Source organism: Podarcis raffonei, chromosome 3 (assembly GCF_027172205.1).
Source record: "Podarcis raffonei isolate rPodRaf1 chromosome 3, rPodRaf1.pri, whole genome shotgun sequence".
Taxonomy (NCBI): Eukaryota; Metazoa; Chordata; class Lepidosauria; order Squamata; family Lacertidae; genus Podarcis; species Podarcis raffonei.
In genome coordinates this window covers 27,674,533-27,818,711 of record NC_070604.1, presented here as the reverse complement: position 1 = coordinate 27,818,711, position 144,179 = coordinate 27,674,533, and the positions used below count along the sequence as shown (strand labels likewise).

At 44.7% G+C, this 144,179-nt stretch overlaps 2 protein-coding genes and 1 non-coding gene across 3 annotated transcripts; 1 reads left to right on the top strand and 2 right to left on the bottom strand.

Annotated features, from left to right (window-relative positions):
* Window positions 1–78,221: 78,221 nt before the first annotated feature.
* On the bottom strand, window positions 78,222–114,709 carry HS1BP3 (HCLS1 binding protein 3). Its single transcript, XM_053380876.1, has 7 exons — window positions 114,475–114,709; window positions 110,413–110,578; window positions 98,281–98,488; window positions 95,118–95,337; window positions 85,066–85,223; window positions 83,793–83,928; window positions 78,222–79,482 (listed from the first exon to the last, which is right to left on the bottom strand). Exons 1-7 carry the CDS (start codon window positions 114,513–114,515, stop codon window positions 79,254–79,256), a joined length of 1,158 nt encoding a protein of 385 aa, XP_053236851.1. The 5' UTR covers window positions 114,516–114,709; the 3' UTR covers window positions 78,222–79,253.
* A 55-nt stretch (window positions 114,710–114,764) lies between these two features.
* Window positions 114,765–114,846, bottom strand: TRNAS-AGA (transfer RNA serine (anticodon AGA)). Its single transcript has one exon. It is a non-coding gene; the product is annotated as a tRNA-Ser (tRNA).
* Window positions 114,847–132,789: 17,943 nt separating this feature from the next.
* Window positions 132,790–143,791, top strand: GDF7 (growth differentiation factor 7). The gene is made up of 2 exons (XM_053380875.1): window positions 132,790–133,935; window positions 142,152–143,791. Exons 1-2 carry the CDS (start codon window positions 133,587–133,589, stop codon window positions 143,123–143,125), a joined length of 1,323 nt encoding a protein of 440 aa, XP_053236850.1. The 5' UTR covers window positions 132,790–133,586; the 3' UTR covers window positions 143,126–143,791.
* The last annotated feature ends 388 nt before the right edge of the window (window positions 143,792–144,179 follow it).

Here is a 144,179-nt window from a genome sequence, read left to right as displayed (position 1 = left end):
GTTTTGTAAGCAATTTTGAACCTGGAACATTTGAGCATGTTCCACCTCCTGTTATTTTCTTCTCTACACAGAAATTCAATGCCTAAAGCTTCCCTAGGAATAGAGAGGCTCCCTATTATGCCTGTGGAATGCTGGGAAACTGCCGGGCCTTCCACTCTGAAGCACTCCTGGTGATCATGAATCCACATATTTGCTATTACACTCTGTACCCTCACTGCCTTGACATACACAGCCCAACGGGTCATCAGAATAATTTGTAACCTTGTCCATTAGGATGATCCATAGGGCCGGCTGCTCAGCAGCAATCCCCTTTATGATGTTTCGCTTGAGCCATAAACAGCATTCTTGGCAGCAGAGCTCATTCAAAAGCAGGGAGCAGGAGGAGCAGGGGGAAAGTACATTTTTCTCCAAGGCCACCTGTCATGCAGGAACTTTTGATACTTCCCAGACCACTTGATCTTCCATTTCTCAGAAGCAAAGGAAGGGGCAGGAAGCTCCAGTGCTTTTAACAGTATAGCCTGTGTTCCTCTGAATAGTTGGGATATCAAAGCTGTGTGTGCCTTTTGGACATGCACTCTCAGTTTTAAATGGGCTTCACTCCCTAGGAGTGACTGAACTGGGCTCAAAAGGCACTGTGAGAATTTTTTAAAACAAAAATCTATCTTTTTTGCTAGTTTTGCTATAACGTTTAACTATGGCTCCTCTATTGGAATTTGTCACTATGGAATATATTGGATTTAGCAATATGAGGACAAAATACATTTGTCTTAGTTGCATCTGATGAAACATGTTCTCTTTTTTTAAATTCTTTTTATTAATTTTCCAAATCATTACAAATCAAACCAAATTGCTTAAATTTAATACAGTTTCTTAAAATCAGGTTTCCCGCTCCAGTTGTAGACATATGTCAATCATTTCATCTCTTATTTAATGTCAAATTTGATCCTTCACTTGTTGTTAGTCCATTCTTGCAGCTGACCGCATTTTCCCCCTCCTTACAAACAGCACCTCTGTTACATCTTATAAATATAAAATCCATTTCACGTGTGTAGTCCTCCATGTATGTTGTTGTTTCAGACCTGGTGTGCTGGGAGAATTAATTACTATCTTCCATTGTTCAGTTCTTTGCAGTGTTTACATGGATGGTACAAGGTCACATCCCATTCCTTCCACTGTTCACCAACTAGCGTACGGGCTGCAACCATAAATAACTCACAGAGTACATATCCAGTCTTGGCCATTAAAATTCTGCTCCGGAGTTCAGCACACGATTAAAGACAAAATCTTTTCTAATGAAACTTGTTCTTGTTCACTAAAACACACAGAACAAGGTGAGATTACTTGTCCATCTATTCCAGGATTGTCTGCTTGTACCAACTCAAATTTCTGGGTTTTGTGCACACGCAATAAAAGAATTTAATCATGCCTCATGATATTCACGTACTTTGGAGACAGACAGACAGACAGAGAATATGTTTGAGATAGAACAGTGTTTCCCAACCTTTGGTCTCCAGCTCTTTTTAGACTACAATTCCCATCATCCCTGACCATTGGTCTTGCTAGCCAGGGGTTATGGGAGATGTAGTCAAAAAACAGCTGAAGACCAAAGGCTGGGAAACACTGAGATAGAACAATGTTTTTCTCCCCCTGGAGAAATAGGGGAAGGGCTGTAGCCCAGGGATAGGCCATCTGCTTTCATGCAGAAGGTTCCAGAATCAATCTCCAGAATCTCCAGGTAAGATTGGGAGACACCCCAGCTGAAACTCTGGAGAGCAGCAGCCAAGCTGTGCAGGCAATACTCAGCAAGGTTGACCAATGGACTGACGGGGCACTCCTAGAACTGTCTCCAGTTGTCTCCTCTCCCTCCAATCCAACATCATTCCAAGACATCTAGGGCCCTTAAAGCTTATGATGTACCTGATCAAATTTGTCAGGCTAAGCTATAAGCCTTATCACTATGATCAGCACATTCTGAAGCTCATCTGGTGTGTACATCCTCTCTCCTTAGGTTTGCAGGTTCCTGCTATGAGCAATTTCATGTAAGTGCCATTAAGAATTTTAAAGCATCGGGTTCTATTTGTGGTAGCAGACCGTGTGTTTCACACTGCTTCTTTTAGAGCATTTTCCTATTATGTTAATAGCGATATCCATCCCTTTTTAGTGCCCCTGTTTTCCTATTTCCTTTACAAACATTTGCCTCTGTTCTGAATGCCAGCACATTCCACACAGGATTATAATATCATAAACTTGAAATGGTGATTACATAAAGCAGAAATGGCTAAGTGATTCTAAAAAGGAAGCGAAGTACGGTCTTAGAAAAATGACTAGCATTCCGTTCCGTGATAAGCATATATCATCATTTATATATAAATGACCCTTCTACGTTCACCCAGCACATGTCTCAAAATGGACTTTGTCGATGCAAAGAAACTAACTTCATAGCTAGGACCAAGGGCAGGACACAAAGGAAGGAGGTCTGCAGTCCCATCCCTGAATCATTGGGTAAAAGATCTGTACAGTTGTCCCCGATGACTGGTGCCCATTGGGACTGGTGAGACTAAATACAAGTAGGCCAACTGTGACAGAGCCAATGACAGGCAGTCAACTTATTCTAATTCTGTCCCCACCCTCCTCCCTGCTGAGTTCTACAAAGGCAACACTAAGGCTGTGTACACATTGCCATTTACATCAAGGGAAGTAATAGTACCACCACTCTACAGTGGTACCTTGGGTACTATTTCGGATTACAGTCACTTCAGGTTACAGACTCCACTAACCCAGAAATAGTACCTTGGGTACTATTTACTTCAGGATGAGAACAGAAATTGTGCGGCAGTGGTGTGGTGGCGGCAGGAGGTCCTATTACGGTAGCTAAAGTGGTGCTTCAGGTTAAGAACAGTTTCAGGTTAAGAACGGACCTCCAGAACAAATTAAGTTCTTAACCCAAGCTACCACTGTATTCTGCCTTGGTCAGACCACACCTCGAGTACTGTCTCCAGTTCTGGGTACCACAGTTTTGGAAGGATGCTGACAAGCTGGAATGTGTGCAGAGGAAGGCAACCAAGGTGATCAAGGGTCTGGAAACCAAGCCTTATGAGGAACGGTTGAAGGAGCTGGGCAGTTTTAGCCTGGAAGAGAGGAGATTGAGAGGAGGAGATATAATAGCCATCTTCAAATATCTGATGGAGACCGGATGGAGCAAGCTTGTTTTCTCCTGCTCTAGAGTTTAGGACTCGAACCAATGGCTTCAATTTACAAGAAAGGAGATTCCGACTAAAGATCAGGAAAACCTTTTGACTGTAAGAGCTGTTTGACAGTGGAATGGTTTCCCTCAGGAGGTTGTGGACTCTCCTTCCTTGGAGGTTTTTAAGCAGAGGTTGGATGGCCATCTGTCATGGATGCTTTAGCTGAGATTCCTGCATTTCAGGGCGTTGGACTAGATGATCCTTGGGATCCCTTCCAACTCTACAACTCTATGATTCTATTATTCTACTCCGACTCCAGTGTGACCCCACCACTGGTGTTTGAAGTAGAAGACACATGATGCTGGTCATAATCTATTGGTATCCAGCAGTTTCTTGAGAATGACTTCTGTTTCATGTGTTTTCCCTCAAACCAGTTTGAAAACATAAGCAGCAGTGAAGCTGAGGTGTGTACCTTTGAGACCGCAGTTGCACATGTGCAGATAGGAGCTTCACTGAAGATGAATTTGGAGCAGTTGCAAGCAAATCAAGTAATGCGCACCGGGTGAAGACAACCTTATCCCTTTTCTGGTCTGTACAAGAGCATAGAAAAGTATTTGATAAGGAAAAAGAAGGCACCTTTTATCATATGTGGTGGAAATGTAAGGTAGTAAAAGAATATTGGGAAATGATATATAACGAGTTGAAAAAATGTTTAAAATAACCTTTTCCAAAAACAACAACAACAAAAGCCTTCTTTTTAGGAATTCTAGGTGCTGAAATCCCAGTGGAGCAGAAAAGACTATTTATGTATGCGACCATGGCTGTGCAGGTGTTACTGGCCCAGAGGCGGAAAGAAGATAAAATCCCTACCAGAGAAGAATGATGGATTATGCCAAAAGGGCTAAAATGACTGGAACAATCAGAAATCAGGAAGGCCAAAATTTTAATAAAGAATGGGGGAAAATTATAACTTATCTTAAAAACCATTGTAAGCAGTTAAAATCGTTAGTAGGATTGGAATATCACTTGTAGTTTAATGGTGAATTTTGGACACAATGGAGATGTAAAAGATATGGATTATTATAAAAGATGCAGGAGGAAATGATTAACAATAAGACCCACAAAGGGGAGGATGGAAATCTTCTTTTTATGTTGTATGTTGGATATGTGACTGTAAAATTTTAATCTGAAAAACAAAAACAAAACAAAAATAAGTACTTGAAATGCAGAGGGGGAGAAATGACCTTGCTGCCTTTTAAGCTGCTAATGTGTACATGATCTATTTTTATTAAATAAACGAATAAAATTCCATCACCCACTAGGAAGCTGGGACTGTTAGGATGCCTGAATCTCTAAAGGGAAGATACGCTTGGTAACCAAAACCAATCAACCAACCAGCAGCTAGAAAATCAATATGGAAAAGACTGTGCTAAATCTTGCTGTTTTTCTAGCAGCAGAGCTTGACAGCAACTCACAGAAAGGGGTAGAAAACTGGGTGTTTTATGATCTTTTGCCAAAGAGCTAAGGCTCGCTGTCAGCCACTGACAGCAGTCGCAGGAAAAATGTGCAACATGCTTACTTTGAAAGCCAACACGTCAAAGCAAAAGAAAGTAGGCTGCAAATCAGCCTCTGGTTTGTTTTGCAGTAGTTTACTGGTACAGTAAAAGTGTCCAGCTGCTTGACAATATTACATAAAATGGACCTGAGCAGAGCACACAATGTGCTCTTTCTCCAGGTTCTGCAGTAGATGTGACTGAATGCATCTGCATGTTTGCTCAGCTGGAAGCCTTTGTTTTCTGCAAGAGACAGCCATGCCCTGCATCACACAGTATAAAAAGGTAAAGGGACCCCTGACCATTAGGTCCAGTCGTGACCGACTCTGGGGTTGCGGCGCTCATCTCGCTTTATTGGCCGAGGGAGCTGGCGTACAGCTTCCGGGTCATGTGGCCAGCATGACTAAGCCGCTTCTGGCGAACCAGAGCAGCGCACGGAAACGCCGTTTACCTTCCCACTGGAGCAGTACCTATTTATCTACTTGCACTTTGACGTGCTTTCGAACTGCTAGGTTGGCAGGAACAGGGACCGGTAGCAACGGGAGCTCACATCGTCATGGGGATTCAAACCACCGACCTTCTGATCGGCAAGTCCTAGACTCTGTGGTTTAACCCACAGCGCAACCCGCGTCCCTATCACACAGTATAGTTGGCAACTATTAACGGACCGGTGGGACTGCAACAAAATGTGCTAGTGTGGAGTGCTCTTCTTCAGGGCTCTTCCAGCTGTTGTCTGCAATACTCCATTCCATTCTCCATCACCCCAGTTTTGCAATAAGGTAAAGGTACCCCTGACCGTTAGGTCCAGTCGCAGACGACTCTGGGGTTGCGCGCTCATCTCGCTCTATAGGCCAAGGGAGCTGGCGTACAACTTCCGGGTCATGTGGCCAGCATGACTAAGCCGCTTCTGGCAAACCAGAGCAGTGCACAGAAACGCCGTTTACCTTCCCACTGGAGCGGTACCTATTTCTCTACTTGCACTGGCGTGCTTTCGAACTGCTAGGTTGGCAGGAGCTGGGACCGAACAACGGGAGCTTCGAACTGCCAACCTTCTGATCAGCAAGCCCTAGGCTCTGTGGCTTAGACCACAGCGCCACCCGTGTCCCTGCTAGTTTTGCAATAGTCCACCTTAAAAGACACTCGGCATCCTGTGATCCCTGAGCATGGTCATTAGGCTGTTTTTGAGAGGGGGGTTGCTCCCTTAGGGTCCCCCCCAAAAGATGGACACACTTCTCCAAGCCTTCTCCCAGGGTGGATCTTAACAGAGAGAAACCCCGCTACACATAAGTCAGAAATTAGATCATTTTAACAAAAAGAAATCTCTATGGGAAATCGCACTTTAAAATTTCCTGCTCTCTGGTGCCATCTGGTGCTGCATGTTTATAGTGCACTCAAATCGCTGTTTCTTTACTAATGTAGCTGAGTCCCTACTTTGCATATTTCAAAATATGAAAATCCGGACACAAAAGTTGTTTGAGGTTTTTTGTGGGTTTTTTGGCCAAAGTTGTTTGCAAAATCTATTGTCTATTTCTGCCACATCTCTAATGTTCTGATATTTTGGCAGTTCTTGCTTACATCTTCACAGACCAAGTGCCCGGACATAGAGGTGAGGGAGAAATTTGATTCAGTTCACAATTATAGACAAATCTACCTAATCCACACTTTCCCCAATAGCATGAGATCCCAAAGGCAGAAATTTTCCTTCAAAATTTGTACTTCCCACACAATTTAGGGCACGCTGAATTTTTCAACTTTCAAATTTCAAAAATGAGAAATGCTAACAAGTTGTAACGTGACTTGGGAAATGAAAAGATATTTTGGTTAAATTAATATTTAGTTTTGCTTGGTAAGTTAAACATGTGTAAAATTGCATAGAAATCAATAAGAATGACTGCCAAGTACTTGCAGTTATATTATATATTAATCTTATTATGATTATTTAGCATTATCTGACATTTCCAGATTTAAAATTCTTTGGTTTTCTGAAAGCAGCTTATGTGCCTCTCCATTAAACATAGACATACCAAGATAAATGTCGTCCAATCACAGAAACAATTGCAGATTTGAATTCCTTACACCCAAACCCATATTTTAAAGTCTACTCACTGAAGAAATTCGCAAATGTTACGTTTCACCCCATAAATGACATGTCCTGCTGGGGCCTTCTCCTGTCACCTTGTCACAAGAAGTGCAAGGCTTTGGAGAAGCAGGTTTGCACAAGACCTCCTTGTCGATTATAATTGTGCAACCTGAATACAAATTCCATCCAAAAGATTGAATCTCATCCAAAAAGAGCAACAGCCTCACAGATTCTCAGGAAGATGAATTCAGCAACAAATGCCACATTTTATCTGACGGGCAGTTTTTGGTGTTGGGGAAGTCTCGCTGTCCCCCCAGGCTTTTGATAGACTGAGGTGGTTGTGTTTAGTGACTAGCCTGTTGTCCAAGCTTCTGGTGGCAGCTATAGGAGGTTGTTTTATGTGTGTATTTATAATGGCGCAGTGTATTTATGGTTATATTTATGGTGTAAATCACGTGAAGACTGCAATTTCTTAAGGGGAGTCCTTTGAAGATGCCTATTTGACCACAGCGTGACAATTCAGAGTTTCCTGGGAAGAGGAGTGGACTGTCAAATCACTCTGGGAACTGCCATTCTGTGAGGGGAACAGGGGTTTTCTCACAACTCTCAGTGCTCTTAACAAACTGTAGTTCCCAGGATTATTTGCGGGGAAGCTATGACTGCTTTGGTACTGCTTTAAATGGATAGTGCATTTTTAATCAAAAACACACCCTTGCATTTTGACATTTTTTTATATATATAAAAAGAGCTCCCCTTTCATATTTACAGTTATGGGATTTTTTAAATCACTGATCTCAGTGATAAGTGGCATGCATTTAGGCTTTTAAACCGGAGCAGAGTTTAATTTAAACCATAAGGGGGTAAATATTTACAGTATCCCTTAAACCTCAAGCAGGAACAGAATGTGTGGGTGGGGATAATCTCTTTATCTCCATGACAAAAAATAAAGAAAGAAAAACAACCAGAGTGAAAACTAATATTACTTTAACTTAGTCCCACCCACCCATGCTGGGATGAGCAATTCCAGAATAAATTTTGCAGGGAAGGATCCAGGCTGGCATTTTGATGACAATTCTTATGATTTAAATATTTTTGTTTCTTTTTACGGAAGAAACTTAAAGCGACTTACAATATAAAACAGACAAACAAACAGACACATTAAAAGTGGCAAAGAAAAATCAAAACAACAAATTTATTTTTAAAAAGCTGTATTAAAACATCCTACCCGCTCACTGAGGCCTTAGATAATTACAGGCCAAAGGCCTGACAACAAATACTGTACACGTTTCTGCTTGGTGCCTAAAGATACATAACAATGGCGCCAGGCGAGCCTCTCTGAGTAGAGCATTCCACAAGTGAGGAGCCACCACTGAAAAGACCTGTTCTCATGTTGCCTCCCTCCAAACTTCTCGTTGGAGGCGCACAAAGAAGGGCCTCAGATGATGATTGCAAGGTCTGAGGTGGTTCATATGGGCAGAGGTGGTCCTTGAGGGACTGAGGTCCTGAGCCACTTTATATACTTTGAATGGGGCCCAGAAACAAATTGGTAGCTGGTGCAGACGGGCCAGGATTGGTGTTGTGTTCTCAGACTGTCTTACCCTGGTGAGCAACCCGGCTGCTGAACTCTACACTAACGGCAGTTTCTGAAATATCATCAGAGGCAGCCCCACTTATAATGCACTGCAGTAATTGAAGCTTCAGCTAACAAGAATATAGGCAATAGAAGTTAGGCTATCCCTCTCCAGATAGGGGCATAGCTGGGTTGCTGGCTGAAGCTGATGGAAGACAATCTGTGCCACTAAGGTCACTTGAGCCTCAGGCTACATTGATGAATCCAAAAGTTTGATTGCAGCAACTGCCTGCATATATATATATATATATATATATATATATGGATGAGGAACACAGAGACAACAATAAAGACCTGTCTAGAAGCACCCACAGAGCAAAAGCTTAAATTAGTGCATGCCATGGTTGTATAGGAGTCTTCATTAGTAAAGGTAAAGGGACCCCTGACCATTAGGTCCAGTTGTGGACGAGTCTGGGGTTGCAGCGCTCATCTCACTTTACTGGCTGAGGGAGCCGGTATACAGCTTCCGGGTCATGTGGCCAGCATGACTAAGCTGCTTCTGGCGAACCAGAGCAGCGCACGGAAACGCCATTTACCTTCCCACCGGAGCGGTACCTATTTATCTACTTGCACTTTGACGTGCTTTCAGACTGCTAGGTGGGCAGGAGCAGGGACTGAGCAACAGGAGCTCACCCTGTCGCGGGGATTTGAATCGCGACCTTCTGATCGGCAAGCCCTAGGCTCTGTGGTTTAACCCACAGCGCGACCCACGTCCCTCAGGTGTCTTCATTACTAATACACAAATTGAAATTGAGAGTGGATGAAGCGAATCTTAACAGTCTGGATTTCATCTGGCTACAGAGAAACTCATCTGTAACTCCCACCACCACCACAAAAAAAAGAAAATTCCACTACTGAAAACAAACCCTCTTGAGTCTAAATCTCACCTCATGATTATTCAGGAGCCCTGCATCTGCAGGCTTTTGAAGCATTTTCATATATACAAATTCTGATTAAATAGGTGCGGCGAAATCTATATTCAGCTGAATATGGAAATGGCTACACTCTGCTGCTGCAAGTAAACAGCATAAATTCAGCTGAGAGCATACTGCTATGAACTGGGTATGTGTGTGTGTTAAACTATATCCAGACCCCTCTAATCCCTGGATCCAGCAAGTGTTAACATCTAAGCAAGGCTTCTAATTCTTGGAATAGCCGAACTTGCCTCCTGGTGAGGAGCAAAGGAAGGGACTCTGCAGGCGACAACAAATCTTGAAGCAAAGCAGCAAAAAGAGAGAGAGAAACAGAGAAGGCCATGTCAGATCTCTGCTTTGAATCCAAAGCTGCAGCTATAGGAGAAACTACACCCTCTTGGGATGTTAATGCTGTGAACCCCTCCATCATAGGCTCATGGTGTGTGTTTGTGTGTGTGTGTGTGTGTGTGTGTGTATAAATAAACCCTATATCATAAAGACACCACAGTCTCTGCTGTGCCTCATTCTGAAGGAAGCACAATTCCTGGGTAAATTCCTGGGACCCCTGGGATCTTGCACTGCTTGGAGATTGGGGTGGCATGCAACAACACTTAAGAAATAGGGAAAGGTGGAACTACATCTTGTCTAGGAAACAACAGTTGCCGAAATCAAATTTATCATCACCAGAAGCAGCAGGTGGTAACAACATTGTCTTTGTTTTCCTGTGTTAGGAAACAGAAATTGTACCCATCAACCACTCTTCCACACACACACACACACACACACACACACACACACACACAGGATGCAGGGGTACGCATACCCCTAAACATTTTGTGACTCTTTGTATTTTTGTCCATTTACTGTTTTTATTTTTCCCAATTTAAACTATAAACTGGTGATTTTCTTGAGTCAAATTGAGAGTACCCCTAAACATTTTTTTTAAAGAAAAAAGCACTGTGAGAGAGAGAGAGAGAGAGAGAGAGAGAGAGAGAGAGAGAGAGATTTCCTTTTGGGTGTTTAGTCAAGAATTTTCCAACCTGACAAATTGTATGCATGTGTATTTTGCATTTCCCCGTGAATGAAAAACTTCATCTGGTTAAGAACTGCATTTGGCTTAAAATATCCCTCCATAGCTCTGTGCTACATCAATACATTGGAGGTGGCATTTTCCAGACTCAAAGATGTTCTAAGGGTTGGTTCACACATGTGATGAAACTAGTTGCCTGTTTGGTGAGGTCCAGCATCCCTGCAGTTTACCTGGAGTGACCAAGATGGCTACAAGGTGCACTGACAGAGAAAATTCAATTCTGCCTCTAGTGCAGTCGTTCAGCCCTGATCTTGCCACTAGTTTGCCCTGGCCACATGCAGGTGAGTTGCAGAGCACCACTTGTTGAGAGGGTGGTTCTGTCAGGCCACATGGTCTACCAATGCACTAGTATTGTGATGGCTTATACGTGTGAATGAGCCCTCTCCAATGAATAATCATGAATGGGCTTGGGCCGGTAGGTGTGGCAGTCCAAAAGACTTTGGTGAAGACTGGAAGATAGCTTTCCTTTCGACACAGGCAAGTACGCTTCCAAGCACAATTCTAAGTGTTGGTGCTTTAAAGCCCTAAACAGCCTTGAGCCAGTATATCTGAAGGACCGTCTCCACCCCCATCGTTCAGCCTGGACACTGGGATCCAGCTCCGAGGGCCTTCTTATGGTTCCTTCACTGCAAAAAGTAAGGTTACAGGGAACCAGGCAGAGGGCCTTCTCGGTAGTGGCACCCGCCCTGTGGAATGCTCACCTATCAAGGAGATAAAGAACTTCACAACTTTTAGAAGACAGCTGAAGGCAGCCTTGTACAGTGGAACCTCGGAAGCTGAACGCCTTTGAACGTGAACATTTCGGCTCCTGAACGATAGAAAACTGGAAGTGATTGTTCCGGTTTTTGAATGATTTTCGGAAGCCGAACATCGGGCACAGCTTCTGTAGCTTCCAATTGGCTGCAGGACGCTCCTGCGGCCAATCGGAAGCCTCACCTTGGTTTTTGAACTGTTCTGGGAGTCAAACGGACTCCCGGAAAGGATTAAATTCAAAAACCAAGGTCCAACTGTATTGGGAGGTTTTTAATGTTTGATATTTTCTCATGTTTTTATTTTGTGTTGGAAACCACCCAGATGGGCGAGGTATTATTCTTATTTCAGCAACTGAAAACTCTCACATTGAAGGATTTATAATTTGTGCTCATAATTACATTTTGCAATATAGAAATTGTTCCTGTTAAATTGTTTGTGTGTGTAGGGGTGGTTTTTTTTTTTAAAAAAAATACTAGCTGGCAAACAAGCTTGCTCCAATTAATTCTGTTATCATTGTTATTCCTGAAGCTAGGCTCCGAGGTAAACAAGGAGAAACCTGACAGCTGGGACTTTAAGCTCCAGGTAAAATGGAGGGCTTTTACAAGCTCACATGGCACAAATCTCTATTGTTTTTCGTGGAATAAGGAAAGCGAAGGAATAAAGGGGAATCTAATCTCCCTGGAGACTGTCTTTCTCTGCTTCACCTCTAATAAATCCTCAGCAATACCCGTTCCTTGTAGTGTCTGCCAAGTATATCCAATGTGCAGAAGCAGGGGGAAATAGAAATGAGAATAAGAATAAAGATTCAGAACTGGGATCCAGCCAATGTCTTCCAACAGGAATTCTGCTGCTATTCCACCTCTGATTTGGGATAATTGGCTTCTTGCCATTGAGAGTGGAGGGGTTTCAGAGGTACAGTGGTACCTTGGGTTACACACGCTTCAGGTTACATGTGCTTCAGGTTACAGACTCCGCTAACCCAGAAATAGTGCTTCAGGTTAAGAACTTTGCTTCAGGATAAGAACAGAAATTGTGCTCCGGCGGCGTGGCAGCAGCGGTTAAGCAGCTAAAGTGGTGCTTCAGGTTAAGAACAGTTTCAGGTTAAGAACGGACCTCTGGAATGAATTAAGTACTTAACCTGAGGTACCACTGTACTTGTTTTTAAGTTTTTCCTCCCCAAGTGCACCTACCCACCTCCTTTCTGCTTCAAATATGATGCGGCGGTGGAAAGGCTTTCGAATGCCAATAGTGAAAGATAAAAGAACTTAACACCAATGCCTACACTGTAGGATTGTTTTCTTTTCTTTATGTATGTAGATTATCATTCGAAAATGATTGCTCATAACACCGCTATGAACACTTGAAAAACGGTTCTCCTGAATTGTAGAGGATGGAGGGGAAAAATTATTATGAGCAACTTTAAACTGCCTAAATGGATGAGCCCTAAATATATTTTCATATAACCATTTTTCAGGGCCAGTCTGAGCAATCTGTTTTGGGTGCATGCCAACAGTGGGTTGGGCTGGAGCCAAAGATGAGTGAGTCTACCCCACATTTCTCTCTTGCTTAGTCATAGCCACATCATAGATTTAAAGTGCATTTAAAGTACACAGAAAGGGATGCGCTGTGGGTTAAACCACAGAGCCTAGGGCTTGTCGATCAGAAGGTTGGCAGTTCGAATCCCCATGACGGGGTGAGCTCCCGTTGCTTGGTCCCTGCTCCTGCCAACCTAGCAGTTCCAAAGCACATCAAAGTTCAAGTAGATAAATCCCACTCTGGCGGGAAGGTGAACGGCATTTCCATGCGCTGCTCTGGTTTGCCAGAAGCAGCTTAGTCATGCTGGCCACATGACCCGGAAGCTGTACGCTGGCTCCCTCGGCCAATAAAGCGAAATGAGTGCCGCAACCCCAGAGTTAGTCATGACTGGACCTAATGGTGAGGGGTCCCTTTACCTAAAGTACACACACAGGAATTCTGGGTAGTTTAAATTGTAGTTTACTCCTTACAGAGCCACAGTTCCAAGCACCCTTAACAAACTACGGTTCCCAGGATTCTTTGGGGCTTCAAATGTGTAGGGTCGACCTTTTTCCCAACGTCTGTTTTTCACCTCCTGCCACTTTCCTGAAATTAGTTCCCCACTCCTGGGCTGGATCTACACCCAGGGGAGGGGGGAACCCCCACTATAAATAAGTCATAAATTTAATTGTTATAACATAAGAAAAAAAACCTCTATGTAAAATCTCATAGAAAAGTTTTGTGCTCTACAGCGTCATCTGGCATGTTTATAATGCATTCAAAACACTGTGTTTTGTTTTGTTTTGTTTTTTGACAAATGTAGCTGAGTCCCTGGTTTGACATTTCCTTAATCCTTTTCCATCTTACAAATGCCTTTAACATGTGTTAAGGTGAATGCATCTAGAACTACAGTGGTACCTGGGATTACATATGCTTCAGGTTACAGACTTCGCTAACCCAGAAATATTACCTTGGGTTAAGAACTTTGCTTCAGGATGAGAACAGAAATTGTGCTCCGGCGGCAGGGCGGCAGGAGGAGGCCCCATTAGCTAAAGTGGTCTTCAGGTTAAGAACAGTTTCAGGTTAAGAACGGACCTCCGTAACGAATTAAGTACTTAACCCGAGGTACCAGTGTACTAGGTATAATTGAGCAAACACCAGGACAACAGTACTGCCTCAGATAAAAACAGAGAAAAGACCTTCTAAGTCTAGAATGGAAGCCAGTTACCTCTGGACCATTCATAAAAACAATTCCGGCAATTGAAGATGACTTGGGAAATATTTGTCAGTGCACTCTTAGTTCCTGTGGATCATTCCTCTTCAGGAATGCATCATTGTTTCTTGTGAAAGATTCAAATAATGGGGGTGTTTCATTTATAAAATGACAGCTGCTGCCTGAACGCCATGCCCTTTGACCTTGAAGTCTCAGCCTCAAGTGCCCTCATCCCATGCATGAAGGGATCAGTTATAAATTTTCATCAAACGGTGAAAGGGAAAAAAGCCACATGCTCAAACTCATCATTTGCATTGCATCATTTGGTAACTCATTGCAATATGTAATATATCAAATGCTCTGAGGCTGTGGCTTAGAATAGTAGATTTACTATTGCAATCCTGTACATGTGTACTCAGAAGGGTGTGTGTTTGTGTATGGATAGATACTGTAGATAGATTAGATAGATAGATAGATTAGATAGATAGATAGATAGATAGATAGATAGATGATAGATAGATAGATAGATGATAGATAGATAGATAGATAGATAGATAGATGATAGATAGATGATAGATAGATGATAGATGATAGATAGATAGATAGATAGATAGATAGATAGATAGATGATTGATAGATAGATAGATAGATGATAGATAGATAGATTAGATAGATAGATAGATAGATAGATAGATAGATGATGATAGATAGATAGATAGATGATAGATAGATAGATAGATAGATAGATGATTGATAGATAGATGATTGATAGATAGATGATAGATAGATAGATAGATAGATAGATAGATAGATAGATAGATAGATATAGATAGATAGATAGATAGATGATAGATAGATAGATGATGATGATGATAGATAGATAGATAGATAGATAGATATAGATAGATAGATAGATGATAGATAGATGATGATGATGATAGATAGATAGATAGATAGATAGATAGATAGATAGATAGATATAGATAGATGATAGATAGATGATAGATAGATAGATAGATAGATAGATAGATAGATAGATAGATGATAGAGAGAGAGAGAGATAGATGATAGATAGATAGATAGATGATAGATAGATAGATAGATAGATAGATAGATAGATGATAGATAGATAGATAGATAGATAGATAGATAGATAGATGATAGATAGATGATAGATCGATCTTCCCATGAAGCCTCCTGAAACAATTACCAATTTAAACACCAGCAATAAAAACATACACAGGAAGCAATTTCAAGTCCAATATAAATGCAGATGGAGATAAAAACTCCTCTGAAAGGTATTGTTGGAAAAGGAAGGCTTTCAACAGGCACCCTGGTTGATAGATTATGGGAGGTGAAGTACATTGGTTCTTTCTTTCTCTCTATTCCTAGTCCACAAAAAAATATTCTGTGTGCCTCAAAGGAATCCTATCCTCGCCACCATTGAAAAGTATCGTGATGAGGATGTGAAATGCTAACTTCTTTAATATAAAACTCCTACAGAGTGCAGTGATCAGGGTGAGATAGTCTTTTAGGTCTACTGATCCCAAGCTGTATAGGCCAGCACCATGGGCATGGCTTGTGTGAACTGACCAATCACATGACAGGTAGCTCAGTTCTGTCCTGCTCCAGAACTGAGCTACCTGCGATGCGATTGGTCAGCTCACATAAGCCACGCCTATCGCTCAGATGGGTTGCCAGTTGTGTCACCACAAAATCATCCAAGTGAGCTCAACAGCATTTCAGTTTCAAATATTCTGTTTTTTTCTACTTTTAGTTCAGTACTTTTATTTATTTACTTGATTTGTGGGGGGCAACTACCCCCTCTCCCTGTTTCCTCAGCTATGCCCATGGCCAGCAAGTTGTTCAATGGGTCTGGCTGCCAGGAAAGTAGGCTTAGGATTGCAGACTTAGGTGAACCGTTGTCACAAAATTAGCCCTTGTTACGTTGCACCCTGCCCTGCGTGAGTAACAATAAAGGACAGGCTAGAAATCTTCTTGTAAATAAATAAATAAATAGGGAGTAGGAAATGGGTGCAGAGTCTGCCCTGCTCCCATTAACTTCCTTTCCTTCCTTCAGCTGGCTAGAACTTCATGGAATTGCAGAGCGGCAGCATCAGGGGCTGGACTGAGGAAGAATGGTGAACTTTCCTGAGAACAAGAGGACAGTATAGATTTAGAACAGTGGTTTGCAGAAGGTTCAGAGGCTGCAGAGCAGAGAAGCTGGGAAATATTGGGAAAGGAACAGCAGGAAGAAGAACCAGGGGAGAGATAGCTGATGGACTCAGTGTCTTTGGAAAGCATTCCTGATCCCCTCTCTCAGGAGCAGATGGGCATTGAGGGTGGTAGAAGAGAGAGCTCAGCAGCAGAAAGCTCAGATTTGCTGACGTAGGAGTGACGTAGAATAGGAGACACGTAGGGGGTGGGACTTTGCTTGGAGCAGCGCCATTATCTGAAAGGCGGCATCATGCATCTCTCTCTGTGAATATTGACTAAAATACCATGGTAAGAATGCCTTGTTTTCCCAGCCATGAGGGAGGGGGATTGGATTCCCAGAAGCCTGACAGGCAGTGGGTCTTCCATGAAGAAGTGTGCATGTACACGAAAGCTTATACCCAGAACAAACTTAGTTGGTCTCTAAGGTGCTACTGGACAATTTTTAAAATTTATTTCAGCAGTGGACATCTACCATGGACACTCTCTCTCTCTCTCTCTCTCTCTCTTTGTGTGTGTGTCTGTGTCTGTGTCTGGATCTAGACACATCAAAAAAAGCATTTCAGAAAAACGTGTTGTAAGCCTCAAAGTGGGAAATCAGATTGGCGAAAGAGGACCTCCACAGCACCACCTGGTGTCACAGCGTTATAACGCATATAAAACACTTTTTCTTTACTAATGTTGCTTAGTGTGTTTGTGTGTGTGTGTGTAAAAGGGAGCAGGGGACGTTGTGGGTCCTCAGGCACAGCATTCTTAGTGGGTCCCTTGAACCTGGAAGAGGTAGGAGATGCAAGCTGACCATTTCACAAAATGGGCTGCATCTGAATTTCTTGGATGTTCTGTACAAACTGACAGTGGGACCACTGACAGGGCAGTGGGTTCTCTGCTGGTCTTGGGGCCCTGGCAAATGCCCAGTGTTGCCACCATCAAGAACCAACCCTGAAAGACAGGAGGAGAATCCATCCTTGTCAATTCGCTTTAGTCTGGAAGTCAATTTTTTTTAATTATTATTTTTGCCTTAAATAGGAATGGCTTGATAAAGATTTCTGGTGTTTGCCAACAAGCGTGTACAGGGCCATCTTGAAAAGGCATTCTTGCAAACCAAACTGGAGAATTATGTGCGCAGTATATAAGACAAAGAGCAGCAAAGCATTTAATGGGAAATGTTAGAAACCTGCATATTGTTAGCAGGAGAAGCGCACAATGAGGTTAAGGCAGACAATATATCTGTTTTACTGACTGTGAAGTAGCAAGAGACAGAAAATAAAAGTGAAATTGCCCGCTTCTCCCTTTGCAAATGTGAGCAATGCCAAGACCACTAAATCTTGACAAAGTGTTGGCAATTTGAACTCTGATGGCAACAGTCTGTCAACTGAAATGTGAATGATTTTACAAGCACTTCCCCTGTCTTATGGTGCTCTTGGTCTATTGAAATAAACAGGGCATTTTATTTTGATTACATCTTGCATTTTTCTCGGGTACTTTTGGGTAGAAAACATAAATCTATCTATTACTGAGAGGAAAGCGCAACATCCTGCATAAAGGAAGCCTGAAAAACGATGTGGCAAAGTAATCAGGGCTGAGACTATCCATCATTTAGCCCCTGAATGGGCAACAAGGTTGCAGTGTGTGTCTCCCAGTTCCCTAAGCCAGGGGTTGGCAAACAGGATACACATGTGCCCATAGATTCCTTCCCTGGTGCTTAGATGGCCCTCTCCCCTTACTGAATTTTAGCTAGAAAGACGCTTTCTACCGCATCCAATAGAAAAGGTTGTGGTGCATGCTTGGTTTTAGTGTTTGTGGTGCCCAGTAGGACTGGTCAATATTCGGTTTTCAACATTGTGATATATCACCAAGCCTTGGCTAGAATCACGGTTTTTCCTGCATTGTGATTTTTGCATAGCACACACACATGGTGGTTGGTCCCTTATATCTCAACCTGTCTTCAGCCAACCCCCTGCCTGTCTTTTTGCATACAGCCAGTCTACGGTGTAACGCTGGCTCACAGGTCCCTCCTCCTCCTAAGTCTCCAAGTTGTCTTTGTCGAATGCAGCACGGAGGAGGAGGAGGAGGAGGAGCCAGAATTCGTGGGCTCTGGCTATCCTATTGTTGCCTCTGGCGCCACCTACTGTTGACCTCCCTGCTCACAAATTCTCATTTTGCGCTTGTCGAAAGCTTTTCAGACAAAACAGGAGTAGGTTTGATCTCTAGCAAATTTCAGAAAGGTACCAAACTAATTTCTATGAAGGTTAACAAAACCAATATATCTGATATTAACACAGCAGAATCCAGACGGAAGATAATGACTTATACCGATGAAGCCAACTGTAGCAATAGGCTTTATTTCAGAGATGAGGTCTGTTTTGTGCTCCTGCATGTCTTGTTCCTTACTGGATAAATGTGCAAAACGGAGAGGTCATCTTTACATTTTCCCTATCTGCACATGCAAGGATGTGAGTGCTGCGTGAATTAAAGTTCATGCTTATCTGGTTTAGAATGGGAATTTGTACAACTGGAATGCTCACCTGCCTAATGAACAGAGCACCATTGTAGGAATGTGCATGAAATGTTCAACACCTTACATGAGCAGAAACCCTCTTTGTCCATTGTTAGGCAAAAGCGGGAGGTGTGATTTGGTGTGAAACCTCTGACTCACCCTGAAACTCCCTTTGATCGCCGTGAGAGACTCTGGTGAACTACAAAGTCCATGGCTTTGTAGAGCAATGATGTTCTTTCATGTTTACCCTCCTCTCTTAATGCAGCTTGCCTTGGCTGTTGTGAACTAAGTGACCAGACTATGACCCGGCTAATTGGCCGTTTGTTTGGTTTCTCTCTGTTTGGGAGAGTTCTTTTAATTGCTTCAGGCAAATGTTTTTTCTTTCTTTGCAGAGGCTTATTACCTCCTTCCAGATCTAACCCTCAGATCTAACTATGGACTAGTATGGGTATTTTGGGAGAAAGGTGGGGGTGGCTGTAATTCCCAAGCTGCTCACTGACATAGGAATGGCAATTTCAAGGGGACTAATCAAGAAAGTGTCCTGCCCCACCCCCACCCCTTGGCTACACCCATGTTGAGAGGAGTATGTCCACCATTAAGATTGGTCTTTCTCTGGCTTTCTCCTGAAACCTGCCTTGTTTGACTTTTCTGGCAAACCTTTTACATTGATTGTAGGCCTGGATACTGAAGTGCAAGTACAGTGGTACCTCGGGTTACATACACTTCAGGTTACATACGCTTCAGGTTACGGACTCTGCTAACCCAGAAATAGTGCTTCAGGTTAAGAACTTTGCTTCAGGATAAGAACAGAAATCGTGCTCCGGCGGCGCGGCAGCAGCAGGAGGCCCCATTAGCTAAAGTGGTGCTTCAGGTTAAGAATAGTTTCAGGTTGAGAATGGACCTCCAGAACGAATTAAGTACTTAACCCAAGGTACCACTGTATGGTGAGTTCCAACTGTTCCTTTTTTGGCAGGTTTGAGGAACCCCAAGTACTTGGCATGACGGAAAAACGAACTGTAGACACCATCACCAAAAATACCACACCATACATTCGAAGCACATTTACAGCACTTTAATATACATGGCCTACCCTAAAGAACCCTGGGAAGTGTAGTTTACCCCTCGCAGAGCTATAATTCCCATCACTCTTAACAAATAACAGATCCCAGGATTATTTGAGGGAAGGCATGACTGATTTGGGGCACATGCATGATGATGATGATGATTGGTTCAGGCAACAAAACATCCTGGGCTGGCTGTGCTTTGTCTTATTTGGACTTCTGCAATCACCTTCTGAGTCCTCACTTCACAGCCACGGGCAGGCCAAAGTTTTCCCTCTTGGAATAGCTGCCCCTCTTCTCACCCAGCCCCACAAGGTAAATTTCCCCCTCCTCCCTCCCCCCCTTGAATCAGCCTGCATGCTGAGCTTTCTGTTACCTGACCCCATTTTCCACCCCTTTCTTCTCCTGTTCTCACAGGCCTATCAATCTATGCAAATGACTTCCCTTCAACGTGAATCTTGAGAGCAAATCCTTTTTAAGACGTCTTGGAAATGGAGGCTTGAAAATGCCTTGGCGATACTTTCAGATGGCTGATTTGCATATTCATAAGCCAAGCAGATTACTCTGGCTGGAGCACTAACATCCGTTTAATGCAGATCGCAGGCTAGAGAGTCCCTGAGAAATAAATCACCTGCTTGCATATAGGACAGCTTTATTCACATTCCCCCCTCTTCCCTATATTTGACACAGCGCCTTCTCCCACACCAGCTGTCCCAGGCTCTGCAGTTGGGTAGTGGGGTGCAAAGAGGCTCTTTTTATCACTCCACCAGTGGGATTGGCCCACTGAGAAGCACCATGAGAGAGGGTCTTCTCTGTTGTGATCCCCTAACTGTGAATGTCCTTCCGCTGGAAGTACAGATGGTGGAAACACGGATCAGATTCAACCATCAAGTAAAGGCAATCTCATTTGGAGTAAAAAATAATAATCACTCATTGTTTTTGATACAACTGTACTCTGTTTTGCTTTAATGCCTGCTTTAAATTTATTGCAGACCCTCCAAGTGTCCCTGTTTTCCAGGGACAGTCCTGGATTTACAGAAGCCGTCCCAGTTTCTGATGTGATCCCAGGATGTCCTGCTTTTTCTTAGGATGTCCCTATTGTCATCAGAAAAATATTGGACGGTAAGGTAGGATGTCCCTATTTTCATCAGAGAAATGTTGGAGGATGTGAAGTAGCTTTCTATGCTTTGGCAGCTGGGAAAATTAGAGCAAAAGAACTAGATAAACTAGTGATCAACTGCAATGGGGATTCAAAGATTTAATTTGTTTATTTTATATGAGAACTACCTTTTATTCTACGTAACAAAGAATTTTCGTAGTTTGGCTGTGGTTTTACTGTGTGTTTAGTGACTGTTGATGTTTTGGATGATATGGCCTTTGGCTAGGGCAATGAAAGTTTACAATGATGTAATTTTATTATATGTTTTGTGCTTGGGATATGTCTGGAAACTGCCCTGGGACCACTTTCAAGGGGACCCATTAGCAATAAAAAGGTTCACATATATATACCTTTTAAGGTCCTGAACTGAGCTCTGAATGAGGAAAGAAAAGTTTGCAGCATGGAAGGGACGAATCAGCTGTGTGATGGATGCCTCAAAAATGTAACCCTCCTAGATGTTGATTTATTTGGGGTAAAGGGACGAAAGAACACAGATGTATATACATGCTGCTGTTCTATATTTTAAAAAGCAACACAGCACCTGAAGCAGGAAGCAAAGGCAAAACCCAGAACAGGCACAGTGCATGTTCAATGTGCAAGGCAAACTGTGAAGCTGTGCATGCAGGTGAAGAATGTGCCGTCGCTGCTGTTAAGGAGGTCTTTTATCGTCTCGGGCTTTGCGCCTCTGAAAATGTGCCCTTAGCACCATTTCATAAACGCGAAGGAAATTAATAGGCAGTTTATTTGCAGAAAGGGAAACCGGAATAATCCCATCGACAATAAAGCTAACGGCTGCCGTGAAGGGAACATCATCCTTTGAAGAGCATAGAGGTGGGGTCAAAACTGGGCAAAGTTAGGCATCTGTTGAGGGCTCACATCTCAGCAGGGTGCTTCATGAAAAGAACTCCCTGGACCTGCTGCACCGAGGAGGCCGATTCAATTCCCTTAGGGCCCTCCAAAACCTAGTGCTGACATTGAGAAAGCAAAAAAATCTTCTCATGCAGAATATTGATTAGTCAGTCTGGCTTTTGCAAGTACAGTAGGCATATGCTTAGCAGATGGAGACATGGTGACATTTCACTGTTTACCTGGAAGGCAGATTTCTTTCTCTTTTTTTCTACAGGAACCTTGGTGCCACACGCCTACAGAAATAGTTGCACAGGTGCTGGAAATATATATTTTTTTAAAAATCAAAACTTTGGCATCCGAGAATTCATTTCTGCAGGAACACAAAGAGCACACAGCTATACAAGAATGCAAGAAGACAGCACGGTGCAGTGGTTAGAGTTTTCGACTATGACCTGCGAGACAGGGGTCCCAATCCCCACTCAGTCATGATGCTTATTGTGTGACCTCCTCACTTGTTTGGAGGATAAAATGGGCTGGGGGAGAACCCTGCATGCAACCTTGAATGCCGTTGAGGAAAGGTGGGGAATAAATGTGATAATGAAGAAATGTACTGAAAAAACAAGGCTACTCTCACATGCATTGAGTATATCTTAAAACTATTTGTGCAATACAGTACATGAATGGTGTTCCTACACTATAGGAAGTGGGGGGGGGGGGAGGCTTGAAATCCAGTGTACATTTTGTCCAAGGCAGGTTTTATGTTCACTGAAAACCAACTGAAACCAAAACAAATTTCAGCCTTTTGTGCAAAGTCGATCCTGTTCAGGTGCATGATTCTTCCAGGCAGTGTTTTCCAAGATGCAAGCATGTGATTAGTGCAAGGCTATTAATACAGGTGTGTGTGGAGACAAATGTTTCATATTGAGCCTAGACGTGGCTCAGAGTTGAGATATACCATAACTATAGTCCAGCAACTGCCCTCATGCACGTTTAATAGCACCAAAAACAAACCAACACTGAAGCAATAAAAATTATTTCCTTAAAGGGTGAGGGGTTTTTTTTGGGGGGGTGTTTGCAAATCATATATTAGGAAAAGGGGGTCTGTTTCTACTCTCTCTTTCTCCCATCCCAAACTTTAGAAATGGTGAAAACTCATGCCCAAACTACATGTTGCAAACAAATGCACATAACAGTAGCTCAGTGGCCTCCTTAAATGAGAAGAAGAGGCTCCCTGAGCAACTATGAAGCTGACAGAGCAAATGTTGCCATCACAATGCCTCCCTTTGTTCAAAGTTAGCTGTACAATATAGACCACAGCAGCTGCATTGGCCTGACAGGATAAGAATATGGGCAAAGAGAAGATAACTGTGTTTGGCAAAGGATTTGGAAAGTTAGAAAAAGGGCATTCAGCCAACTAGACTCCTTTAACAGATTTAGATATTTAGAAGAGCTATATTTTTAAACAACAACAACAACATGGGGTTATTATAAAAGTGGGTCATACACTGTGTGGGAGATTAAGAATCAAAGCCATTGATTGTATAGCATTTCCCACCCCCACTTTGAATAGTATATTTTCAGTAACAATTATGAATAAAGGTTAAGGTTACAGAGGCATGGAAGTTGATGTCAACCAGCCGGAAGGAGCAATAGATTAATCTTTTGATTAGATAATTTTTTATTATTATTAGAGAATCAAGGTACAGACAGCGAGGCAGAATATTTAAACACACATTTAAACGCATCACTTTCTCCAAACAATCCTGGGACCTGTCCTTCCTTGCCCCCCTCACAGATCTGCAATTGCCAACATCCTTAAAAAACTAGTTTCCAGCATCCTTGGGGGGTGGGGAACAGGTGCATTGGACGTGCTAGAAAGGTATTTGATTGCAAAAGCAATAAAAAATTGTGTCACTCCTTCAAAGTGTACCGAAGCACAAATTGATGTGGACTGGAGGAGTCCATTTTATCACTTCATAAAACTTCACGAATCCGATGAAATGAATTCTAGCCTACAGAAGCTGTGCCATAATAAACTGGTTAGACTTTAAATATACTTAACTCCTCTTCCTCTCCCCCTTTCCTTTGTCTCCCTTCTCCATCTTCTGTCCTTTTGTTCCCTAATGCAGAGCTTTTCAACCTTTTTGAGCCCACAGCTGCCTTGACCAACTAGATTCTTTCTGCGGCATCCCTGGGGGGCTCAGGAGCCCGGTTATGTCACCCCTTGCCTGCAGAGCCGGTAGCCTCTCACCCTTTTTCTTTTTCAAAAAAAAAGTTTTTATTAACCATTTCAACATAACAAATTATCAAAACATATCATATTCATTATTTTCCTCCCTTCCCCCTTCAAACCCTCCCCCCCCCAGACTTCCCTCAGCTCCTCTCTCTGATTTCTCAGCACATATTATTCTCTGCATGTTGTAAAATTATACATATCCTTACATTATCTATCTACCATGTTATCAACTAATAAATCTGTGTATGTTTATTCAAAACCTGCCAGGGGGTCCAATTCATTTTGTTGTCTTTTTAGATAAATTGTAAAAAGCTCCCGTTCTTCCTTGAAGTCACAGTTGTCCTTGTCCCGCAATTTGTATGTCAATTTAGCCAGCTCTGCGTAGCTCATCAATTTTTCTTGCCACTGTTCTTTCATTGGGATTTCCTCATTCTTCCATCCTTGTGCTATCAAGACTCTTGCCTCTCACCCTTTTTCGAACACCCTCCCTTGTGGAGTGTTCCCTCAGCCTCCCCTCCTCTTACCTCTCCTTGGGAGTCCTCCAGGCAACCATGGCTGCTGCCCCTGGTCTCTGAGCTCTCCTCCCCTGCCCCGAAGAGAGATGCCTCCTCACGCTGTCCCACAGGGGCCTGGGAAGAGGATGCTCCCAGCCTTAGTGGCCCAACAGAGACTGGTCAAAGGTGAATGTGAGGCCAGCACCTTACCTTAGGAGGCAGCAGTGGCGGCAGTGGGTGTTGCCAGGCCTGCATGGCGGGAAGGCTCCCCTTCAGCACCTGCTCCCAGGCAGGCCTTGCACACAGCAAGCACAAGAAAGGTCAGCGCAACACCTGTCTGCCTGCCGGCCAGCCTGTCTGTCCTCCCTCACCCACTTTCTTGCTTGCTCCGAGGACGCCTCAGCTCCTGGCAACCAACCCCCTCTGGCCAGCCCCAGAGGCACAATTTGCCTGCGGAGCTTGTAGCCAGGGCTACTGCAACAAACAGCTGTGCAAGCCTTTGGGAGGTGGAGATGTGAACAGGCATCAGAGGAGGGAGGAAAGGAAAGCAGGGACAGAGGCCAGTGTTGCCTGAGACACTTCTGACCATAACTTCAAGGCACCCCAGGGTGCCATGGCACACTGGGCGAAAACCACTGGACTAATGATTCCTGTTACTTAAAGTAAGCTTCCAATGTTTAGTTCTATAATTTATATTCAGCCATATCTATCTACCGTATCTATCTATCTATCTATCTACTGTATCTATCTATCTATCTATCTATCTATCTATCATCTATCTATCATCTATCTATCTATCTATCTATCTATCTATCTATCTATCTATCTATCTATCTATCATCTATCTATCATCTATCATCTATCATCTATCTATCTATCTATCTATCTATCTATCTATCTATCTATCATCTATCTATCTATCTATCTATCTATCTATCATCTATCTATCTATCATCTATCTATCTATCTATCTATCTATCTATCTATCTATCATCTATCTATCTATCTATATCTATCTATCATCTATCTATCTATCTATCTATCTATCTATCTATCATCTATCTATCATCTATCTATCTATATCGATCATCTATCTATCTATTTGTTGAAGAACAGTATTGTGCCTAACAAAATAAAAAAAAATCCTTCCAGTAGCACCTTAAAGGTAAAGGGACCCCTGACCATTAGGTCCAGTCGTGACCGACTCTGGGGTTGCGGCGCTCATCTTGCTTTATTGGCCGAGGGAGCTGGCGTACAGCTTCCGGGTCATGTGACCAGCATATCTAAGCTGCTTCTGGCAAACCAGAGCAGCGCACAGAAACGCCGTTTACCTTCCCACCTGAGCGGTACCTATTTATCTACTTGCACTTTGACGTGCTTTCGAACTGCTAGGTTGGCAGGAGCAGGGACCGAGCAACGGGAGCTCACCCCGTTGCAGGGATTTGAACCGCCGACCTTCTGATCAGCAAGTCCTAGGCTTTAACCCGCAGCACCACCTGCGTCCCCCAGTAGCACCTTAGAGACCAGCTAAGTTAGTTATTGGTATGAGCTTTCGTGTGCATGCACACTTCTTCAGTATGGTGCCTGTACATCTTTTTCTTAACACTTTTCTGTCCTGGAAAGGTTTGTCTCTCTTACACTTGAAGGGAACTTCAAATGTAAATTGGAATGGAATGAAGTAACCTTGGAACCCCAACGTTAAAGTATTCCAATGCCCTAAGTTACTAAGTCCTTGTTAAATGAAATTTGAAAGGCAAATGAAAGCACGGTCTCTGGAGATTCCATTACATTCTGCATTTGCTCTCAAACACCAGCAATCATTTTACTGCAGTGCAATTGAGACATCCTTAATAATGAGTTGTTTAAGGAAAGCATGAATAACAACAGCAGTACCGTTGGCACAACTGATGGCCTTTGCTCTACTTCTTTAGAATAATCCTCCAGGCGCAAGCTTCAAATACATGAACACTGTGATTTTCCCCTTTTCAGGCTTATCACAGTGCTGCCTTTTACTGTCTTCTTATAAGTACCCATCCCCTTGCTTCTATCTGCTGAAGATAAAGTCCTGCATATTCCCTCAGTTATAGAGACCAGTCCAATTTGCATATTTTAAGATCACCTTAAGAACATAAGAAGAGTCCTGCTGGGTCAAGCCAAAGGCCCATCTAGTCTGACATCATGTTCTCAGAGTTGCCAATCAGAGGGACAGCCTGGATAGCTCAGCTGGTTACAGTGTGGTGCTGATAATGCCAAGGTTGCAGGTTTGATCCCCGTATGGAACACCTGCATATTCCTGCATTGCCAGGGGTTGGATTAGATGATCCTCAAGGTCCCTTCCAGCTCTACAAATCTATGATTCTATGCCCGTAGGAAGCCAAGACACGAATAGAAGAGCAATCACCCCTGCTGCGATTCACAGCAACAGGTATTCAGAGGCTGCCTCCAACAATTAAACTCTGATTGGATTTAGAATCTTGAAACATGTAAGACCGGTCTTATATCTTCAGTACTTATCACTTTGGTAAAAGTTGTCCTGTTTATTAGTCGACATTGGATCGTATAATTAGACCATGGAAAGTCTAATTGTGACCAAAAAAAATGGGCAAGTGCAGGTAACAATTATCCAAGGGGCAATTTACCAAAATAGCTATCTGATATGCATCTGCTCAGGCACAAGTTCTGCTGAGCTTAATGGGGCCTACCCTGAGGTAAGTGAGCATAGGATTGCAGCCTCACATTGTACTAAGTTGAATGAGACACTAGGTTCAGCCCACTGGAGTTGTGCTTCCTGAGAGGAACTGAAAACTAGTTAAGGGTAACACTCACTTCCTCTGGTCCAAGGAGAGGCCACAGACTGAGAAAGCTCTAGAAAACCTTCATCTTTGTGCTTTGGCACCTCATCTGTGAAGACAGCTCTTAAATCCAGTTGTTTAACAGAGTCCGTTTAAGGCCCCATGATTCCACTCATTGCTTCCCCCAAGGAATTCTGGGAGCTGGAGCTTGTTAAAGGTGCTGAGAATTGTGACAGACCCTCCAAGTGTCCCTATTTTCCAAGGACATTCCCAATTTACAGAAGCTGTCTTGGTTTCTGGTTTGACCCCAGAATGTCCCGCTGTTCCTTAGGATGTCTCTATTTTCATCAGAGAAATGTTGGAGGGTATGGAGTTATCTGACCCCTGAGCCATCTGAAGACAGCCCTGTATAGGGAAGGGTTATTGTTTTTTAATGTTTAATGTTTCATTATGTTTTATATGCTTTGGAAGCCACCCCAAGTCTTAACCTAGTCAGGTGGGTGGGGTATAAATAGTAAAGTTCCTGTTGTTGTTGTTGTTGTTGTGGACTAGGATGTCCCTATTTTCATCAGAGAAATATTGGAGGTTGTTTTGTGATGACCCCCTATTCCCTTTCACAGAGCTGCAAGTCCTAGAGTTCCTTGTGAAGAGGTATTGATGGTTAAACCACTCTGAAAACTGTAGCTTTGTCGGGGGCGATGGGGTCTCCTCACAACTCCTCACAACTCTCAGCACCCTTCACAAACCACATTTCCCATAATTCTTTGAGGGAAGCCATGGCCTTTTAAAATGGTTTCATAGTGCTTCAAATGTAGGGTATGAATGTGGCTACAGTTTGCACACCGATTGGCTCTTTTACAAATCTACACCACGGGCCCATAAGGGTTGGAAGAGGGGCCACCAGGAGCATATTCTTTGGACACTAATATATGGTCCTTCCCACTGAATTCTGAGATGGTAAACCTTTCTGAATATGGCTCTAATTGGGTGTACAGTGGTACCTCGCAAGACGAATGCCTCGCAAGACAAAAAACTCGCTAGACGAAAGGGTTTTTTGTTTTTTGAGCTGCTTCGCAAGACGATTTTCCCTATGGGCTTGCTTCGCAAGACGGAAACATCTTGCAAGTTTCTTTCCTTTTTCTTAACACCGTTAATACAGTTGCGACTTGACTTCGAGGAGCAACTCATAGAACGCGGTGTGGTAGCCTTTTTTGAGGTTTTTAAAGACTTTGGTGATTTTTGAAGCTTTTCCAAAACTTCCCCGACACCGTGCTTCGCAAGACGAAAAAAATCACAAGACGACAAAACTCGCGGAACGAATTAATTTCGTCTTGCGAGGCACCACTGTATAAATATATTTCTTCGATTCTTCTGCTCTTCATTGGAGCAGCAAGAAGCAACTCAGCTTTTGATAGGAAAGGAGTTGTTTAAATGGATAGTTCAATTCTACAAATTGTGGCCTGAATCAAAATAACTGGATTTCCCCCCGCCCCACTACAGGCATTAAAATTAGACAGGACGTTGCTTTATCATCAACACCGCTTTATGAATGTTTACTGTAATCATTTTAAATGCATTTCAGCCTTAATACAATGACCAAAGGCTGTCTTTATTGCAATTCCTTTTGCTCTCTAGGGTTGCCATATTTTGAAGAGCAAAAAAAAGAGGATGCTATGACGACTCTCATTTTAAATACCCCTACTATATGTAGGCTATAGAAGCTGTGATATATTGCCGGGTGGGGGGAGAGAAGAGAAGAGAAGAGAAGAGAAGATGAAAGCATGTCTTCAGCCGCCAGTTATGTCTATGTCTCATCCAGAAAGTATAGCCAGAGTCATTTTGGCAAATTTAAGAAATCCAGCCGGACAGAAATTTTACCCCTGAAAAAGAGGATGTGTCCTGGAAAAAGAGGATACATGGCAGCCCTACTGCCATTTTCCTCTTTCTACAGACACCTACCAGCACAGGATTTCAGGGCAGTTGTTGTCATCCATCTGTCTCAGCAGACCACCAACGACATGTTTTGTTGCAGCTGGGGCAGATGAAGGCGTACGGTTGTGCTGCTGCAGAGGCACCATGATGTTTTTCTCTCTGAGCTCCTCCCATGGTCATTTCTCCTCTGGTCACTGCTACGAATACATGACCTGAGTGCAGTCTCCATGCACTGCAGTCACCTGCAAGGCAGTTTTGATGTCACCAGCCTTCACATCTCGTTTGCAGACATCTTTGTAAGGCAGAGTTGGTTTGCCAATGGGCCTGGTGCCAGGATCCTGCCACATTCCATTCTGTGGACATGGCCAAGGCAGTGTAGACATCACTGGGACAGAAATGAGGACATGCTGGGAACGAGGGCTTGGGAGAGCATATCCTGTATCAGATGAACCCGATTCCAGTGCATGAAAGTGTGCCATAATAAAATTGCTATAAGGCAGCAACACGGCTCTTGGTTGCTTGTGCTGCAACAGACCAACATAGCTTCCCCTCTGGAAATCAAATAACTATACAGTGGTACTGCGGGTTAAGTACTTAATTCGTTCCGGAGGTCTGTTCTTAACCTGAAACTGTTCTTAACCTGAAGCACCACTTTAGCTAATGGGGCCTCCTGCTGCCGCCGTGCCGCCAGAGCACGATTTCTGTTCTCATCCTGAAGCAAAGTTCTTAACCCGAGGTACTATTTCTGGGTTAGCAGAGTCTGTAACCTGAAGCGTATGTAACCCGAGGTACCACTGTACAAGCCAGAAATCAGGGGCTGCATTTTCTCTTCCATAAATTTCAAAAGAAAGAAAATTGTTAACAGTCAAAATGGACAACCCCACCACAACCTTACAGACAAGGACACAAAGTACTCTGACATCGTTTTATTCTTTCTTTCTGCTTTCCATCTGACATTTGAGCCATCATGAAGTTTGACTTAAGCAATGCATGTGCTTGTTGTTCTCCACAATATTAGCACAGACTTTTCATCCCCTCTATGGAAGGTTTGGTAAAATCCCAGCTGTTGCTGTTTATTCAAGCCAAAGATCAGAAAGAAAAGATTTAGGGAAAGTGGATTTGCAGCAAAGAGAAGTGCCTTTACATTGGGGAACACAGCTATATTCCTAAGTGTTCCTTTTCTTTGTTTGTTTTGCTAAGCAGAGATGAGTCATTCATTGTAGCCTAATAACCTTTAAGTTGGCAAATTTTGCTTCTTTTAAGTTAGCTTTCTTAACGCAGGCTTTTCATCCAAGTACTGTTGGAAGCTGTGCAAATTGTTGGAACCCATCCTGTGACTTGCTACTGAAAGGCAGGGTACCTTAATAATAAAAATAAGAGTAATAATGGCACTTCACCGCACTCTCCAGAAACAAGTAGTTGAGCAAGGCACGTTATCCAGCCTGCGAAATGTTCCTTTTTTTCCTTACCACTTGCACCGTCATGGCTTGCCCCAGAGAATCCTAGTTTTTGTGGTTTGGCAAAGTGCTAAGACTTCTCTAGAAAAGAGACTTAGTCCCTCCTCACCAACTATAATCTCACGGTTCCTAAAGGGGAAGGAGCGACTGTTAAAACTCGCTTAAGTCCGTGGTGCAGACACGTACCAGAGGGCTTGAGGCCTTATTTAATGCATCTCAAGCTGGAGTTACCCTGCCTGTTACAACAGGCTTCAGCCCAGGGTTTCTATGAAAGGAAGGAAAAGACAGTAAATCTCTGCGATTTAGGTGATCTTCAGGTTGCAAAATGATTTGCGGGCACTGCACCTGGACTCCCGTCAAGAAAATGCCTGTCTGTAGACCCTGCCTTCCCGGATCTTGCAAAGCCAGCCTCGTTCCTATTGGCATGCAATTAGCAGCTGGAGGAGAGCATTATGGATTTATCAACTTGGACCATCTGCTGTTTTGGAACATTGCCTGCTTCTTCCAGACGTGTTTGTCTTTGGGCTTGCCCCCTGAACAGTCACTCCTGGGTCTGTGAGGATATTAAGTGTTCTTTCCTTTTCTTCTGTGTGTCAAAACAATAACATTCCAGAGGAAATGTCAGCATGACCAAATTATTCAAACTGATTTGTTTTGCAGGTGAGTCTTTGTCTTCTTTTAAAAAATGAAAAAAATAAATAAAACAAAAACAAAAGCCAGATACTGTATTCATTCAGGGTGGGCAGGCGGTAAAGGGACATATAGTTGCAATTGGAATTATTCAGCCCCCGTTGCAAATCAGGTTTATTATCAACATTTACAGACTTTTGGCTGTTTGCAATGAGCAAATCAAACAAAAGCAAATGGAATAGCTCGATGCAATGAATGCTTCAAATGGTTTCCCCCAAATTCAGCTGAAATTGCAACTTATACTGCAACTTATATACTGCATACTAAAATGAGCCATTATTACCAGTGTGTTGGATAGCTGCTGCCAGTCAGTGCTGGGTGGAGTCACGATCTGACTCAGTATAAAGCAGCTTCCTATGTCCATATGTACAAAATTAAAATATTCTGCACCTTTTCCAAAGTTACACACAGGCAGCCCTTTATTTTTTTGGAAAAATTATTCATTGCTTTATAGTCAAATGAGTTTAAAAGTGATGTGCAAAATAGAAAATAGATCATATGTTAATAATAAAACAGAAACCTATCAACATAGGTTTGGGCTGGGTGTTCATCAGTATGCAGATGATACCCAGCTCTACCTCTCTCCTCAATCGGAACCAGTGAGGGCAGTGAAGGTCCTGTGGGAGTGTCTGGAGGCGGTTGGAGGATGGATGGCAGCTAACAGATTGAGGTTGAATCCTGACAAGACAGAAGTACTGTTTTGGGGGGACAGGCAGGTGTGGAAGACTCCCTGGTCCTGAATGGGGTAACTGTGCCCCTGAAGGACCAGGTGCGCAGCCTGCGAGTCATTCTGGACTCACAGCTGTCCATGGAGGCACAGGTCAATTCTGTGTCCAGGGCAGCTGTCTACCAGCTCCACCTGATACGCAGGCTGAGACCCTACCTGCGCGCGGACTGTCTCACCAGAGTGGTGCATGCTCTAGTTATCTCCCGCTTGGACTACTGCAATGTGCTCTACGTGGGGCTACCTTTGAAGGTGACTCGGAAACTGCAATTAATCCAGAATGCGGCAGCTAGACTAGTGACTGGGAGTGGCCGCCGAGACCACATAACAACAGTCCTGAGAGACCTGCATTGGCTTCCAGTACGTTTCTGAGCACAATTCAAAGTGTTGGTGCTGACCTTTAAAGCCCTAAATGACCTCAGTCCTGTATACTTAAAGGAGTATCTCCACCCCATCATTCAGCCCGGACACTGAGATCCAGGGCCGAGGACCTTCTGGCGGTTCCCTCACTGTGAGAAGTGAGGTTACAGGGAACCAGGCAGAGGGCCTTCTCGGTAGTACAGGGAAGTTTTATTAATGCTTACTGTTTCGTCATGTTTTTATATGTGGTGGAAGCTGCCCAGAGTGCTGGGGCAACCCAGTAAGATGTGTGGGGTATAAATAGTAAAATTATAATTATGAAATAAAAGGTAAAGAGACCCCTGACTGTTCGGTCTAGTCGTGACTGACTCTGGGGTTGTGGCGCTCATCTCTCTTTACTGCTGAGGGAGCCAGCGTACAGCTTCCGGGTCATGTGGCCAGCATGACTAAGCCGCTTCTGGCGAACCAGAGCAGCGCACGGAAACGGTGTTTACCTTCCCACCGGAGCGGTACCTATTTATCTACTTGCACTTTGACGTCCTTTTGAACTGCTAGGTTGGCAGGAGCTGGGACCGAATAACGGGAGCTCACCCCGTCGTGGGGATTCAAACTGCTGACTTTCTGATCAGCAAGCCCTAGGCTCTGTGGTGTAGACCACAGCGCCACCTGCGTCCCTGGAATAGGATGACCCTATTTCTATCAGATAAATGTTGGAGGGTATGTTATACAGTGCCATCCTTTATATAGCTACTTGGAAGCAAGTCCCATTAAGTTCAATGGGGCTCACTCCCAGAGAGGTGGCTATATGTTTGAGAGTGAAGTACAAGGGCTGCTCTCACCTTGCAAAAATCTGAAGCCCTGATTCAGTGTTCAAGTGCACATCTGGCATAGTCTCCCACGCATCTGTGCCATCTCAGAATGGAAAGTCGTGTACACAGCCAAGTCAACGCTTCCCAGCCCATGAATCCCTGACTGAACACGAGAAAATGTGTTTTTCTCCCTGGTATTTAAAATGTTGGAACAGAGGGCTGTGCTCATTATGCATTCAGCACTGACAGTCTGTTTGTCAAAGAATGCTTTTAAGAGAGAAGAAGAAGTGTGTAGAAATAATCCTTCTATAGGATTTCCTTTATTTCCGCCTCCTCCAAAAGCTGCTTTCGACAATGAACCTCTTGAGAATTTCAACTATCTCTGGCATGCAAGGAAAGCAACCCCGACTCCAATTAACGTGAGGTCTGGAAAAGACGGAATGGAAGCTAAGAAGCCTTGACCCCGCCAAAGAATAAGCAAACATTCTGCACAGTTTTGGTCTTGATGGACGAGGGGTTCCCCAACAGATAGCCCTGATGAGATCATTTGCTTGTTTAAACACCCCCTCCCCAAGCCCCCTGGCTAGATTTTGAGAAACGGGAGTAAAGCACACCGAAAATTATCCTGCATGAGTCATTGTCGCTAGAGATGAGCGTGGGGGGTTCCTTCCTGTGTTTGAGAGAGGAAACCAGACATGTCATCATCACTGATTTGGACAGCTTGGAACAGAGTGACATGAACTAAATAGAGCCTGGTGATGTAATTTCGGGAGCCGCCATCGTGCACTTTGTCAGCTGTGAGGTTCAGCTAAGCAGAAAGCTCAAGCCCAGCAGCTATAATTGCTTCCTTACACTTCAGCACACAAACAGAATCACAAAATCGCAGCTCTCAACAACACATTTCCAGCAAACAACGTGGCTTCTGAGATGCAGTTTATTTATTATTTAAAAAAATACTTTTAAATTTTCAATTATACATTTCCCACCATTAAATATCCACCATTATTATTATATATTCTTCAAATTCCCTTCTTCCCCTTCTGTGGTTCTTTTAGTTTTCCCATTGTTTCTGCATAATCTGTTACAACCATTTAATTTCCCCCCTTTTTATATTTCCTCATTTTATTTTATATTGTTATAACTGCTAGTGTTTTCACTTGTTAACAATTATTTTCCAAATATTGCACTCCTCTTTTTAAGCTCAAACTTCTTGCTCTCTTATTCTGCTGGTTAGGTCTGCTAACTCTGCATATTCTATCATTTTAAGTTGCCATTCCTCCTTCTTAGGGACCTCTCCCACCTTCCATTTTTGGGCTAACAAAATCCAAGCTGCTGTAGTTGCATACATAAATCATTTTTTTCCTGAAATGCAGAAGTTTAAAAATCTCCCGAGGCATTGTACACATCACTTCATGTTGTGAGCCTGACCATTTCTCCTTAAGGGTTTTTAGCCAGTGCTCCTGGTTCTTCACTGGCATGAAGTTGGTATTCCTCCGCTGCCCTATTGAGGCTTGACGGTTCACTGGTTGGCTTTATACAAACTGGCATTGTTCTCCCATCCCTCCCCATCCCTACTGCTTAGGGTCGCCAATTAAGAAGGGCAGAGGGAGAGGCAACCTTTTTTGCATTTCTTGTGATCATTCAGCAAGTACACCCCTGCTTGTGATCAATTCACTAGGGTGGGTCTACACACAGAGAAAAACAACACTAAAAATATGTCAGAAATTAGATCGTTATAACAAAAGGCGGGGAGAAACCCTATGGAAAATCACGTTTAAATATTTCCTGCTCTCTGGCACCACCTGGTGTTGCATGCTTATAGCAAATTCAAATCATTTCTCTGCTAACGTAGCTGAGTCCTCAGTCTATACACCGAGTGAAAAATAGGCTACATTTTTAATCAGGGAGGAGTGTTAAGGGTAAATCAATGGGAAACAGCAACCTAATTAGAAATAGTCAAATACTATCTTGTCATAAGGACATCTAGTTCAGTATTCTGTTCTCACAGTGGCCAACCAGATTTCTATGGAAAGTCCCTAGAAGGACCTTATCATCCATGAATTTGTTTAAACCCTTTTCATGCCTTCCATGTTGGCGGCCATCAATGCCATTGCCATGACAAGAGAACAAGGGAGGCATTCATGGTGGGTTCCGGTTCCAGCACCTCTTTTTCTAGAAAAATAGCACTGGAGATAACTGATTTTTCTGTGTTCCCTGTATTGTATTGTATTGTATTGTATTGTATTGTATTGTATTGTATTGTCTGTGGGACGTGGGTGGTGCTGTGGTCTAAACCACTGAGCCTCTTGGACTTGCCAATTGGAAAGTCGGCGGTTCAAATCCGCATGACGGGGTGAGGTCCTGTTGCTCTGTCCCAGCTCCTGCCAATCTAGAAGTTCAAAAGCACACCAGTGCAAGTAGATAAGTAAGTACCACTGCAGTGGGAAGGCAAACGGTGTTTCCGTGCACTCTGGTTTTCATCACGGTGTTCCGTTGCACCAGAAACGGTTTAGCCATGCTGGCCACATGAACCTGGAAAGCTGTCTGTGGACAAATGCCGGCCCCCTCGGCCTGAAAAGCAAGATGAGTACTGCAACCTCACAGTCGCCTTTGACTGGACCTAACCATCCAGGGGTCTTTTACTTTTACCTATTGTATGAACTGTTGATGTGTGGCTGGGTTTTTTGTTTTTGCTTTGTTTTTTACTGCTTCACTTGTATTTTTTATATTCTGTAACCCACCCTGACACCTTCTGGCAAAGAATACAATTATCAACCACCACCATAGAACAACAGCAGCACACCCTATTTAAATTTTTATTCTTGGAAGGAGAAGGGATGCTAGGAAGCCTTTTTCTTCCTGTGACATTGGCTGGTGATGCTGGCGTGGTTTTACACACCATGATAAATCTACTTGACAGACTGCAGATCTCGAAAGCATTTCAAGAACCATGTATTAAAATCTATTTTACCACAGTTGGATCTTAAGAGTCAGAACCCCTGCAATGCAGCAAATGGAAAAGATGAACATGACTGAATGAATGTGAAACAGAAGAAAAAGCATCCAGGTATTTTAAAGATCACTCTAGATTTTCTCCAAAAGAGAATTAGAGGCAAGTGCCATTGAGGCTGGGGAAGGATACAAGGGTCCCTGTCCAATAATAAAACACTGGTAGGTAAAGGACCCCTGGACGGTTAAATCCTGTCGAAGGTGACTATAAGGTTGCGGCGCTCATCTTGCTTTCAGGCCAAGGGAGCCGGCGTTTGTCCACAGACAGCTTTCCGGGTCATGTGGCCAGCATGACTAAAGAGCTTCTGGTGCAACGGGATGCCATGACGGAAGCCAGAGCACATGGGAATGCCATTTACCTTCCTGCCGCTGCGGTACCTATTTATCTACTTGCACTGGTGTGCTTTCAAACAGCTAAGTTGGCAGGAGCTGGGACAGAGCAACAGGAGCTCACCACATTGTGGGGATTCGAACCGCCAACCTTCTGATCGGCAAATCCAAGAGGCTCAGTGGTTTAGACCACAGTGCCATTCAATGAAGAGACTTGTAAGGGGTTTCAAGGCCTCTTATCTGTAGGTCATTTCTTTAATATTCAGCGGTAACCAATACGGGGCCCTCCAGATGCTGCTGAACTACACCCCTGACCATTGGCCAGCAGGGCTGGGGCCCTGAATAATGTAGCTACCCTTGATTTATGTAGCTGTTACTCAAAAGTCTGCCATTTCACAGCTGTGTGGAGACCCAGGTGAAATCGGCTTCATGAGTCCAGCTGCTAGTACAGCAGAAGCAGAAGCAATGAGGTACATAAAAATACCATCTTCCCAAATGATGGAGATTACTGTTTTTGAGCCTCGGCATGTCAGCAGACGCATACAAAGACACACTCGCCAATCCAAACAAACATTTGAGATGGACAATTTTGTCAAATTACTTCCAGAGAATATGGAATAGGTAGGACAACATTCCAAAAGGAATTGACACAGCATGAGATTATTTCCACTCTTTTGCAATTTTTTAAATAGCAGGGTGGATAATCCTGCTCCACCCCCAATGATGTTTTTTTCTGCTGCCCCCCCAAAGCCTACTGATTTTGGCAATAGCAGCAAAAGCAGGAGATAATTAAAATAGACAGTGCTGGGGTCCTTGAAACAACTTGATGCAACCAAGCGCCTGGAGAAGTATACAAGTAAGTCCTTCCCACTCATTTGATCAATCATTTGATGAACAGGGAGGAGTCATAACACTCTTCCCAGTGGTGTAGCATGGGGGTGCCACAGGGGTGGTTGCCCCGGGCGCAAAATTGTTAGGAGTCAAAAATTTCAGCACCCGGTGCTACCTCAGTATAGCTTCGCTGGGCTTCATTGAAAATGGCTTCTCCATACAAACCTCTCCAGATAACAGAATGACTCTTCATTTCTTATCTCTGTGGCTGTGATCTCCTGGTTGATGCAGACACCGTTAAGCAGCTGAATGCACATTAAGTAAAGGTAAAGGGACCCCTGACCATTAGGTCTAGTCGTGACCGACTCTGGGATTGGGCCTGATCCAGCAGGCTCTTCTCATGTTCTCATGTTCTTACATAAGTTATTGTTGTGACCGATGATGTTCCCTATCGATGTAAATTGGCCTAAGCCATGGCTAACAGTGCTATCCTATACATATTTACTCAAAAGTAAGTCCTTCTGCTTCCAATGGGGCTTAGGTAAAGGTAAAGGGACTCCTGACTGTTAGGTCCAGTCGCGAACGACTCTGGGGTTGCGGCGCTCATCTCGCTCTATAGGCTGAGGGAGCCAGCGTACAGCTTCTGGGTCATGTGGCCAGCATTACTAAGCCGCTTCTGGCGAACCAGAGCAGTGCATGGAAACGCTGTTTACCTTCCCGCCGGAGCGGTACCTATTTATCTACTTGCACTTTGACGTGCTTTCGAACTGCTAGGTTGGCAGGAGCAGGGACCAAGCAACGGGAGCTCACTCCATCACGGGGATTCGAACTGCCAACCTTCTGATCGGCAAGTCCTAGGCTCTGTGGTTTAACCCACAGTGCTACCCACACCCCTGAATGCACATTAGTACTCTTCCATTTGCCTCCCACCCACCCCTTGGGCTCTGGCAACCCATGCTGCACCAATGCCTCCTCCTCAGCTGTTCTGCAGGAATCAGTCCCTCTTGTTTCCCTGCAAAACTCTGTATTGCTTCCATACAATTGCTCCCTTCCCTCGGAGTTCCCACCTAATTGACCTATCTGAATATTTGCTCTGTCTGCAGGCCTCACGGCAAGGTAAACAGATTATTTGTTAATTGAAGAGGATAAACTTTCATCTATGCCTTGCTCTCTTCTTCTTCTAAACTGAGGGAAAATATCCTTATTATGGATTAGATGTTTCCTCTTGAATGAAACTCAGTCCCGGTTTGAAGATGGCTAAATCATTTAATCTCTACTAAAAGGGAATTTAGTAGTGATTAACTGGTCCACATTAGATTTACGGTCCTAATTAAAGTGGATTAGGGCTACAATCCTATGCCCACATCCTGGGAACAAGCCTCACTGAACTCAGTGGAACTTCATTCTGTACAGGTATGCATAGATCATACTGTTAGGTATATATTTTGTATTTTTGTGTAGGCAAGCCTGACTTACCTCTATAGAACAAATCTCACTAGGTAGTTTCGGAACCCCCAACTGATGTACTAGTTATCAGAGATTATAGTGCAAATAAGTAGACTGAAATGTAGAGACCTTCAACCAGAGTTACCGGTAGGTACATAAAATAAAAGCGTCTTATCAGCAGAAGCACTGAGAACTTAATCCAATGGAAAAACCCACTGGATTTTTCAGGAGGGATCGACTTAGGCTTTCTATAAATATTTAACTGATTTCTATAAAAATTAATCTGAAAGCCTATAGACTTTGGGGATTTGAGTGTTGTTTCTTCTTCTAGAATTCTGTGTCAATAGAACACATCATTACTCAGAAGTTATACATGACTACCAAAGAAACTCTGAAGAGTTTTGCCATTGGTACATGCATACTGTTTAGTGTCACTGGCTTTTGCCGTAATAAAACTTGGTAAACTTGGTACATGCATACAAAACAAAACAAATAAAGCCCTCCAAAAGATGCATAAGACAGGTCCATAAATATTAAAGAGCACAGAAATATGGTAACAATAAAATGCAAAAAGTACAGCACATCGTAATTGTATATAGCATCAGATCTGACATATAAGTGCAATTGATGTTAAATATTTTAATGTGAAATGCCTGAGAATTTAATGTGAGGGTGGTTAAGTCATTTCTGTGTCTCTTGCCACTTAGCCAACCATAGCATGCAATACATATAAGCATCAGACAGTGAAGGGAACACTTACCTGAGTCACCCAAAGCACAATAAGCTGACTTATTGCTCCGCACTTTTGTTTCAGCCCAGGAGCCTTCAATGAAGCATAGCCAGACCTGTCCTCTTCTTCCTGTCTTTTACGCTGGAGTGACTGAATCCACAGGGCTTCTGTACTTTTCCAGAGATACATATAACAGCAAAATCCCCTGTCCTTCAGCAGTAGGGAAAGCATCCTTTGCTAGAATTCCTCCTCTTATATGAGATAAATGCCATATCTGCTTTTGTTTGTGGTATAGAAATAGCCTGTCTTGGTTGAGAATATCTCTCACACCCTCTCACACATTTAACTGGACGCCTGAGACTTCAACCCTAAACACACTTACTTGGGTGTAAGCTCCACTCAGAGGCACCAGCTTGCAAGGGCAATTGGGGGGGGGCAATGTCTCACATGTGATGCCACGCATGACATCAACGTCCCAGCACGTTTCTGAGCACAATTCCAAGTGTTGGTGCTGACCTTTAAAGCCCTAAACGACCTCTGCCCAGTATATCTGAAGGAGCATCTCTACCCCCACCATTCAGCCCAGACACTGTGGTAAAGAGCCGAGGGCTTTCTGGCTATTCCCTCACTGCAAGAAGTGAAGCTACAGGGAACCAGGCAGAGGGCCTTCTCGGTAGTGGCACCCACCCTGTGGAAAGCCCTCCCATCAGATGTCAAAGAGATAAACAGCTATCTGACTTTTAGAGGACATCTGAAGGCAGCCCTGTTTAGGGAAGTTTTTAATGTTTGATGTTTTACCGTGTTTTAATATTCTGTTGGGAGCCACCCAGAGTTGTTGTTTTGTTGTTGTTGTTGTTGTTGTTGTTGTTGTTGTTGTTGTTGTCCCAATGTCTCACCTCCTCCTGATGCTTCAACTTTCAATCACCTCCACGGCAGAAGGAGGAGGAGGAAGAGGAGAAGGAGCCAGCTCTATGCTTCGCCTCCACGCTTTTTGAAAATTGAGGGTGGGGCAGCCCCTACCCCAAAAGTATTTGGGGGACCCAAAAGGGCTCGGCCCCCAGGAACTGGCACCTCTGGCTGCACTGAACACAGTGAGGCTGACCTCTGAGTAAAATTGCAGAGAGCTTCATTAATCTGTTTATTTCAAACTATATTGGGAATGGCTTGCTATTTAAAACCTCTGAGCAGTAGACAAGAATGCAGCATAAAAACAGGTGGAGATCGTGAAACCAGTAAAGCTGGTTGCGCTGCCAGTCAGTGAAATAAATGGGCTGCATCCACATGGCCATTTATTCCATTTTTATGTCTGTTCCATAAAGAGAAAGCTCTATATTATATCTGCGCTTTGACACAACACGAAAGCCACTTCTAGAACTATAGTGGAATATAGTGCAAGCTTAGTGCTCACTTCTGTGTTGTTTGCTTCCAGGAGGGGGGGGAAATCTGTTGGCAAATAATATGGAAATGAGTTCTAAACTTGTGCTATTAATTGGTGTATTAATTGGTGATAGGTACCCTCTCGCTGAAACTTGTAACCGCGGCTAACCATTTACATACATAATCACACAGTTTCCACAGTTTGCAAGACATGCAAGCAATACTTCTACTTTATTCGACTCTAGTCAGATATCACCATGCGGTGTCCAATTCCGGGAATCGCACTTCAAGAGCTGAATGCAGGCAAACTGGAACAGATTCAGAACAAGGCAGTGAAGCTGGAAAGGGTTATGGAAGAAAACAAGTCATCATACGAGGAAAGGTTGAAGGAAGGAAGTGGTTTTGTTTAGTCTGGAGAAGGCGGAAGGAAGACGTGATAGCATGAGGGGCCATTTGCCTTTTTCATTGTGTTTAGCTGTGTCTAACTGCTTCTGTTCACTGGTGTTTTAAAGAACAGGCTTTCGTCCTACTGACGGTTGTTTATAATTCATTTTAATGTTATAACCAGTGCTTTTTTCTGGGGGTATGCAGGGGTACGGATATCCCTAAACATTTTGTGAATCTAAGTTTGCCCTCTTTGAGGCATTTTTCCATCTCCGCCAAGCTAAGCAGTTGGCTCCTTACCTCTCTCGCCCTGACCTAGCCACTGTGATCCACGCGACGGTCACCTCCAGATTGGATTATTGTAACTCGCTCTACGTGGGGCTGCCCTTGAGACTGACCCAGAAACTCCAGCGGGTGCAGAATGCCGCGGCGAGACTCCTTACGGGGTCCTCACCGCGGGATCACATTCACCCGGTGCTATACCAGCTGCACTGGCTCCCGGTGGAGTACAGGATCAGGTTTAAGGTGCTGGTTTTAACCTTTAAAGCCCTATACAGCCTAGGACCCTCGTACCTACGGGACCGCCTCTCCTGGTATGCCCCACAGAGAAACTTACGGTCTTCAAATAAAAACATCTTGAAGGTCCCAGGCCACAGAGAAGTTAGGCTGGCCTCAACTAGAGCCAGGGCTTTTTTGGCTGTGGCTCCGATCTGGTGGAACACTCTGTCACAAGAGACCAGGGCCCTGCGGGACTTGACATCTTTCCGCAGGGCCTGCAAGACAGAGCTGTTCCACCAGGCCTTTGGCTAGGGCACATCCTGACTCCCTCCCTCGGCAATCTTCGTGGAGCTCTGGCCCAATGGTTGCCAGTGGCTTGAATTAATTAATTTTATAATGAATGATTTTAGAGTGTTGGTTATGCTGTACTTTTGTACTGTTTTATTGTTGTTAGCCGCCCTGAGCCCGGCTTCGGCTGGGGAGGGCAGGATATAAATAAAATTTATTATTATTAGTAGTAGTATTTCAATATGAGTAGGAAAATGGGAGTAGCCCTAAACATATTATTTTTAGGAAAAAAGCACTGGTTTTATCCCTGTCCTGGTACCAATGGACTTTGAAATAACATTAAAAATAGTATTCTTCATATACCCAAAGTGCTGAAAAGGCCAATGACTTATCCTCTGCTACTCCAGGAGCCGGGCTTTGGTTGCAGGAGAGTAGATTTCAGTTGGATCTTTAAGAGAAACCTTATTAGGAAGAGCACTTTGACAATGGGGCCAATTGCCTTGGGGAATGGAGTGGTTCTTGCATGACCAATGGAAGCAGTTCCTTGGAGAATGGAGATCCATCAGTGTCAATGAGCCTATTCTGAGTATGGCATCAAGTCAGGCTATGGGTCCATTGAGCTCAGTATTGCCTCCACTGACTGGAAGTGCTCTCCAGGGTCAAAAAGGGAGAATTCCTACCTGGAGATGACAAGGATGGGACCGGAGATGTCCCACAACTCAAAGTGTTGGTGCTGACCTTGAAAGCTGACCTCGGCCCTGCATCTCCACCCCTGTAATTCTGCCCGGACACTGAGGACTTTCTGGCAGTTCCCTCATTCCAACAACAGAAGTTACAGGGAACCAGGCAGAGGGCCTTCTCGGTAGTGGCACCCGCCCTGTGGAGTGCCCTCCCATCAAATGTCAAGGACATAAAGAACTATTCAACTTCTAGAAGACATCTGAAGGCAGCCTTGTATAAGGAAGTTTTTTTATGTTTGATGTTTTATTATGCTTTTATATTTGTTGGAAGCTGCCCAAAGTGGCTGAGGCAACCCATTTAGATGGGTGAGGCACAAATATTCTGTTGTTGTTGTTGTTGTTGATTCTCTACCACTAAGCTACCAGCAAAGCTTGCCAATTATCTCTCCTTAGGAATAATTGCTTATTGTTCCTCCCCAGCTTTGTTGACTTGGTTTGCAGAGTGTTAGTTTGGAGGGGAGTGCTGTGGCGATTTGTGAGGAGGGAAAAGTCCTGCAGCTGCCTGTCTTTGCCAACGGCATGAGGCGGCAATTACAGCTCTGCCAGACAGCGTGGAGCCCCTGTTTTTAACACAATTAATTATGTCATGGCTTAATAAATTCATTGCGGTGTAGAGAAGCGAAAAATATGGTTGCACAATTGCAGCGGTGAGGGAGATTGAAAAACAGGGAACTGTTTCCTCACTCAACCGCTTTGTTTCTGAAAAACAGCAGATAAGAGGCAGCTTTGAGCTTATACAGTGTTGTGCTGTAAGGATATATGTGACTGCATTTTGAACACCTCCCATATCTAGTTTAGAGTGGCCCATGCTTGAGGCAGAGCTAGAAGCCAGAGTGAAAAAGCAATTCTTCAATAATAATAATAATAATAATAATAATAATAATAATAATAATAATAATTTTATTATTTGTACCCCACCCTACCCAGCCACTCTGGGGAGAGGAAACCTGTTATATATAGATCTTTAGTAAAATTGTTTCTTGTTTAACTTCTCTGACCTGCTCATCATTAAACAGAGAACATTACAAATGTTATATGTTCTCTTGGAACATACAGACCCTGTCCCAAAGACATTCCCATTCGTGTCACAAATACTATTTGTTGTGGGATTTGCAGGAAGTTGCCATCACTATATTCTTAGCCTCATTAAACTTGATCCGTATAAAAATAATAATAATCATAAAAAACACCTTACAACACTATTCTGTAGCTTTTGCATGGGAGCAAGCCCCACTGACAGCGGTGAGATTTTCTTCTGAGTAAGCAGGCATACGGTTGCACTTCAGAATAACAAAAAACTCAAGGACATGGCCTGAAGTGTTTTGAAATAAGCAGACAAGAGGCTGTGCTGGCTGAAGGAAGCAATATGAAGGAAAAAAATCAGAACACTGCATGGTATTCAACTAGGTTTTACTTAGAGTAGACCCATTGAAATTAATGGACCTAACATAGTCATGTGACATGTCTATGATTTCAATGGTTTGGTCTGGGTGCAGCTTGCCCAATTTGTCAAGTTCATATAGCAAAAAATGGAAGTTTAAGTTTATATAACTCTGTATATACTATGGAGAACAGACATAGAGCAAAAGAGTTAATTCCCCACCCCCACCCCAAATTCACTGTCCGGATTGATGGAAGTGGGGGGTGGCAGCTGCTTTTAACTTTTTAAAAGCTTTAACCATCTTGGGGTTTTCTTCTTGTTTGCTACCTAGCTAAGTTTTCTGTGAATGTGCAGCAGTACTTCAGAGCAGTATAAGTCATAAAAACAAACAGGAACTTTGTAACCGGGGATGTTGGTGGGAGAATTTAAGAAGAGACCAAGGCACTATTTGTGACCAACATATCAGCAGAATTTCATGATAGGCAGTTCCCAGAATCTCTGTTTGTAAACCTAAGTGGAATGACAAGAGTACTGATATTGGAACTGTATGTTTTCACTGACTCTTTGAAAACACAACTGTACAGAGGCTATAAAGTGTTGTGTCTCTGCTAGGTTTCAGAGGGTGGGAAACTTATTAGCTGGTTTGCTTGTTTGGTTCATTAAATTTATATAGTAAAGGTAAAGGTAAAGGGACTCCTAACCATTAGGTCCAGTCATGGCCAACTCTGGGGTTGTGGCGCTCATCTTGCTTTACTGGTCGAGGGAGCAGGCGTACAGCTTCTGGGTCATGTGGCCAGCATGACTAAGCCGCTTCTGATTAACCAGAGCAGTGCACGGAAACGCCGTTTACCTTCCCACCAGAGCGGTACCTATTTATCTACTTGCACTTTGACATGGTTTCGAACTGCTAGGTTGGCAGGAGCAGGGACCGAGCAACAGGAGCTCACCCCATTGCGGGGATTCGAACCGCAAACCTTCTGATCGGCAAGTCCTAGGCTCTGAGGTTTAACCCACAGCGCCACGTGTGTCCCACAATTTATATAGTGCTTGATAACAAATAACAAAAAACCTCGAAGCAATTTGAAAGCTGATTTGTCCAGCCAGGTTTTAGCAGTCCCCAGAAATAGGTAATTTTCATTTGGCAAACCAGAATTCCTTTCCCCTTATTTTCAAGCCTAAGGTGTTTGTCAAATAGCTTTTTAAAAAATCTGTAGACTTGTCCACCCTGAAGCATCCTCTCCCCATCTCAGTGTTGTCCTGGGCTGTCCCCTATTTAAATATGGTTGGTTCCCCCCACCTCCCCAATCCGAGCCATTTTTCGGAGCCATACATATTTGGGTGAGGGAATAGAAGAGCCATGAAACTCCTGAAAAAAATAAAACCAAACAGCTGAGGAGCAGCTATAAGCTTTGTTCCCCTGAGGGCATTACAGAGGCGAAGGAGAGCTAATCTTTTGACTTATGTGAAAACAACCACCTCCAGTGCTTTATTAAAAAAAGCACAACCAAAAAAACCAAACCCTCTAAGTGCAAGTCAGTGATTCATAGCCTTCTTGATGTGGAAAGGCATGCAAAAATTTGAAGGTCAATGGCAGGACCTCCCCTAGATACAAACTTGAAACAAATGCCACTCCATTTTTTTCTGAAAATGCATTTTCCTTCCCTACTTAGGGAGGACACACCCCTAGGGTGCATTTTATTTAGATGTGTCATGCTTTGATCAGATGCCTGACCTGGTGATTTTCTAAAGAAGATTTTCTAAAAGGCTGCCTCTTCTGTTGACGTATATGCGATGGCACCTTGGAATGCACATACCTGCTTTTATGTAAGGAAGGAAGGCCAAAGAGACAAAACAAGCACAGCTCATTTTATTCCTTCCTCTGTAAAATAAATCAAGAGCCTCGGAGATTTGTTTATCTTGCAGGAAATGGGATGAAGTTAGCAGCAGTTGCTGGCCTACTCAGCTGGATAACATCAGAGAAAGCCAACAGTTGTTTGAGTGTTCTGTTTTCAGCACCATCTGGGATCAGTGCTCCAACTGCAATGGAAGCATGTGCCTATGTGTCTGTAATAAATGAAAAATCTGCCCTTATTCCCTTATGGGGGACAAAAGAGCCCTGATAGAGTCCTTTGTAGATTCTCCATCGGTTGGAGAAAAGAACAGAGGCCAACCAGAGAATATTGAGAAGCAAAGCAGCTCTTGGCCTGATCTTTACTGAACTGTTGCAACAGGGTGCCCCTTCACACGCAGGAGAAGGAGGACCCAGAACCCAGGTGTGCCCGCCCTTATATAGACATTTTAAATTGCCTTCCTTGGAGTCCAAGACCACCCCCAGATACATCATACCTACGTCACAGAAAGGGCGATCTACAGCAGAAATCTGAGTGGGTTGTTTATCTCCTGTCTGGCAAGTTACCTGTTAATGCTTACTTGATTGGATACCCTTGGGAACCTGGCCAATCTTTTGTAATGATAAATACTTAGTTCCTGAGCCAGGTCACAGGCTCACCCTATTCATACACAGACATACCTTTAAGACAGGATTTGTGAAGGAAAAGACAATGGGGAGGCTTTTCCATTTTCCTTTCACTTTGCAGAGAAAACATTTTGTCAGTTTGGGAGTAAAAAATGGTTCCAGGGCTGTTTTCCTGTGCTGCTTCAGACATGTGGTTTATATATTTATGTACGTGCTTGCTTGGTACATTTATGAACATTTATTATATATATAAGGCCTTAATTTTTTTATTTCATGTCCAAGGATCACATGAGTCAATCATGGCACTACCAGAAAATGCTGAGTTAACTAACATGGATGCTCTGAGATACCTCCAACATTTCTCCGATGAAAACAGGGATGTACTATACCCTTGAACATTTCTCTGATGAAAATAGGGATGCCCTACCATACTCTCCACTATTTCTCTGATGAAAACAGGGGCATCCTGGCACTTCTCTGAGGAAAATAGGGACACCCTATTCCACAACCTCCAATATTTCTCTGATGAAAAAGGGACGTCCTGCCATACCCTCCAACTTGTCTCCAATGAAAATAGGGGCGTCCTAAGGAAAAGGAAGGGACGCGGGTGGCGCTGTGGGTAAAACCTCAGTGCCTAGGACTTGGCGATCACATGGTCAGCGGTTCGAATCCCCGCGGCGGGGTGCGCTCCCGTCGTTCGGTCCCAGCGCCTGCCAACCTAGCAGTTCGAAAGCCCCCCCCCCCCCGGTGCAAGTAGATAAATAGGGACCGCTTACCAGCGGGAAGGTAAACGGCGTTCCGTGTGCGGCTCTGGCTCGCCAGATGCAGCTTGTCACGCTGGCCACGTGACCCGGAAGTGTCTGCGGACAGCGCTGGCTCCCGGCCTATAGAGTGAGATGAGCGCACAACCCTAGAGTCTGGCAAGACTGGCCCGTACGGGCAGGGGTACCTTTACCTTTAAGGAAAAGGAGGAAATCCTTGTACAGTAGTGTTTTTCTCTTTTCTTTTAGTAGGGGGAGAGACCTTTAGCAAGCTTGTAGTTTGTGTAGAAAAGAGATTAACACATCACCACTGCCACCTCCTTTTAAATATCGGCAGGAACCTCAAGTATAAGGATGGGGAAGGACATTGTCTTTCAGAGGCAATTTGTATTTTATATTTCAGTTTTTAAAAACGGGGTGTTATACTAAAGCCATTCACGCAGAACGTCTCTTTTGACAGCCCAGATGGATGGCGTACCGGGACTGAACATCATTGTGCAGAGAGACAGCAGAATAGAATGTTCTAGCCAAGCAGAAGGCAGTGGGGTGAGGAGGAGAAGCAAGAGAGAGACCATCTACAGCGTGAACAACCCAACAAGCCATAGCACTTTTTTTCAAACTTGAGAGAGGTTGACTTTGGGTACTGATATGAAAGATGTACAATTTAGCTGTTTTTTGTTTTGTTTTTGTTTTTAAGATCAAAGCTTTTGAAAGCTTCCAACTATGGTTCACACGTGTTCACATCACTTGAACTCAAAGGAAAGACTGCCTTTGGTCATTGGGTTGGCGTATGTTTTTAACCTATCATGCTTTCGTAGTCATGCTCTGCTTCTGGAGGTCCCATTGAGAAACCTGTTTGGCCACTGTGGGAATAGGATACTGGACAAGGCGGGACCTTGGCCTAATCTAGCAGGCTCTTCTGATATTCACAGTGATTTGCTGGGACATTGAGTTTTTAATTCCTCCCTGTCATTTGATGACACACACTTTGCAATTTGTATTTTAAATCCAAGCTGTTTATGCTGTCTGTGTTGCAACGAATGCTTTTTGGCTTCGCGGTCTCTTATTGTTTCATTCTTGATTTTCATCTGGCTGCATTGTATATATTTATAGCATCGGTCGGTTTGTGAGCCACCCAGGGAATATGTACTGATGGAAAACCAATTGTCCTTCTAAAATAGAATGACTTACAGATGAATGTGTGAACTCTTTGGAAAAGGCCTGGAATCCCAGCGTTGGCAGGGAGATTAAAGTCAACAGGGAGCCGGAGCCAATCCAAATTCCTCACTTGGATAACAGCACTATAGGTGCTTTTGCAGACACATACGTTGCATTTTTTATGTGTGCTTATTCTGAAGGGGGGGGGGACAAACAAATTGAGCTGTTTTGCATGTAATACTAAGCCAAGCTATAACTTGGCAAATGGATGCTCCAAACCACAGTTCTAGTGGCTCATTACAGGCAAGGAGGCTGCTTCTTCCCAGTTCTAGCCTGGTCATTCCTGACAATGAGTGAATTTCACTTTTCTCAGCCCTATATAGGAAGCCACAAAAGCCCCTCTTTCCCACCATCATTACAGACCAGGCATCCCCAATTTGGCCCTCCAGATGTTTTAGGACTACAGTTCTCATCATCCCTAGCTAACAGGACAAGTGGTCAGGGATGATGGGAACTGTAGTCCTAAAACATCTGGACAGCTGAGTTCGGGGATGCCTGTTACAGACTTACAAATGCACTACATGCATCTCTGAAAGCTTTTGGAATAATAAATGTGTTAGTCATTAAGTTGCTACCACACTCTTCTTTTTTGGTCATTGAGGCAGCAAGTTACACCAACCTATCCTAGAATCATAGAGTTGGAAGGGACCCTGAGGGTCATCTAGTCCAACCCCCCGCAATGCAGGAATCCCAACTAAAGCATCCAAGGCATCCAACCTGTGCCCAAAAAATCCAAGGAAGGATATTCCACCACCTTCCAAGAGAGACCATTCCACTGTCAAACACCTCTTATGGTCAGAAAGTTCTTCCTGATGTTTAGTCAAAATGTCCTTTCTTGTAACTTGTATCCACTGTTTTGGGTCTTACCCTCCAGAGCAGAGCAGAAGAAAAAAACCTTGCTCCATCTTCCATGTGTCAGCCCTTGAGATAGTTGAACATTGCCATCATATCTCTTCTCAGTCTCCTCTTTCCCAGACCAAACATACCCAGCTCCCTCAACCGTTCCTTAGAAGGCTTGGTTTCCAGACCCTTGATCATCTTGGTTGCCTTCTTTCTGCAAAATACAGTCATACCTCGGGTTACAGATGCTTTAGGTTGCACGATTTCGGGTTGTGCACTGCTCCGAACCCAGAAGTACCAGAACGGGTTACTTCCGGGTTTCAGCGGTTGCGCATGCGCAGAAGAGCTAAATTGCGCTTTGCACATGCGCAGAAGTGCCGAATCACAACCCGCACGTGTGCAGAAACAGCGCTGCGGGTTGCGGATTCTGCTGGTTGCGGACAAGCTTCCCGCACAGATCACATTCGCAACCCGAGAGTCCACTGTAGTAAAAATCTGGAGGCTAACCCTGTGAGAGAAAAGTGGTTTTTGATTGTTTCAGGACATTCTGCTCCTGCTTCTCTGCCCCCTAATGCCTATGTTTGTATATATGTCTCCCACGGTCTCTCCCATAGACTGCCCTTATAGAGGCCGCTGAGAGCTTCCCATCACCTGGAAAAGAGATAAAGTGAAACGATGCAATAGGATGGCCTTCTGTGAACATTCAGCCAGTCTGCGTGTGCATTTTTATCCCAGAGATAAATACTAACCACTTCCCTTTAGTGTGGCAGTAGAGGAGGAGCAGCAATAGGCGGCTGAGCTGTGGAGTCTGAAATCAGAAGTGTGTCCTCCTAAAACCAGATTGAGTATGACACATGCATGAAGCACCGTTGTATTAAAGTGACTATAAACCGCCACGCCATGTCCCTGGAGTCTGGGCAACCTCGATGCCGCAGTGCAGCATCAGGCGGATAACCCTCATTCACTCCGACAGTTATTCCACTTCTCATAGCCTCACAGCTATGGGAATTGGGAAGGAAATTGTTTTCAGCCACAAGTGGCTGCCATTGTAAACGTCAGATGTGTTTGTGTGAAAGAGGCTAGGCTCTTGTTATTACTGCCTCAGTGATGTATTCATTACATCCAGGCACAGCTAAATTACCAACTCAAAAACTGAAAAGAGCATTTTTAACAGCTCCCACCTGAATTCCCAACTCCTTCCCTCTTTCTCTTTCTTTCTCTCTCTCCCCCCTTTGTCTGTGTGTTGCTAAGGAAAGCGGAAGCCAAACCGGTTAACCTAAATCGTTTCAAATGTATCTCATTTTCCTCTGTCAGGGAATAAAAGCACAGATTATCATAGAATCATAGAACTAGGGTTGGAAACATCATCTAGTCCAACCCCCTGCAATGCAGGAATCTCAAAAAGCATCCATGACAGATGGCCATGATGATTTTTGCTCATGATGTTACTGGGCAGGTTATAAGCAATCCTGCTTTCAGTACCTGTCTGTTACTGAAAAAGTTCCAGAGCAGACATTCTGTTTGTTTCCAAAAAGTGCATGTCCCATAGCTTCCTGCTAAGATGCTGTAACTTTTCATACCACAAATGTTTAGGGGGCATTTGTCCAGCTTTCGTTGTGCTGTGGTGGTGTGCCAGATGGCAGTAATGCAGCAACATTGGGGAAGCATCACACAACTAATGAAGGGAAATGAGTGGATGGTTCAGTATAAGTCCACCACTCATATATTATTCCTTATACCTGAAGGAGCGTCTCCACCCCCATTGTTCAGCCTGGACACTGAGGTCCAGCTCCAAGGGCCTTCTGAGGGTTCCGTCACTGCAAGAAGTGAGGTTACAGGGAACCAGGCAGATGGCCTTCTCGGTAGTGGCACCCACCCTGTGGAACACCCTCCCATCAGATGTCAAGGAAATAAACAAGTATCTGACTTTTAGAAGACATCTGAAGGCAGCCCTGTTTAGGGAAGTTTTTAATGGTTGAAGTTTTATTGTGTTTTTAATATTCTGTTGGGAGCCACCCAATTACTACTACTACTACTACTACTACTACTACTACTACTACTACTACTGCTGCTGCATCAATGACAAATACAGTCACAAAAAAGGACATGTCTGGAGGCACCCGCCATTTTCATTACCAAAAAAATAATAATTAAAAAAATCCTCTTTTGGGGAAGGGCTGTACCTCAGTGGTAGAAAACACAGCAATGGGGATGTACACACTGTCTGGACCAGTCTCTGCAAAAGGTCCCAGATTTAGTGTCTCCAACTAGATTCTTGCTTGAAAACTTGCAGAGCCACTGGCAGTCAGGGTTGACAATGGCCCAATGATCTGGCATGGTATGTTCCCTGGAAATTATAGTCTTGGAGTTTATAGGTGTTCAGTTCGTTGTGTAATGTGCCATTTTTGAAAAAAAAGAAAGATCTGCTATATTAAGAAAAGTGAGGCAAATGTGAAGGCTTAGCTAATTATCTGAAAGCAACCCTACAAACTGGTATTACGGGATCATCAGCTCCTCCCTCTGACTGTTTAAATCCAGCCTTCGTGGCATTGTGAAATATACTGCTTTGCTCATTTCAGATCAGATGGGAACGATGCATGAATAAAGGCAGCTAAAATAGCTCCAAATGTACTGCGACTGTCAGGTTATCTGTTTCCATCTGCAGCAAACTGCTGTACCAGCAAAAAAATGCCCACTAAGCTATTATGCTTCATTGCTCCAGATATAGCTTCAGTTACTTAAAGGATATTTAATTACTGAGTTTTCAGGATCATCCACACTCTTCTTGGTGCTTCATAGCTGCCCTTCAGCCTTATGTTTCAAGATTGTATCTGGCCATTGCTGTTCTTGCCTCCTGTGGGCACTTTAACCCCACTTCGCTGCCTGCCTCTCAGTTGTACCTTGCGTCAACTCTGTTGACTCCTCAGGACCAGCTGAAGGCTCACTTATTTGCCTCTACATTTGGGGGAGTCGCCTGAATTTGTTTTGTTGTTTAGTTGTTTAGTCGTGTCCGACTCTTCGTGACCCCATGGACCAGAGCACGTCAGGCACTCCTGTCTTCCACTGCCTCACGCAGTTTGGTCAGACTCATGCTGGTAGCTTTGAGAACACTGTCCAACCATCTCGTCCTCTGTCGTCCCCTTCTCCTTGTGCCCTCCATCTTTCCCAACATCAGGGTCTTTTCCAGGGAGTCTTCTCTTCTCATGAGGTGGCCAAAGTATTGGAGTATTGAATTTGTTTACCTAACTTATTTATTTGTAGAAGTATTTCTGTGCCACCATATCATAAAATATCAGGGTGGTGTACAACAATAAAACATAAAACACAATTAGGAACCATAGAAGTGTAGAGTTGGAGGGGGTACTGAGGGAAATCTAGTCCAAACTCCTGCAATGCAGGAATCTCCAGTAGATCAAACATGACAGATGACCATCCAACCTCTGCTTAAAAACACCCAAGAAAGGAGAGTCCACCATCTTTCACATGGAGGTCTGTTCCAGTGTCAAACAGATCTTACTGTTGGAAAGTTCTTCCTGATACAAAAAATTGATGAAGTGACTGGCTAATTGGCATAGAAAGGTCTTCAAGAGATGACTGGAAGTCAAAAGCAAGGATGGCTGCCGAATCTCTGCCAGAAAAGAGTGTTCTTCTGCATGGAACCCATTGTCAGGGTGTTGTCATCAGCTCCTGGCTGGTTGCCCAGGAAATGATAAAGACAAGGAAAAGTTTCTTACATTCCTTTTTTAATTCAGACTTTACAGAGAGAGGCTATAGAACCCAGCCTCTTGGATAATGGTGTTATCTCCACACACCCCTTCCTCATTCATCATCATCTCCTCTACAGGTGCTAAGTGCCCTCTGTCTTTGAGCTCTTTGCTCTCCTACTTTTAAGGCTTGCCAGGTTCTGGGAGATGGAGGATCTGGATTGCTTTCTAGTGACAATGTGTCACCCAGACGCTGCTCTGGCTCTGCCTGCTCCTCCTCTCCCATTATTTCCCAACTTATGCCCTCATCTGTCTCTGTGCTGTGACCTCCCGCAAACCACTGTTGTAAATCTGTACTGTCTTCCTCTTCCTCCTCCATGGAAAGGTCAGGCTGGGGAGGCGGTCTCCACTATTCCTCCTCTGCCCCGTCCCTGACACCCATGATACTAAATGCCTGTTTTCTTGCAAGCCTGACCTCTGTAACATGAGGGGAAATTCTTCATCTTGTTTATTTGTTGCTTTTTACATATGAAGGTGCCCTTTGTCAGCCCACTGGTCCATCTAATTCAGTATTTTCAACACTGATTGGCATTGGTGTTCCAAGTTTTCTGGTAGGAGAGACTTCAAGTCCTACCTGGAGATGGAGGGGATGGAACTTAGGACCAGTGCTGAATTACCCAACGGACAGACTAAGCATGCGCTTAGGGACCCCTGGAAGTTGTCTAGAAGGAAATGTGGTCCTTGGGTTGCAAAAAGTTCCCCACTTCTGTTCCAGGGCTGGGCCCTTCAATGTTGAGGGGGCCAAGCATGGCGATGAGTGTAGCACAATTCAGGGGCTAAATCCTGCTGAGCATGCAAGAGGAAGACACACTGCGCTGGGCTCCACGCTCTGCATCCTCCTGACTGGATTTACACTAAAATCCTATAACTCCTCCTCCTTTATCACCACCACCATCTTGTTGTTCACAGGCCAGTCCCTAGTCTAGGTACCTGACAATTGAGTTTAAAAATGCACCTGGTAGAAAGCAGATTTGAATGCCTAATGGTGCTCTCATAGATATATTTCTGAAAAGGTTTATTACAGTTCCAAAGCTTGTTCCACTGCTTATTTTTGTTCTATTCTAGTGTCCTTTTGATTAACTGTAGGGTCTTCAGAAAATTATACCCACCAGAATACGCCCCCACTTCCTTTAGCAAATTCCAGGATGTACAACCTACACATAATGCCTTCTCCATATATTGAGAAGTCTGTTGACCTTTCAAAAGTCTATTTTTGGAGCTTTCTATATTCTTCATACATTTGTAGCTGCAGTCTAGCAACTGCTAGCTTGTGCAAATAAAAAACAATTAAAAAATCAATCATAATAATACATGCCCTTTTCAGTATTATGCCTAGATAAACTCTTGCCAAATAATCCTGCTATTTGCGTTTGCTTTGAGACTATTTATTTCCACAGCGATTCCACAAAATCTCTTTTTGCTTCTAGCAATCATATGCATTTGTATCTTTGTTAGTCATGCTCTACCATGTAATAATTTTGCTTGCTTGTTTTTCCATTTTCCATCTTCTGTATTTTGACTGGGGTTGTTATGCCCCCTGCCATGGAACAGTTTCCACCTAGTTTAGAAGAAACAGGAAAAGCTTCCTGACAGATTGCTCTGTGAACTTCACATACTTAGCAACTCAAAGAAAAGAAATGGGATGTGTTATCTGAAGTTCCATTGGTTAAAATAAGCCAAGTGACTTATAAACTTGGGCCACATAATATTTGGGCAGCCCATACAGTATCTGATTTTTGTTTTGTTTTAGAAACAGCAACCTTTAGAAATGTTTAAAAATCGATGGTTTCACCAGAAAATGAGACTAGAGAGAAATAATATTTCCTTCAGATAATAATAATTTATCATTTATACCCCATGAATCTGGCTGGGTTTCCCCAGCCACTCTGGGCGGCTCCCAAAAGAATATTAAAAGCACAATAGAACATCAAACATTAAAAACTTCCCTAAACAGGGTTGCCTTCAGATGTCTTCTAAAAGTCATATACCTGTTTATTTCCTTGACATCTGATGGGAGGGCTTTCCACAGGGTGGGTGCCACTACCGAGAAGGCCCTCTGCTTGGTTCCCTGTAACCTCACTTCTCACAGGAAGGGAACCGCCAGAAGGCTCTTGGAGCTGGACCTCAGTGTCCGGGCTGAATGATGTCTATGGAGATGCTCCTTCAGAGAGCTGAAGATAGTAACTGATGAGGCATCATTTCTCTTAGTGTGTTCATCTCTAGTAAACTAGGTTTTGCGTGATTTTGTAGGGCTTGAAAAACCTCTTAAGCCCGTTTGCTTGACATTGATAGGAGGACAAAAGGATGAAATAAATAAGTGTGTTTGCCACGGACAACAACTAACAGCACTCACACTATCTTCAGTTCTCTCCATAATGATGGACCATCTCTGGTTATGTGTGTTGAGTTTCCATCCTCTGCTGTCAGCTCATGATGACCCAAGCTTCCCTTTAGAATTTCCTGTGATTCAGGGGGCTGACTCAAGAGCAGCAAGCCACATATTTGTTGTTGTTAAAAGCAATAATCAATGCAGAGATTGCATTGGCCCTCAGCAACATTTGACACCTGCTCCCCATAGCTCTTGCACTGCCTTCCCAAAGCTGAGCAAGTGAGGTACTGGACTTTGGGAAGGAGGTGTGTGGGCTCTGACAGGGTTCTAGGGTCCTTCCTCCTCCTTCTCAAACCTAGTTAGCACATTCCTGGTTTTGGGAAGGCAGCATGATAGCTGGTGGGGGGGATGTCAAATGTTGGTCTCATTTTGCTACCACCACCACCCCATGCGTGCAACAAGGCAATGTGCAGCTCGCAGGTTCTGGGTCAATGTACTCTTGTGGCCTACTTGGACTGCCCTGACTTAGGTAATGACCCTCTTTGGAGGGAAATAGGCATACGATACGATACGATACGATATGATAATCTTTATTGTCATTGTCTCATACAGAACAACAAAATTGAAAAAAATCTACATCACACATTCAAAAACCAACAAGCCTGCTATCCCAGCTATCCTAGCCTAGTTAGCCCCCTAAAAACTCTGATACCCCATAATTAAATTCAATATACTCGCATAGAGACTACCTTACACTGCGTTTAAAAAGAAAATTGCATTTGGATAGAAACTGTTTCTCAGGCAGCTAGTCCTAGTCTTTATAACCCTGTACCTTCTTCCAGAGGCAGAAGCTGAAAGAGATCATTTCCGGGGTGTGCACTATCCTGCACTATCTCTGCAGCTTTCTTATGACACCTGGAAGCATAGATTTGATCCAAGGTGGGAAGAGTGCACCTTCACTTCCTTCAGAAGGTTGTAAGCCAGCCTATCTAATTTGCTGGGTCTGGGCTTCTGCTCTAAAGACCTGCCGTGATGTCTCCAACAGGAGACACCAGGGCTGTCTCCAACTGTCTCCAACTAGACTTAGATTGCAAAACAACCCTCAGCCATAATTCACATTTTCAGTACAGATTTCACACTGTCAGTGATTTCCTATGTGGGTAAACAATATTTACATTTGTTAATGGAATGCTGTCAGCAAGACTACAGGAGATGAGGGCAACTGGAACATCAGACTCTTGAACTGAATTATCATGCTTCGAGTGTTTTAGATGGTGCACTCTTTCTTTCTGATTAATTTATATGTGTTTTCCAAGCGCCGTGCTTCCTTCAGGGATTATGTTCTCCTTGCACTTTTTGGATAAAACAATTTTCGTGACAACAGCTTGAGTTATTGTCATGGAAGGGAGGGGATTATGGGCTTCCATTACACAAGACGTAGTTTTATTCTGAAAGTTCAGGAGACTATTTGCAATCAGAATGACCACCAAAACACTCAGTTTCCATTAAACAAGAATATTTTCATCCTCATCAAAGCAGAATTTTAATGATTCAGTTCTTTGTCATGGAAAAGGATTATAAATAGCCCCTTAAGGTTTAGCCTGGCAGAATTAACAGTGTACATTGATTAAACATTCTCCTTTGAAACTAATGGTCCTTAAGTAGTACTTGCATTTCAGTTTAAAGTATGTTTAAATTACAATAATAGAATGATTTCAGTGGTCCAGTCCCAGCCTCTAAAGCAACAGGCTTTGTACTCACTCTAATTGTAAAGCACATTTGAAGCACATTCATTCCCTCAAAGAATTCTGGGTACTGTAGTTTGTGAAGAGTTGCTGGGAATTGTAACTCTATGAGTGGTACCCACTTTAAGGATTGGAACTAGGGCTGGGTGATATATTGAAATATCGTCCAAAACCAGTTTGAAGTCCACCTCATGATATCAGTTTCATAATTTTTTTAAAAAAAATATTTATTAAAGTATTCAAATTTAATACAATAAAAAAAGAATCAAAAAGAAAAAAGAAAAAATAACAAAAAATACAAAAATACAAAAAAGTTTAAAAGCACATAAAGTTCACAATAGTTATTTTTCATTAACATATTTCCCCGACCTCCTCATACCTCCCTTTTTTGTATTCCAGTTCAAATTATTAGTTCAGCAAATCCTTATCAGTTTCATAATTTTTGACCTGGAAATATATCATGAATAATGATGTGTGTGTGTGTGTGTGTGTGTTATGCAAAAATCACAATGTGGGGGAAAAGGTGAAGCCAGCCAAGGCCTCTACATAGCTTCATCCTCATTTCAGACATCATATCACAATATTTAGCTGGTGATATATCATATATGTTGAAGACCAGATATCACCCAGTCCTAACTGGAACATGCTATGGCAATTAAGGCATGTTGTTTTAGGGGGCATTAAGCACTGCACCTTCTGTGGGCCATGGCTTTCAGCATTGGATCCCAACCCTCTGAAAACCAAGTGCTCCACCACAAAAGACTTGAGCCATTTGAAGCATCTCACTTGCAACAAATAGGTTCTAAGCAAGAATTCACAATGCCAATCGGTAGCGCTACCTGGTATACCATTCAAGGAGTCGATTGCTTTTTATGTAAAAGATTGCACCACCACAGTTAATTATCGGGTTGGTATTTTCAAAAGAGACTTTTGTGGTTTTTTGACATAACAACTACACTCAGTTCAAGGGGCTGCAAAGGAAGGTTTGAACAATACTGTATACATAAGGATCTAATCCATTTGGGGGGGGGCGGGCTGGCGAGATGAGCATAAAAGGCAGCTTATTAAGCAAGTGTGCACATAATTATTATCACTACTGCAGGAAAGCATTTCACATCCTGAGATAAAGGTTAAGTTTTATCTCTTCTGGAAGTGATCAGGGAACTGGAAGAGATACAAAGCTGTGAAAGGTAAATTCACAAGTATTTAAAGTGCCTGACGAAAGGCATTGCACTGTCTACAAAAAGTTGTCTGTTTACTGTGGTGATCACACAGGGTCCCCGGACGTTTCACCATCTATGGATCCCTGTGCCACCACTTTATTTCTCACTGCCACAACCCAGGCCCTACCTGGTACAATACTGAGTCCAGTCAGGATTAAATTGGAACATTAACTTCTGTTTATTTATTGCAAGCTTGTGGTTTCATAAAGAGTATCGGTCCATTACAATCATGGGGTGCCTATCCAGACCCATAACTTCCGCTACCTGCTCTCACTCACTAAACCATCTCTCAGATATTTACTTGCCTTCCTAGCCCCTAACTGTTCCTGACTCAGCTTATTTCGCTACACTAACTCAACCTACCCACAGACTCTATCCCAATTCACTCCCACTCCAACCAACCACCCAACTCCCAACAAACTCCCCCTTCACCCCTCCAAGAGCTGGTTTATAGTCCCTCTGACTCCACCCCCTGGGTTCTGATTGGGTAATTTGTTTAACTATTTCGCCTCCAGCACTCTTCTTATATCAAAGAAGATAAAATCTAAAACAGCATCACGAATATGAACAGAGTTATAACTTAGGGTGGCCCTCAGCAACATTTGATGCCCCCAGCCCCAGCCCTCACACTGCCTTCCCAAAGTTAGGGACAGAGGCCCTGGGCTTTGGGAAGGAGACGTGAGGGCCCTGACAGGGTCCTAGAGTCCTCCAGTCTCCTTGTTAGTGCTTTCCTCCTTTAGCCAGCTTTTTTGAAAGGCAGCATGGGGGCTGTCAAATTTTAACCTCACTCCCCCCCAGCCCTTTTTAGGGTGGGGTGTTACTTTCCCCATGTATTAAACAAGAATGTCAAGGAATGAGAACAGTCCCATAAAAAAACAAAAGCCATCTTTCTGCACCCTGTTTACATCTAACCCTTCTGGGGCCCAATGATAAGGTCTTTATAACTTCCACTGAAGAGGACAGATTTACCGGTACCTCATTTACTTTTGGTTTTTTTAATGGCTCAGTCTATCTACTCTATTATAACAGCTGCCAGTGCCCACGATTAGTAACTCTTGCCGTATACAAAATCCCATGGGAACTGAGGTGATGTTGGGTAAAAATCTCAAGACACTCAAGGCCAAAGCTTTGTTTTTAGAACAGTGTTTTTCTTACGGGATTCTACATTTCAGAATTATCTGGGTAATTGGCCTTTCAAAAAAAAAAAAAGGATACTAGCTTCCGAATCAAATCAGATGTTCTTAAAGTCTTTCTTGGCAAGACAAAAGGCTTAAAACCAAACAAATCAAGGGGGGTGGGGACAATTCCCTGGTTCAAAGGAGATTTAAAACAACGTGCTAGAACAGGAGCTTTAATGGAACAGGAGATGAGAGGTTCTTATTAGACTAATTATTAGATGCATCACATAAGATAGTTTATTATACTCTCACACAAATTCCCTCTAGAATTCTCTGTGGTTTGGGGGGGCTGAGTCAAGAGCAGCAAACCATATATTTGTTGGGGGGGAGGTTAAGCAAAAATAGTGACATCAATGCAGAGATCCATTAGGCATTAATCCCTATTTGATGTGGGTAGTTTTAATTTTGTTGTGTTTTAGGAAGAACACAAGATAAGCCTCTGGGACCAAGGCCATCCCAGAAAGCCGGGGAAAGTCAAGGGAGTCTTAAAGCACCATCTGGATAGGCTGTCATGAGGACAGCTTTCTTCCAAAGACAAAACAAGCCAGGGCAAGTGAGCAGCAGCCGCAGTCCACTTGGCGTTGCCAGAGGAAGTTCTTTGCTTCAGTTGCATTCAGAAGAGGCAGCTGTTTTTTTAACCAGGACTCAAGCTATCCCACTGTCTTCTTAAAAAAGAACAACAACAAAAAAAACTTTTTTAAAAAGTAAGTGAAAATATTATGGGGAAAAGTTGAGGAGCGTGTGCTCAACTCCTCAGATGCCTAAGCCATTAGAGATGATCTAATGCAGGGCAAGGGATGCGGGTGGTGCTGTGTGTTAAACCACAGAGTCTAAGACTTGCTGATCAGAAGGTCGGCGGTTCGAATCCCTGCAACGGGGTGAGCTCCCGTTGCTCGGTCCCTGCTCCTGCCAACCTAGCAGTTCGAAAGCACGTCAAAGTGCAAGTAGATAAATAGGTACCGCTCAGGCGGGAAGGTAAACGGCGTTTCCATGCACTGCTCTGGTTTGTCAGAAGTGGCTTAGTCATGCTGGCCACATGACCCGGAAACTGTACGCTGGCTCCCTCGGCCAATAAAGCGAGATGAGCACTGCAACCCCAGAGTCAGCCACGACTGGACCTAATGGTCAGGGGTCCCTTTACCTAATGCAGTGCAAAGGGTTGCAGAAAGAAGGGGAAATTGTTTGTGTGCCCCTTTTCTCATGCAGAATCCCAGGATCACAGTCCTGGTGTATATACAGTGGTACCTCAGGTTACATACGCTTCAGGTTACATATGCTTCAGGTTATATACGCTTCAGGTTACAGACTCGACTAACCCAGAACTAGTACCTCGGGTTAAGAACTTTGCTTCAGGATGAGAACAGAAATCGTGCTCCGAAGGCGCGGCGGCAGCAGGAGGCCCCATTAGCTAAAGTGGTGCTTCAGGTTAAGAACAGTTTCAGGTTAAGAACGGATCTACGGAACGAATTAAGTACTTAACCCGAGGTACCACTGTCTTGCTCCAGATGAATGACAACTGATAACTATGTAAACAGTAATTGGATTTTGAATTGCCAAAAATCTCAGCCCTGTTTTGGATATTTATCTTTGCTTTGGCTGTTTTTTAAACCTTGTGAAAAGTTTTTAATAGATGCTGGTACAATAAGGCATCTAAACTTGAATAAACCAGTATTCAAGGGCTGATTATAGACCTGTACTCACTCTTGCATGGTAGCACTATTGAATATGAACCTATGTTATGGAAACCTCTGTGTCCTAAACAGAGTCCATTTAAAAGCAGATTAGGCTTAAGAGAAGCAGATATCATGTTCCATTTCAGTCATGGTGAACCACTAAATTCCACTGGCTACCACTCTGGTTATATTCTATGCTGGTTATATTCTATAACAATGTGGGAAGCTAAATTACATATTTTTATGTGAAGAGATGTTAGTGAAATGAAGTTCTTCTTCAGAACGCAAACCAGGAACAAAAATAATCATGGTTCCATACTTGGAAAGAAAGAGAATGGAATGCCAGCTGCCTTGAGACCAGGAGATTGCCAGTAGACAGCCATACCGGCTGCAGTGTGACGATAGCCTTACATTTTTATGCATATAGGAAGATATAAGGATACCAGTAATTATCATACTAGGACTGGGTAAATCCAAGTTCTATCCTGACTCAGCTCTGAAGCTCACTGGATGATCTTGGGCCAGTCATGACCTTTCAGCCTAACTTACCTCACAAGTCTGTTGTGAAGACAAAATCGAGGTGGGTGGAACCGTATATTTCAGCTTCTTGGAGGAAAGATGGAGACATAAATGTAATAAGTTTCATGATGAGAAAGGAACCTTTTTATACAGCCAGACCATAATTTGAACCAGGGCATCCTCTTCTGAGTGCACCAAGTCTTTTCATCTCCACAATCAGAGGCCAGAATGAACCACTTCCCTTTCCTTTATACCTGATGTATAAATGGTTGGGATTCCAGGTCAAAAATCTTCATGAAGTCCTGGCAGGCTTGAGGCCTGGAGCCTTTCTGTTTAGGCTGAAGGCAATTCACTAGTAATATATGATGACCCACATTTCCCTGGCTTTGGTGCATGCCTGGGAATGCAAATTTGCTAACGGAGATTGCTGAGCAGCTGTCAATAGATGGCTCAGCAGGTCATAAATTTTAGAAGGAAGCCTTGGCTGCCCTCTTACTGTGTTAGAAATAGCCTTATTTCTGCTACTTCTCCCCCTATAACTAACTGGCAAAAAAGCCCCTACCCATTAGCAATGACCATCGGCTAATGTATCATCTCCTTAGAAGAACTCCAAGCAAATTACTGGCTTTTTCATTCCTAAGGAGACAGGAATGATGTAGTGTTGATTCTCCAGGCAGAAGTTTATACATTTTCTGCAAAATGAAATGGAAGAGGGTGGGGAGGCTGACAGATCTTTGCAGTGTAATCTTGCACTGACAATATGGCTTCCTATTAATAAGCCTATAAATAAAGCTTCTCATCTTCCCACCCCCTCTGCAAATTTTCATACTTGCTTGCATTTCATACTCTTATCAGGACAGATCTAAATTGCTGTGCGCTAATGATGTGCAGTAATTAAATCCAGCTATCCGGAGCTGGTCTGCGTAGATTGCAAACATCCCCCAAACAGTTGAAATTTGGAGAAGCAGCTGCCATGGAGACACAACAAAATCATATCCCGGAGTTTCCTCCCACCTACCCACCCAAAGGTTGTTTAAATTAAACTCCATAACTACTTTCTAGATTACAATTAGCACATAGACTCACCATACTCTTTCTCATGGTTGCATTCCACTGAGGTTGATTCCAGGTAAAGTTTACATTTTAAATATAGGCCAGTGTTGTCGTAAGGTAAGGTACCCTAGAACTGATCTTTATACTGGTTAATTGTTAATAAATTCACCTCCCAAACCCTCCAAGCACCCCTATTTTCCAAGGACAGTCCTGGATTTACAGAAGCCATCCTGGTTTGATCTCAGAATATCCAGCTTTTCCTTCGGACTTTTCCCTGTTTTCATCAGAGAAATGTTGGAGGGTATGACTTCCAAGGGGCGGTAAGAGAGGCAACCACAAATGTATATATTTATTTTTATTCATTTGTTGGTCTTGCATTTATACCCTGCCTTTCTTCTGTCATTTGCACAACATGGCTTCCTCTCTCTCCTCCCGCCGTGTGCCCCACACCCCTAAAATTGGTTCAAGGGGGATTGGAACAGCCTGTGGGGAGACAGCCCTATTCTATGGGGACAGCCCTATTTACAGTAATCAGATGGCAACAATATTCCAAAGACAGATGCAACCAATTGAGTTCCTGTTAAATATGCATGCTTGCAAATGCCTGTATGCCATGTGGTTATTGGTCCAGAGGGTCTTGCAAACCCTTATTTGCTAACCCTGAGGCTATTTTGCTATAGCAACATCCCCAAGTCCCTGATTGCCTTTGCTTATATTGATGACCGCCATGATTGATGAAATAAGGATGTCCCAGTTACGATAGGGCTGCTGTACGTCCCGACGTATGGCAAGAAGGGCAATTTTTTTAAAATAAAAAAATGCTTTGAAAATCCTTTGAACTCCCCCCCTCCCAACAAAAAAAGCTCAACTTTTGGGAATATGGCAACCCTAAGTTTTTTGTTTTTTAAAAAATATATTTTATTAGATTTTCTTCTAACCATACAAAAGTAAAAATCACCATAACAGGCAGACAATAGTAACAAACACACACAAACAACTATATGCCAAAACAATTTCAAATCCAAAAATAGGGATTCTCTGAATCCCGTGACTTCCCTCCTCCCACCCCTGGTTCCTTAATTTTTCTTTTCAACTGCATATCGTTACTATTCCCCCAAAAAATTCATCCAAGTTTTCCTATTATGTCTCTAAAATTACAAGTGTTATTTAAATCCTGCCAATGTGTTAACTTGTTTACAACACTTTTGCATATGTACAAGAAACATTTCCCATTCCTTTCTGAATTTCTTGTCGTCTTGATTCCTGAGCTTTCCGGTTAATTTTGCCATTTTGGCGTATTCCATTAACAAGTTAAGTTATGATGCTTCTTCCCATTAGCAACCTTAAGTTGTGATGCTTCATCCCAGCCAGTGGTGGAGGAAGAGGGTGCGGTGGGTGCAGCGGCGTAGCATGGGTTGTCAGCACCCGGGGCAAGGCAAGTAATTTGCGCCCCCTAACCCGGGGCAAGGCAAGTAATTTGCGCCTCCTAACCCCTAACCTGCCGCCGCTGCCAGCTTCTTCTTGCTGCTGCCTGGTCTGGTCTGGTGTGGTTCTCTCCCGCGCTCAGCGCTGCGCTGGGCGGCCGCTGCACTGTCCCTTCCCCAGATAGTCCCTCGCTCTCTCTCCGCACCGCACGCCTGGCACCCACCCCCTCCACAGTGGGTGGAGACCCGGCGGCTCGGATCGGATTCACACAGCCAGCACTGCAGTGAGAGAGAGTGAGTGAGCCAGGTAGGGGCAGAGAGCTGCGAGTGCGAGCGCGCCCCCCCAGATGTTGCGCCCGGTGGGGCCGGCCCCCCCTGCACCCCCCACGCTACGCCACTGGGTGGGTGCGGTCCACCCTGGGTGTCATCCCTGAGGGGGGTGACATCACACCGCTGCCCCCCTGGGACGCTCGCCACTTGCCGCGGGCAGCTAGCCCCGCCCCCAGGTGCACAAGCTGTGCACCTCTCCAGGTGCCAGAGCATCTAGCTCCGACTCTGTTCCCAGCCTCCCTTTGGGCAATTCACAGCTCACCCTTTCCTTTCATTAAACAGTTTTGCTCCTTGTCAAGTGCAAGGAGACATTTAAATTGCCTTCCTGAAAAGTTACTGGTTTGTGGAAGGGGGCCTCTCATGGGCTGGAGGTGGCATCAGCATAAGATGCAAATCACATATTTGATAGTCTAGGACATGGGTAGGCAAACTAAGGCCCAGGGGCCGGATCTGGCCCAATCGCCTTCTAAATCTGGGCCGTGGATGGTCCGGGAATCAGCATGTTTCTACATGAGTAGAACGTGTCCTTTGATTTAAAATGCGTCTCTGGGTTATTTGTGGGGCATAGGAATTCGTTCATATTTTTTTTCAAAATATAGTCCGGCCCCCTGCTGAAAAAGTCTGAGGGACAGTGGACTGAAAAAGTTTGCTGACCCCTGGTCTAGGAGCTGCTCACTGAAACTGATTTTGAATCCTTCCAGGTGCGTATACCTAGCTACAAACTAGGGTTTGCATTTCACAATTTTGCAAACTAACTCCCACCTATTCTCCTTCACTGCTGCATTGCTGTACCATCTTATTTCACTTTGGGTAATCACCCTCCGGTTATACACACATACCCCACAATACAAATTAGAATACACATGACACCCATATGCACTGAAAATTTGTTGTTGTTTTTCGCAACTATACATTGAAGCAGCAATGGGACATTCTGTTCCCTCTACTGACCTGATTAGCAATATCATAAAGTGATGGTAAACATAATCTGTTTCTTTGTTTGTCTGCAGTCCATCTGACTGGGTTGCCCCAGCCACTCTGGGTGGCTTCCAACAAATGAAAACACAGTAAGACAGTTATGTCTTCTTTTTGGTTAATACCAGCAGGGTGCTGCTCCTGTTCAGACGTCTGATGCCAACCTCCATTAGCAAATATGCCAAGCTGAACAATTATTTTTGTAAACCTGTTTTGGGTGGGGAGCAGGGAGAGACAGGTCTGATTCTGAATCTAGTTTGCTGGCATTTGTAACAGTGCTGTAACACCAGGAGTCCTTTCCATTCCAGACTGTTGTTTAACCCCCTTTTCGCCACGGACTGTATGAACAGTTATTAGTGTTACAAGAGCTCCACCTGCATTCGGTGACAGGGACAACGAAAATCTTTATGAAACAGGCGAGGATTTCCGCAGCCAAAATGCATGCATCCGCTCTAGGATTTGTGGATTGAGATGAGATGATAAATAGGAAGATGGGAATTGTCTCTGTACCAAGTTAGGACATTTTGCTCACCTGGCCTTGTTTTGCCTATTTTGATTAGAAATTGCTCTCCAAGGTCCTAAGCAGGGAGCTTTCTCATTACCTACCAAGTAGAGATGCCAGAGACAGAACTTGCTTTTCTTGTTTGCTTTTATTAAAGGTAAAGGACCCCTGACCCAGTCATGGACGTCTGGGGTTGTGGCACTCATCTCGCTTTTACTGGCTGAGGGAGCTGGCGTTTGTCCGCAGACAGTTTTTCCAGGTCATGTGGCCAGCATGACTAAGCCACTTCTGGTGAAACAGAACACCAAAACGAGACTAGCGCACGGAAATGCCATTTACCTTCCTGCTGGAGCAGTACCTATTTATCTACTTGCATTTTTTTGGCGTGCTTTCGAACTGCTAGGTTGACAGGAGCTGGGACCAAGCAACAGGAGCTCACCCCGTCATGGGGATTCGAACTGCCGACCTTCTGATCGGCAAGCCCAAGAGGCTCAGTGGTTTAGACCACAGCGTCCTTTGCTTTTATTAGTATTTCTAATTACTATTTAGGTTGTTGTTTGCAAGCCATTTAGAGGTTTGTTTGTTTTTTATTGACTAAGCAGTATATACCTTTTGCCAAACAACAAAAATAAAATAAGTATAAAGGAAGCTATGCCAGAGATCAGTGAAACTTAGTGTGATCAGTGTGAATTGGCTTCTTTTAGATGAGAATAGAGACGCATGAAAGTGCTTAGTTTGCCCAATTTTCCAGACTGACAAAAAGGCAGCGCTATAATTTAAAGGTCTATAAAGCTCAGTAGCTCGCACATTCATTAGAGGAGCTTGTAATTTAAATAGTCAAGTCCTAACATATTTTCTGGGAACAATACATCAAATTGCTCTCTGCAAGAAAAAGTTGTGAGAGCCTACCATCTTTGGGAAGCAGTTTCATGTCCGTTTACCCTTTGAACTCCTGGGGCTTACATCTGAGTAGACATGGATAGGTTTGCCTTGTGTGTGCTTTTAAAATAGATCTAATTTATAATAAAGTTATAAATATAACACTTCGATTTAAAAATTGAAAATAATAATCTACTGCGGATCTCTAAGAAACGGTAGTCAGTTTTGCATCTTTGCTGTCATATTCTTGTTCAGCACCACAGAATCTATAGGAAATGGCTACTTTTATCTCAGAGGCATGACTTTTGTCAAAAAATTGTTGTGCGGAGTTATGACAATAATTCAATTTCTATTTAATTCCCAGGAAATTGTAGTTAGAAGCAGTGCTTCTTTTCTGGGAGTACACAGGGGTACACATACCCCTAAACATTTTGTGAATCTAAGTTTGGCCTCACTGAGGGGCAGTATTTCAGTATGAGTAGTGTTAAGTTGTAGGTGAACATATCAGACAACACAGCGATTCTTCAAACATCTCTTGTTTATTCACAGGCCAGAAATGAACTGAACTGAAGGGTTCAGGCAGCTGGCTTGTATAGAGCTCCACTACAACGCAACAGTAACAACTTTCTGTAACTATCCAATCACTGAACGTCACTTTCAATTCCTAATTTGCATATGTGGACCTGAGTATCCCCCTGCTGGCCCAGGGTGACAACTTCAGTACATAACAAGTAGGAAAATGAAAGTATATATTTTTTAGAAAAAAAGCACTGGTTAGAAGAATGCTTGTCACATCCACTACTCAGAATCTTCCACCTGAGGCGGCTGCCTTACTATACCAAATGATAGGGATTGTCCTCTTCAAAATATCCCCCAAATACCCTATGGGAATAGTGATTTGCCAGGGACAATAGCCAGAAAAAAATAAATAGGAATAGCCTATTTCATGGAACCTCTTCTGTTTACTACAATGTTTGGTTCCTCCATTCTTGATCATGAAGAAAAAATATCCCCAATTCTTAAAAAAGTACTTATTTCCCATCCTTAGAGCACCCAAGGACACCAGAGAAGGTGGAGCAGGACAACTGCTCCCATGTTTTCTCATGACACTTTTCCCCCTGAAGCTTCTGCTATTGGCCATTTTGGGAAATCAGGTTGAGAACTGGAAGGATCCTAGCTCATGCCATGACTCATACTACTCATCCTTGTGTTGAAGTGTCAGGCATACCATGAGATGGCTCTGGGCCCACAAAAGATTTCACCCAGGAGGTGATAGTATGCTCCTTTGATACCAGACACCAAAGGCTGACGTCATGCCATTCCACTGTCCGCCTGAAACTACATTTCTTCATCTGCCCCCAGATTCCTGCTGCCAACTCTAGTTTATTTGGGAGGCGTGGCAGCAAAGATATCAAAAGCTATCCAAACATTCTCTCAGAATGCCAGTCCGGTGTTACTGGCACCAATCCTCCGAGATCTTCTTCCACCAACAACTTGCTTGTCATTCAAAGTTTTCCCTGCTAATACTTGGGCAATGTCTGCATTGCTGGAGTCCTGCTGGCCTGTTATGGGAGGAAGGTAGAGTGCATCTTTAAATCAGGAATGGATTGAAAAGTTTGATCTAAGAAAAACACGTAGACCTATACAGTTGTACCTCGGATTAAGTACTTAATTCGTTCCAGAGGTCCATTCTTAACCTGAAACTGTTCTTAACCTGAAGCACCACTTTAGCTTTAGAAATCATGCCGCCAGAGCACGATTTCTGTTCTCATCCTGAAGCAAAGTTCTTAACCCGAGGTAATATTTCTAGGTTAGCGGAGTCTTTAACCTGAAGCGTATGTAACCCGAGGTACCACTGTATTAGATTAAGGTCTGGTTAAGTACAACAACAAGTTCCCCCTCTCCCTTTTTGTAACGTACAGCGGTACCTTGGGTTACAGATGCTTCAGGTTACAGACACTTCAGGTTACAAACTCCGCTAACCCAGAAATAGTACTTTGGGTTAAGAACTTTGCTTCAGGATGAGAACAGAAATCGTGCTGCAGTGGGAGGGCCCATTAGCTAAAGTGGTACCTCAGGTTAAGAACGGATCTCCAGAATGAATTAAGTTCTTAACCCGAGGTACCACTGTATCTTTGTTGTTTTCTTTTCTACATGGGTACTATTTCTTGTTTCTTCTTCTTATTTGTGTCTTCTCTTGCTCTGTGCTCTCTGGGGTTTCAGGTAGGAGTCTTTTGAAGCCCTACCTGGAGATGCTGGTGATGGAAGCTGAGACCCTGAACTGCAGTCCCTGAGCCACGGTCCTTCCTATATGCCCTTCCAGCTTAGTCTTTCACCTCAGAGGAAAGTCTCAGGGAGAGCTCTGTAGGCTCCTAACCAGCAGGAAGGCCTAAATTTGGATAAAACCTAGTCAATGAAATAGTGAGTGTGAGATGGCCGAGTCTGAAGGCATCATAACACAAGTCTGCTCGGAACTGTCCGGCAGCATCGGTCTGCCACAACAGATGCTGGTAGAAAGATCATGTTGCTTCTTCCATGGGGAACAAGCATTTGAAATTTGCCCACATGAACTCAGCCGGGGATTGTTTGGCATGAATTAAAAGCAGCAGGTGCCTAGATGAAAGGACTTTTAAAACAGTTACAGCCTTTGCTATCACCAGCAGCCACAAACAATTCTGCTGTAACAAATCATTAAAGGAAGTCTAGAATGGGGTGGGGGATCTGTGGTCCTCCAGATGTTGGTGGAGTAGATGTTCTATCATCCTGAACCATGCTGGAGCCCGATAACATCTGGAGCAAGTGCTCTGGCACTGAGCTACAGCCTCAACTAGTTAATGCCACAAATACTTATGTGGAGCCTGAACTCCACAGTCAAGATTCCACACATGGAATATTCCAGCCTTTGGCAATCTTCCAAAGGCTGTAGACTCCAACTCCCATCAGTCCCAGCCAACATAGCGATGGGAGTTGCAGTCCTAGGTCTTTTGACTCTGTCGGGTTTGTAGTACAGTGGTACCTCGGGTTATATACACTTCAGGTTACAGACTCCGCTAACCCAGAAATAGTGCTTCAGGTTAAGAACTTTGCTTCAGGATAAGAACAGAAATCGTGCTCCAGCGGCGCGGCGGCAGCAGGAGGCCCCATTAGCTAAAGTGGTGCTTCAGGTTAAGAACAGTTTCAGGTTAAGAACGGACCTACGGAACAAATTAAGTACTTAACCCGAGGTACCACTGTATTGACATTTCAACAATTGTTTTGACAAATCTGTGCTTATTAGAAAAGCCTTTTGCAGTCAAATGCTCTGCCACATTCCATAGGTGGTGGATTGTAAGTATGCAAGGGTATTTTTGGAAATGATATATGATGAGATAAAAAAAAGATGTTTAAAATGAGTATACCAAAAAACAAACTAGCAAACGCTGAAGTGTTTTTGTTAAGGATTATAGGGACAGAAATCCCCCTAAATATGTTAAAGTTGTTTATGTTATGCAGCAGCTAGGATTGTATATGAACAGAAATGGAAGGAAGAAGTTCTTACCAAAGATGAATGGATAATGGACTATGCAGAACTGGCAAAATTAACAGCAAAATTAAGAGGATCTAATGATGAGTGTTTTATGGAAGAAAGGATGCCTTTTTCGGACTACTTAAAGAAATATTATAGTATGATGAACTCATGAGCGGGATTTGAGCCATGAGCAACAGAAATAATTAGATTGTAATATTGTGATTATGATTTAATAGATAAAAGATAGCAGAAGGGGAGAAATAACAACTCCATTGAAAATGGGGTGGCAAGGTGACAAAAATAAAAGATGTGATTGTATTTTGATTGTTAAAAATATTGAAACTTAATGAAATATAATTGGGAGGGGAAATAAATGCCTTTTGCAAATGCTCATTTGGAAGAGAACTGTATCCTTCTCAACAGACATCCTTCTGACTTTGATTACCGGATCAAATCTGAGGTTGTCGTCTCTGAGCGCATCAACATGGCCCACGCTAGGCAACACTTCACTGACGATGAGATGCATTATCTTACATCCAGACATTGCAACATAGTAAACAGGGAAATTACATGGTACCCCTAGCTGATAAACAAGCTAAGAAGGCAGGATTTGTATTAGACTACGACTGGAAAGTGTGTTGGAACATGCCAGCAAACATGTAGTAAGATAGCATTTTCTAAAACATTCCATGGATAACAATTAGATTTGCCACAGTGACCTAGAGGAGTCTACTTCTCATTGTTTGCATGGCTCTGTTTACGAAGAGTCTGGTCACAAATTTTAAATCATGGCTTATGGCTAAGTATTTCATAACACTGAATTATTGTTTGACTACATTCATTATCAGGATTTTACATCTTTACCCAAAACACTCAGTTATCGGGGTTGCTGTCTCCACTATTCTTTCAATCTTTGATCTGTGGCTGTAGATTAGTAAAGGTAAAGGGACCCCTGGCCATTAGGTCCAGTCGTGACCAACTCTGGGGTTGCGGCGCTCATCTCGCTTTACTGGCTGAGGGAGCCGGTGTACAGCTTCCGGGTCATGTGGCCAGCATGACTAAGCCGCTTCTGGTGAACCAGAGCAGCACACGGAAACGCCATTTGCCTTCCCGCTGGAGCGGTACCTATTTATCTACTTGCACTTTGACCTGCTTTCAAACTGCTAGCTTGGCAGGAGCAGGGACTGAGCAACGGGAGCTCACCCCATTGTGGGGATTCGAACTGCCAACCTTCTGACTGGCAAGTCCTAGGCTCTGTGGTTTAACCCACAGTGCCACCCGCGTCCCTTGGCTGTAGATTAGGGTTTCCCAAACTTGGGTTTCCAGCAGTTTTTGGACTACAGTTCCCATCATCCCTAGCAAGCAGGACCTGTGGCTAGGGATGATGGGAATTGTAGTCCAAAAAGAACTGGAGACCCAAGTTTGGGAAACCCTGCTGTAGATCAAGGGCTTTCAACTTTTTAAGATCGAAGACTTACCTTTAATCTGAAACTGCAATGGGGATTTAGTTTAAAATACAACAGCCGTTTCTTCTATAGCAGGGGTAGAGAGCATGGTGACCTCTGGGTCTTTAGGATTACAATTCCTCTAATTCCTGCAAATTGAGCATGCTGCCTGGGGCTGGTGGGAGTTGTATGTCACAGTGTCTTGAGGGCACTGTGTTGGCTGTCCCTGTTCTATACCAGCCTGCCACTCTGCTTCCCAATCCTATCCCAGTACTGGGAATATTTGCTCCACTCTTCAGAGAACTCTAACACTGCACATGCCACTTATTTCAATGATGCTTCTCCTGCTACTTGAGAATGAATTAATGGCCTAATTTGTGCAGTCCTTAATGGTGTGTCAGTGTGGTGCTAGCCTGCTGTGCAAAGTAAAGAGATACGTTGGGGGCTTTATTCCTCTAGATTCTTGCATGGTATGATTCTTGATGGTGAAGAAAGGCTGTTTCTGAATAGTCAATAATGGCCCATCATGGTAGTTTGGTCAGAAAAAAAGCTTGAGGTAAAATTTACTGCCTTTCACAGAATCATAGAATTGTAGATTTGGGAGGGACAATGGTTATCTATCCCAATGCCGAAATATTTTGCCCAACACAGGGCTCGAACGCATGACTCAGTATTAATTTCAGAGAAACAGAACCTACGCAGGGTGCCCAATGGCATGGGAGAAGCGCGGCAAGGAAAGGAAACGGTCGACGTGAGAGGGAGGGAGGGTGCCTGGCCTGCTGCCACCGCTCTGCTCCCTCCTGAGGTCCACTGCTGCGGGAGGATGAGGGTGCCGCTGCGGGATGGGATGGACCTGCGTAGGGCTAGGCAGGGTGCCCGACGGCACGGGAAGAGAAGCGCAGCAAGGAAACAGGTGGGATGTGGAAAGGAAAAGCTTTGCCCGCGGTGCTGGGTGGAGGTGGAGGAGCCACCGTGCTGCCCTTACCTGGGCTTGCACGCCTTCCCTGCACCCATCCACAGTGAACGGATCTCCCCCCTAAAAGTTCCTAGGGAGGGGGATGTCCAACTACAGCCTCCAGGGCTGTCTTTAGCATTTGGTGCCCCCCAGAATTTGGTGCTGGGGTGCCCCACACTCCTTGTACCCCCAGGTAAAGACGGCCCTGTTCCCATGTACCCTACCTGTAGATTTACAAAAAACATATACAAGTCTTCAATCATCTATTCTTCCAAGGAAACAATATTCTCCAAATGTAGCTTGCAATTCCCTACTTCCAAGGAGCAGGAAACACAGTCACGCACAGAGAACATCCTGAACATTCGTTAACTAGGACAACAACAAACTTAATCTAGTTTGATGTCCTGGCTAATAAAAACAAACGTTAGCCAGTTCATTTCTTGCCAGCTTTGTAGGCATGCTGTGTTTTTGACGCACATACTAATAATCCATTGCCAGCTTTCAGTTGATGTGTAACTGTGGATATAAGCCTCGCTGACCACATTGGATGGGATCATTCACCACTTTCTTATTATGATCTCTTCTCAAACTTGGCGTGTCAGAGCACACACGTTTCGCAACACGGCTAATTATTTAGAAATCGGATACTCCAGGTAAAAACACTGTGTCAACAAACCCAGCGGTTTCTTATACAGGAGAATCCTGGGTCTCTGAAAAAGTGGGGAGCCTACAGAAAAACAGAAGGAATAGCACAATAGAGTCAGAGAGCAAATGGAACACCTTTAATTCATTTAATTATTTCTCAAAAACCCAGCCAGTAAAGATTATTTACAGAAATACTGTAAAGATTATTTACAGAAATACTGCAAAATTAATGAATGCTAGAAAAATGTTGGAATGAAGTTATATGGCTTTAGCAGAAAGGTTATAAGGAATTAAGTATAAATAGATTTTTAATGTATTAAAGGGAAAAAAATAAGGCTAAAATAAGTTAAGATAAAATACAGGACAGAAAACTGAGGAAGATGGAAAGGATTTGCTGAAACAGTTAATTGAAGTGGAATACAAAAAGGGAGGTGTGAGGAGGTCGTCAAAACAAGTGAATGAAAGATAAGATATTGAAATTATGGATGTGTTTTAAATTGTGTTTGTTGTATTTTGTTAATTTATTGTTTCAGTGTCAGGGTTATGTAGTGTTTTTGTTTTTGTCTTGTATTGTATTGTTTTGTTGAATTATTTTTCTTTCTTTTATACTCTTTAAACTGTTAATAAATATATATTTTTTTTAAAAAAAGATAGCTCTAAGTCAATGAATCAATTACGTGATGCTTCTGGAGCAATTTTTCTCTCTCTTTGCATTTTTCACGTAATAAAGAGGGCAGGATATGACCTCTTGGCATTTCTGGGTGGATACATCTGATCCATTCACTTCAAAGATAACAAGTATTGTTCTTTTCATATTCTAAAACATTCTGCATGTGTTTTCCTTTGCTCATGGGCTTGCCAGACAAAGATAGGATTCCAGTGCCTTTTAAAGTTAACACTGTCCAACTAACCAGTGGTTAAACCACTGATTTCAGTGGGCTGGATGCAAACCAAGCATGCAGAAGGTGCCAGGTTCAACATCTCGCGTCTCCATGTATGCTGGGAGGGCCCATGCCTGTAACATAGCTGTCAGCTTACAGATTTGAAAATAAGGGACCAGCAGCCTCAAGAATAAGGGATCAGCAGCCAAAATAAGGGATTTTGCTTAGCTTATACATCAATCCGCCACTGATGGAGCCATGCTGCTTTGGCTGCGACTGACTGTGTTTTGCAGGGGGTTGGACTAGATGATCCTAAGGGTCTACAACTCCCACCAAAGAAGAGTGGCAGACAAAACTGATGAACGACGTTGAGATGGCAAAGCTTACAGGCAGAATTAGAAACCAGGAAGAGGACCTCTTTAATAAAGAATGGGGAAAGTTTATAATTTATTTGAAAAGCTATTGTAAAGAGTTACATACATTGGTAGGAGTGACTGAAAACTTGTAGTAAAAATTTGAACTATGGACGCACAAATGATTTATAAAAATAGAGTTATGAAAGGGATGCAGAGGAGGAAATCACTACATTAAGATGGTGCACTGGTTGGAGAGTATGCTAAGCAGCACGTTTGGGCTGCCGTCGTCCCAGCGCAAGGAGTTCCATCGGCCCTTCCCCGCCCGAGAGAGAGGGAGGGAGACTCTCGCCCACACCACCCACGAGCCTGGCTTGAGGTGGTTGCGGCAGCGCCGCGGCCGCTGAAGCGCCGCCCTTCTGCGTCCCTCCCCATCCCCTCTTCCTCCTCCCTCAGGCAGCCTCCTCAGCTGCCGCCGCTGCTGCCGCCTTCAGCTTCCCCTGGCAGCGCAGCAGAAGGCTCGCAAGAGAGGGGCTGCCCGCCCGCCGCCACCCGTCTCCTCAGGACACGCCCGAGGGGGGAAAGGGAGAGACAGAGATGTGGCAGCTCATGCGCGTGCTCTCTCTTGCTCTCTCAAGGCAGAGGACCCCAAGCCGCTGCTTCCCGCCCGAGCCGGGCGAACATGAAACCCGGGAAATTTAAGGGACATCATCAATCCAGGACAGCAGCGGGACACAGCGCTGGGATAAGGGAGTTTCCTGCCAAATAAGGGACAGTTGACAGCTATGGCCTGTAACCTTGTAGAACAGCTGCCTGTCAGTATAGACAAGGGTTTCAAAAACTGCTTTTGGACTACAATTCCCATCACCCCGGCTACTGGTCCTGCTAGCTAGGGATGTTGGGAGGTGTAGTCCAAAAGCAGCTGGAGACCCCAAGTTTTGGGTGGATTGGTGTAGACAATAGTGAACTAGGTGGACCAACGGTCTGATGCTGTACAACTTAAATTCCCAGGTGACAATAGCTACTTTACAACTGAGGATTGCTTTGGAATCTTTGCTGAATCCATAGTTCCATGTGCGTCTTTGTCCGAGTTTGCCTCTGCCTGACTAAGCTGGGGTGTAGACTGGGCAGTGCAAGAGTAGGAGGCTGGAGGGTGGGCCAAACTCTGTGCCATAGACTGGCCCACAGGATCCAAGCTTCATGCTGGTCACCTAAGGAGTATGTATGAACAAGCAGCAGAAGCTGTTCATAGCAATCAAAATGATTCCTATGCATTACTTTACCCATCTGTATTCACAAGAGTGTTTCTATTTGCTCCAGCGCATCGGTTTAGTGTCAACATTATGAACTGTACTGCATGAAACATACTATTTTTACCTTAATGCTTTAAAAATGAATGAATAAATAAACTACGCTGTGCATAAAGAGGAAAGATGTTACTAAACAGTCTAACAGACCCAATCTAAATTGCACTGCTCATTTGCTCTTATAATATATAATAGCATATAATTTGATCTACGGGGCTATTTGTCTTTCAAATCTCAAGAGGGAATATTTAATTTTCATAGTGCTTAATACTTTTATTCAAAACAGAATGATGAACGTTATACATTACAAACACAACTCATTTAAAGTGCTTTGATATTTCCCCCTCCATTCATTCAGGTGTATATTCAAAAGGCAACAGAGATAAGCTTACTGGCTTGGCAAGTCTCTTGATATGGCTTAACTTCTCCTCAAGAGATATTTGTTTTGTGGGCCTCAGTTACCCAAGAGAGAATGAGAAAGACATAGGATAGGTTCATATAAAAAGAGAAAAACAATTTTAAAGCACTTTCGTCAGCTGTCTAACTGAATTATCAAAATATAGAATCGAGTTGGAAGCAATCATCTCGTTCAGGTGTGCAGAATCTTTGGCTCTCAAGTTGTTGTTGTTGTTGCTAATTAAATTTCAATACCACTCTTCATCCAAGGATCACAGGCTGGTGTACAACATAAAAACACAAAAATATGTAACATAGTAACAAAGAAAAACAATAACCCTTACCGCACACAGTTTAAAAGGCCACATAGACTGCTTAATTAGCCAAAGGCCTGGGAGAAAAGGAATGTTTTTTCTGGCACCTGAAGATATGTAGTGAAGGCATCAGGTGAGCCTCCCTGGGGAGAGCATTTGACAAGAGGGGAGCCACCACAGAAAAGGCCTGTTCTTGTGTTGCTGCCCTCCAGACCTCTGACAGTGGAGGCTCATGAAGAAGGGCCTCAGATGAGCACTGCAGGGTCGAGGTCGGTTCATATGGGAAGAGGTGGTCCTTGTTCAGTTACAACTCCCATCATTCCTGGCTACTGACCATGCTTGCTGGGACTGATGGGAACATCTGGAAGGTCAAAGCATTCTCCATGCCTGATCTAGTTGAATGTCTTGCAAGAAATCCACCACTAAGTTGTGGCATCTGCTTAAAATCCTATAATTATGTTCATCTTAATGTTTGGTCCAAAAATAACCCTTCTTTTGCAATTTGAACCCATTGGTACAGGTCATATTTCCGTTCCTTTTCCTAACCCTCTTACAAATAGCATAAGCATCTATATCAAGGGCCTGACATCTATAAAGCTGCAGCTTTTAAATAAACTCACAAAATGCTCGTGAACGTTAGCAGAGATTGATTTACGGGGCTTTTAGCTTACACTGTTCCATATACAACTTAATCTCTCCTCACCCAAAGTGATAGCAAGAAATGCAAAAATTTCGGCTTGTAAAAAGGAGTCTGCACCTTAGCCCTAGGAATGGAGCTGAAGAGACGAAAACCAGATGCCATGATCAAAACTCCCACATTCCTCCACCCTTTTCCTGCTACGTAACAAGCTCTCCTGAAACTCTGGGGGCTATTGAGCATAGTCTCCAATACACCGCAACAAACTATGGTCAGAAGAGAAAATCTAGCGCTTCTCAGGAAGAAGCACTTCGACACCCCATACACATATAAAGGTAAAGGGACCCCTGACCATTAGGTCCAGTCGTGACCGACTCTGGGGTTGCGGTGCTCATCTCACTTTATTGGACGAGGGAGGCGGCGTACAGCTTCCGGGTCATGTGGCCAGCATGACTAAGCCGCTTCTGGCAAACCAGAGCAGTGCATGGAAACGCCGTTTACCTTCCCGCTGGAGTGGTACCTATTTATCTACTTGCACTTTGACGTGCTTTCAAACTGCTAGGTTGGCAGGAGCAGGGACCGAGCAATGGGAGCTCACCCCATCGCAGGGATTCAAACCGCCAACCTTCTGATCAGCAAGTCCTAGGCTCTGTGGTTTAACATCTACACATATAAATACCATAAATATGGGGCAATATGGGTCTGGGGGGGAAATGCTGTATGTTCCCTGTAGCCAATCAATCCAGGGGGTGAAGGGGTTTTTTGGCATATTTTCTAGAAAGTTGTCTCAAGGAGATATTTAAACCAAGATGATCAAGGGTCTGGAAACCAAGCCATATGAAGAATTGTTGAAGGAGCTGCGTATGTTTATAGCCTGGAAAAGAAGAAGCTAGGAGGAGATACGAGAGCCCTCTTCAAATATCTAAAGGGCTGTCAAATAGAGGATGGAGCAAACTTGTTTTCTTCTGCTCCAGGACTTGAACCAATGGCTTCAAGTTACAAGAAAGGAGATTCTAACTAAACATCAGGAAAACCTTCTGACACTAAGAACTGTTTGACAGTGAAACGGAATCCCTCAGGAGGTTGTGGACTCTCCTTCCTTTGAGTGTTTATAGCAGAATTTGGATGGCCATCTGTCATGGATGATTTAGCTGAGATTCCTGGATTGCAGGGGGTTGGACTAGATGACCCTTGGGATACCTTCCAGCCCTACAATTCTCTGATTCTAGGGACAAGGAGAAGCAGTTAAAACAATTCCAATTAAGAAAAAAAAGTTATTTTACTTTATTCACCCACCTTACTAAGTCTGCTCCCTTTATCCCCTCTACCTCTCAAATAATCAAATTGCCCCCAATTATGTTGTATGAATTATTCCAACAGTTTGAACTACAACTGTAGTACAAAAAAAATGAAAACAAAAAAACAAGATAGCACTCTCACTTTCAACAAAATTCTAGCCTTGCTCTTGAAACTCCCTGAAAAAAGCAAACATAAGGCATCTTTGATCAGATCCCAGCTGCTCTGCGGTCAGAACACACACAAGCCGTTCATTGATTTGCTGCTTACAAATCTGCTCTTTGCCATAATGAACCAGCAGGCAAGCTGTCAACCGAGGGCGCTGGGCCAAAGCCTGCTCTGTCCAACCAGATGCAGAAGGCTGGTGGAAGTTCTTCCTGAAGAAAAGTCTGGCATAGTCTGTGTTTCAGAACAGGCTTGGTTCTTCACTGCTGGTAGATTCGTTTTCTTGAATGTACTGGAGGATATCAACTTCGCCCATGGTCTGAGCCTTGACTTCATTTGGCTTTGTTTTGGGGGCTGAGGATAATGGGGGTTTTGCATCAGTTACTGCTGGCTTCTTTGGTAACGCTGGCTTAGGTGGTAGCTTGGGCTTGGAGCTTAGTTTCCACATCTTCTCAAAATCCTCTTCCACTCTGAGGAGGAAGAACAAGTTCAAAGATGTGAAGCAAATCTTATTCCGATTGTGGGGGTGAGGGAATATTTATTTTTGGGTTAAAGATGAAACTTCTACTTCAAAACCTCACCAACACATAGTAATAGTAATAGTAATAATAATAATAATAATAATAATAATAATAATAATAATATCATTTTTAATTTGTATACCGCCTTTCTATCTTACAATACTCAAGGCGGTTCACAAGCTGAAGAAACAAAAAATGTACATCTTATAACAATCTAATGCAATACAAAAATGTGATAATAAAACATAACTTTAAAATAGGCAACCTACATCAAAAAAGTAACATTCAACAATCATTAGAATAGTATAAAATTTTATTTATACCCCGCCCTCCCCAGCCCCGACTGGGCTCAGGGCGGCTAACACCAGGTATAAAACAATTGATTAAAATACAACTTAAAAACAAGATTAAAATACAACATTAAAATGCAGCCTTATTTCAGTAGAAACTCAAATCAAAAACTTTTTTGGGATGAAAACGTCATATCTACACCAAGGCCAACTATCCAGACTGGTCCTACTTTGGCCTGGAAAAAAGCCAAGGAAGTCCCCAAATAGGAGTTCCATCACAGAAGGAGAAAGGAAAAAGGATAGATAGGAAGGGGATCAAGTTGATTCCAAGCCAAAGGCCAGGCGGAACAACAGTACTCCTGCTACATTAGACTTTTCATACAAGTTTCACTTTATCACGTAAACCCTGAAAAATAATTGGGTGATTTCCAGTGCCCTAATTCTATCCACAGAAGGATTTTTGCTTGTGCAAAGGACCTTCTCAAAGGTACAGATTTAGGTTTGGCCAAACTGTGTGCAGAGCCTTGGGAGCATTGTAACCAGTGCTATTTTCCTAGAAAAAGGGGTGCCGGGGCTCACCATGAACTTCTCCTTTGTTCTCTTAGAATGGCAGAGAGGTGCCAGAGCTGTGAGCTCCGGCTGAAAAAAGGCCCTGGCTGTAACAATGGTGTAGAATGGAAAGTGAGAGGCACCAAATTTTGGCAACATGCAGGGTGCTGCTGAAATTTGTACTCCAAAATCCACCACTGTTTCTCCTCTCTCCCCCCCCCTTCCCCAAATCTGCTCCAGAGGGTTGGGAAGAACACCTAGAACAGATTGAGGAGTACGAGCGGAAAAAGTTTTTCGTTACACTGATGGAATAAGAAGAAGAAGAAGAAGAAGAAGAAGAAGAAGAAGAAGAAGAAGAAGAGGAGGAGGAGTTTGGATTTGATATCCTGCTTTATCACTAGCCTAAGGAGTCTCAAAGCGGCTAACAACCTCCTTTCCCTTCCTCCCCCACAAGAAACACTCTGTGAGGTGAGTGAGGCTGAGAGACTTCAGAGAAGTGTGACTAGCCCAAGGTCACCCAGCAGCTGCTTCTGGAGGAGCAGAGACGTGAACCCAGTTCACCAGATTACGAGTCCATTGCTCCTAACCACTACACCACACTGGCTCTTAGCACTACTTTGGATGCATCTCATGACTCCTATGAAAGAATGAGATACATCAAACCCAGGCCAATAGAGAACAGTGTTTTCTGATATTTTATGCACATTCCATAGAACACAGGAGGCAAAGCAACTATCTGAAAAGTTTAAGAAAAGGAAACAAAAAGTGCATCTCATTGTTTATAAGCGTTATAAAGAAACATGGGCGTTTGCTGTCTATTTTTAATTTTAAAGGTTTATAAAGAGCACAGAAACCCACATTCTATTTTTAAATTTAAATATGTTAAGTTTGGTTTAAAAAAGGAAAGCATGTGTTAGAACTTCTTGTCATAATACTGTAATGGTTTAATAGCAGCTGGGTTTGCATGGAAAATATCGGCATTTTCTAAGTAGGTCAAATAAGCTAGAAACAAGAAGTGGTTGCCATGCCAGTTCCAAGGATTCAGCATCTCCACCACCATTTGAAAAGAGAGTGAGAAACAATTATATTTGTCATAAGAAAATACCAAAGGGTCACACCTCAGGGATCAGGAAAAGAAAGAGTGGTTCTAATCTACACCACAAGTTTCCCTATTCTGCATAATGGATGGATGAGGTTGAATCCTGACAAGACGGAAGTAATGTTTTTAGTAGACAAAGGGTAGGCGGATGTGGGGGACTCCCTGGTCCTGAATGGGGTAACTGTGCCCCCGAAGGACCAGACGTGCAGCATGGGAGTCATTTTGTATTCACAGCTCTCCATGAAGGCACAGGTCCAGGGCTGCTGTCTACCAACTCCATCTGGTCTGCCAGCTGAGACCCTACCTGCCCCCAGACTGTCTTGCCAGAGCTCTGGTTATCTCCCTCTTGGACTACTACAATGTGGTTTACATGGGGCTACCTTTGAAGTTGAACTAAACCAGAATGTGGCTGCCAAACTGGTGACTGGGAGTGGCTGCCAGGGCCATATGTATAACACCAGTCCTAAAGGATCTTCACTGGCTCCCAGTACATTTCCAAACACAATTCAAAGTGTTGGTCCTGACTTTTATTGCCCTAAAACCAGCCTCGGCCCTGTATACCTGAAGGAACATCTCCACCCCCATCACTCAGCTCTGAGGTTCAGCTCCTCAGAGGCCTTCTGGTGGTTTCATCGTTGCGAGAAGCGAAGTTACAGGGAAGTAGGCAGAAGGTCTTCTCAGCAGTGGCACCCTCCCTGTAGAACACCCTCCCACCAGATATCAAGGAGATAAAGAACTACACAACTTTTAGAAGACATCTGAAGGCAGCCCTGTATCAGAGTGTTTTTAATGTCTGATGGTTTCTTACATTTCTATACACTGGAGCCAACTGCTTCGGCACCCACAATAATATATTTGTGGGGCTGCCCCCCCAAGTCAATGGGCAAAGTTGAAGCCTTTCATTGCGGGCACCCACAATATTCGACACAAGATGGCACATAAGTTTCTATATGTTTTGGAAGCCACCCAGAGTGGCCTTTTTCTTACTTTACCAAGGTGAAAGAATCAGTATAATGTGATGCATATTCATCTGACAGATGAAGAAGCTGTTTGCAGTGGTTTATGTTTAATTCAACGGTTGCATAAGGTGGTGTTTTGCCCATACAGACAAAATGTCTATCTTTGATTACTGGGGTGAGACAGAAGAAAAACAATAAATGGCAGCTAATGACTGTGTGTGTTCTTCCTTCTCAAATATTCCACTGCAGTAAAAATCAGGCTGTGCCCTGAAGACATCATGCCTTAGAAGATCAAATGTGTTGCCAATGCATAAGACACAATGGGCAACTAAATTTTTACCTCTGAGTAGATTAAGGCAGGTGTTGCTGATGTGACTTGTTAATAAAAGTACTCTTTGTATAAACAAAAGAAGGCCCACAATCACATATTCCAAGGGACCTCACACAGTGGATTCCCCACCCCCCATCCCACTCACATTAGTAAGTATTCATTAAAGCTTTCGGAAAGTCACTCAAAACATGACTTTTGGCCTGGACATTTTGCATGCAAGTGCATTCCTGTAGTTAATGAAATGTGAGTCTGTAAAATCTCCCAGATCGCTAATAAAGTGTGCAATTTATTCCAGTCACCTGAAATTCTAAACCATGTTATTGTATGCCTTTAACCTGCAAATAATTGCTAAGCCAAAACTGACCATAAGGATTTGTGCTATAGATGATGAGTAAGGTTGGGACAAAACTATTAACAATGGGTATTGTTACTCAGAGTAGGCCCACTGAAATCAATAGACCTCACTTAGTTGTGTTCATTAATTCCAATGGGTTTAACTCTGAATAAAACTAAGTTGCATACTACCTCATTCACTATGAATCCTGAGGCCTAAGGGTGGCATCCAGTGAACTTATCCTGCTCACCCAACGACTTCCACTTGTACAACAGAACTTCCTCTCCTTCTTCCTTTGTACCATGTGTCCCCCAAATACATTGGGGGTTCCCACAACCCTCCAGAGCAGATTTACAGGGTGCACAAGGGGCAGAAGTCCCATGACACAAGCGGAAGTCTTTGCACCAAAAAGACAACTTTGTTGGATACACCGTAGCACTGAATACACCTCAACGCTCAGGCTTCATATACAAGTTATTTGCATCATGCGTTAAAAAATACAAATTCTTAGTAAGGGCTAGATCAGATACCAATTTACAGATAATGAAAATCAAGGTCTCGGGCTATCGTTTAGCCTGTTGACATTTCCAAATGCGAACCCTTCCAGCATAAGAGTTGCTACATGTTTGTTGCTCTGCAAAGCTAGGGAATACAGATGACCCTACAACTTCAGATGCATCCAAGATTAATACCGTACCTCAAGAGCTCCTCGGTGTCCTCCTCAAGGCTACCGCTTAATGCATGTTCCGTGCTTGCACAGGCGGTTGGCAACAGCAGCGAGTCACCCAGAGTCACCAATCCACCAAGGTCTGGATCTTCAAACAATTTCAGGTCTGATAATTGAGCAAAGAGATAACAGCTACATTTGACTTGTACACAGCAGCAGCCTGAATATCGGATCCTCCAAGTGTCCCTGTTTTCCAGTCCCGGATTTACAGAAGCCATCCCAGTTTCTGATTTGATCCTGGAATGTCCCATTTTTCCTTAGGATGTCCCTATTTTCATCTGAGAAATGTTGGAGTGTAGGGGACGCAGGTGGCGCTGTGGGTTAAACCACAGAGCCTAGGACTTGCTGATCAGAAGGTCGGCAGTTCGAATCCCCGTGATGGGGTGAGCTCCCGTTGCTTGGTCCCTGCTCCTGCCAACCTAGCAGTTCGAAAGCACGTCAAAGTGCAAGTAGATAAATAGGTACCGCTCCAGCGGGAAGGTAAACGGCATTTCCGTGCACTGCTCTGGTTTGCCAGAAGCGGCTTACTCATGCTGGCCACATGACCCGGAAGCTCCCTCGGCCAGTAAAGCGAGATGAGCGCCGCAACCCCAGAGTCGGCCACACCTGGACCTAATGGTCAGGGGTCCCTTTACCTTTTTATGGAGATATGAGACCCACAAGTAACTATATAACCTTTAGAAGACAGGGAAGTTTTTAAATGTTTGATGTTTCATGATATTCTTATATATGTTGGAAGTCACCCAGAGTGGCTGAGGCAACCTAGTCAGATGGACAGAGTATTAATTAATATAATAATAATAATAATAATAATAATAATAATAATAATAATAATAATAAGGATGCCCCTATTTTAATCAGAGAAATGTTGGAGGGTATGGAATATTGGCTTCCCGTCTTCCACCCAATGGGCATAAGCCACCACTGATGACCTCATTCAGCTTGATTCTGAATGTATCCTCCCCACTGTTGGTCTGTAGCCACTGGAAGAATATCCCTAAGGGAATGCAATTCTCATAGGGAGAAAAAGAAGGAGATAGGGGTCTTTGCTTTTACCTCAACTCAACCACTGGAGTCAACACACATATCTAAATGAGCGTACTAAGGCATTTTCCATCTTGGAATAAATGACTGTATGCACAAGCTGGCAAAGAACGATTTAGAGTTTTGCAACTAAGCTTTGCGAAACTTTGGCACATATTTTCGGAGCGCACATCAAGGAGCTGACTAGAAATACACTTACTTTTCTCGGCTGCCAATATCCTCTTGCTGCCGCTGAACGAAAACCCTTTAGCTGAGCCAAACAGTCCTTCATCGGGAACAGCTTCTTCGTCAAAAAGCGTTAACTTGGGCTTCACATCTTTGGCTGGAGGAGGCGTGGGTTTCTTAGTCTTTTTCGATCTAAAGGTTTAAATGACAGCAGAAAAATCCAGCAGACACTGTTAAGAGTGTTTCTTTTTTTTCTTTTCCAGAGGAACAGCCACCCTGTGGACTAACAAATTTAATTTTGGGGAGGGGGGAGATTTGTGGCCTGGAGGAGGTGCTCTTTAACATTCTCCCCCATGTCTCTAATCAAAAGCAGCTATTAGCTGCAGAGAGGGAAACACGCTGGCACAATTCCACTCAACAGATGCTTTTCTAAGAGAGAGAGAGGGGAAAAATAACAGTGGTAATTCTTACTGTGCTGGAAGATAAGAAGAAAGCAGTGCAGAACCCTGCAATGTGCTCCTAATGGTATGAAAAGAACTGGCACCCAAAATTGAAATGGAAGACCATTCCAAAAAGAGAGCCTTCTCTGTGCTTTCTGGAGAGGGAGCCAGGGAATAAAACTCATGTGAATTCTGCAAAGGATGCACAATCAACCCCAAGATGTTATCTTAAAGTAGGCTTTGCATAGTACTGATCCATCAGGCTATTTGAACTGGAAGGGATCGAAGCTAAATAACACAAGGTCTGAACGACCACCCAGTGTCAAGCCTTAACAAAATTCTCCCCAAAGCTTGTGCTCATTCCAGTCAACGTCATATTAGATTTCAATAGCGATCCACCCTAGCCTTGGACACAACTGCCACAGAACTTCTTGAAAAGTTGCAATGATCATACTATGCTCTCCTTGTTAACAGAGATGGCACATCTTTCTGATTCTTTGTAAATGTTACTATTGCCACTTCCACTTCCCAAATCTGATGCTACTGGAGGTTTCAAGTGCAGAAGAAATGGCAGGTTAATATTCTACAGCTTTTAAAACATATCTGTGGGAAGGGGGAAGTTGTTGTTTTGCGGTTTTGTTCTACTTATTTACTTGTCTTTATCCTATACAGTGGTACCTCGGGTTAAGTACTTAATTTGTTCCAGAGGTCCGTACTTAACCTGAAACTGTTCTTAACCTGAAGCACCACTTTAGCTAATGGGGCCTCCTGCTGCTGCCACACCGCCGGAGCACAATTTCTGTTCTCATCCTGAAGCAAAGTTATTAACCTGAAGAACTATTTCTGGGTTAGCGGAGTCTGTAACCTGAAGCATATGTAACCTGAAGCGTATGTAACCCGGGTACCACTGTATTTTTTTTTCTGTGAACCACCCTGAGATCTTATGATGAAGGGTGGTATATAAATCTAAATAATAATAATAATAATAATAATAATAATAATAATAAGGCAGTCACAGACACTTAAGGACAATGGAAGTTTTTTTTAAAAAAACAACAGCCAACCAATAATCCATCTGCATAGTCGAATAATTTGCTGGTTTAGTGACACATCTATTTTTAGATATGCTGAAATAATAAAGACACTCGCACCCCAATTAATACATTTTAGCTACATTTCTGTGCGTGTAAAAAAAGAAAGAAAAGGTGTGTGTGTGTATCAGTGTTGGCAGTATTTGCAACCATGTTTCATCCTGCCGATTCCTTTCTATGGAAGGGAACCTCTCATGAACTGCTTGGTGACTAACATTTTACCAGCGACACGGTTCTCCTGAGGTCACTTCAAAACAAGAAGGCACCGTTCCCACGAATCTGTATTGAGCAAGTAAGTGCCTTCTCTCCCAACAACCCATTGCAAAAAAGAGTGTCTGTCAGCAGTGTAAAATGTACAAATGCAAAATTGTAGGGATTTGTGGGAGAGTTGAACGGTGAAGCCCGCAACAGCCAAAGGGGGATGTCTGTCCTGCTCCAAATAAGGGTGACTGCTGAGTCAAAATCCAGTAAGAGGGATTAAACTGAGGAAGTGAAATTGATCAGAAGTGCCACCGAGCGCCCAGCATGACGTCACCACAAAGAGCCAGGAGAGCACAATGTTCCGTGGGAACAGACAGAAGCCCTCGCAATTCGCCCTGGCGCTGGTTTATTAATAGCACTGTTTGCAGCTTCCCTGAAGTAGCCCTTGCTGTTCACAAAATGGGTCTTTGTCGAGCTTACTTCAAGAGGCTTGTTGCTGGTGGAGAGGCAGAAAGTTGGATCTGTCAACATCCCAATGTCGTTTTTACCATTATTGGCTCATTGGTGCTATTTTCCGGAAGCAAAATAGCAATGGGTTCACAGAACTCATTCAAGGTCTAATGCAGCAATTCTCAAACTTCTTTTTCTCTGGGTCATACACTGGGTCAGAATAAAAATTTGCTCACACACCACAGATTTTTTTTTTTTAATTGATAAGAAATACCTTGGAAAGCAAAAAGGAACAACTCTTAGCAGTGATTGATTTAGAAGACATCTGAAGGCAGCCCTGTTTAGGGAAGCTTTTAATGTTTGATGTATCACAGTATGTTAATATTCTTTTGGAAGCCGCCCAGAGTGGCTGGGGAAACACAGCCAGATGGGCGGGGTATAAATAATAAATTATTATTATTATATATTATTATTATTTAAAAGCATAGGACACAACCACAGTGGTACCTTGGGTTAAGTACTTAATACGTTCCGGAGATCCATTCTTAACCTGAAACTGTTCTTAACCTGAGGTACCACTTTAGCTAATGGGGCCTCCTGCTGCCGCCGTGCCGCCACAGCACGATTTCTGTTCTCATCCTGAAGCAAAGTTCTTAACCTGAGGTACTATTTCTATAAGGCAGCAACACAGCTCTTGGTTGCTTGTGCTGCAACAGACCAACATAGCTTCCCCTCTGGAAATCAAATAACTATACAGTGGTACTGCGGGTTAAGTACTTAATTCGTTCCGGAGGTCTGTTCTTAACCTGAAACTGTTCTTAACCTGAAGCACCACTTTAGCTAATGGGGCCTCCTGCTGCCGCCGTGCCGCCACAGCACGATTTCTGTTCTCATCCTGAAGCAAAGTTCTTAACCTGAGGTACTATTTCTGGGTTAGTGGAGTCTGTAACCTGAAGCGTATGTAACCTGAGGTACCACTGTACTTTATAATATGATCATGGGGACTCCAAATAGTATAAAACAATGCAAGGACAAGAACGTGCCCCATTCATTGGGGGAAGGGGGACAAAAATGTTACACAAAACTCTAGCTCTATTTTCAGCACTCAGCGTTTCTTGCCCATCCCCCACTCTCCTCTAAACATTTGTCATCTGCAAGATGCTTTATGAAACATGACAGGCCAACCTCGCTAGCTGGAAATTCTATGATGATTTCAAGCATTCCCCTAAAAATTTTTGTGTTCACAACTAAACAATTGTTCACAAGAAACTGATTGGGATGGGGGGAAGTTTCGGGTTCCAGCCTTCCCTAAGCTAGTGCCTTTCGCATGTTGTACCTGAAGGGAACGGGGTTGGGAAAAGATGCCTTAACGTGTTGAAACATGGAAGCCCTGTGTGTCAGTCTCACAGCTAGATGACCCTTGAAGTCCTTTCCAGCTCCATGATTCTATGTATATCAACTCTTCTCAGGATCATAGACATGGCAAAGGATACCCTTGCAAATAGCCACTTGCCTGGTAACCAGTGGTGACTCTTCAGGACACCAATACAGATGACTAATGTAGCCGAATGGCCTTTGTGGGCTTATTTGCAGGAACATTTGCAAAACATTGAGAAGCATGAGGAAATGCCCATCGCAAACCGTCAAGACCAGACTTCTGCTAACCTACATACACTTTCACTGCTGTGAATAAGCCTTTTCAAAAGCCAAGCCAGTTATTCATTAAAGGCTCAGCAAAAGAGGCCACTGAAATCCATCCCCCATTAAGGTTTACCATTGTCAACAGAACCCACTCTGTGAATCGAGTGATTCAACATTTCCTGTTCCTTGGGCAGAGGCTTGGGAAGCTGGTGGATGAGGTAATGCCCATTCCAAATTCTATTTTGAGAGCTGAGTCATCCTATTATTGCAAAGTCCCTAAGACAAAAGGTGCTTCAATCTGCCCAGTTTGCTCAATTCCAAAGCTGCAGAAAGAAGCAACCTTGAATTGTACTTCGCTGTGGCACTAAACCTTCTTAGCTTTTTTAAAAGACTGCTATCCCATTCCACATAAACTACAGATTAGCTACCAAACCCGTATCTGGGCTCTTCAATTTCCAACTGCCAACGCTCCCCCATTTCATCCCCATGGTTTGTTTGTTTTTAATGAATTTCAAATATATGTCATATAAAAGCGATACTACGTACTACTTGTGTGATGCGCATAAATAGGATATAATGAACATACAGAAGAACACACAGAATATATTTTGTTATCTTTGCTTATAATAAAACTTAACTTCTCTCTTTTTTTCAAATAGTGCAACAGACAACCCTTCACCCAGTCTTTATTTACCATTTCCATTTTTCTTTAGAGTTATTGTTAATATGACTATTGCCATCAGCTCCCACAAATGTCAAACCAGTTCTCTTTTGTTCAATTTGCGCTCATCTTTCCATTCTTTTGCATGGGACTCTCTCCCATTTAAACACAATAACTCTGCGTTAAAGAAAACCCTACATTTTTGGTAGGATTAAAGCCTCACCTTTCTTCTTACAAGACTAGCATTTCACATGTAGGAACCGATTTTACATAAGGGGAGTATTTCACAACGTGAGCCCTGCTGCTCACCTTGCAGCCTGAAATGTCCACACAGGTAAGTGTGTCTGGCTGTTAACCAAAAGGTTGATGGTCCAAGCTCACCTAGGGACAGCTTGTGGGGTGTAATCCATTGGAGCAGTCAAATACAACATTCCTTGTTTCCCTAGAGTGGACACAGGCAGGGGGATGTTACTCTAACCAGTATAACTTCCTGTTTCACTGGTCTGGAACACCCTCCCCCTGCATGTGACCAAGCAGATGGGCGTGACCCTGGCTGACTCCATGAAATAGCCAAGCCATGCTGCCATCTTTCTCTTGATGCCATTTTCTTCTCTTAACATATTTTGCTGTCTGCTAGCTCTCAGCCAGCAGCACATGGGCTAAATCCCAATATGGGATGAACTCACAATTTGTTCTGTAACTACTAGCTAAAGCCTGCCTTCAGGGATCATACTGGGAGATGAATGTGAGTAAACTTCTTGTTACTTTTAAGGAAAGACTCTTGTGTCTTCATTCTTTTAAAAGAGATAAACGGGGACTTAACATGAATAATCCAATCTGGGCAAGCCAGAGTGCTTAACTAAAGAGATTCAAACAAATCTGCTAACTAGCTTCCTGCTACGTGACTCACTAGCGTGAGTGAAGGAAGGATGATATTTAATCAATATATCCTCTCCTACTATCCTTAACATTCCCACACAGCTGTGGGCAGGATTCCTGCACTGAAGAGAGTTCCCTTCCAACTCTACAATTCAGTTCAGTTCTGTGGTACAGCTTTACCACCTCAGCAGCTGTTTGTGGAAAACAGGCTTTACAGGGATTCTCTGTATTTTCACAACAACAGCACAGGCCTTGGCGATTCCGTTTTTTCCACTCAGTGCAAAACTTTCCCAAGCTGCTTGCAAGGACATTAGCTCAGGCTTTATCTAGCCCTCACATCACCATCATGTCATCTGGTTTCCCACAGCTGCCAAGCTACAAAATGTGTGATTGTTGCTAAATATACTATGAAGAGAAGGGGAGGTAAAGGGGATACAAAGACAGCTGTGGATCTGAAGCGACCAGCAAGCATTACTGCTGCCCTACTCTACATAAGCAGATGGTGTGGCAGTCCTGGGGTAGATGCACACACAGGGGGAAAAAGCACTATAAATAAGTCAGAAATTAAATCATTATAACAAAAAAAACTGCTATGAAAAAATAACACAGAATTTTTTGCTCTCTGGCGCCATCTGCTGTTGCAGGCTTATAACACATTCGAAATGTTGTTTTTTGACTAATGTGGCTTAGTGCCAGCAGAGGCAAGGTAGATACAGCCTTCAGCATGGGTGAGGACTGGACAGCCTGTTCAGCCATCTACAAAAACAGAACCACACTCATTAAGTGGGGAGGACTTTGTACAACTATTTAACAACTACCTTACCTCGCATCTGAGAAGAGTCTTAAACTGCACATTTAAATTATACTGGAGAAGGATCCCCCCCACTCATATGTCTCTTTTGTATTAAACTAAGGGGATTTGCACAACATAAAACAAAGTACCTAGTTCAATGGCTGCCAGATCAAAGTACACTGCTGTGCCAACACATTTGGAGGGGAGCAAGGAAGTCAGGAAGCGACTCTGACACAAAAGGGTGCGTCACAGGGTTGACAAAAGTTGTCTAAAAATCTGACAGGCAGCTGGGATTCAAAGCACTTGCAAACACTTGCATCACCTGGCACTCGCTCAATGGCCAAGCACACTTGAAGGCTTCGGCCTGTAAGCCAGCGATTGTCAAAAGCGGGGGGGACGGACGGACTCAGAGGCTTTGCAGCTGTGTGTCCTTGAAGATGTGGAACCCTTCTGAACAGGTGGCCATATAAGTTGCATGCTTCGCACTGTGCCTCAGGACGGAGATAAGTTTTCTTGTCATTATGGAGAGTGCAATCCAGGCTAAGTGAGCTCATTTATTTATTTAAACCATTTACAGGCCCTGCTCCCTCACCTGTTTTGAGGCAGCCTACTCATTGACAAAAATCAGTTAAGAGGGTGACCACCCATGCTTGCAACTAGGAGGGCAGGACTGGAAGTCAAGTAATTCAGGTCCACATCAAAAGCAAATTAGTAGATACATACATCGTTTTACTATAGGGACGCGGGTGGCGCTGTGGTCTAAACCACTGAGCCTAGGGCTTGCCGATCAGAAGGTCGGCGGTTCGAATCCCCATGACGGGGTGAGCTCCCGTTGCTCGGTCCCTGCTCCTGCCAACCTAGCAGTTCAAAAGCACATCAAAGTGCAAGTAGATAAATAGGTAGCGCTCTGGCGGGAAGGTAAACGGCGTTTCCGTGCACTGCTCTGGTTCGCCAGAAGCGGCTTAGTCATGCTGGCCACATGACCCGGAAGCTGTATGCCGGCTCCCTCGGCCAATAAAGCGAGATGAGCACCGCAAAGCCAGAGTCGGTCACGACTGGACCTAATGGTCAGGGGTCCCTTTACCTTTACCTACATCGTTTTACAGTGGTACCTCTGGTTAAGAACTTAATTCGTTCTGGAGGTCCGTTCTTAACCTGAAACTGTTCTTAACCTGAGGTACCACTTTAGCTAATGGGGCCTCCCACTGCCACCGTGCCACCGCCATGCGATTTATGTTCTCATCCTGAAACAAAGTTCTTAACCCGAGGTACTATTTCTGGGTTAGCGGAGTCTGTAACCTGAAGCATCTGTAACCCGAGGTACCACTGTATTTGTATGCTGCCTTTCCATAGTTAGAACCATGGCCCCCATGGCAATATTGGGGCTCTCTCATATGGCCATTGGGTCCAACACATTAAGCCCACTTTGTTTAGGGTATGTTTAGCCTGGAAGAGAGGAGACTGAGAAGAGATATGAGAGCCAGCTTCAAATAGCTCAAGGACTGTCACATGGAAGATGGAACAAGCTTGTTTTCTCCTCTCTGGAGGGTAAGACTCAAACCAATGCCTTCAAGTTACAAGAAAGGAGATTCCGACTAAACATCAGGAATAATTTTCTGACAGAGCTGTTTGACAGTGGAACGGGAGGTTGTGGACTCTGCTTCATTGGAGGTTTTCAAGCAGAGGTTGGATGAGCATCTGTCATGGATGCTTTAGCTGAGATTCCTGCATTGCAGGGGGTTGGACTAGATGATTAATTGTCTTAATCTATCTACCAACCAGTCACAAATATCTCCTTTTCAGGGAAGGTAGTGAAAAGGGTCATGGAAGGCGAACTATACATATTCTTGGATGATATGAATCATCTAGCCCAAATTAAATCTGAGTTTGGGCCTGGTGATGGGACTGAATCAGCCTTGGTCACCCCGACGGATGACTAAGAAGAGGACAACCAGAAGACGATTCTGTTCCTCCTTGATTTACCATTGACCACTCCATCCTCCTGGACAGGCTCTTTGAGATGAGTATCAGGTGCATAGCAGTTCTGTTCTCACATATGGGGTTGCATGCAGAGAACCATGTTGGAAGAGTGCTCTTTGGACCCCTGTCTGTGGGGTACTGCTATAGGGTATCGCTATGATTATACTCCCAATGCTGTTTAACATCTACATGGAGCAGTTGGGAGAGGTCGTTAGAAAATACAGGGCAAGATGCCATCACAATTCTGACGACACTGTGCTTCCCTCTCTCAGTTAGAAGCTTTTCTATGGTCCTCTGAACCCTGAAGCTTTTAAGAAAACAGATCGGCCAAAGCCCAAAAAGCAGATTTTCTGTTTCTTTGGACATTGGGATATTATTATTATTTTAACTACATACCTTTCATTTCAGCAGAATATCCAGGAAAACATAATGCGCAGTTCAGAAAGACCTTTTTCCTATCCAAATAAGGACACTCTCTTTTGTATATGCCTGCAGCCAATGACCATTTCACGGAAAAACAATGCTTTATCAAGGTTCTCAGCAAAAATAGCAATCCAGCTTGTGGCGTGTGTGAGTGTGTTTTAAATCCAGGCATTCTGGAATTTCAGATATCCAGAGGGACAGTTTCAGTTTTGAGCAATATAGGAGTTGTTAAATGAAAATGCTTAGAGTGCATAATGACTAGACAGAAAATGATAACCACTCAGGAATCTTTTAGGAATCGTAAAATCATCGCAGTATGGCTATATACCTTAAGCAAAAAAAGGGGGGGGGATCCCATAGCAATTCTTAATTACCAAGTAACATTTTGTTCTTATTCTGAGTTGCCAAAAATAAAAAGCATTCCTTCTTCCTCTCTTGCATTTTCCATTTTGAAGTGGAACACATGAGGAAATGCCTTCGTTTTGGGCCAACATGGATGGATGCAGATTTTGGAATTAACTGAATGCTTTTTGTCAGGGATGTGCAGAAAAAACAAAGGAAAGTGAAAGAAGTGAAGACACACTATAGCCAAAAGTTTAAAACTTCAAAGTGCTATTTACACATGCTTAACATTGGCTGGGATTTGCCCTAGTTATGACCATCACGCCTGCTCATATGTTTTCATGTAAATAATCTAGTCCAGCTTGTGGGGGCTTCTCAGAGAGAATTCAGAGGATTAATCAAGAGCTCCTGATAGCTCCATCCTTGGATTGGAGCCCCACATTGCGCAAAAGATTCCTAGGTGATCTAGGTGCCTTCTTTGATTGCTACCAGCACTGAACACAAGCAAATATCTTTAAGCACCTGTCAGGTGGTGGTGTGGTTGCTCGAGAGCAAACAGGCAAGACCCCAACCTGTCTTTTCCAGGCTTTATTATCTGTACAAACTATTTTATAGTGCAGAGCGTCACAAGTCCATGTCTGCTCAGTCGCTAGCAGAATCTGGGAGTGGGCGGTCCTTATACCTTCCCCAGCATAACAGTTGTGTGACCCCCACCCTTCTCCTCCCCTCTCTGCACGCAAACCTACTGCGCAAAGTGGGCGTTGGCAAAGGGGGACTTGCCTCCCCTCCGCTTTGCTCAGGCTCGGTGTTGCAGCTCTCCCTAGCATCTTCTGATCCCTGCGCCCCTTCCCCACTGGAGGCGGGACTTCCCTCCCCGCCAGAGGAAGAACTGCTTCGCAAGATCTTTGGAGGCTCCCTATAACACAACTGCCCTTCCACCTCTTGCCTCTGAGCTGATGGCAGTTCCCTGACAGCACCTGAATTGGAGATGCTGTAAATGGAGAGATCTTCCCCATACAATTGAGTTGTTTCTCTCTCCTTTCTCAAGGCTTTCTTCTTTATTGGGCATCAACGCAGCTACTACAGCTCAGAAGTACACACTAGGACAGTATGGCAGAACAGATTAAGTTTGAATTACTGATGGACATTTTGCATAAGGAGCACGGTAAAATTAAGAAGTCATACTTGATAACACCAAGTGGGTCTCCATCGTCATCCCCATCCTCCTCTTCCTCTTTTTCTTTTCTCTCTTTAACACCCTGCTCTTCTGAGGATTTGAACAGAGGAACGGGGTCAGGCGTCCTTTCCTCTTTGAAGAAATCAAAGGCTTCGTTTTCGTCGTCCTTGTCTTCCGCATCAGGGAGGTTTTTACTTTTGATGTCCGTGGCGCTGGTGGATCTGGTTCCTGCAGAAGCACAACATGGAAAACTGAACGCAGAGGCTTCAAAAGAGGGTATTCTCGTCCCGTGCCAACGTCACCAACTTCTGACAGTTTGGCAAACAAAATGGAGAACTATTTCATCATCATCATCATCATTAATTAGACTTGTTAGCCACTTGTTGGCCAAAGGTCTCCAAGCGACTTACAACACATTTAAAAACATGAATATAAATACTTATACTACAAAAATAGAACAAAACAACCCTCATAGCAGCTGCAGGAATCTTGGCAGCACATTAGAAAACAAAACAGCATCTCAGTCTACTAAAGGCAGATGGGGGAAGGTGCCAGGCAAACCTCACTGACAGCATTGTATATGGAATTATATTTATATTTATATTTATATTATTATATTATATTATTATATTATATTATATTATATTATAAATTAACCCACCCATCTGGCTGGGTTTCCCCAGCCACTCTGGGTGGCTAACGCACATTAAAAAATTGTAAAACATCAGACATTTTAAAATTTCCCGATAACAGCGCCTCGAAACAGTACATTTGAGCATCATAGAGTTTGTCTGGCTCAGTTGTTAGTTGCCTGTCATTTTCAGCTACTCTGATGTAGGATTTCAAAGAGTGCCATGGACACATTACAATAAACCACCTGGAGATCTCAGGAAAATGAGATAGGCTTCATTTTTGTAACCTTGCATCATGGTGCCATCTTTAATAAAATATCTGGCAGGAGAGGGAACAAGTAAGCCCCGCCCCACACAATCAATCACATGACATGGCGCACCCACATCATTTTAAAGGCAATGTCCATCAACATTGGGGGCCCCAGTCCCCTCAAATGTTTTAGGGGGGAGTAAAGAGACCTCAGCCCCTAGGAGTTGGCTCCTATGCCATGTATGGACGCGGGTGGCACTGAGGTCTAAACCACTGAGCCTCTTGGGCTTGCTGATCAGAAGGTTGGTGGTTTGAATCCCCACAACAGAGTGAGCTCCTGTTGCTCTGTTTCAGCTCCTGCCAACCTAGCAGTTCGAAAGCACACCAGTGCAAATGGATAAATAGGTACTGCTGTGGCAGGAAGGTAAATGGCGTTTCCGTGCACTCTGGTTTCCGTCATGGTGTTCCATTGTGCCAGAAGCAGTTTAGTCATGCTGGCCACATGACCCAGAAAGCTGTCTGTAGACAAATGCCAGCTCCCTCGGCCTGAAAGCGAGATGAGCGCCACAACCCCATCGTCGCCTTTGACTGGACTTAACTGTCCAGGGGTCCTTTACCTTTTTACCTTTATACACACTAATGGCAGTGTCATAAATTGTTGAAAGAAATGAATGCTTTCCTGTAATTCAGATAGAATTTTAGAGTTGGAAGGGACCATGAGAGTCATCTAGTCCAATGCATGAAGACGTTAGAGCCCCAGACCAGCAGTGTTTTGGAGGCTGCTATGCAGATGGTCACCTTGCCAACAAAGGTCCGTATAGTTAAAGCCATGGTTTTCCCAGTAGTGATGTATGGAAGTGAGAGCTGGACCATAAAGAAGGCTGATCGCCGAAGAATTGATGCTTTTGAATTATGGTGCTGGAGGAGACTCTTGAGAGTCCCATGGACTGCAAGAAGATCAAACCTCTCTATTCTTAAGGAAATCAGCCCTGAGTGCTCACTAGAAGGACAGATCCTGAAGCTGAGGCTCCAATACTTTGGCCACCTCATGAGAAGAGAAGACTCCCTGCAAAAGACCCTGATGTTGGGAAAGATTGAGAGCACAAGGAGGAGGGGACGACAGAGGACGAGATGGTTGGACAGTGTTCTCGAAGCTACAAAAATGAGTTTGACCAAACTGCGGGAGACAGTGGAAGACAGAAGTGCCTGGTGTGCTCTGGTCCATGGGGTCACGAAGAGTCGGACACGACTAAATGACTAAACAACAACATGCAGATGGTTGCCTGCCACCCAGTTTCAACCCCAAACAGAAGCTTTAGTTTCTGCTACTCTCAAAAGTAACCAGGCGCCTAGTCTTCCCACAGTGCATTTGAAGCGGGAGTGGTGAACTTGCAGCCCTCCACAACAACTCCCTTCCCACCTGCCCACACTTGGCATGCTGACTAGGGCTGGTGGGAGTTGGAGTTCCTCCACATCCTAAGGGCCAGAGGTCAGCCATCCAATTTTAAGCCATGCATACATATAATGAGCAGCTGTGCAGGTCCACCACTGGCAACATCACTACAACAATGGCAGTGCGCATCCTGCAATTCTGCTATCATCTGGTGCAAACATAGTGGCTGCATTCCATGAAGAACTCAGTGTTTTGAAAATGCCAGGGGGTTTTTAATATAAAAAATAAATCTGGCATCTAATTCATTGTGTGGATAACGCCTAGAGAAATCTCAGTGGAAAGATCCTGAGTGATTCAGACAGGGATTTTACACTTTACATCGCTCTCTGCCCCCCGTACAGTGAGCAAGCTGTATTGAATAAATTATATAAAACAAGAAAATACACACACACAAAATTAAGGCTGCAAACTCTTACTGGAATACTTGGGTTACCTTAGTGTAGAATTCTGGCCTTTTTAAGAGAGAAAATTACACAGCCCATGTTGCCTAGACAGTTTCTCATATTAATAACGAAGGTGTGGCTTTTTCTTCTTAAATCACATTAACATGTCTAGGTCATGGGGTGCTTTTACAACCAAATCTCACAATGAGGCAATGGAGTATTTATGAAATTCAAAACCAATCTGAGCACAGGGTTTGTAGGAAAGCAAATCTAGCAGGTTTGCAGAGGGGCTTGGACATGAGAATTTAATACCTGAAGGGGGAAAAGTGTCTTGAAAATTGATAGGAGATGCAGCTGATTTTGCGAAATTTCTCTGGTATTCAAAAGCTTAAAGGGTCACTGGATATTGAATAAATGACATGTTACCATTACAAAAGCATGCTTGGGAGTTACCTAGGAATTCCATTAACTCGGGACTTGTTGCTAGATCTGTGTCTTTGGAAATGGATCTCATGATCTCATTGAACGCAGCTCTCCGTTCCCGGATGTCAAACTCCCCAACAAACAGCACTTTCCTTGGCAGAGGTGGCAGAGAGGATTGTGGGTAACGTGTAGCCAACTTCTGATAAAACTCCTCAATCTCGCTGTACTTCTTTGAAACCTGTAAGCAGAATAGGCAGAATTTGTCTTTGTTGTTAAATGACAAATATGGAGAAGCTTGTCACAGCGCACAAACTTGAAAAGCATAAATAAATGAAAATCAAAAAAAAGAAATTAAATGAATGCTTGCAAATTTTATGAGCTTAGGAAAGCAACGGTTGCCCTGAAGAGCCCATTCTTCTGCTATATGGGTCCTTCTGGACACAGTTTCTGCCTTGTTTACAGAACTGCCTTTGTTTGTGGCCCCAGAAATGCTCACAAGGGATTATCTGTACAAGGAGCAAAAAGCTTCTGCGGATTTGCGTTGACCACTTTGACAATCTGTTCACACGCTGATTTAAGGCAAGGCCATTTCTAGGCTGACAGAACTAATCAGCAATATTCCGAGCAAGATACTTAATAAGTGATAAATGAGTGATACTTATTCAGAGCATGGGTGGCCAAGTGTCAGGAATGCTATATTGCAGATTCAAAGCTCCTTCCAACTCTATAATTTTAAAGACCGAGAAGAAAACCATAGCAGCACTGAAACAAACAAAAACTGAATGTGAGCACAGATCCATAAATCTCATCTTGTATTCTAGGATGTAGCCCATGGCTAGGCAACCTAAGGCCCGGGGGCCAGATTCGGCCCAATCGCCTTCTAAATCCGGCCCGTGGATGGTCCAAGAATCGGTGTGTTTTTACATGAGTAGAATGTGTCCTTTTATTTAAAATGCATTTTTGGGTTATTTGTGGGGCATAGGAATTTGTTCATTCCCTCCCCCCAAAAAAATATAGTCTGGCCCCCCACAAGGTCTGAGGGACAGTGGACTGGCACCCTGCTGAAAAAGTTTGCTGACCCCTGATGTAGCCTAAGCTCACCACCAAACGATTAGGAGCAAATTTGGTTCAAACCACCACCAACTTTTAGTTTCCAAATAGGCTTGTATTTAACCTTAAAGGGCAGATCCAGATGAGCTGTTTATTCACACAAATTTTGACTGCTACCTTGCACTTCCTAGTACAATCATTGCATGATTTTTCTTACTGGAAAAAACTCGGATAACAAAAATGATAGAAAATTGCACTGGAAAAGTGTGAGGTAATCACCAGAACCTGGCAATTTCATATAACGTCCATGATAATGTATCAGGATGAATGTTTAATAAACTGGTGGTGTTGAATAACCTCCGTGAAAGCTTTATGCAAACATGTCAGCTTGAATTCTCAATAAACAGCCACACTGGAAGCTCCTCTTCTTATTAATTCACAGGACAAAACTCCTTCACCATCACATTGGATAATAAACATATTGATTGGTGTAGAAGATCCATTGATTTCAAATAAGAACAAGCTGGGATACCTCAATCGGTAAAGCATGAGACTCAATCTCAGGGTCATGAGTTTGAGTCTCGCACTAGGCAAAAGATTACTGCATTGCAGGGGGGCTGGACTAGAAGACCCCTGGAATCCCTTCCAACTTTACCATTCGGTGATTCTACGATTCCAAGCACAAGCACTCAGTGCATTCCCTGTTCTTAACATCACCAGAATGAACTCTGTCTTTCTGGTCACCTCCAGGCCTAGGTAAGTATGCTCTTGAATGGTGTTTGAGTGCCCTCTACTGGAACCACCCATCATATACCGCTCAAAAGATTCAGGCTCTTCTACATTTCTTAGTTTTGCTACAGAAATGACATCCTTAAAAATAAACCTGTACACACAGAGAACAGCGTATGCTCCCTATTAATGGTCGATCCAGCAAGATATGTCACAGAAGAGCTTGTCACTGCATCAAAGGTGCTATAAATATGTCTCCAACCCTAAAGTACAACATAGGAAGAATAATAGCTGGGAGAAAGTTTGCATTAAGTTTAGCAACTTAGGCAGCAAAGTGGGTGTCTCCTGGTCTGAAAGCACCGAGAGCTAATGGTCTCACTTCTGCACAAGGCAGGGTGGCCTAGGGAGTCTGAGGCCCATATCTTTTGCTCCAGCCCCTTCTCACCCCTTTTTAACTGCATTTTCTTTTCCAGGGGTGGCTGGTGGCATGGCAGTAGATTCGGCCACCCTCCATGCTGATCTGGCCAGAGGCAAATTTATCCATGTGTCCAAAGTCTTTTAAAGTACCTAAAATGATAGTATCATAGAATTGTAGAATTGTAAGGGACCACAAGAATAATCTAGACCAACCCCCTGCAATGAGGGAGTCTTTTGCCCGACGTGGGGTTCAAACCCACGACCCAGAGATTAAGAGTCTCATACTCAATGGACTGAGCTGTAACGCCCCTGGATGTTAGCCTTCAATCCTATACTCACTTGCTGGTGGTCAACAAAAAAGGTTTAAAGACTCGCTCAAGGCAAATCTTAAAAAATGTAGTATAAACACTGACAACTGGGAAACACTGGCCTGCGAGCGCTCCAGTTGGAGAACAGCCTTTACCAAAGATGTCATGAACTTTGAATTCAGGGTGAAAGGGAGAAATGTGCAAAGAGGAAGGCAGACTTGGCAAACCCTCACCGTGATCAGCTCCCATGCGGAAACCTATGCCCCCACTGTGGAAGGAGGTGTGGATCCAGAACTGGCCTCCACAGTCACTTACGGACTCCCTGTTAAAACCGTGTTCATGGAAGACAATCTTACTTAGCCAAGAGTGATCGCAAAAGAAGACGACTTGCCTGTGTGTAAGCTCCACTGAACTCAAGGGCGCTTGCTTCTGTGAAGACATGTATGAGAGTCCAGGCCAGGGGTCAGCAAGGTTTATCTTGCCTGGGCTGGATCGGTCCCACAGAGATTCCTCTGTGGGCCGGATTGCGTGTGCACCCGCGATTTTTAGCGTCTGCGCAGACACGATTTTCAGAGCTGCGGAAGTGAGTCTCTGTGCTGCACTGCACCAGGGGCAGCTTGCGGGCCGGTCAAACGACCTCCGAGGGCTGCTTCCAGCCCATGGGCCTTAGGTTGCTGACCCCTGGTCTAGGCTGTTGGCTTTGTATGCTTTTTACAGTGGTCTCAGAATCAGAGATAAAAATGCCACCTAAATGTGTTAGGAGAAAGAGAAAGAAAGAAGAGAAGGAAAAGAAAGAATCAAATTCAATACAGCAAGGAAAAGAGTAAGGAATTTCCAAGCATAATTTGGGGAGGGGGGGACCTGCAGCTTCTGCAAGCGATGAGGGTTCAGGGTAACCTTATAAATGTTTACTCAATCATAGAAATGTAGAATTGGAAGGGACCCTTAGGGTCATCCAGTCCAACCCCCTGCAATGCAGAAATATGCAGGTGTCTCATATGGGAATCGAACCTGCAACCGTGGCATTATCAGCGCCACACTCAGAAAGTAAGGCCCACTGCGTTTAATGAGCCTTACACTCTGGAAAGTATGCACTGGATTCTCGTCTCAGATTTACTACAGTATATAATTGTGTGGATTTTTATTTCTGAGGGTGGAAGCATACATTGCACACAAAAATATCTCAGAAAGCCCAACTATCTGATAAGCCCACCAGCAAATACATGAAGCAACCCCATACTGAAAGAATAGCCCTGGCATAAATGCTATTGAAAACTCACCCTGTTCATATTCCCAGTGACGCTGGCAAAGGAGAAGATTAAATGAGAATACGAGGAAGAACAAGACCCTGAGAGAAAAAGAACACACTTGCCTCCATGTGTACCTTTGAGAGAAAGAGAGGGAACATGCTGGGGAGGAAGTAGAGTAGAAGGAGAAAAATCCCTCTTGCCCTCTGCAATTTCTTTTCAGACTTCACTTGTGCTTTATTATTGACATCTCCTGATCCAGTGTTAGAAACTCAGATATATTAACTAGGTGCCAAATGGCTCCTAAAACCAGGGTTTCAGCCGCCAAAACAGAACGTCTAGTTGCCATTTGGGGGCCGGATGGCTCAAAGACGGCTTCCAGGTTCCTGAATTTCATTCTGATTGTGCAGATAAATTCTCACGGAGAGAATTCTAAAGGATGTGTTGTCAGTGTTTGAAAACAGGCAAGATCCTAGGATCCCCAGGAATGCACCTCCAGATGGGGGAGACGTCAGGCACCATCCTGGCACCCGGGCATCATTACTTGGTCGCAAGTGGCTGATAGCCAGGCATCAAATGTGCCTGGCAAATTTTGAATGCTGCTAATCTCTCCCATAAGGGACACGGGTGGCGCTGTGGGTTAAACCATAGAGCCTAGGACTTGCCAATCAGAAGGTCAGCGGTTCGAATCCCTGCGACGGGGTGAGCTCCTGTTGATCGGTCCCTGCTCCTGCCAACATAGCAGTTCGAAAGCATGTCCAAGTGCAAGTAGATAAATAGGTACCGCTCTGACGGGAAGGTAAATGGCGTTTCCGTGCGCTGCTCTGGTTCACCAGAAGCAGCTTAGTTATGCTGGCCACATGACCCAGAAGCTGTACGCCGGCTCCCTCGGCCAATAAAGCGAGATGAGTGCTGCAACCCCAGAGTCGTCCGCGACTGGACCTAACAGTCAGGGGTCCCTTTACCTTTACCTTAATCTCCCCCATAGGACTTCTGCTGAGTCAGGTCATTGCTTCCTCTAGCTCAGCACTGGTTACAATGCCAGTCAGGGCCTCCCTAGGATTTGAGACAAGGCTCTCTCTACCTGGAGATGCCAGGGACTGAACTTAGAACCTCCTGCATGCCAAACACGAGCCGTACCCCTGAGCCCTACCCTAGTGCCTAGGAGATCTCAGGTTCGTTATGGTCATATTCCAGCTTTTACTTATTGCTTAGGCTTAAAATGAAAAACATAATAATAATAAAAGGAATCTTACTAAGTGTGTTGCTGTATATAATTACAAACATACACAAGACTTCAGAGGTTGGTGGCTGGCAAGATGAAGCCGCTCAGATAAGCTTTAAATAGCTCTGGATAATGTAACAGGTCATGGTGAAATTGAGTAGGTTTTCATGCCACAACTACTTTGGTTGGAAACACCAACGCAACAGAATGTGACATCTCTCACTCATGTGGGGAAAGAATACCTTCTTTCCCTTTCAACTGCCTGCAACAAGCTCAAGATTTCAGATTAGCTACACCGGCTAAACTATTTAAGGTATTTGACCATGCCACAGTGACCCAAAAATATTTCGCAGGATGAAAATGCCATTCCAGTGGGGGACTGGAATGTTTAAATTAATTATCTCCTGAGAAAGGGATGGAAATCAGAGCAGCCGAGGTGTCTAACAAGGAACCAAGGAACCAAGTCGCTTTAATGTCGCATGGCTTTGTGCAAGTATAGGGGACATGTGGTGTCATCAGTGCCAGATTACCATATAGGCAGAGTAGGCACTGCCCTATAGGCCCCACACCTTTTAGGGGCTCTGCAACAAGGGATCAAAATAATATTGACTACAATCAAGTATTAGGAGATAATTTGCAAGGCCAGATTTTGACTGCCTAGGGGCCTCCACAGGGTTTAATCCCGCACTGGGTGTCAATAGGACTACACCTCCCATCATGCTTTACAATGCTGGCTAGGGATGATGGAACTTAGAATCATAGAATCATAGAATCATAGAGTTGGAAGAGACCACAAGGGCCATCGAGTCCAACCCCCTGCCAAGCAGGAAACACCATCAGAGCACTCCTGACATATGGTTGTCAAGCCTCTGCTTAAAGACCTCCAAAGAAGGAGACTCCACCACACTCCTTGGCAGCAAATTCCACTGTCGAACAGCTCTTACTGTCAGGAAGTTCTTCCTAATGTTTAGGTGGAATCTTCTTTCTTGTAGTTTGGATCCATTGCTCCGTGTCCGCTTCTCTGGAGCAGCAGAAAACAACCTTTCTCCCTCCTCTATGTGACATCCTTTTATATATTTGAACATGGCTATCATATCACCCCTTAACCTCCTCTTCTCCAGGCTAAACATGCCCAGCTCCCTTAGCCGTTCCTCATAAGGCATCGTTTCCAGGCCTTTGACCATTTTGGTTGCCCTCCTCTGGACACGTTCCAGTTTGTCAATGTCCTTCTTGAACTGTGGTGCCCAGAACTGGACACAGTACTCCAGGTGAGGTCTGACCAGAGCAGAATACAGTGGCACTATTACTTCCCTTGATCTAGATGCGATACTCCTATTGATGCAGCCCAGAATTGCATTGGCTTTTTTAGCTGCCGCGTCACACTGCTGGCTCATGTCAAGTTTGTGGTCAACCAAGACTCCTAGATCCTTTTCACATGTAGTGCTCTCAAGCCAGGTGTCACCCATCTTGTATTTGTGCCTCTCATTTTTTTTGCCCAAGTGCAATACTTTACATTTCTCCCTGTTAAAATTCATCTTGTTTGTTTTGGCCCAGTTCTCTAATCTGTCAAGGTCGTTTTGAAGTGTGTTCCTGTCCTCTGGGGTGTTAGCCACCCCTCCCAGTTTGGTGTCATCTGCAAATTTGATCAGGATGCCCTTGAGTCCATCATCCAAGTCGTTGATAAAGATGTTGAATAAGACCGGGCCCAAGACAGAACCCTGTGGCACCCCACTAGTCACTCTTCTCCAGGATGAAGAGGAACCATTGATGAGCACCCTTTGGGTTCGGTCAGTCAGCCAGTTACAAATCCACTGAGTGGTAGCATAGTCAAGACCGCATTTTACCAGCTTCTTTACAAGAATATCATGGGGCACCTTGTCAAATGCCTTGCTGAAATCAAGGTAGGCTACATCCACTGCGTTCCCTTCATCTACCAGGCTTGTAATTCTGTCAAAAAACGAGATCAGGTTAGTCTGACATGACTTATTTTTCAGAAATCCATGCTGACTATTGGTGATCACAGCATTCCTTTCCAGGTGCTCACAGACTGTTTGCTTAATGATCTGCTCCAGAATCTTCCCTGGTATTGATGTCAGACTGACTGGGCGGTAATTATTTGGGTCCTCTCTTTCCCCCTTTTTGAAAATAGGGACAACATTTGCCCTCCTCCAGTCTTCCGGGACTTCGCCTGTTCTCCAGGAATTCTCAAAGATGACTGCCAGTGGTTCTGAAATCACATCTGCCAGTTCTTTTAATACTCTTGGATGCAGTTCATCTGGCCCTGGAGACTTGAATACATCTAGACTAGCCAAGTATTCTTGTACTATCTCCTTAGTTATTCTGGGCTGTGTTTCCTCTGCTGAATCATTTGCTCCAAATTCTTCAGGTCGGGCATTGTTTTCTTTATCGGAGAAGACTGAGGCAAAGAAGGCATTGAGGAGTTCAGCCCTTTCTGTGTCCCCTGTTTGCATTTCACCATCTTCTCCTCTGAGTGACCCCACTGTTTCTTTGTTCTTCCTTTTGCTATGAACATACCCATAAAAGCCTTTTTTGTTGCTTTTAACCTCTCTAGCAAGCCTGAGTTCATTCTCTGCTTTAGCTTTTCTGACTTTGTGTCTACACGTGCTGGCTATTTGTTTGAATTCCTCTTTGGTGGTTTCCCCCCTTTTCCATTTTTTGTACACATCCTTTTTTAATCTTAACTCAGTTAAAAGTTCTTTAGATAGCCACCCTGGCTTCTTTAGGCACCTTCCATGTTTCCGTCTCATTGGTATTGCCTGAAGTTGTGCTTTTACTATCTCCCTCTTAACAAACTCCCAGCCATCATGAACTCCCTTTCCTTTTAGTATTACTGTCCATGGGATCTCACCCAGCACTTCCCTAAGTTTTATGAAGTCGGCTTTCTTAAAGTCGAGAAATTGAGTCCTAGTATGCTTGGCTGCTCCTTTCCGCTGTATAGTAAACTTCAGAAGAGCATGATCACTCGCGCCTAATGATCCTTCCACTTCTACCCCACTAACCAGGTCATCAACATTGGTTAGGACCAGATCTAAAATGGCTGTTCCTCTTGTAGCTTCTCCCACTTTCTGGACAATGAAGTTGTCTGCAAGGCCAGTGAGGAATCTGTTTGACCTTATGCTCTTGGCTGAGTTTGACATCCAACAAATATCCGGGTAATTGAAGTCCCCCATTACTACTATCTCCCTTCCTTTTGCATGCTTGGCCATCTGTTCCAGGAAGGCATCATCTATGTCCTCCGTTTGGCTTGGGGATCTATAGTAAACTCCCACAATGCGGTCACTGTTATTCTTCTCTCCCTTAATTTTGACCCAAATGCTCTCACTTTGGCTTTGAGGTTCTAAATCTTGGATCTCTTCACAGGTATACACATCCCTGACATATAACGCCACTCCTCCTCCTTTCTTGTCTGGTCTGTTTCTCTGAAATAGATTGTATCCCTCCATTATTACATTCCAATCGTGGGACTTATCCCACCAGGTTTCAGTGATGCCTATTATGTCATATTTAGTTTGCTGTACCAAGAGCTCAAGCTCATCTTGTTTATTTCCCATACTTTGCGCATTAGTGTACAGACATTGAAGTCCATTAATCATTCCCCCGTGTCTCTTATTTAAGGATTTTTTCCTCCCACCACTAGGTCTGCGTGCTGTTTGCTCCATTCGGTCTATGACATTTGGATGATCATCTTCATCAATTGATAGACTCCTACCTTCAGGAGCACTGTCTCCCTCCCCCACATTAGTCAGTTTAAAGCCCTCCTGATGAGGTTTCTGAGATTTTTTGCAAAAACATTCCTACCAACCGTTGTGAGGTGCAGCCCATCGCTTGCCAGAAGTCCATCTTCAAGAAACTGCATTCCGTGATCTAAGAATCCAAACCGTTCCTGTTTACACCATTTGCGAAGCCAGTTGTTCACTTCCACTATTTTTCCCTCTCTCCCTGGGCCACGTCGTTCAACTGGGAGGACAGATGAGATGACAATTTGTGCATTTAATTGCTTCAATTTCCTGCCCAGAGCCTCGTAATTTCTTTTGATCTTCTGGAGGCTATTGCTTGCAGTGTCATTGGTTCCCACATGAACCAAGAGGAAGGGGTATTTGTCAGTGGGTTTTATGATTCCTTGCAGTCGTTCAGTTACATCTTGGATCTTAGCCCCGGGGAGACAGCACACTTCCCGAGACATCTTGTCAGGCCCACAGATCACTGCTTCTGTTCCCCTCAGTAGGGAATCCCCTATCACCACTACACGCCTCCTCTTAGGTCTGGTCGGGGTTCTTCCGTGAGCTGTCCGTTCCAAGGTCGCCTGCACATTCCCTGAAGACTGCCTTTGCTGCTCGTCTTCATATACCTGATCGACTGTAATGAGGGAGAGATCCTCAAATGGAGTCTGCTCTTCGTCTTCCATGCTAGGGGAAAGGACCTCAAAGCGATTGCGTATTTCTAAACAATCAGAGCGAACCCTGGGCCTCCTACTTCTTTGAGTCACGTTTCTCCATATATCTGGCTCCTGTGTTGGTGAACTAGCCTCCTTCTCAGGGGAGTCCCCTGTCTCCTCCTTGGTGGAGACGGTGTGCTCTGTTGCTTCCAAGAAGAGCTCCAGCTCTCTAATTCTTTGGAGCGTAGCTACACGTTCCTCCAGTTGCTGGACTTTGTCTTTTAAGAGGGCAATCAACATGCAATTGCTGCAGGTAAAGCTGCCTGCAACCTTTGGCAAGATGGCAAACATTGCGCAGGAACCACAGGCGACTGCAGCTGTTCCCTCACCCTCCATCTTGAGAAGGTGTCGTTGGAGTCCAACTTGGAGTCCAACAACTTCCAGAGGACCACAGGTTCGCCATGCCCTGCATAAAAACTGAAGCTGAAGAAAACTTAAGCACTGTTCATTGCAGCAGATAGGAATGTTGCAAGACTCCACTTCCCATTTTCTCTGGTGACTGGGCATATTGGCTGGGACTGATGAAAGCTGGAGACTGACAATATCTGGAGGTTGAAAAATTGCCCATCCCTCCATTAGAGGCAAAGGAATGGTTCACAAGCATTTTCCTCACTTGATGGCATCAAGTGATGGCTTGCATGTGTGTGAATGAGTCATGACAAAATCCTCCTTCTCACATTACCTCCATGGAAAACACTGGTTGAGTGGTGCCATTTCACACATTCGGCTGAGAAATCTCTACTACACTCAATGACTGGATGTGTGAACTTGCTCCACTGAGAACAATTACAGTGGTACCTCGGGTTAAGTTCCAGAGGCCCGTTCTTAACCTGAAACTGTTCTTAATCTGAAGCACCACTTTAGCTAATGGGGCCTCCTGCTGCTGCTGTGCTGCCGGAGCACGATTTCTGTTCTCATCCTGAAGCAAAGTTCTTAACCCAAGGTACTATTTCTGGGTTAGTGGAGTCTGTAACCTGAAGCATATGTAACCTGAAGCATATGTAACCCGAGGTACCACTGTACTAGGCTCAGTGCCAAGAAGACCTACACCTGATTAGAAGTCACAGTAGCCCTAGTTGTGTCCTGTACTTTTGCCTTAGACTGATAGATCTCAGGTCTGGTCTGGTCTACACTTGCCACAGAATGAGTGGTGGTGCCATTTCACACATTCGGCTGAGAAATCTCTACTACACTCAATGACTGGATGTGTGAACTTGCTCCACTGAGAACAATTATACAGGTGAATATAAATTGGGGGGTGGGGGGAGGTAATTCAATTACATACAAAGCATTATCACCCATTGACACATGCAAATCATTGTTTGACAATACAGTTATCAAAGGATGGGCATGTAGGAACCAGCTTACAACTATCCATTAACATAAACTGCCAAGAAGCTTTTTGTTTCCTCAGTGCTACAGGCAAACATCTTAATTTGTCTTCTAAAATCAAATGCTTTCTTCGCATCCAAAGTCTACTGGTGCAAGATATAGATCTACCCCTATGAAACAAGAAACCTGCACAAATGGCCGTTTTCTTAAAGCAATCTGCTTCGGATATTTCACAATATGAGTATTTGTTTGCAGGGAGTGCTTACAACATAAGTAGCTGCTACATTGTTCCACTGAATACTTAAGGCAACTCTTTTTTTTTAATAGAACCAATTTTTGTAGCAAAAGGGGATACAATCTGTCATGTTTTCCTTCAAAATACAGTCATACCTCTTGTTGCATTTACTTCATGTTGCGGCTTTTTGGGTTGTGAACGCAGCAAACCACACTTCCGGGTTTCGCCCCGCGCACATGTGCAGAAGCGTTCTACACACTTTGTGCATGCGCAGAAGCGCTCTATCGCACTCCACACTTGCGCAGAAGCACTGCTGTAGTTGTGGACTTTTTGGGCTGCGAACGGCACCCTGGAATGGATTGTGTCTGCAACTAGAGATACCACTGTAGAAACATAATGCCTTAAATCAGTGGTGGCCAAACCTGGCCCTCCAGCTGTTTTGGGACTACAATTCCCATCATCCCTCACCACTGGTCCTGTTAGCTAGGGATGATGGGAGTTGTAGTCCCAAAACAGCTGCAGGACCAAGTTTGGCCATCACTGCCTTAAATCCTAGGAGAAATTACCAGACAAAGGTCCTTTAAAGTCCAGGGTCCCTTCCTCCCCACATTGTTCAGAAAGGGGCCCCAAACTACCAATGAGGCTCTAGCCATGATGGTAAAATGTAAAGGACCCCTGAACCGATAAGTCCAGTCAAAGGTGACTATGGGGTTGCAGCGCTCATCTCATCTCTTCAGGCTGAGAGAGTTGGCATTTTGTCCACAGACAGCTTTCTGAGTCATGTGGCCAGCATGACTAAACTGCTTCTGGCACAACAGAACACCATGACGGAAACCAGAGCACACAGAAATGCCATTTACCTTCCCACCGCAGTGGGACCTATTTATCTACTTGCACTGGTGTGCTTTCAAATTGCTAGGTTGGCAGGAGCTGAGACAGAGCAACAGGAGCTCACTCCATCGCGGGGATTTGAACCGCTGACCTTCTGATCAGCACACCGAAGAGGCTCAGTGGTTTAGACCACAGTGCCACCCACATTCCTACACCCGCATCTCTAGTCATGAACATCCTAGATTCACAGTGTCGCTCATGTATCCATATGCGCTCTCTCTGTTACATAACAACAGTTCAACAGCAACAACAACTGTTTCATAGTGGATTACCATAAACTGAATTATATCTTCTGGCTTGTGCTTTGCTGATTTGAAAGCAGGCAGCTGCGTCACGGCGACAATATTATATTCCACATGGCCTGACATCATCTTCCCCCGGATTTCCTGGTACTCTGGAACAGACAGATCGATCCCTGTGTGGGTGTTTTGAAGAGGTCTGCAAATGAAAACACAGACAGAGTTCAATCAGAGTTCATTGCCACATTTCAGTGCCAACAGACTCCCAACGCTGACATCAGTTTTTGATCCAGAGTTGGGCAAAAGGTTCAGATCTGGTCAGTTTGGATAGGGGACTCAGTGTTGCGACTCCTGCATTACAGGAGGTTGGACTAGATGACCCTCAGGGTCCCCTCCGCTACAATTCTACAAATCTCTATTGGAAGACACAAGAATTACCCACCTTGGAAGAATGGCAGATGCAAATAATTGACTATATGGAAATAGCTGAGATGACTGGCAGAATCCGAGACCAGGGAGAAGAGTTGGTGGAAGAAGATTGGAGGAAATTTAAAATTTATTTACAGAAGTATTGTAAAATGTATGAATGCTGATGACATTGAAATAAAATGAAGGGGTTCTAGTAATAAGAGATAAAAATTTGAAATTTGGGAGGTAAAATGTATAAGGACAGGCCAAGATATTGGGAAATCTTGGAAAAGGAAGGGGACAAATGGAGATTGCAGAATTTTGAGAAATTAAAAGGGAAGGTGAGAGATTGGTTGCATTATCATCAAATAAATGAAGTGTTTAAAATGGACAGTAAAATTGGCTTCCAGGTGGAAAAATCAAAATTGGAGACAGAACTGTTAGAACCCAGTACTAGAAATTTGTCAAAAATGTATAATTTGCTGCTGAAATGGAATACACAGGATGAAACGGTTAAGTCAAGTATGATTAAATGGGCTCAGGACATTGGTCATAACATTATGTTTGCTGACTGGGAAAAGTTGTGGACCACCGGGATGAAATTTACGGCATTTAATGCCTTAAGAGAAAATATTATGAAAATGATCTATAGGTGGTACATAACCCCAGTCAAGCTTGCAAAGATTTACCATTTGCCTGACAATAAATGTTGGAAATGTAAAGAAAAGGAAGGTACATTCTTTCACCTTTGGTGGACGTGCCCAAAGATTAAGGCATTCTGGGAAATGATCTATAATGAACTTAAAAAGGTATTTAAATATACTTTCACCAAGAAACCAGAGGCCTTTCTCTTGGGTATTGTCGGCCAAGGGGTGTCAAAGACAGATACAACTTTCTTTATGTATGCTACAACAGCAGCTAGAACACTCATTGCAAAGTACTGGAAGACGCAAGATCTACCCACACTGGAAGAATGGCAGATGAAGGTGATAGACTACATGGGTTTGGCAGAAATGACGAGCAGAATCCGAAACCAGGGAAGAGAAACAGCGCAAGAAGAATGGAAAAAATTTAAGGACTATTTAAAGAAATACCACAAAGTTAATGAAAGTTAGAATGATGATGGATTGAAAGTAAATGGTTACTATTAGCAATGGTTAAGACAAGGAGAATAAGGGAGGTTAGCTTAAAGTTAAATTAAAATAAGGGAAGATTTGCTGAGTAATTGATAAGAATTTGGAATACAGAAAAGGGAGGCATGAGGAAGTCGGGGAAGGAAGGTATAAAAAATTAGGATATGAAATGGTACATGTTTTTTGTTTTGTTTTTGTTTTTGTATGTTTATGTATGTTATGTTTATATGGAAAAATTTCTGAATAAAAATATTTTTTTAAAAAAATGTATAAGGACAAAGTAGTAGGATATGAATTTGCTGAACTAATTGTTAAAAAGGGATATAAAAAAGGGAGGCGTGAGGAAGTCAGGAAAATAAGTTAATTGAAGATAAATAACTAGAAAAGAGTGATTTGTGTTTTTTCCTATTTTATTTTTTGTGTGTTGACTGTTCTTCTTTTTTTTCTTCTTGTTAAATGTTTGTATTTTATGTATTGTGAAAGTTTGTATTGTTGTGTTTTATATTGTTTTTCTGTGTTTTTATTGTCCTATTTTTCTATTGTTAAACTTAATAAAAATATTATTTTTTAAAAAAATACAATTCTACAAATCTCCATTCAGCCATGAAACTCACCAGGTGACCTTGGGCCAGCTGCTGCCTCACTGCCTAACCTACCTCACAGGGTTGTTGTGAGAATTAAATGAGGAGGATCCCACCGAAGAAGAATGGATAAGTAAGATAGAAGGTGGTGCAGAACTGGCAAAATGAACAGCAAAATTAAGAGAATCTAATGACAAGTGTTTTATGGGAGAAAGGATGCCTTTTACGGACTACTTAAAGAAATATTATAGTATGATGAACTCGAGAGCAGGATTTGAGCTAAGAGCAACAGAAGTAATTAGATTATAATAATGTGGTTATGATTTAATAGATAGAGGACAGGGTGTAGCAGAAGGGGAGAAATAAGAACTCCTTTGAAAACGGGGTGGGAAGTCGACAAAAATAGGAGACAATAGTTGATTGTGTTTTGATTGTATATGTTGAAAATGTCGAAACAATAACATATAACTGAAAAAATAGAATTTGAATTGCTATGTAACAGTCCTAGCCATGATATGAAAGAGGCCATTTCTTTAAATATCAGAATATTCATTTAGCCAACCTTAAAATATCAGTGACTCCCCTTCTTCTCTTTCCATGGTTCATTTTGCATAGCAGAAATCCCTGCATATTTATATAAACTTCAGTATTCTATTGTTTCTGAAAGGGGCAGTTTCAGTGATATATGGTATGATATTAGACAACTTTGCGGGCAACACAAAAGTTATTTGAATGAGATGGGAAACTGACATAGAAAGTTCAGTAAGTGAGAAAGCATGGGAATCTATATTGCGTAATCCATTTTTTAAAACAATTTTGGCTCACCTTCAGGAAATTTCCCTTAAAATTTTGGTGGCATTGCAAAGATAAATTCTTCAAGCTCACCATTATGTTGGAAGGGCTGTAGAGGTCAAGGGTCCTATGTTCATGTTTGGTAGAAGTATACCATGGTCCATTTTGGGGAAATGTTTTTATCTGACCTCCAGCAATCAATCCCTCTTAATTTGGCACTTGCCTTATTTTCACTAGATTTGACCCCAAATTCTACCTTTAAATCTAAAGAATTAATTTCCTTCCTGTTCAACCAGTAGACTAGTTATTGTCAATGATGAAAGGAAACCTCTATTATACCAATAGAGGCTTGGGTTAATAACATATGGAGCATTGCTCTATCAGAATGCCTCACATAACATCAAAGACTAATCAACCAGATTGGCAGTTGGGTTCCTATTGAGGGTATTTGGGGAGCCAACATGACAGTGATGTGGGACTGAGGATTGGAATGGTCATTCTGAGATATTATGGCAGTGGAGAAAACTGTATTGTAACATTTGAATAAACGTGGAAAAGAATGAATTAAATGAGGGGGAGAACCATAGTTGGGGGGGGTACTGATTTTGTTTTGTTACTATGTAATGCATTCTGTGCTTTTCCATTGCAAACTGCCCTGTGATCCCTGGATGAAGGGCGGTATAAAAATGTAATAAATAATAACAATAAAATGCACGCCCCCTCCAGCTCCTTGGAGAAAAAGGCGGGGTGGTACCAATGCACCGAACAATAAATTAACCCCCCACCCACCCAAGGCTAAGATGGAGGGAGCTGGCTGCCAGTTCCACACGCTCTGGACTTGCTTGTAACCGAAGCAGGCGGACGGGTGCGCAAAGATCCCCGTGCGCCCTGACGCACCAGCTACCCTTTGGGAAGAGGGGAGCCGCGAGGGAGAAGGAAGGAAGCGCTACTGGAGAGGCAGGAGGCGCAGGCAGAGAGGCTCGTCCTGCTCGGCAAGAGGCGGAAAGGCAGTCCATGCCAGCTGCTGCGCCGGGCCCAAGGCGCACATCTGGATCCCGGGGATTGCTCGGCCAGGAAGGCTCCCCTGAACTCTCCACGCCCCGCGTCCTCCTCGCTTTGGGAAGCGGCAAGAGGCAGGCAGGCAGAGCAAAGCGAGGCCCCTGCACCGCAAGCCGCCTTACCTGGTGGTGACCAGCACGGCAGGCCCCGAGCTGGGCTGCATGGCGTCGCCAAAGCTCCACCGGCGCAGCGCAGACTTTGCTGGGAGTTGCGCGCAGCGAAAGTGCCGCTGCTGTTGCAAGGCTGGAGAACAGGAGGAGGAGGAGATCGGCGTGTCACGAGTTTCCCTTCCCAAGAGCTGGGCTTACGCTGCCTCTGGCGGCCCCATCCTGGTTCTTCCGGGAAACCCCCGCCCTGCTGGGATCGAGGCGCTTCAATTAAAAGTTTGGCCCTTTGAAAAATAAATCCGCGCCGTAGTCGGCAGGATTCGAACCTGCGCGGGGAGACCCCAATGGATTTCTAGTCCATCGCCTTAACCACTCGGCCACGACTACTCCTAGTGGTGAAGGATTTCTGAACAAGTCTTTTTAAATTCTCCTTTTCCCCACCTCCTCCTCCTCAAGGATTTTTATACAGTTGTTAACAGTATAGAATGGTAGAGTTGGAAGGGAACCTAAATTGGAGGGTAATCTAGTCCAATCCCCCAGTATCGGGATTCGTATATTGCAGAAGGAAATGAAAGTTAACCCCCTTGTCCCAATAAAACGTTTAAATCTGCATTGGAAAAAACCAAAACGCCTCCACGGAGAGCAATTTGCACGGAGCTATTTACTATTATGCCACGACGACCTTGCTTTACGTTGTGATTATGGGGCAAGGTTCACCAAACACTTTGCAATATCGTAGTTGTGCCTCTTCCTTGAAAGCCATGGTATCATGGGCGGAGGCAGTTGCCCGCCCCCCCCCCCGTCAAGTAAAACATTAGAAATACTTAACTAACTGACCAATCATGTCGGTTCTGCCTCCCCTAACAAAAGTCCTGCCCCGCCCCCGCCCCCCACAACAAAAATCTTGGCTACGCCCACGCGTGGTTTTTCATTCTTTCATTTCTTAGTATTGCTGCGGATCTGGAAGCGTCGCGTTCGGATAAAGCAAGCCACTTTATCCTGATGAGTGTATTATTTGGGGTTGGTCCAGGATCCGGAGGAAGTGGCTTGTTTGCGGACGGCAGGTGGAGCAAGAGAATTCAGAGAAGTCAGCCTCAAAACGCCTTGCCTCTGGTTTGGGAACGTTATGCGATTAACACTGTGATTGCATGCCTAAGTTCCACCGAAGTCAATGGGGCTTCCTTGCCCTGACTAAGCAGTCATCTGATCTGGCTTCAGGATTGCCAGTGGAGGCAGCTGAGAGAGAGAAAAAGAGTGCCGCTGCTTTGAGCGTCTCCTTTGTGCACTGTCTAGGTATAATGTAGTAAAATAAATGCATTGATATCCCGGCTCCCTCTGGATAATGACAGCATATTTTCTGGAATAATACACATTGAAACAGAATGCTTGGCAAGGTTTCATTTCATAGTGTAGCACACCAGTGCCCCCTAAACTAGGGATGGGAACTGTGTGGGCCTCTAGGTGTTCATAGAGTTGGAAGGGATCCCAAGGATTAGGATTCTAGTGTAATCCCCCTGCAATGCAGGAATCTCAACCAACGCATCCATGAGCCTCAGGGTTCTGTCCTCTCCCCCAGGCTTTTTAACATTTCTATGAAGCCGCTGGCAGAGATCATCAGGGGGTTTGGGCTGGGTGGTCATCAGTATGCGGATGACACCCAGCTCTACCTCTCCTTTAAATCAGAACCAGTGAGGGCAGTGAAGGTCCTGGAGGCGGTCGGAGGATGGATGGTGGCTAACAGATTGAGGTTGAATCCTAACAAGACAGAAATACTGTTCTTGGGGGACAGGGGGCGGGCGGGTGTGTGACGAAGCCAGCCGTCAAAAAAGGCGCTTGTTTAGCATAAAATAAGACACAGAGAGCCAGCAATATTTCCATGGACAGAGGACAGCTCATTCAGACTTCTTCCTCTCCCTCCGGTCACTTTTTATTATCCTTTGTTCTCTCCTCCAGCATGGCCGTTTGCCAATGTCTCACGTTACCTACATCCGGTCATGGCTTAAACCCACCCATCGCCATATATGGTCATCATTGCCCAGAGGTGGAACATAACTCCAAATAAGGCTATGCACTTAATACACTGCAAGGCACGGACATGCAGGTCACTGAGATCAGCGAGGCACCAGGTGGCGCTATTTGCCATGACTTCCTGGCTCCCACAGGTGTGGAGGCCTCCCTGGTCCTGAATGGGGTAACTTGCCCCTGAAGAACCAGGTGCACAGCCTAGGAGTCATTTTGGACTCACAGCTGTCCATGGAGGCGCAAGTCAATTTTGTGCCCAGGGCAGCTGTCTACCAGCTCCATAGGGTACACAGGTTGAGACATTACCTGCCCGCAGACTGTCTTGTCGCAGTGATGCATGCTCTGGCTATCTCCCTTTTGGACTACTGCAATGTGCTCTGTGTGGGCTACCTTTGAAGGTGATTCGGAAACTGCAATTAATCCAGAATGCGGCAGCTAGACTGGTAACTGGGAGTGGCCACCGAGACCATATAACACTGGTCCTGAAAGTCCTATATTGACTCCCAGTACATTTCCAAGCACAATTCAAAGTGTTGGTGTTGACCTTTAAAGCCCTAAACAGCCTCAGCCCAGTGTACCTGAAGGAGTGTCTCCACCCCCACCGTTCAGCCCGGACACTGAGGTCCAGCGCCGAGGGCCTTCTGGCGGTTCCCTCACCGCGAGAAGTGAGGTTACAGGGAACCAGGCAGAGGGCCTTCTCGGTAGTGGCGCCTGCCCTGTGGAACGCCTCCCACCAGATGTCAAGGAAATAAAAAACTATCTTACTTTTAGGAGACATCTGAAGGCAACCCTGTTTAGAGAAGTTTTTAATGTTTAATGCTGTATCATGTTTTTAATATTCAGTTGGGAGCCGCCCAGAGTGCGTGGGGAAACCCAGCCAGATGGGTGGGGCATAAATAAATTATGATGCTTATGACAGATCTGGTATACATTTAACCTGGTTGAGCACGACTAGTAATCTAACTAACTAACTAAATAAATAATACCAGTGGGGATAATAGCTCTGAGAAAAACCTTAACATCTGGTCATGTATAATCTAGGAAGGCAGGGCAGAATTATGCAGATGCAGAAAATTATAAACAACAACTCACTACTGAATTGAAATCCTATTAAACCTCGTTTAAATTCTATTTGTTTCAAGCAAGCTTTTGCTAAATAAGTGTGTTTGGGGCCGATGTGTCTCTCATGAAAGCTGTTTCTGAGAGAATTGATATCAACTACCTCTCTGGATGACAGTTACAAAAGCCAGATGTGAATCTGTATAGGGCCTTTTTTATTATTATTACATCAGGCCTTGTTTGGTTGAATTGCAAGATTTAAAGTCTGCTGTTTTATAATGTGGTAAGGCTATTGATGGTCTGGCAAGTCTGTTTTGTGTGTGTTTTTTTAGTCTATGCACACATTCTCAATGTAGGCTGTATTTATGGCAGAGAGCTGGGAGAACTCGCCCCCGCTGGTGTTCTCCATTATCTCTGATGTCCTCCCATCTCCATCCTTAAACATTTCACTTTTATGCCATGCAGGACACGTCAGTTCCAATCAAGGCAAAGTCCTAAGCAATCCCCCTTGAAAAATAAACCTGCCACTTGCCTGGCTTGAGACATAACTCTCGTCTCAAGTTTGGGATGCCCCATTTCTGACAGCCTTTCAGGGGTCTGCCTAAATCACCCAACACATTTCAGGGCACCTGTGATGCAGAAAAAGCTCACGTTTCATTGCTTGCTGCAGATTAATACAAGATTCCTGACTCACAATATTTGCGATGGAAGGACTGTGTTTGGGGGTGAGAGAAAAAAAGGGGGAGCCTGACAAGGAGGTGTTAAGGGCTTGACTGAACAAAGATCAGGCGACGAAGTTTAGAATGGACTATACTAATTTGGAAAGGAGAAGCTCAGGGACATCCCATGAGAGAGGGGGGAAACACTCAAGAAGGGGGGTGAAATAGGGAGCTGTTTAACTGAGCCTTCTCGCTGTCAAATTATTTTTCTCAGTGCATTGGAGTCTGAGATCCAGCGCCGAGGGCCTTCTGGTGGTTCCCTCACTGCGAGAAGTGAGGTTACAGGGAACCAGGCAGAGGGCCTTCTCGGTAGTGGCGCCAGCCCTGTGGAACACCCTCCCATCAGATATCAACTATGTGACTTTTAGAAGACATCTGAAGGCAACCCTGTTTAAGGAAGTTTTTAATGTTTGATGTTTTATTGTGTTTTTAATATCCTCTTGGAAGCTGCTCAGAGTGGCTGGGGAGGCCCGATCTGATGGGCGGGGTATAAGTAAATAATAATAATAATAATAATAATAATAATAATAATAATAATAATAATAATAGCATATTTCTCATCCATCCACCACCACTTATTTTTTTCTTTCTCTTTTTTTTGCAACCTACCACAGACCCTCCAAGTGCCCCTATTTTCCAGGGACAGTCCTAGATTTACAGAAACTGTCCTGGTTTCTGATCTGATCATGGAATGTTTCACTTTTCCTTAGGACATCCCAATTTTCATCAGAAAAATGTTGGCGGGTATGGAGTTATGCAACCTTTGAGCCAAGGAGATAAGTAACTATACACCTTTACAAGACATCTGAAGGCAGCCCTGTGTGGGGAAGGTTTTTTATGTTTAATGTTTTACTGTGTTTTTATAAATGTTGGAAGGCATCCAGAGTGGCTGGGGCAACCCAGTCGGGCAGGGTTTAAGTAATAAAGCTGCTATTATTATTATTATTATTATTATTATTATTATTATTATTATTATTATTGAATAGGACATCCCTATTTTCATCAGAGAAATGTTGGAAGGTGTACCTATCACCTGCAACCTGATGTGATAGAGTCCAGGAAAAAACTTTATTGCTTGTGTAATTAGCTCTTACACCAGTACAATCTGAAAGCAGTGACCAAAGGTCTGGATCTTTGCAAAAGCAAGGTTTCCTTGATAGCAATCTCAGTGTGCAGAAAGTTGAAGAAGAAATCAGCAACGGGAACATTTTCAAACATTTCCACTACAGTCGTACCTTGGAAGTCAAACGGAATTCATTCTGGATGTTCGTTGAATTTCCAAAACATTCAGAAACCAAAGCACGGCTTCTGATTAGCTGCAGGAAGCTCCTGCAGCCAATCAGAAGCCCTGTCAGACATTAGGCTTCCAAAAATAGTTTGCAAACCGGCACAGTCACTTACGGGTTTGCGGCGTTCGGGAGCCAAAATGTTTGAGAACTAGGCTGCTTGAAAACCAAGGTACAATTGTAATGACAATTTCTAGCATGGTTGCTGATGGGACACGAACGTTTCCAAAGCCTCGCACGATGGGATTGTAAAATAAAAATGCAGTTTCACTTGAATTAACGCTGCAAAAGTCTGACAAAATAACAAAGTGGTTCTCTGCAGCCGCTTCCCCAAATAGCTTTATTCAATATTTACAATGACTCACCTTGCAAAAACACGTTTCGGGATCTAATTATTAACGGCAGCATGACTAACGTTTGCAAAGAAACGGAAGGCCACACTTCTAAATTTCTCAGAAATGGGGGCAGCAGGAAATTTGGAACATTGCATTAATGGAAGAAAAAAAACACTAACTGATAAAATAAAAGCTACAAAGAATGGCATGGAAGCAGGCAAATCTGCAGATGTTTGGCACTGCTCTATTGAAAAGGCATCCTGAGAAGAAAATAACTTTATGCCAGTATGACTCCCATGGAAACTTCTAGAAGAATGACTTTGGTTAATTACATAAACAGATGACTGCAAGCCTACCATGAAACTTTATAATTATGATCTTGCTATACCATTGTGATAATAGGTTTATTTCTCCAGATGTTGTATAATGATAGCTGTTTTTGTCATGTTCAATTTGTCTGAAAGTTAAAAATCTAATAAAGTCTTCTTCTTTTTTTAATCAGTGGCAGAGCATCTTCTTTGCATGCAGAATGTCCCAGGTAGCACCTGGGAAAGATTCTCTGCCTAAAATCCTGGATAGCTTCTGCAAGTCAGAACATCAATCTGAGAACAGAATAACTGGAAAATAAACATTTTTCTTATGTTACATTGGATGCTAGTTTGTCCAAACAGCCATAGTCAAAGAAATAGCAATATATATTTTTTAAAACAGTTTTATAAGTTCTGCATCTTTGTTTCTCAGTTTGATCCTTTTAGATGGCTTTGTATGTATTGTGGTATTTTTATTACATCGTGACTTGCAGTTCTTTTTATTGATCATAGTTTAGTAACTAGTTATTGTAATTGTTCAGAGTTAATTTCTGTTTAATTATTATTTGCTGATGTTTTGAGAGTTGATTTTATTGTGTACTATTAGATTCTAATAGATTATTGAATATTACTTTATTTTATAAAAGTTGTTCCGTTTTGAAGTTGTGTTCTATTATGACTTTCTGTATTGGATCAGATTGTTGTAAGGTATGTGTTCTTTGTTGTATATTTTGATGTTGTAAACTTCCTTGTGCATAGTAATATAGAAAGGCGGTACACAATTTAAAAGTGAAATCAAATGAAGAAATAAGAAGAACTTCAGTTCTGTACCCACAGTGGACCAGATGGACCTACTATCTCTAGCTTCACAGATCCTTCTTGTACAATTATTGTTTATTCTTTATTATGGAGCATGTATTGAAGGATGAGATAGACACCATCAGCCACCCGGTGGAGCTCTTTTCCTGTGTATGACTTGGGAAAGGCTTTTCCTTGAGCAAATTTACAGGAAGAGTCTTAAATTCAGATGCTATCAGTTCTGGGTGTTGATGTTTGAAAAGGTTTGGTAAGTTGTCTTCTCATAATAGGAACAGTTGTACATGTTTTATACAAAGGAACTTATCCAGTTCAGTGCCAAACTGAAGTTATTAGAGGCTGTAGACATGTACAGGACTGAAAACCTGTAGGTCATCTGTAATGTGCATTCTGAAAAGCTCTGATTGTGCATAAATATATATTTTTTCATCCTGTTTTTTAAATATATATATATATATATATATATATATATATATATATATATATATAAAATTTCCAAAAATACAATACAATTAATCAAGCAGTTTCCCTTACTGATCGACTTTTCTTCTACCCTTCCATGGTTTCTTCTCTTGTCTATTGCTGCTGCGTATTATGATTAATCTATTCCTTCCTTTTCTCCACCTGGTTTTCTGAGTAGCTTTTACTGCTGAGCTTACTCCAAACCAGCTAGTGTCTACAGTTGTTTTTTTTAGGTACTCTGGGTACTTTTTTTTTTTAAGGTACTCTACAGTTTCCAGCCCTCCTTGAAGGTTGTCTCATATCATTCTCTAATTTTACTAATTATTTAATACCCAGAGTTGTATTGCAGTCTTTATAGGTCAAAACCAGCACTTTGAATCGGGCCCAGAAACTAATTGGCAGCCAGTGCTGTCAGGCCAGGATCGGTGTAATATGCTCAAACCGCCTTGCCCCAGGGAGCATCCTGGCTGCCAAATTCTGCACCAGCTGACGTTTCCAAACACCTAGAAAACCACAGGTTCCCTTTCCCTGGTATAATGTAACTCATAGGGTTGCTGGAAGTCTTACTGGTTAATTCTACCACAGACTCAGTTATGCAGACACTATTCATAGGCAAGTAGGATTTCTTTCGTCACCCAGACTAAGCTTAGTGGGGGACCAAGATTTGTGACCACTGTCACAGAACCCAATAAAGTTTTCTCTGTTAGGATATAGGATTCTTTTTCCCCAGAGAAAGAAAATTGTGCATGGGTTACTTGCATTTATTTACTTACTTACTTACTTACTTACTTACTTACTTATCATTGTAACTGTGCTTTCAGTAGAATTCTAGTTTTATTTTAACAATTTGTTGGCTACTGAGAGAGCCTGTGCTCAAGAATAGTATATAAGTATACTACTCCTTGAGGGACACGGGTGGTGCTGTGGGTTAAACCACAGAGCCTAGGACTTCCCGATCAGAAGGTTGGCAGTTCGAATCCCCGCGACGGGGTGAGCTCCCATTGTTCTGTCCCTGCTCCTGCCAACCTAGCAGTTCGAAAGCATGTCAAAGTGCAAGTAGATAAATAGGTACCACTCCAGCGGGAAGGTAAACGGCGTTTCCATGCGCTGCTCTGGTTCACCAGAAGTGGCTTAGTCATGCTGGCCACATGACCCAGAAGCTATACGCCGGCTCCCTCGGCCAATAAAGCGAGATGAGCGCTGCAACCCCAGAGTCAGTCACGACTGGACCTAATGGTCAGGGGTCCCTTTACCTTTATACTACTCCTATAACCAGAGCCTCATCCGTGAGGTGAGATGAAGATCTTTATTCCCACACACACACTTGTTCCTGATGTAGATCTTTACTCACCCCTTCTTCTCTGGCAAGAAGGGGGTGTCATTTTGAGTGTTTGCCTCAGGTGCCAAAATGTCTTGGGCCGGCCCTGGCTGGCTATGCTGCTGTTGTAGTGGGCACAACATGATGTCATAGAATCCTAAAATTGTAGAACTATAAAGGACCCCAAGAGTCATCTAGTCAAAACCCCTGCAATGAGGGAATCTCAACTAAAACATCCAAGATAGATGGCGATCCAACCTCTACCTTAAATCCTCCAAGGAACGCGAGTCCACCACCTCTAGTTGGAGTTTGTTCCACTGTTGAAGGTTTTTCCTGATGTTTAGCTAGAATCTCCTTTCTTGTAACCTGAAGCCATTGGTTTGAGTTCTCCCTTCCAGGGAGAAAACATGTGATAGCCCTTGAGATATTTGAAGATGGCTATCATATCTCCTTTCAGATTCTTCTTTACCAGTCTAAACATACCCAGCTCCCTCAGCTGTTCCTGGTAAGGTTTGGTTTCCAGAACCTTGGTCACTCTTCTTGGTGCTCATGCCAGGATGTGCCCTGGAAGATTGAAAGAAATTTACAAATTATTTGAAGAGCAACTGTAATCAACAAATTACACTAGCAGGACTACAAGAAATTTTGTAAGGCGGAATATAGGAAATATTGCAAGGAAGAGAGAAAGAAGAGAGACATTAGTTATGATATTTACATTTAATAGTGAAAGTAAGAAATGTATATTAAGTAAAAAAAGATTGGAAAATTTTCAGATGTGATTGATGGAAGTCAAAAAAATTATATAAGATATAAAAGTATGTTTAATAATGGTTGAAAATGATATGCTAAAAAACTATATATATATTAGCATATCATTTTCAACCAAACCAATATTTATGTATGGTGTGTGTGTGTGTGTGTGTGTGTGTGTGTGTGTATGAAATTTGACCCATCATCTGTGTTTACGCTACTTGGTTCAAAGGATGCCTTCTCAGGGTTGTTGTCTTTCCACCTTATTTAATGCTGTTGTAAAATATGAGGAGTTCACCATCTCTGACTTAGGAAAGAAGGAGGGATTACTGGCACAGACAATTGGGTGTTGTTCATTAGGAATTGGGTGGGGGGTGGAAAATGAAAACAGAGTAGAGGAAGAACGCAAAACACCACGGCCCCCAGTTGGTAAGTCATACCACAGTAGTATGGGGACAGTCTAAATCTGTGGGGCTGCTCACATCTTTAAAGTTTATAGGTTGCAACATCCAGAGATGACTTCCTGGTGTTAATAAAAGGCCATCACAGATCCATGTAATACCAGCACCAATCGTTCCTTCTATGTCTTGTGCAAGGCTCTTCCCTGAAGTCAGTCCACACAGTCAATAGCCAGGCATCAAGTATACAGCTAGCCTGTATGGAGGGATTGCATGTATGTGTGAACAAAGCAATGACTAATTTCTGCTGTGGGAAGTGTGGGATGTAACATAAGCAGTCAATTACAACACTTCCTGTTTGCCCAGAGGGGGTGTTACTTCAGCCAGGAGGACTTCCTATCACACCTGATATCACACCTGATATTTAACTCTGTGCAGTGCTATTTTTCTAGAAAAAGAGGTACCGGAACTCACCGTGAACATCTCCCTTGTCTTATAATGGCAATGGCGCCCACCCAAGAGTGCCGGTGAGTTCCAGCTGAAAAAAGCCCTTACTCTGTGGGAATTACCCTATTTTTTGCTCTATAAGACTCACTTTTTCCCTCCTAAAAAGTAAGGGGAAATGTGGTGCATCTTATGGAGCAAATGCAGGCTGTGCAGCTATCCCAGAAGCCAGAACAGCAAGAGGGATTGCTGTTTTCACTGTTTTCACTGTTCCGGCTTCTGAGATTCAGAATATTTTTTTTCTTGTTTTCCTCCTCCAAAAACTAGGTGCGCCTTGTGGTCTGGTGCGTCTTATAGAGCAAAAAATATGGTACTTCTGAAAGTTGAGGTGTGCAGGGTTTTTGTCAAGAGGAAAGAGCGTGAACTCTTAAGTTGTGGGGAGGAATCCCTGCTAGTTTCAGTTCCATTTCAAGAGTGACCAGGAGGACAGTTAAATGATTTATCATCTGTTGGAGAGTTCTCCAGAGAATGTGTTAGTATGAAGGGAAGGAGATGGGCATAGACTTTTGGCAGTCAATGAAGCCATGGAGAGGGAGGTTTGCCTACATCTGATTAAGGGCAGGTGTCGGGGATTAAGGCTGAGACTGGCAAGTCCCCCGGAGTGGAAAGGGATGTTATCCTGAGCTGGAACAAGTTTCTGATTGTTGGAAAGTTCAGATGAGTCAAAAGAGAAAAGTAATAAGGCTTGGCTGCATGTGTATGTGTCCTTCCCCCCCTCCCCCGTCCGTCCGTCCGTCCGTCCGTTAACTCACTAATTGAGTTATAAAATAAATTGCAGCTTTTCCTCTCCAATTTCTGTTATGGCAATCTGTTAATTAGGCTTTTATTTTTATTAAAAAAAGAAAGGGAGTGGCAGGTCCAAGGAAGCGGTTTGCCAACACAACAGTGTATGTATACACAAAGAAAAACAAATGTTTGCGTTATTACCCAAATCAGTCCCAATCTGTCCCAAGGAGGGGCGGCGGAACGGGGGTGGGGAGGGGAAGATTCGCTTGAGGAACTTCTGAGCCACAACAGTATTGGAAGGTCCTGCAGCTGGCCTAGACTGGGCAGGGTAGATGGAAATTTAAGAAAACCCAAAAGGGTTTCGATGGAGCTTCAATGCAGAACAGATGGGGGAAACGCACTGCGTTTCCTCGTTTTGATGGACACTCTGGGACGGAGAGGACAGAATGTTCAGTTACCACGTGCATCCCTTAGAACACATCGGCGGAAGATGGAAGGGTGGCGATGGTTGACTGTCAGCATAAATCAGAAGAAATCTCGCTGAAGTCCATGGGATGCGGACTGCGGAGCAACCAGTGAAATTATTAATCAAGCCACATATCCAGACCTGTACGAAGGGACTTCCCGGATAATCCAGCTGGTGGGTCAGGCATAGTGATAAAGTAGCACAGGCGTTCTGTGTAGGGGGTCTAAAATTCATTGTTCTCCAGAAAGGAGAGGGGTGGGTGGGTCTCAGACAGCAAACCTGGGTTAAATCTTGGCCTGAGAACTTGGAGAGCTAGTGATAGCAGACACGACGACAGGCAAACGAGACCAGTAGCTTGAGGTAGGCCTAACCACACTATGTGTTTAAATCACTACTTCTCCCAAAGAATCCTGGGAACTGTAGTTTGTTAAGGAGACTCCAGATACATCGTTTACAAGTTGGGTGCTGTTCCCTGTCTCTGCTGAGCAGTGGCAAAAGCCCATGGGGTTCCAGTCACCCAGCGTCTGTGCTCCTTTGGAGAACTGAGACAAGATGGAGACTGGCATAGCTTTAAGAAATGTGGTTCATTCACCCATTTACACATTCACTCTTCATGGAGGTAGTCCAGATCTTACACCATGGTCATTTCAAGAAAGCTTGTTCCCCACAGCAGGGCAGTCCAAGGCATCTCTCTCAGCCAGCCTTCAGCCAGCCTGCCCAAGATGGATCCCAGTCTTTCTTCTTCCTCCTCCTTCCTCCCAGAACACCTTGCTAAAAACGCTGTCCCCTCATACCCAGTTACGCAGGCAACCTTCCAAATCCCCTGTCTCTGGTCACACCTCAGGGCAAGGGGGAATGAGTTCTCTTGCACTGCCAAGGGCTCTCAATGGCCCTAGCTTGCCCAGGCCATTTTGCATAGGCTAGCCCAAGGATTCTTCTGCTGCTGGTATTCCTCCCTTCACACCCCAACCCTACCATTTATTCAGTCTAAAACAAGGAATCTCTTTAGGGATAATTGGTACAGAGATACCAAAAAGAGCAAAAATAAATAAATATGTGTTTATGTATGCTACGACTGCAGCCAGGGTGATTTATGCTCAGAAATGGAAAGCAGTTTCTGTATCAGCCAAGGAGGAATGGCAAACTAAATTAATGGACTATGCCGAAATGGCAAACCTTACGGGAGCATTAAGGGACCAAGAGGAAAGTTTTGTGGATTATCTGAAATGTTATTGTACCATTAGCAGGATTAACTTAAACCAAACAGTTAAAATTAATGTTAAAATATAACTAGGGAGTAATTATTACAGTGGTACCTCAGGTTAAGTACTTAATTCGTTCCGGAGGTCCGTTCTTAACCTGAAACTGTTCTTAACCTGAAGCACCACTTTAGCTAATGGGGCCTCCTGCTGCTGCCGCGCCGCCGGAGCACAATTTCTGTTCTCATCCTGAAGCAAAGTTCTTAACCCGACTATTTCTGGGTTAGCGGAGTCTGTAACCTGAAGCGTATGTAACTCGAGGTACCACTGTAATTGGAGGAATGAAGGAGATGCAGTGTTATTCATTTAAAAATATAAGAAACTGCAAAAAAAAAAAGAGCAGGGGAAAGTCAAAATACATATATTTGTTGGAAAATGTTGGATTGTATTTATGTCAAAATATCATTGAAAAATTGAAAAGAAAATATAAAAATTAAAACAAACCAAGGAATCTCTTCACTTTCTGCAGTTGCGCCTATCCTTTTGAAGAAACAGCCAGCCTAGGCTGCGTCATAGATGCGTCCAGGCTAGATTCAGGAGCGATAGCCCCACGCTTTGTGAGCCGGCTGGTTCAGTCAAGCAGAAGGGTCTATCTGTCTCATCTGACTGGCAGATGCTCCGATTTGTTTAGCCTCGTGCCTTTTGTTTTTTAGGGTTGGGGATCCTTCTAAACACAGATAGCCGAGAGAACTTGGAAGCGTGCGTGGCGACTGATGCTCACAGAGCACCTCACTATATCTGTGATGGAAGCATTTCGGCGCCATGGGAGAGGGAGAGGCCGCGGGGATGTGTGAGGGAGAGAAGCGGAGGAGGAGAAGGAAACGTTTTCTCCTTTCGCCGACCCTTCCTCAGGCCTGAGATTCTTCTGAAGGCTACAGGCAGCCTTCAGCCACCTTCTTTGCAGCAGCGTGCGCCCTGAGCCTCTTCTGCTGCCCAGCTCCAGATGACCCGACGTGAGAGACCCGTCGCTTCGAGCGAGAAAAGAGCAGGAGGCGAGGCGGTGGGACCTGTCGTCGGGGAGCCTCGCGATGATAATGAAACACCTTCGGGGGCGCAAGAGAGGTGTCTGCGACTATCTCACTCGCACTCCCGAGGGGAAGCGCTGGAGATTCTCCGCCGTGCGCAAACGGAGACGTCCAGTTTCTCTCTCCCCTCTCTGTCCATCCCAGATTTCGGGGAGCTACCAGCGCATTGGCCATTCATGGTTTTTGGTTTAGCGACTTTAGCCATTAAGGGATGATCTGAGGCGGAGAACTCCCGGCCCCTCCACCCAAACAAGCCGTATAGCGCCCCTTTCTCTCTTGCATCCAAAGGCAATATATACACACATATACAGTGGTACCTCGGGTTAAGTACTTAATTCGTTCCGGAGGTCAGTTCTAACCTGAAACTGTTCTTAACCTGATGCACCACTTTAGCTAATGGGGCCTCCTGCTGCCGCCGCGCTGCCGGAGCACAATTTCTGTTCTCATCCTGAAGCAAAGTTCTTAACCCGAGGTACTATTTCTGGGTTAGCGGAGTCTGTAACCTGAAGCGTATGTAACCCGAGGTACCACTGTATTTTTATTACTCTTTCAAAAAGTTTAACAAATTAATTTCAATTTCAATATTCTGACAGCCTAGTCAATGACCTCCGGTTGTCACTGCCATGGCACAGGTCAAGTCTCCTTCCGCAGGGCAACTCCACTTTCCGTGAACCTCCCCGAGTTAGAAACTTAGAATCACAGAGTTAGGATCCAGGGGTCATCTAGTCCAACCCCTGCAATTCAAGAAACTTTTGCCCAACGTGGGGCTGGAACCCACAACCCTCAGATTAAGAATCTCATGCTCTAATGACTGAGCTAACCCAACTTTTTTATTTGTTTGCTTGCTTGTAGTTTCTAATTGTTGAAGAGGCGTCGTGCAAAGGAGTAAAGAAAGAGGATTTAAGGCGTCTGGTCCGCTTCAAGCACCCTGATATAACAATATATTGAGCAGGACTAAAAAGCAGCGGTGAAGAATCAAGTTTCCGTCTTCTTTCTCTTTCCCATCCTCTCCCCCTCTCATTACATGTAAAACCTGCTTTTCCGTTTAAAACAGACACCGCAGCTCACCGGTGTTTTGCACTGCCTTGTAGCATAGACCACAAGAGAGTTCCCTGGCACCTTAAAAGCCTTAGCAGCGCCAAACCCGATTGAACTCTATGACTTTGAAAGCCTGGGCAGCCCAGGTGGTTAGAGCATGGGGCTGATAACGCTTGGGAGTAAGCCCTGTTGGGCAGAGTGGGGCTCCCTTCTGCGTGGGCACTGTTAGGATGACATTGTCAGGCTGCGTTGTGCTGCTTTCACACCTGGAAGTAAGCTCCCTGGAGAGACTGACTTCCGCTGCAAGAGAAGCACTGGGGCATGAGAGCATATATTCGAGGTATGTATGTATATATATCCCCTAGCCTTTAACTTATCTTACTAAGAGGTTGCCCATGGCATCATCTCAGGAGCAACCTCAAAGGAAAGTGCGTTTGGGTCTGCAGTGAACTCCGTTGCGCAGCGATGTTTCTCCGTGGCGCTTCCGTTCGTTCAGATTTGCTCGAAGGGGGGTCCCGAGGTGTCCAGGATAAGCGCGCAGAGAATTGTCTTGAAGGGAGAGGCGATGCCATCGAAAGCACTGAGAAGCTCTGTATGACTCCAAGGAAACTTATCTCCCAGCAAGCGTGTGTTGGCTGCCCTTGTTAGGCTGACACCCAAACAAGCAACCGCGCATTCATGGACATCTCATTGCTGATGACTTGAATTGTGGGGCTGAGGCTCGGGTTCAGAGGCGCCTAAGTAACTTCTGTTGGCATCGGCGAAGCTTAATGAACGAATAGATTTATAGGCTGCCTTTGCAGGCTCAGGTCTATCCGTCTAGCTGGCTGGCATACTCCCAAGTAGATAGAGACCAAGATAGAGAACTAGTTAAGGTGGTCTGTAAAGCGTTTGGAAAATCAAACCCCATTTTGGGTTGCGAACTGGGTTGGGAGGCTGGAGAAAGCCTACCTGGATTGCGAAACTCGCTTGCAGCCCCAACCACAAAGTCTTGAATGCAGTCAGGGTGTGTGTAGTTTTTTTAATTTATTATTATTATTATTATTATTATTATTATTATTTTACTGCATGTGGGATTTACAGTAGGATTGCAATCTTCCTTTGGGGCTAAATGAATCCCGTGGGATTTTTAAAGCATGGACTGGGTTGTGCGTCGGGTTAAGATCCGGAGCCCGCTGAAATAATTTATTATGTGTTTACTTATCAAACAAACAAACAAACGTACGTGAAGGGCGTTCAGACGCGACGATTGCTACCCTTCGGGGAACACGGGTGAGGTCTCAGAGGAACCTTCGCGGGGGTGGGGAGTGTAGTTGGCTATCGCTTCAGTCGTTGGGGTTCAGCCTAGGGCTGAAATGCGAAGGGTTTGCTTGTGTTCCTTTCCCATGTCTTTCATGCCTTTCCTTTCTTCACGTCTAAAGATACGTGAAGCCAACGCTTTGCTCAGATGCAGCAGGAGGACTGGGTCTGGTCCTGCACTTAGATGGGAGATATCCTGGGTTGAATTCTGGAAGACAGGCGAGACAGACGGACAGACAGATATTCATTTAACCCTGAGACAGCTTCAGCCTCCATGTTAAGAAGGGCCTGGGAGAAGAAACGCAGATATTTCGTCTTTCTCTCTGCTCTGCTTTACCCAACGGTCAATTGCTCACGAATCACCAAGCAGATTAAACACAAAACAAAACAATGCAGGGCAATCGGAAGTTTCCTGGGGATGCAGCAAGGCCAGCCACATGGAAGGGAGGAAGCGCCATAGAAATCCATTGGTGGCTTCTACATGAAATGGTGTTGGGTTTTTTTGCAGACTGTGTGGTTTTTGTATGGACTGGGCAAGGCCATTCTCCTCGCTCCGCAGAACTCGCCGTTCTTCTTGCTGACTGCATTATATTTTTATTATAGAGGGGCATCATTTGGACAGGAGACTGCTCTGGTGCTAAGGAATACAATCACGGCAGCTTGTGCCAGGGGCAAGAATAAGACCCCCGCAAATACCCAACAGAGAACTACAAGCCCTTAGCGTGGCCAAGCCCTTACAGAATGAACGAAACGAACCCTGATCTCTCAAATCTGTTCCCCAGCAGCGCGCTCCCAAAACGATTGATGGCATTAACCGCCGCTGATATTGATGCTTTGGGTGTTGTTTTATTATTTGTGGAGAAAACAGACATTCCCCATCTCTCTCCTTTCCCCCCTCTCTTCTCCACTCCGCCCTGCACACACACACCCCGCAAAGGGCTGAGAAAACTTGAAATAACATCCGAGTCAATACCGCGGTTTGTTATTTTAACTGGGATCCAAGGAAACATCTGAATTTTACCAAGGAAGCCCTCGAGAGGAGAGAAAACAAAACATTAACGCTCAGGCAGGCGGGAGGGCGGCTTTGCGGGGGCGGAGAGAGAGAGATTGGATCGACTTCATTTCCCCCCTTTCAAGCGAGGATCTCCTTCTGTCCTAAAGATTAACGACCATTTTCTGCCAGCATCACCGACAAACTCTTGGTTTAAGGACGGCGGTGCCGAACAGGCCACAGAAGCGAGGAACTGGCTTCTGAAATTCTGAAATACTTTCTTTTGGCTGGTGATGGAAACCAGCTTCGACTTTTAAAAAAGATCCCTTTTCTCAGTCTGCCCCTGAACATACAGACTCGGTAAGAAATGGGTCCCACTCAATTGAAGAGGAGGAGGAGACAGGCCCCCTGGCCCTACACCCTGGAACGATTTTTTGGTTGCTATTTAAGGCGTGTCCAATTTGGGTGCCGCTTTTTCCTGCATCATTCAGGGTTGGGGTTTTACTCCAGCCACATCTGGAGACACACAGGTCCGTCCCCGTCTCCGTCTCCCACACGATCCCTGCGTAATTGAAACGTTTCCAACTTGCACCCGCGCGCGAAATGACCAGGTTTAGGTTGGTTCGAAATCAAGTTCGCAGGGGAACTAATGCGCGCTCCTTGTGGCTAGGGTGGTGGCTGTTCTGTGGCTTAATAAGTACGTGGATAGACAGCAGTAGCATTGAAAACGCAGCAAAGATCTGTGGAGGAGGAAAAGCACAGCAATAGCACTACAGTGGTACCTCGGGTTACATACGCTTCAAGTTACATACGCTTCAGTTTACAGACTCCGCTAACCCAGGAATATTATCTCGGGTTAAGAACTTTGCTTCAGGATGAGAACAGAAATCGCGCAGCGGCTGCGCAGCGGCAGCAGGAGGCCCCATTAGCTAAAGTGGTGCTTCAGGTTAAGAACAGTTTCAGGTTAAGAACAGACCTCCCGAACGAATGAAGTACTTAACCCGAGGTACCACTGTATTGCAATAGTGGTAGTAAGAGTAACAACCTTTCTGTCACTTTTTTACGCCTTCTTTCATTGCAAAGGCGGCTTACAAAGGATAATGAAAACTATCAGTTGTCGCCCCTCCCCAAAGACACACACAGCCCACAATTGCACAGTGTGTCTGGCTGTTAATTGGAAGGTTGGAGACACCCCCCCCCATTGGCTGTGGGCAGGATTTCTGCATTGGAGAGGGTTGGACTAGATGACCCTGGGTGTCTCTTCCAACTCTGCGATTCTATGATGAAAAACTAGAAGCAGCAGCGGTTTAAATCGAGCAGCGCCCTTGGTGCAAGGAATGCTAGGAGTGGTCCTCTCTGCGACAGCCAATTCGAAGTATGGTTCTTGGAAGTAACTCCTCACCGGGGCCTCACTCCCAGAGCAAAACGATGCCACTCCTCCTAACACACACACACACACACACACAAACACACACGCTTCTCCTGGATTAAACTGCCAGGGGGTGTCTCTCGCCCCCCCCCCGTGCGCGCGCTCTTTTTTCCCTCCCCCTTTTAACATCTCTTTTGTTGGTGCTGGCGAAATGATCTCTGATTTCTATCGAAAAGGACACAGAGCAGGAGGAGGGGGGAAATCAGCAAAGGCAGCGCGTTTCCTCTGCAAGTTCAGGGAAGTTTATAAAGTCTGTGTAACTTCCTCTCGGGTGCGTCCAATTCTTGCCACCTTGGGAGAAAGAGGGGCCCCCGCCCCCTCGGGCTCCGGGTGAAAACCCCTCTCTGGACATCTCTCTGGCTCTTTCTCCGCACGATCCGGTTCCCTTTAACGTGTCCTCTTAGGCGCTCCTCTTGGCACCCGGCTGCGCTCTGCCCAGTTGGCAACGGGCGCACGTCGAAAACACCTCGGCCAGTTTGTTACGGGTGTTATTTCCGACGGATTCAGTTTAAAAAGGGGTTTTCTTTTTTTTCTTTTTTTAGGAGAGAGAGAGAAACATTTTTTCAAAAAAACTGAAGAGGGCAGGCAGGAAGGAGCTCTTGCAAAAAAAGCAAATATATGACTCAACAATGTTTGTGTTTTGGTTCTGGGTTTTTCGTTGCGCGCGCGGCGGAGCGGCGTCCGAGGGCTTGAGCGCCGTCGTTGCCAAGCGGCGGTCGCTCGGCAGGGGGCGCTGCGCGGGGTCCGAAAAAGCCTCCTGCCGCTGTCGGCGGAGTCGGCGTGGATTGTGAACACAATGTTAAAAAGCGGCCGGGGAGTCCGAGGAGCCCTCAAAGCCCCTGCGCGAGCCGCCCGGAGCCCGCCGAGCTCTGTCTGCTGTTGCTGCTTCAGACGGCAAGGACGGCGACGGCGAGAGGATGGAGCTGAGGGCGGCCGCGGCGCTTTGCCTCTACTGCCTCTGGAGCGCTTGCCGCCTACGCCCGTGGCAGCTGGACGCCGCCGCCGTCAGGCCCCTGCTGCCCGCCTCGGCAGCGCAAGCGGCAGCCGCCGACAAGGAGAACCTCGACGTCAGAGACGCCGCCGCCTCGGCAGCCTGGAAGGCGAAGCGCGAAGGCGCGTTCCGCAACGGCACTGTGGTGCCTCACGACTACATGGTAGCGCTTTACCACAGCCTGGCCCGGAGCAAGGAGCCTCCTGTGCCCGCCGTCGAAGGAGGCGGACGAGCGGACACCGTCACGGGCTTCGTAGACCAGGCGCAGCCGCGAGGTGAGCCAGCCCGGGTAGGGTGGTGGGTGGGATGGGTTGGAATGCCCAGCGCGCACCTGCGCCCTGGAGCAGGAACCGTCGACCCCCGCGTGAGGGGACAGGTGGGACTGCCCAGGACAGGTGGGATCCTGTTTGTGCGCTCATTGTCTCCCAAGTGAGTCCCGCTTCGCTTGAGACGCTTCCCCCTCTCTTCCTGTGGTCAAATCCACAAGTAAGAGGTTTGCGAAGGATTGCAGGCTTCACCCGCCCCCTCCCAGCGAACAAAGAATCCGACCGGTATCGCCCCAGTTAAACCCAGTTCTTGTTCTAAGCGGTGGAGGAGAAAGAAGGAAAGGACCTCGATTTGCCTCGGGCAAGCGCCCGGCCTTCAGTTACGCCGAGTGTTCTGATTTGGATTGGATACCTTGCAATTCCACTCCAAAGCGAGAATCGGGATTCTTGCTTGGGATGGTTAGTCTGAAGTCAACATTGCCAACCTCTTGGGGTAGGGTAGCAGTCCAAATCTGATGCAAAGTACTTGGAAAAGTTACTCTCGGTTCTTCCAGCTAAGCCTATCTACTCTAAAAGATCTAAAATATTAATCTCGATCTAATGCAAAGCAACAAACGCCCCTCGACTGTGTAATACTGACCTCGTCTCTCGGCACTCTGCGAGTGAGAGGTTGGTCTAAATTTTGCTAATTTGAAAGGAAAAGAGAGACGCTGCTTGGTTGTTGTTGTTTTTTGGTGGTTTAAAATGGCAAAACATTAATATATATAATATTTGTGTGTACATCACACCCCATACGTTTCGAGAAAAATGCACCGTTTACCCTCAAACTGGGGCGGGGCGGACTTAATGTGAACCCAAACTGTTAAATAAATGTTGGCCCGAAGCAAAAGCATATAGGGAGAGGAGGGGGAAATCCAGAGAATTGCGGCCGCTACAGTCCTATGAGCGTGTAATTCGATCATACGAAAACAGCCAAGGAAATGTAAAGCTGGAAATAGTTTTGTTTTAAATCCAAGCCGCGAAAGCAGAGGGGTCTATCTAAAACTGCGGTCAACCCAAACCTGATAGGACACAACACCACAACTGCGGAGGGTTTGCTCACCCCAAATCCAAGGGGTTTAATGGGAAGTCAAATGATTTCTGTTGGAGTTCTGCTCAAGAGCTGCAAAGATTTCTGCAGAGGGTGGCATTCGTTCTCTGATAATGGGTTGCTTTTGAGAGCCAAAGGAAGCTGCAGAAGGAAAGGAAGGAAGGAAGGAAGGAAGGAAGGAAGGAAGGAAGAGAGAGAGAGAGAGACAGAGAGAGAGAGAGAGAGAGAGAGAGAGAACTGGACTCATATTCTTTTTGAGAGCAGAAAAGAGGTCAGACCGGACCAGATCAGATTTTTCAGCTGAAGCGAGAAGCAAGAAAAATCTGTCCAAATGCACTGTGTGGCGGATTTTCTGCAGACTGCCGAGAGCTCAGCGCTGTCCCGTCGCTTCCCTCTCCGGGCCCTCTCTCTTCTGCCAGTGGGTGGGCCAGCTTTTGGCACCCAGCGAGCGTGACAGCTCAGCGGCCCGCTTTCACTCGGGAGGCCACCTGGCGTCGGGCAAAGAGAGCTGAGGTGCATCTGGTTTGCTGGCTGGGCGACGGAGTGGGTGGAGATAGCAGGTGTAAGGCAAAGGAGGGAGGGGGGAGGCGGCGGTGGCCGCCGGGTGACCAATCCTCGGGGGCGCCTTCCCCCTCATGCAAATGCAGCGCCGCCGCGGAACAGAGCGCAACCTGCCTGCAAGGGTCAGGAGGAGGGTTGAACCACCTTCTTCCCCAGAGCATCGCTGGGCAGGCGGGACTCTTGTCCAGGCAGTGCGCTCCGAGCTCCTGCAAAAGACGCACGGTTCCAGCCGCCTCCCCACGCGTCGCGCGCCACTTTGCGCCCTCCTTCTTCCTGGGCTGGCACAGCCAGGTTGCTAGGGAGGGGGCAGCCTTCTCACCCCCGTCACCTGGGGCGGTAAGACTAACGCAGAGCAACTTTATTCCCCCCCGCACCCACCCACGTCGCTTCCCTTCCTTTAGTTTTGGGGGGTCCTAGTCTTGGGTGGTGGCATTCCTGTTCCCCCAACTTTGCCAAGGTACGGAAGCGGTGCGGCGGGGTGGGGGAAGGGTGCGCGAGCGCGCGCGCTTTGTTTTACAGTTTGGTTCATCTGGAGCGCATTAATCTGCGCTGGAGGAGCCATTAAAGTGTGGAGAGGTTCAGGACCCTGTAAACGCATTTTGAGTTGGGGGGGGGCGCTTCAGCCTGCCTCCCACCGCAACCCCTCTCCCGCTTGCCCTGCCCGGAGCCATTTGGCACGCGACCCCTTATGGGAAGAAGGTGACACGAAGGAACTGAAGGGAGAGGCCAATTTCTCACCGAAAACGTAAAAAATCCAAAAGCAAAACAACCCATCGCGCCTGCTCCGCGGGGCGGAAATGGTTTGTTTTCGCCTGCAGCGGACTAACCAACATCTCAAGCCGCTTTTGAGTGCTGCGCTCCACTCTGATTCTGACAGCAGCTATTTTATTTACTTAACCGGCCACAATCCAGCCAGTTTTAAAACAATCAGATTGAAGACGGAGCGATGTAAACACGCGCTCAGTAGCCATCTGTCACGGATGCTTCAGCTGAGATTCCTGCATTGCAGGCGGTTGGGCTGGATGGGCCTTGAGGTTCCTTCGAACTCAACAATTCTGTGATTCCTCCACAGAGCCCCGGCGCTTACGGTGCCTTAATTGTGTTCGGCTTTGGGACACCTATTTATTCGTGTGAATCGCCTTTCCATGAGTTTGCGCCGAGGCTGACGCGCAAACCCGTGTTTCAAAACGGGATCAAATGAAAAATAAACTGTGAAGTCGCAGAAATAAGAGAGAGAACGCGCGACCCAACCGAAGTTAAGCATTTTAAAAATAAAATACAACTGTGTATCTACTTCGGCTGTAACCCTCTCTGCCATAGTAGTTCCGGGCATAGGCGCCGACTCCATGGGGCTTGAGGGGGCCCGAGCCCCCTCAAAAATTCGTTTGGGGGGGCTCCGCCCCCCCAATAATCTCCGGCGCCCCTCCAGCAGAGCGCCATCGCCGCCCCTCCCCCAGCCCAAAATGCACAGGGGGGGCGGGCTGCATGCCTCCTGCCCTCCCTCCCGAGCAAAAGCTCCACCCAATTTCCTTTGGAGCTGATTAATAGGCGCAGCACGCTCTCCCCTATTCGCTCACGAGGAGGCGGCGCCACTTTATTTGCATATTCATGAGCTTATTTATTATTCATGAGCTTTCCCGGGCCCCCCCAATATTTTTTATAAGTCCGCGTCGCTGGTTCCGGGACATTATTCGTCTTTTTGTCAAAGGCTGCGCTGCTAAGCATTCTTATTGGGGAGCAAACTTTCCGGTAAACGCACGTTGTGCGCCCCCGAGTTGTTCTTTATTGCGGGTGGTGGTGGAGAGGAGACCATAAGCCCGGAGTTAAGTTAGTTTTGGGGTGAGGAGGGGTGCGGGGGAAGCGCCAGAGTTGAGCGCTATTTCTAGCAGAACGAAAAACCCAATTTTTCAGGCTGATGGGGGCAGTTTGCACTGAGCAACCTGGCTGGTGGAGACATATAAACGTCGGAAGGGTTCGATACGCTTCAGAACAGAATACAAGCGAATTAAAAAAAGACAAAGGACAAAAGGGGATCCCGGGCTATATAGCTGAAAGGAAGTGCTATGTGAGTTCGGAGAAGTTTTGTTCTTTATGGGTCCCCCTGCGCCCATGAAGACGGTCTGCCTCAGGGAGAGAAAGCCCTCAAAGGGAGGCGAGGTTTGAGGTTCCGCTGTGCTTAAAAAGTCAGGGCGCCGCCAGGCTAACCATAACTCCGGCTTGTCCCTTTTGGGGTGAAAACGAGGTATGTGGGCTTTGGGCGCAGGATAACTGAATTTAGCATAGCTGAATTCAGGGTAGCTGAACACTTAGCATGCACACACATACGAAATTCCTCCTGAAATTGTCGTGTCTGAATGGGTTGAATAGCAGGTCATCATCGCCAGGCGCTGTTGGAAAGATCTCCCCATTCGTTAATGATTGCTCGCAAATAATCTAGAGGTCAAATCCAGCTCAGCACGGAATATCAAGGGAGGTTAACTTCCTAGTGAGAATGTTTAGGAAGGGATTCAACCTATATCCCTTGGTGGATATTACCTAAGGGGGCATTTGTAGCTATGGTATAAGTTTTCCCATAAAGGATGCTAACGTCCCACGAGGACTGAAATGCTCCTGTTGTATCTGATTCAGACTTCAACACTGAAGTTAACGGAATTAGACTGATTTATGCTCTGCAACTTCAGAGGTTTAAACGGTAGATCGGTGACCTGGTTATAAAGAGAGGCAGATCGAGAGATCTTGAGTCGCACGAGCTCCAACCGTACAATATCTAGTCGTTTGATCGATTGATTTAATTACACACCTAGGTTTGCATATGATTAAAATTAAAGTACATATGAATGAAATAAAAGTGAACTTCGTTTCCAGAGGATATATATAAAATCAATCTAATCTAACAGCTAAATCCAGGGTTGGGAATTGGGGGAAATGTCCCATCCTCCCTTCTGATATTTGTTGGACCACCTGCCCATTGGCCAGATGTTGGTTGAGCTGGAAGTCCACAACACCTGGAAAACCACAGCTTCCTCGCTCCTGCATGTATCTAGGTCTAGGTCTAGGTCTAGGGGACCAGCTGCGTGGCTGGACCTTCCCGTTAGTAAATATCATAAGCAGCAGCTTATTTCTTCCCGTTTCTACTAGAAGGGTAAACACGAAAAAGTGGGTCTGTTTGCATTCCGGTCTGCGAGTTTACGCACATTCATACGCGCGTTTCACTTCATCCCCCGCCCCCGCCCTAAGGATTCTACACATATATAAATTAATCCACCCCACCTGAGGGAGTTGAACAGGTGAAGCACCTGCTGAAAGCAATGGGTTTTGTGAGAACTTAAAAACCGGAGCCATTTATTGCAGCATAAGCTTCTGAAGACTGGAAGCGAACTGCGGTTCCTGAAAACTTTCGCCGCGGTAAAACTGCCGGCATTTAAGGTGTCTCAATACCCTTTTGGCAAGTTTTTGCCGCAACACGGGAAAACCCCCACTCTGAATATGGTTACTGGAATCTCGTGGGACTTGGGCTGGGTCGCGGCTCTGCTCAGTGCCAGCTTTCACAAAGGAAAAGGAAAGCCTTCATCGGAAGCAGCCCGGTGTTCAGGGGGGCTGAAACCGAGAAGCCCTCTGTGCAGGCCCATTGGCTTCTGAGAGGGCCCCCCCAATCTCTCTTTGAAGGCCAAGAGGAAGGAGGACTCGACGCCGGGGAATATCTGTCCGAGCTGCTTGCTTTCCGTTTTAGGAATCTGCTTCCAAGAGCGCAGCGCAGGGCCCGCAGGCTGCGGTTTCTGGGACTTTCAAAGCAAAACTGAAGCCAGCTGAGCAATTCAAAGGGGTCTCCTCCTCTCCTTATCTGTTCCTATCCAGACTTCAACGTCGGTTTTTGGGGGGCGGGGGGGGGAGCCAACAACTCAGCCGGTGTTTTCCACCCTAGTGGAGATGTTTTCCACCCCAGTGCGTAAGGGAGTCTTTGATTTGAGTTCCCCAGGAAAGCCCTGGGCTATATGAATTAAGACATCCATGAAAGGTTCCTTCTTAGCATAGAATTGTAGTTGGAAGGGGTCCTTGAGGATTCTGGTCCAAGCCCCTGCAATGCAGGAATCTCAACCAAAGCATCCATGACAGGTGACCATCCAAACTCTCCCCCAGAAACACCAATGAAGGAGAGTCCACCACCTCCCGATGGAGTCCGTTCCACTTTCTAACAACTCTTACTGTCAGAAACTTCTTCCTGATATTTAGCGGGAATCTCCTTTCTTGTACCTCGAAGCCATGGGTTCGAGTCCTACCCTCCGGAGCAGGAGGAAACAAGCTTGCTCCATCTTCCATGTGACAGATTTTTGAAGATGGCTACTGAACAATCAAAGTGGGACGCAGGTGGCACTGTGGGTTAAACCACAGAGCCTAGGACTTGCCAATCAGAAGGCTGGCGGTTCGAATCCCCCTGACCGGGTGAGCTCCCATTGCTGGGTCCACTTCCTGCCCACCTAGCAGTTTAAACGCACGTCAAAGTGCAAGTAGATAAATAGGTACCGCTCCGGCGGGAAGGTAAATGTCTTTCCGTGTGCTGCTCTGGTTCGCCAGAAGCGGCTTAGTCATGCTGGCCACATGACCCGGAAGCTGTAAGCCGGCTCCCTCGGCCAATAAAGTGAGATGAGCGCTGCAACCCCAGAGTCGGCCATGACTTGACCTAATGATCAGGGGTCCCTTTACCTTTACCAATTGATCAATACTCTAAGCGTCCGCCCCACCAGGTATTAAAGAGCTCCACTTTTTTCTCTCTTCCAAGATATGATCACTTTTTAAAAACAGCAGCGACAACAGATCTTTTAAATGATTCTCAGCAGCTCTCCATTCTTTCCCCTTCTCAAAGTCAACCTGGAAGGGTGGGTTATCATCACCCTTTCAGGATTTACTTAGCAAGGGAAAAATGGAAGAGCGAGTCAATCTGGAACAGGGAGCAAGTTCAATTGAAATCCCTGGACACGTATCCTCTCAAACGCGAAGCTGTGGAGCCAATACAGGCTCTTGGCTCCTAGTTGGAAGACCAACTTCGATTGGACCCAACACCCCCCCCCCCTTGAGAGTGGCTTCCCCAGCAATACGCTTAAGATCGTGATTCGGAGGCAGCAACCTATTGGAGCCAATGAATAGGATCGCGCTGTAAGAATGATTCCAATAAGACGCTCAGCGTATTTTCAGCAATGCCCGTTTTGTGCGTGTATATAAGAAGCGACGCGTAGTGGTGCTGTGCCGGAGGGGCCGCATTTGAGAAATCTTCTTTCCCCTTCTCCTCCTCCCTCCTTTTATTTATTTTAATCGGATTATGTTTATTTGTTGTCACGTCTGATGGGTTTAATCAGTCCCAGGAAAAGGGCCACGTCCGGCTTGGAACATTTACATGGGAGGGCGGGTGGGAAAGGGTTAAGAATATGTGCGCAGGGTCAGACCCCTTCAACAGCAGTTAGACCCCTAACTAACGCGGCTCAGTCCTCTTTCTCCTCTCTGCGCCCCCAACTCCAAGGATATAGATGGACACACACGTGAACAAAATGATCTTTGGCAGATTGGGAAAATGTTTAACTTGGCACGGAGGAGGCAAGAAAGACATGAAACAACCTTCCAGAACCTGCTCGATCCGAGGGCTGGGAAATAAATACAGATGGTTACTGTAAAGATCTTTCTCATTGTCTCTCCCCGAAGGAAGGCGCGGGCTGGCGAGAGGAGGGAGGGACCCAGGCTCGTCTGTTTCAAAGACAAGCCTCTCCAGGGGCTTGTTTTTCGAAAATGAGACGAAAAGCAGCTCCAAAACGCACGGCCCTTTTACCTCAGCCGCGCTGTCCGCCCGGCAACCTTAGACCGGGTTTTCTGCACACGCTCAGAGGTGACGTTGCACATTCCACCAGGCCTGAGCAGCTAGAACGAGTTTCGGAGGAGCTGCTCTGTAAACGGTCGCACAATTGCCCACCCTGTCAATACATGAGAAGCGCGGGGCTTAACTGAACTGTCAGACGCATCCCTTCCCCTTGAATGTCCGGCGCAGCAGCAGTAGGGATCAAAGGGCCTCTGGGTATGTTCAGAAGCCCTTTCTTTCTCCCGTAACAAATAGAATCGTAGACTTAGAGGGGATCCCAGGGTCATCTAGCCCAACGCTCTGCAATACAGGAAACTCAGCGAAAGCATCCATGACAGATGACCATCCAATCTCAGGACTGGGGCGCTACTGGCACGGCAACTGACAAAGTAGAGTTCGCTTCATAGGCAGCAGCTTCCTATCAGCCAATTAGGCGCATTCAGGGGCCATGCCTGGTAAGTACGCATAGCCTGATCCAGGAGAATCCAGACTCGCGGCAGAGGGTTCCCGGGATCCTGCTGGACGACAGCTCCCACCACTGGCCCTGCTGGCTGGGGCTGATGGCGGTTGAAGTCCCCAAGAGACACTTCCAGGTTCCAGGTCTGAGTTGGAGGGAGAGGCCCAGGTAACAAGGCAACCGCGCCGTCGGGCCAGGCGCGGCTTTTAGGGCGCACAGCTCTGCGCTTGCTCTTGATTCACGTTTCCTTCTGTCCCCCTCCTCTCTTTCTGCAGATGACTCTCCGTCGGAAGTGGCGCAGCGCTACCTCTTCGACATCTCCAGCCTGCCCGAGCTGGACGAGGTGGTGGGCGCCGAGCTGCGGATCCTGCGCAAGCCCCCGGGAAACCGGAGCTTGGCCACCTCCCCAGAAGGCCTCCTTCACCGGCTGCTGCTCTCCTCCTGTCCGGAAGGGGAAAGCCACCAACCGGGCCTCTTAGACTCCAGGGCCGGCGACCTCTTGGACTCCGAAGGCCTTTCTTCCTCGTCGCCCAACAAGTGGGAAGTCTTCGACGTGTGGGCAGCCTTGACGGGTGGGGCCGAGGAAGCCGGCAGCCCCCGCCACCCCCGTCCGTCGCTTTGCTTCCTCCTGAGGGTCGTCTCGGAGCAGTCCGGGAGACTCCTCCCGCCGGGACAGCTGGGCTTCCGCAGAGAGCAGCCGTCGGAGCCGCACGAGAGGGCGCTGCTGGTGGTCTTCTCGCGCACCAAGCGGAAGGAGAACCTGTTCAAGGAGATCCGAGAGAAGATCAAGGCTCTGGGCGGCGGTCCCGGGCTCTTGCTGGAGCCCCCTGACTCGGGACAAGATCCCCTAGCCAAGCAGCAGCGGCGGCGCCGTCGGAGGACCACGCTGGCGGGCCGGGCGGCCGGGGGGCGAGGCCACGGCAAGAAGGCCAAGAGCCGCTGCAGCCGGAAAGCCCTGCACGTCAACTTCAAGGAGCTGGGCTGGGACGACTGGATCATCGCGCCCCTGGACTACGAGGCGTACCACTGCGACGGCGTGTGCGACTTCCCTCTGCGCTCGCACCTGGAGCCCACCAACCACGCCATCATCCAGACGCTCATGAACTCCATGGACCCCGACGCCACGCCGCCCAGCTGCTGCGTGCCATCCAAGCTCAGCCCCATCAGCATCCTGTACATAGACTCCGGCAACAACGTGGTTTACAAACAGTACGAGGATATGGTGGTGGAGACGTGCGGCTGCAGGTAGCGGCATCGGAAGAAGCGAAGGCCTCTCCTACTCCCCCCAATCCTCGCTTGCTTCGCTTCCCCGGCTCAGTGGCGCGCCTCTTGCATGCAGCGAGTTAAGAAGATGCCAAGATTCGCCTCGATGTCCTGCCTTTGGCTGCCTGGTCCGACGGCACTCGTGCATTGTGCGTGTGTGGCATAAAGAGGAGCCATCTTCTTAGGACCCTTCCCCATATAATATTCGAGGGCGCCTGCCCCCTCCCCAAAGTTGATAGGCACTGCCATTCAAATGGTGTGCCTGCCCATCATCATGTGATCCGATTATGTGAGGCGGAGCTTCCCTGCCCCCCCCCTCAATATTTTGTTCCAGTTGGCACCGCTGGCATGTGGAAAAGGGGCGATTTTGCAGGCTTCGTCTCTCTTTTCCTCCCTCCCTCTGCAGATGCTAGTGACCTTTCCCCCCTAGACAATGAGTGAGTGACCTAGCACCCTTCTGTAAGTCTGCACCCCACCAAATGGGCACTTTAAGAGAAGGAAATGGGATGACAGTCTCAAGAACACCTTTGCCAACCAGTCTAGGAGGTTAGCTGAGGTGAACCGTTGTGCGTGTGTGAGTGTGTGTGTTTATGAATAATCTGAAGTAGTGGTTTTCAAGCTTTTTATCTCCAGTGAAGCCATTTCACATTCACTTTTGTTCATGGTTTTGTTTTGTCTTGAGAGTGTTGGTGGTAGATTGTCTAGGCGGCACACAGTTCTCAATAGTCAGTTTCCTGTGTGAACAGAGGCCTGCAACCCACCAAACATCTCTCTGGGGCTGCATGTTATGGGGGAAGATTGAGAGTGGTGGACCAGCCGTCTTTTAAGGCAGTTTGTCTGCCATTACCCATCTGCAATAATGTTTCGGAGGAGCCCCTGAACACAGTTTGGACACCACTGCTCTGTGACACCTCTCTTTTCCCTTTTCCCCTCTCTCTCCCCCCACATTCCTTGACTTTTCTTTTTTTTGGAAGATTGCTTGCCTCTAGTGGCATATCAAAGAAATGGGCAGTATGTTGTTTAGCTGCACAGTCTCTTAG

Coding starts and splice junctions, on each gene's coding strand:
- GDF7 (XM_053380875.1), top strand. CDS start 133,587: ATGGAGCTGAGGGCGGCCGCGGCGCTTTGCCTCTACTGCCTCTGGAGC. Junction 133,936..142,151: donor AGACCAGGCGCAGCCGCGAG/GTGAGCCAGCCC, acceptor CTCTTTCTGCAG/ATGACTCTCCGTCGGAAGTG.
- HS1BP3 (XM_053380876.1), bottom strand. CDS start 114,515: ATGCAGCCCAGCTCGGGGCCTGCCGTGCTGGTCACCACCAG. Junction 98,489..110,412: donor AAGATATAATTCAGTTTATG/GTAATCCACTAT, acceptor TTCTGCTTACAG/GTTTCAAAGAAGTACAGCGA. Junction 95,338..98,280: donor CGAGTTAATGGAATTCCTAG/GTAACTCCCAAG, acceptor GTGCTTCTGCAG/GAACCAGATCCACCAGCGCC.